Source organism: Malania oleifera, chromosome 3 (assembly GCF_029873635.1).
Source record: "Malania oleifera isolate guangnan ecotype guangnan chromosome 3, ASM2987363v1, whole genome shotgun sequence".
Classification (NCBI taxonomy): domain Eukaryota; kingdom Viridiplantae; phylum Streptophyta; class Magnoliopsida; order Santalales; family Ximeniaceae; genus Malania; species Malania oleifera.
This window is the reverse complement of record NC_080419.1, coordinates 103435081-103554438: the sequence shown is the minus strand read 5'-3', so window position 1 is coordinate 103554438 and position 119358 is coordinate 103435081. Positions and strand designations below refer to the sequence as shown.

At 35.7% G+C, this 119358-nt stretch overlaps 2 protein-coding genes across 2 annotated transcripts; one reads left to right on the top strand and one right to left on the bottom strand.

The window, feature by feature from the left end:
• The first annotated feature begins 30064 nt into the window (after positions 1–30064).
• On the top strand, positions 30065–96639 carry LOC131151931 (small ribosomal subunit protein mS47). The gene is made up of 14 exons (XM_058103435.1): positions 30065–30338; positions 30453–30533; positions 30652–30720; positions 31115–31178; positions 31859–31938; positions 34019–34102; positions 54889–54973; positions 88285–88370; positions 88466–88587; positions 90878–90938; positions 95837–95935; positions 96025–96126; positions 96204–96245; positions 96336–96639. The coding sequence occupies exons 1-14, from the start codon at positions 30210–30212 to the stop codon at positions 96453–96455; spliced, it is 1224 nt and encodes a 407-aa protein (XP_057959418.1). The 5' UTR covers positions 30065–30209; the 3' UTR covers positions 96456–96639.
• A 741-nt stretch (positions 96640–97380) lies between these two features.
• Positions 97381–112241, bottom strand: LOC131152350 (probable WRKY transcription factor 4). The gene is made up of 5 exons (XM_058104189.1): positions 111649–112241; positions 104003–104697; positions 103711–103836; positions 103461–103619; positions 97381–97957 (listed from the first exon to the last, which is right to left on the bottom strand). The coding sequence occupies exons 1-5, from the start codon at positions 111940–111942 to the stop codon at positions 97609–97611; spliced, it is 1623 nt and encodes a 540-aa protein (XP_057960172.1). The 5' UTR covers positions 111943–112241; the 3' UTR covers positions 97381–97608.
• Positions 112242–119358: the final 7117 nt, after the last annotated feature.

Genomic DNA, 119358 nt, shown 5'->3' with positions numbered 1-119358 from the left:
TGTATTTATTAATTATCAATTTACTTTAATTAGATTAGTGGATTGGTTCGTTTATTAGTTTGAAGCGAACTTCAATCAAGTCAAGTTTGAAGTCGAGCTTGAGCTCGACACATTTATATGTGAAATGAGCTTTAGTCAATTTGAACTTGATATATATGCTAAATGAGCAGAACTCGAATAAAAAACTTTAAACTCGAGTCGAGCTTGAGCTTGAGCTCGCTTATAAATAAACGAGTTGAGCTCGAGCTCACTCGGCTCAACTTGTTTGTAGCCCTATAAATAACTTTGACGTAACTAAAAATAAAGCACTAGAGTAGAGAGGCCCCCCAATAGAAGGACTATAGCATATCAACTTGAGGAAAAAAGACTAAACCAAAATATTTAGGTTGAGTCTGCATACATGCTAGTGGCCTTTCTACATAAAAATTCCAATGTGACTGCCTAACCATGGAAAATATTGCCAACATTAATTTACAAATCATAGTGCACTAGATAAATGTTGATCTACGTTTCTAACCTGTAAAGTATAATGGGTCTACATTTGCCCCCAAAGGCAATAAATCAATTGATGAGGAAGTCCAATACATCCCTAGAAATTTAATGTCATTAGGGAGTTGCCAATGATTAGCCTACTAATAACATTGTGCTATTAAAAAACTAGTAGGAAAGGGCAAGTTTGTACTAATTCACATACTTCGACAAAAGTATGCTCAAATGATAGCTTCCTAAGTCGCAAATCAACTAGCCAGTGGATGTTGCATTTGAGCATGATTTATGAGCTTCTTGTTTACCTTTTCTGATTATAATTAGTTATTTATGACCTAAAAAAGTAAGGAAAGTCATCATTCATAACATATAGGGGACAGAATGATGCATTGTTATACCCTTCTGATTTACAACTCAATGGCTAGTAAATTCGGTCTTAAGGAGCAGGATTAGGAAAAATATAGAATCTCATGGTGATGACTTGCTAGTCAAAGAGTCATCAACTCAAAGGGCACATCAAATACTTAAGAGGAAGCTTTTGAGGTACTTAGAATGTACCAAATGAAGTGTAGTCCTACCAAATGCAATTTGAGATTTCCTTTAGGAAGTACCTAGGTTAAAAGTGACTAAATGATGAATTAAAGCAAACTTGAAGATGATATGAGCTTTGTTGAACAAGGTGCCATTGTGGAACATCCACAAGGTCTAGAAGCTCATGGGCAACTTTGAGTTAGTTTATATACAGGGAAATTGAAAAGTGATTTCAATTCTTCATCATACTTAGGAAGCTTATATAATTCAAATTTTCTTTTAGAAAAACTCAAAAAATTCTTAGGGATCTTCACCCATTGTTGCCAAACTTGAGCTCAATAAGTACCTTGTATTTTGTTGTTTCTAGCTCTATTTTTAGTAAAGTCTTGGTCTAAAAGAAGAATGAAAGCACTAGCTTGTTTATTATGTTAGTATTGTACAAAACGGGCCAAATTTACTTTTCCACCATACAGGACTTTGGTATATGCCCTCATCACTTTGGCAAGGAAGCTAAGGCTTTACTTTCATGCCTACACAATCATCATATTGACTATCAAGCCATATACCAAGCTCTATAGAAGCCAAAGACTTCTAACGGATTAATCAAGGAGAAATTTTAATAGACTTGCCTAAGGTTTAAGATTTTTTTAACTTCTTGGTGAAATGCACCATCTTAGATGACCCCAAGATGTGAGGTGAAAGCATGGACTCTCTACATATGAGAGTTAATGACAAGGTTGAATTTATTTTAATATCTTCAATCCAAAGTGTTAGCCTTGGTGGCTACACTATCATATTTAATGTATTTTGATGATATTAATCTATATGTTGTTTCTAGTGCTTCCATCTTTGCAGATTATGTTTAGTACAGGTTTAAGAGACGAATACATGAAGTATTGGTCATAAGGTAAAGATCGGACCGAGTAGAAGTTTTAAATAGGAAAAATCAAATGGACATTCACTCGAAAAGGATTCAAGCACACCAAAGGAAGTTTAATGTAATCTTATATGTAATTGGGGAGTGTTTGAGGTAGTACATTTTGTAACTCTTGCAGTTTTGTTTCATGCACAATTTCTGAGCAAGAGTTGAGCAAATTGCATATGCATACTAGGACACGGGAGTATATAGGATACCACTTAAGTGAAAAATAAATTTTTCATTATTTCATAATTAAGATTTTTCAAAGGCAAAATCATGACTTATATGAAAATTTGTTATACTCAACTTTGATTAAAATAAAACAAGTGTTAAGTAGTCTTAGTATTGTGAACTTTAATATACTTGGCACCAGTTGAGTCAAAACTATATTTATGTAGCTAAAGATTCAATTAAATCAAGTATATTTTCATAACGACAAGTTTTAAATCATATTAGTGTTATAATCTTTTATAAACTTGGTCCTGTTTGGGTTTAAAACTTCAGTTTTGCACCTATCAAATTTTCTAAACACCCTTCAGTATTTGGGGCATGAATTTTGCTTCCAAAAAGGATGATCTAGGTCTCTATGGAAAGCTACGAAAAAATCCGACAACTTTCATGTGGATGACTTTTTCTGATTTGAGGCACTCGTCAACGATTAGGTGCAACTCGTCGACGAATTTAGGCAAAATGTTAATGATTGTTGGTAAAGTGTTACTAGTCGACGAATAGGGGCCACTAGTTGATGAGTGGGGGTCAATAGTCGGCGAGTGACATCAGGATTTAGTCCCTAATGGCTAGAAAATGGTTAGTTGTAGAGCCAATCAAAGGGGGATCACTCCCAAGATAACGTCTAGAATGGCTTTTTGGCTATAAATACAAACCATAGACTTGTTTAGTCATGGTTTTGGTGATTTATAAAAGTTCATAGTAAAATATATCATTTTATACAAAACCTAAGCAGTTTGTATCTTTGTTATTCATTCATAAGTGCTCAATCTCTCTTGCTCATTTATCTTGTTTGAATCATTCCTTGAGAGAGTAGTGTGAGATTTGCATCATATTTGATGTCAACTCTATAAGGAGCATTTTATTGTAATCATCTTCTTGTTATAAGGTTCTTTGTGAACTGTTTAGTGAATCTTCTTTGTGAACCGAAGTGAAGGCTCTTGGTGAGCATGGTAGGGATTTGTTCCCAAGTTGTAAGACTTCTCCGCCGGTGAAGGAGTATCCTTAGTGTATTATGGAATCTTTGGCTTGGTGCTAAGGTGTGGATGTAGGCTTGGTGTCGAACCACGTTAAATCCCGGTGTTGGTCTTTCTCTACCCTTCTCTTTATATTATTTGTCTTGTGCTTGATTTACATTATATATTGTGATATAATTGCTTGCAATCTTGTCAAGAGTTTTATTTTGTAGAGAAAATCAAAATACGCGAAAAGAGTCCATTCACCCCCCCCCCCTTTGACTCTATATACTCCCAGGCGGGACGATTAACACAAAGCACTGCAAAGTGTATTCTCTAATTTAAATTCAAGACAAAAAAATAATAAGATTGTATATAAGGCATTGTTAATTGGATTTGACTTGGCTCATTCCATTGGTGCTATCTGTCTCATGGTTTATAATGATTCACAATTGATGAGCAACCAACTACTAAGAGCTTTGAAACTTGGGATCTAACATAAAGTAGTAGTGTTTGAAGACAAAGGAAAAATCACTTAAATTTTAGTAATTTGAGAATTCTAAGGTGGATGTACTCTCCCAATTGGCTACTTCAGCTATAATTGATCTCTAATGCATATTGCCTTTGAAGTTGTACTTTGTAGAAGCATAAACAAAATAAATACTCAAATACATCAAATCATGACTAACCCTTTTGAAAGGATTCCATCATAGCCCATCCAAACAAAGCTGGGAGGATTATATGTTAGGTATTTTAATACTCATTTTGGAGGAACAACTTCTACTTATTGTCATATGCTTTTCCTTTTCTAGAGACTCGAAGAATTATAGTAATTTAAATAATAAAGAAAGGAGAGAAAAGAAAATTTTAAAAAGGATTTCAGCAGGGTCTCGTCGACAAGTGTAGAACTGCTCATTGACGAGCAGGGCTTTTGGGCTCGTCAACGGGAACATGTGTCTCGTCGATGAGAACTTATTGAGAGGCCTGTTCCAAAACCTGAAACTCGTCGACGAGGAGAAGGTGTTCGTCGACGAGCTCCCTTCATTGACTCATTGATGAGGCGACGTGTCTCGTCGGCGAGTCCACGTGGACAAGTTTTCTACATAAGGCCGAAAATTATTTTTTTTACGAGAATTTCAGGCTCAATTTCCCTTCTCTCTCTAGAAAACGTATTCTCTCACTTCTCTCTAGGTTTCCGGTTCTGTTTCTCCCCGATTCGATGATTAGAAGCTACCACGGTGATCCTAGGGAGATTCTCTACAACATAATCGGAACAAAATGTTGATTTGAGAAGTTTGGGAACCATCCCAAAACCAAGGCAAGTCGATTATTTGGGTATTACTAGTATTACCAAGTTTATTTGAGCCTAAATTTTGTATTATATGAGAATATACTAGAGTTTTGTGAAATAAAATCAGGGTATTACATTTTCAGGAATAGAGTGTTTTGGGGACCCTAGTGGGTGATATTTCAGGAATCCAGGTAAAATGATACATGGTTTACAGTTTAGAAATTGTGCATATATGGATTTGGAGAATATGTATGTGATAATTATCTAGGTGAATTCAGTTGTTTGATTGGGAAACGTGTGTTATCTCAGGATGATGAAATTATGAACGTCACACGCGTGATATTTTAAATAGCATTTAGTGCTCAGATAGTCAGGTAAGAGAAATATGTTATGTTAGGAATTTTTAATATGGTTATTAGTAAAAATAATATGTTTTACCAGATTATTATTCAGATATTAAAATATTAGTATAACAGAAAATACAAATTTTAGAGCATGTGAATCTAATTATTTAATTGTGTCACATGAGCTCATAATGGATTAGTACAGTATTTATACAGTTTACAAATACCATATTTTACAGTATATTAGTAGAAAATATCATTGAATATACATGTTTTATAGAATGATGAATTTTCAGTATACATAACAAATAGAAATTTTACAAAATATTCAGAAACATGATTTATAGTATTTCCTAGATACCATGATTTCAGAACCATAACACCCAAGTACTCAGATATTCAGATATACAGATATTCAATATTCAGTCAGTTATTCAGATTTCCAAATTATTCATATAAGTTTTACAGTGTTATAGTTATTTCAAAATCATGGTAAAACAGTAATATAGAAATATCAGTTACATATATATAATATCAGACCCTAATGGACCAGATTCAATCAGTAGAGCATGGTACCGTAGTTATTTTCAGTTCAGAGTGCAACCACATAACTCAGATAGTATGTGGATTTTTAGCATTCGATAGTGCCTATGTTGTGGACAGGCTCCCTGTCAATTAGGGTTGAGGAGGCCGATCTAATTTTCGGAGTTCAGTTGACTTATTCTGGTCGGCCAGCCAGTGATAGGTCCCGCTTGCGGGCTGCACAACGCTATTATGAGGGGTAAATCATAACTTTCAGTTATCCATCCAAGGAAATTTTCTCAGTTATTATATATATATATATATATATATATTCTAGATTTATAGAAACCGTAGACATACCTATGAATATTAGAAGTATTATGAATAGAATATTCAGAAAAACAGTTTATGTTAAGCAACATAAGTATGAGCTATAATGTGTATTATCTATACGTGTTTTCTCAGACTCAGTTATTTACAGTACTTCTAAAACAAATTTTACAATTATGTAAACTCATCTACCACACACTAGTAATAGCATATTGTTGACCTTATAGGTCATTCCTAGTTTTGATAATGACAAATACTCTTTGTATTTGATAGCTTTCAAGTATGTGTACAGGATCATACTAACTGGATTATATTGATGGCATGCGGCAACTTGGAGAAAATGTTTGTTTATTATAATTTATATTTATCATTTTGGGTCTATAATAATTTAAGTTCAATGGTCTGTAATAATTAATGTCTTACCTGCATAGTATGATAGATAAGCTCAAAACCATAGATGGACCTTAGGGATCACCCTTCAGTCAACCTTCGGTTAACTGACACAGGATTTTTTTGGTGTCCTAAAAAAGACATAGAATGACCCTAGGACTCACATGCATGCATAAACAAATATGTTTATATGAATAGGGTGAATGTATAAGGGTATTAGAATCGAAATGCATTAAAAATGCATGTTTGGTCGACCGAACTGGAATGTATAAAAGCATTCGGTCGACCGAACCGATCAGAGGTCAACAGTTTGACCATAGCTTGGTCGACCGTACCCTGCCAAGTTCACACAACTTGATCGACCGAACTCCTACACGGGTCAACGTTTTGACTCCTTGGTCGACTGACCAGATTTATACGGGCAACGCTTTGGTCGACCGAACCCCCACGTGGGAGTTTCCAACTACCCGGTCGACCAAACTACCTAGTTCAAAATCACCTGGTCGACCGAACAGCGCAGAATTGGAAAAATCACCCTTGAGACCCTTAGTCTGGTCGATCGAACTCTCACTTCATTTATTACATGGTCGACCGAACTTTGTCACTTGATCAACCAAACCTTAAGTTCGGTCGACCGGTGCTCTCGGGTTGGACAATTTTTTTTACTACAGTTAAATTTTTTAAATAGGGTTAATTATGCTAAAACATTTTAAAACAATCCTAATAATACCTTATGTGTCCTGGACGGTTATAATTATGGGGTACTCTATATATACCCTCTCATTTGAAAAGATTAGCACCTAATTAACAATCTTGATTAGCAAAATTCTCTGAAATTTAAAAATCTCATATACTCATTTTGAAGCCTCCTACACTCACTCTTGCTAGTTCTTATTGCTACAATCCCTTTGTAAGTGTGTGCTTGAGTGTTCTTATCATTAAGCTATTGTTCTCCCTTGCTTGGTTGATTGAGATTATTTTCTTTAGGAGCAAAGCTTTAAGTTTTTCCTATGAGACTTTATTGATAAGTCTTCCTTAGGAAAACTTCATTTGACCTTGTGAGTATTACATTCTCATTGCAATATCTCAAGGAGTTCACATTGCATTTGGATTGCTAAAAATACTTTTCAAATCATCTTTAAATATCTCGTGTGATTTACTTTGAGAAATATTTGTTGAGATATTTGTCCATGTGCTAAAAGATCTTTGTAGCAATATCCTTTGGTTGATTTTATCATCTTGAACACAAAGATCAAATCATTTTTATAAACTAAATCTGAATGTCTCTTAAAGTTTATATTTTAAGAAAAATATTTTTTGAGATATTTAAAGTGTGCTAAGGATCTTTGTTTGCATTGTGATTGAAATCATTATTTTGACACAAAGACCATATCACTAACACTCTCACGCATTGATTGCATTATTTGCATAAAATTTTGAGAGTAGATAGTAAGACCACATTGAGCTTATCTTATCATATCATTCGGTGGTGTATTGATTACATTGGTACATAATCTTCTTAGTTGAGAATCATATTTGTTGTACGCAAATTTTATTGAGAAATCTATTGTATTCCAGGCATGGCCTGAGGAGGCGGTAATCCAACCCGGTAAGGATTGGTTGTTAAAGGTTGAGGTCAGCCTTGTATTAATTGACTTGATTATAAAAGTTGAGGTCGGCCCTGTGCTAATAGACCTAGTTGTTTAGGTGTCACTCCACCCATTAAGTGAACTTATAGTGGTAATCCTTGTGCTTATTAGCCAAGGCGGGGACATAGGCAGTTTGCTGAACCTCAATAACATTTCTGATGTCGTCTCCTTTACTGCTCGATTGTGCATGCTTGGTTAAATTTCTATTGCAGTTTAAATTCCGCTGTATATTTACATTGATTTTATTTTATATGTACTAGATTGACCTTAGGCTTGTGTAATACTGATGTTAGTGGATTGACCTAGGGAATAAATTTTTTAAATACCAATTCACCCCCCTCTTGGGATTGCACCAAAGCTAACACATATTTCGTCTTACTAGGCGTTGTCTCATCCTAATGATTTAATATTTTTCAGGTGATCTAACTAGGCAAGCAGATCAGGCTCGCAGATAGAGGGGGACAGCAGTACTGCCCTGTCTATAGGGTGAGTGTTTTTGGGAAGTTATTTTTTAGTAGCCCTAGGTCCAGGTGAGGGCATTTTAGGAATGACTATGTATGTATATTCTGGAAAATTCTGACACTTTGGTATTGTATATATATTGACGTAGTTATATGGATTCTGCTATCCGCTGCATAGGTAGTTTATTGAGTTCCAGATTCCACGATCCTTATCTGGTCCGTGATTATGGTTTGATTTATATTAGAAGGTATCAGAGCAGTGAAATTTTACAATTTATATATATAAGAAGAAAAAAAATAGGAAAATCAGGTCGCTACAATTTGGTATAAAAACCTAGGTTGTTAGGTTCTGTAAACTTTAGAGTGCAGCGAAAGCAATACTAGAGTATAGGAAAGGATTTGAGGTTTTGCTCTGTGGTCTGGGTATAGGATTTCCATGGTGATTTTTGTGTCTTTCCTAAGGTGAAGATTTCAAGAAAGTCATAGTAAACTATTGTCGGGTCGTATGTTTAGGTTACAGGATTGGATGTTGAATTAAGATCAGAGAGGATAGTTTAATATTGAATATGAGATTTTATTTGAATGAAATAAATTAGATCGGTACGGGAGATAGGGTCCTTAAATTGTGTTCTTTGTCTTTTCAGGATGAACCCGGGGAGCAGTGATACGAATGCTGGGGGTGATAGAGCAAGACCTTCCAGTATGGGAGGTGGAGATACTGATGCGGTATTATGCAGCGTCACCCAGTAGGTGATGGCTGAGATGGCCAGAAGCTAGAGGGAGCGTAGCTACACGATCAAGCAGTTTACACGGATGAAGCCCCCATCTTTTGCTGGAGGAGCTTACTCGATTTTGGCTGAAAATTGGGTCCAGGATATTGAGGAAACATTGGCAGTGCTTCCATGTATAGACGAACAGAAGGTAATATTTACGACGTTCAAACTGATAGGAGAGGTAAAACGCTGGTGGAGATCAATGAGGTTAATTGAGGAGCAGAGACCGGATCTTGTGCCAGTAACATGGAGTCGATTCAAGGAGCTGTTCTTTGAACGATATTTTCCTACTATCATTCGGAGTGCAAAGGGAGCATAATTTATGCACTTAACTCAGGGGCAGATGACAGTATCACAGTACGCAGCTCGATTTATTGAGTTGTCTCGATTTGCCTCACATTTGGCACCGGACAAGGAGAAAAAGGCGAGGAAGTTTGAAGAAGGTCTGAGGCATAATCTATTTGAGTAAGTTATTGGTTTTTGGGCTCAGACATTCATGAAAGTTGATAGAGCTACGATTATTGAGAGTGACATGCAGAGAGACACCGTAGCTCAGAGCTAGAGAAAGAGGCCCACACCTCAAAATTTTCAAGCGAGTTCCAACCGGAGCCCATGGAGAGGAGATTGTTACAGTGGAGGTTAGAGGCAGATGACGGGATCTCATGAGAATCAGGGTGTCCAGACCTACCTTATGTGTCAGACGTGCAAGAGGAGACATCTGGGAGAGTGCCGGGCAGAAAGAGACGTCTATTATCATTGTGGGAGACCCAACCACATGGCACGAGCATGCCCGGGACCACCGATCCAGGTCCCAGCTCCTAGACCCTACTAGGGAGGTTATCAAGTGCCCCATAGAATCCAGCAGAGGAATGTAGCCCTGGTGAGGGTTTATGCTTTGATGCTAGGAGATACCGAGACCGCAAGTGACGTCATGACAGGTACCTTTACTATTTTATCATATCAAGTTATTGTCTTATTTGATTCAGGCACCACCCATTCTTTTGTGTCTGCAACCTATGTTAAATTGTCTAGAAACAAGACCTAGTTGTTAGATGTGGAATTGTCAGTAGCTACACCGTCAGGGTCAGTGATAAAGTGTCGTAGAGTGCTCAGAAGTTATCCAATAGAAATTCAGGGGAGGGTGTTACCAGCTGATCTGATTGTGCTAGATATGTATGGATTTAATGTAATACTAGGTATGAACTGGTTGGCAGCTAATTATGCTAATATCAACTGTCGTCTAAAAGAGGTGATATTCAAACCACCAAGCAAGTAAGAATTTAAGTTCATGGGATCGTAGGTGTATTCCCCACCTTAGTTAGTGTCAACCATGCGGGCAAGAAGACTGCTCCTAGAAGGATGTCAGGGGTTTATGGACTTTGTAAAGGAGGTGTCAGAAAATGAATTGAAGCTTGACAGTACACCGGTGGTAAGGGAATTTCTAAATGTTTTTCCAGAAGAGCTACCTGGGTTGCCTCCTGATTGTGAGGTAGATTTTGTTATAGATTTACCTGCAGGGACAGCGCCAATCTCTAAGGCTCCTTATCGTATGGCTCCAGCTGAATTGGGAGAATTAAATGACCAACTACAGGATGTATTGAATAAAGGGTTTATCAAACTTAGCGTATCGCCCTAGGGAGCATCAGTGCTATTCGTAAAGAAGAAAGACGGGTCTATGAGGATGTGCATAGATTACAGGGAGTTAAATAAGGTAACTATTAAGAACAAATTTCCTCTACCCCGTATAGATGACTTTGATCAGTTTCAAGGTACACGGGTCTATTCCAAGATCGACCTTAGATCAGGTTATCACCAGGTGAAAGTCAAGGCAGAGGACATATCAAAGACAGCATTTCGAACTAGATACGGGAATTATGAGTTTTTGGTGATGTCATTCGGATTGACTAATGCACTAGCAGTATATATGGATTTAATGAATTGGATGTTTCATCAGTATTTAGACCAGTTTATTGTGGTTTTCATTGATGATATACTGGTCTACTCGAGGAGTTTGGAGGAGCATGAGGCACATTTACGGTCGGTACTTCAACTGCTCAGGGAAAAGAAATTGTATGCCAAGTTTGGCAAACGTGAATTTTGGTTAGAGAAAGTTACGTTTCTGGGGCATGTTATATCAAGGGATGGACTTTTAGTGGATCCCAGTAAGATAGAGGCAGTGGTAAATTAGGAAAGGTCGAGGAATGTTTAGGAGATTAGGAGTTTCTTGGGACTGACAGGATGTTACCGTCGGTTTGTAGAGAGATTCTCAGGACTATCAAGGCCTTTGACGTGACTGACTAGGAAGAATGCCAGATTTGCATGGGATGATGAATGCGAACAGAGCTTCCAGGAATTAAAACAGCGGCTCGTCACTGCATCAGTATTGACGATTCCATCTGGAGGTGATGGCTATGTAATTTACAGTGACGCATCTTTGAAAGGGCTTGTGTGACGACCTCCTTATTTTCCATATTTTTTTTTTACATAATAATAATAAAATCAATATCTCATATTCCAGCTCAGCAGATCATAATCCACCTGAACCCGTGGGTACCAGGGATGCATCAGACCACAATACGGAAGTCTAAGCAGCAGAAAACATACAATCATACATATCTCAATACCATATATCACAATATATCAGAGTTACTACAATCACTGTATCTTAGTATACACATCCCAAAAATCATATCTAGGGACATTTTCCCCAAAATCTAACTATCCCTACAAAAACTTACCATTCAAAAAGGGCAGATCTACCGTACTAAATCAGCAGAGCTTTTCTCGCTCTCCTATCTGGAGCTCCTAAAAAATTTATAAATTTAGGGGTGAGACACCTCTCAGTAAAGGAAATAAACTAATACTAATGTGTGGCAACATGAGTATTCCGTATTATACATATACCATACAGAACATATTTAGTACTGTTTTGTCAAATCTAGGAAAACATATATATATATAAATATATATATATATATATATCAAATCATGGCAGAACATATTACATTTTCATGAGCATATTTCATCTCAGATAATAATAATAAAGTAAAAACATTCCTGGTAGGTTAGCTGACTGTTGTCATGTATTACCCCCACATGACTGGGTTGTGTCGCCCGAAGGCGGGACCTGACAATGGTTGGCCGACCACTGCCAAGTCAAACATACAGTCTGTAAGTCCAATGAGTCTACCAAACCTGGTCCGTACACCAAGGGCGATCACACACATTTCTTAAAAACCACATCGACCATCCAATCTCACACCACTCTGTACAGCGGCGTTAACACAAATATCATGATCACGTAGACCATGGACACATAGCAAAGGTACCGTGCAAGTGCTAGCCTAGACCAAGCCAACCAGGTTTTGATATCATATAATATATACTGAAACCGTGATACATGGATATCTCATATCATTAATTTTCACATCAATCATATCATTTTGCATATATACGTGTATCATGAAAATCATCGGCCCGTACGCCGGCAAATCATAGCACAACCCGTACGCTGACAAATCACATCCATAGCTCGGCTCGTATGCCGACAAATCATACCATAGCCCAGCCCATACGCTAGCGAATCATACACATAACACAGCCCATACGCCAGCAAAATATATATATAAAATTTCGACCCATACGCCGGTTTTCCATCATAAAAATTCGTATCATAATCACATTTCCAGAAACAGTATTTCATATGAATTTCTACTCATGCCACACTAAACAGATTCTCACATATTCAACATACCATCATTTTAACAGTATTTTTCAAAATATAAATCATATATAAACATACTTACTTTCCAAAAATCAAATGCCATATATATATATACATACATTTTCTTAAAAAGAACTAGTTTAGTTTATCCTCTTACCTGACCACTGAGAAACCCCCCAAAATATTCTAGTCTAACTCTCGTAGGATTTCCTGACTAATACCCTGAAAATGAAAACTCCCAGTATTAAACTTTAGTATTTTCATACGTACATCATTTCCAATAATTACCATAAGACCAAATTTGGCTTAAAAAGTCTTATCTCAACTCAGGGATGATTTCCTACTTGCTTTCACCAACGATCCGCTCTGACAGATTTGGAGAGAACTTTCCCAGAATCGTCGTGGCGACTTTGGATTGTCGATCCGACATAAATCTGGCCCGAAATCGATGAAAGAGATAGAGAGAGAACCGAAGGGAGGAGAGAGAGAGAAGTTAGCTTAATAAGGAAGATAAAATCCGGATTTCCGTATTTATAGAACAAGGGAATTCATCGACGAGCCACGTTCTTCGTCAACGAATCCTTCAATAATTTTGTCGACGAAATTCAATCCTCATCGACGAAATTCAGTCGGCTTAGAACCTCTCTTGGTATTTCTTCGTCGAAAAAATTCAGTCTTCGTCGATGAAATCCAGTCCCCTTTCTTTTATTGTTTAAATCCCATTATTATTCGGGTCATTACAGCTTGGTTTTTTGTTGATGCAGCATGGTAGAGTCGTAGCTTATGCCTCCTAACAGTTGAAAGAGTATGAGAAGAACTACCCTACCCACGATCTGGAATTGGCTGCAATGGTACACGCATTAAAGATTTGGAGTTAATACTTGTACGGTGAGAAAAGCAAGATATTCTCTCATCACAAAAGTTTGAAGTACTTTTTCATTCAAAATGAGCTAAACATAAGATAGAGGAGGTGCTTGGAACTTATTAAAGATTCTGGTTGCACTATCAGTTACCATCCAGGAAAAGCAAACGTGGTGGCAAATGCTTTGAGCAGGAAATTAGTGGGACCAGCCTTGGCAGCTAGGGAGGTTCAGCATTTGATCCTGATGGATCTGGAAAGACTCGATATGGAGTTGGTAGAGAATGATCCTCGGGCATTTATCGCCAACTTAGTGGTGTAGCCTACATTACAAAAATGAATTAAAGCTGCTCAGAAAGAGGATCCAAAATTAGCAGAGGTAATAACCAAAGTACAGGGTGGTCAGGGAGAAGAGTTCAGTATTTCGTATGACGGAACTCTGAGGTTTCGCACTAGATTGTTTGTGCCTGTAGACACATATATTAGGATTACGATTTTAGAGGAGGCTCATATATCTTTGTACACGGTACATCCTGGTAGTACTAAAATGTATAGGGATCTATGAAAGTATTTCTGGTGAAGTGGCATAAAAAGAAAGATTGTCGAATTTGTGCAGCAGTGTTTGATGTGGTAGCAGGTTAAGGCTGAGCACCAGAGGCCGACAGGGCAGTTGCAGCCACTTTACATCCCTGAGTGTAAATGGGATCACATATCCATGGATTTTGTTACTAGGCTATCGACAGCGCTACATGGTCAGAATGCCATCTAGGTAGTTGTAGATCGACTGACGAAAACGGCTCACTTTTTTACCTATTAAAGTTAGCTACTCTATGAATAGATTGGAAGAGATCTAAATTTAGGAGATTGTTCGACCCCATGAAGTGCCAGTATCTATAGTCTTAGACCATGACCCACGCTTTACATCACGGTTTTAGAAGAGCTTGCATGAGGCTTTGGGGTCTCAGTTAGCATTCAACACTGCTTTTCATCCTCAGATAGATGGTCAGACAGAGAGGACAATTCAAATACTTGAGGATATGCCGCGAATTTGTGTATTGGATTTCGGGGGTAGCTGGACCTAGTATTTGCCGCTGGTTGAATTTGCTTACAATAACAGCTATCAGGCCAGCATCGGCATGACACCTTACGAGGCATTTTATAGTAGGAGGTGTCGTTCTCCTTTATACTGGGATGAGTTAGGTGAGAGGCGAGTTTTGGGATCAGAAATAGTGCAATAGGCGTACAATAAAATTCGACTTATTCGAGATAGAATCAGTGCAACTTAGAGTCGGTAGAAAAACTACACAGATACTTGCCATCGGGAATTGGAATTTAAAATGGGTGACCATGTGTTTTTGAAAATAGCACCATTGAAGGAAGTCATGAGGTTTGGGAGGAAGGGTAAGTTGAGCACTAGATTTATTGGCTCATTTGAAATACTTGAAAATGTTGGGTCAATTGCCTATCGGCTAGCTTTACCACCAGCTCTGTTCAAAATACATGACGTATTTCATGTTTCCATGTTAAGAAAATACGTCTCAGATCTCTCCCATGTCATAAGTTATGCAGAATTGGAGCTCAGTGATGCTTTAGCTTATAAGGAAACTCTAGTACAGTTCTTAGACAGGAAGGAACGAGAATTGCACAGTAAGAAAATTCAACTAGTAAAAGTCTTGTGGAAAAATCATGTCATGGAAGAAGTTTCATGGGAACTTAAGGAAAAAATCAAACAGGAATACCCACACCTGTTTAGTGGGGTACAATAGTGATCGGCATAGTTTAAATAATGACATTTTTATTTTATTCAGTGCAAGTGACGAATGTATAATTGTAATTTAGAATGTATGATAGGTAGTGTTTTTGGTTTTGGGAGAATTTTCTTTTATGAGTGTATTTGTAATCTCCCATATCTGCTTATGTAACCACGGTATTCCTCCGCCATAAGTGAGGGTTAGTAATAAAATATGTAGTTATTTTTCTTTAAGGATGGTGTGCAATACCGATAGTAAATTTTGAGGACGAAATTTTTATAAGGAAGGGAGAATGTAAAGACTCAAAGAATTATAGTAATTTAAATAATAAAGAAAGGAAAGAAAAGAAAATTTTAAAAGGGATTTCAACTGGGTTTCGTCGATGAGTGTAGAAGTGCTCGTCGATGAACAGGGCTTTTGGGCTTGTCAACGGGAACATGTGCCTCGTCAATGAGAACTTACCGAGAGGCCTATTCCAGAACCTGAAACTCGTCGATGAGGAGAAGGTGTTCATCAACGAGCTCCCTTCATTGACTCGTCAACAAGGCGACGTGTCTCGTCAGCGAGTCCACGTGGACAAGTTTTCTATGTAAGGTCGAAAATTATTTTTTTCTGCGAGAATTCTAGGCTCAATTTCCTTTCTCTCTTTAGAAAACGTATTCTCTCACTTCTATCTAGGTTTCCGGTTTCGTCTCTCCCCGATTCGATGATCAGAAGCTACCATGGTGATCCTGGGGAGATTCTCTACAACATAACCGGAGCAAAATGTTGATTTGAAAAGTTTGGGAACCATTCCAAAACCAGGATAAGTCGATTATTTGGGTATTGTCAGTATTACCAAGTTTATTTGAGCTTAGATTTCGTATTATATGAGAATATGTTGGAGTTTTGTGAAGTAAAATCAGGATATTACATTTTCAGGAATAGGGTATTTTGGGGACCCCAGTGGGTGATATTTCACGAACTCAAGTAAAATGATACATGGTTTACAGTTTAGAAATTGTGCATATGTGGATTTGGAGGATATGTATGTGATAATTATCTAGGTGAATTCAGTTGTTTGATTGGGAAAATTATACGTGTGTTATCTCAGGATGATGAAATTATGAACGCCGCAGGCATGAGATTTTAAATAGCATTTAGTGCTCAGATAGTCAGGTAAGGGAAATATGCTATGCTAGGAATTTTTAATATGGATTTCAGTAATAATTATATGTTTTACCAGATTATTATTCAGATCATAAAATATTAGTATAACAGAAAATATAGAATTTAGAGCATGTGAATCTAATTATTTAATTGTGTCGCATGAGCTCGTAATGGATTAGTACAGTATTTATATAGTTTACAAATACCATGTTTTACAGTATATTAGTAGAAAATATCATAGAATATACATGTTCTATAGAATGATGAATTTTCAGTATACATACAGATAGAAATTTTACAAAATATTCAAAAACATGATTTATAGTATTTTCTAGATACCATGATTTTAGAACCATAACACCAAGGTACTCAGATATTCAATATTCAGTCAGTTATTCAGATTTCCAGATTATTCAGATAAGTTTGATAGTATTATTGTTATTTCAAAATCATGGTAATATAGTAATATAGAAGTATTAGTTACATATATATAGTATCAGACCCTGATGGACAAGATTCAGTCAGTAGAGCACGGTACCGTAGCTATTTTCAGTTCAGAGTGCAACCACATAACTCAGATAGTATATGAATTTTTAGCAATTGATCGTACCTATGTTGTGGACAAGCTCCCCGTCAATTAGGGTTAAGGAGGCCGATCTGACTTTCGGAGTTTAGTTGACTCATCCTGGTCGGCCACCTAGTGATAGGTCCCGCCTGCGGGCTGCACAACCCTGTCATAAGGGGTTAAATCATGACTTTCAGCTATCCATAGACATACCTATGAATATTAGAAGTATTATGAATAGAATATTCAGAAAAACAGTTTATGTTAAGCAACATAGGTATGAGCTATACTGTGTATTATCTATACGTATTTTCTCAAACTCAGTTATTTACAATACTTCTAAAACAAATTTTACAATTGTGTAAACTCATCTGCCACACACTAATAATAGCATATTTCATCTTTTTTAGCGTTGTCTCATCCCAGTGATTTAATATTTTTCAGGTGATCTAGTTATGCAAGCATATTAGGCTTGCAGATAAAGGGGGACAACAGTACTGCCCTGTCTGTAGAGTGAGTGTTTTTGGAAAGTTTTTTTTTAGTAGCCCTAAGTCCAAGTGAGGGCATTTTGGGAATGACAATGTATGTATATTCTAGAAAATTCTGACACTCTGGTATTGTATTATATTGACTTGGTTATACGTATTATACTATCCACTGCATAGGTAGTTTATTGAGTTCCAGATTCCGCGGTCCTTATTTGGTCCGTGATGATGGTTTGATTTATATTAGAAGGTATCAGAGTAGTGAAATTTTATAGTTTATATATATAGGAAAAAAAACAGGAAAATCAAGTCGCTACACCTTTTCTTAAGTGCTTACCCTAAAAAGAAGCTCATTAAGTCCTCGAGGAAATGCACAAAGGCATATATATATATATATATATATATATATATATAGGAATCACTCTGCGGGGGTTGCAAGTCCCTCTCTTTTGAAGCTCTTTGGTAAAAGTATTACTTAACCTTCTAAAGTGCAGCCACTTATTGAGAGGTGAGGTCCTTGCAACTAACATTATAATATTTTTTTCGACTTCTAGCAACAATGCTAACACCAATAATGGGTTCATGGCCTTTTGCTCAATGGGGAGTTAACTTTCTTGGTCTTTTCCAAAGATCAACCAAGCATAGAAAATTATTAATGGTAGTTGTTTATTACTTGATGAAGAGGGTCAACGCTAAGGCCTTACCCCATATAATTGAGAACTTAAATAGAGAAAGACTTGTAAGGAATGATTCTTTCATGTAAAATTTGAAACCCACCAATTCTAAGATACTACTTTACCACTTGGATCCAAACAAGTGAGAGGTGTGATTTTGTTTGGGTCTATACTGGCTTAAATTTAAAAATTTGGAGTTAGTCCATTTTTAGAATATATATATATGTCACTGTTCGAGTGGTGGTTGCAAATATAAGATAGAATAACTATTAGGTACAACGGATACTCTAGTAATTATAGATTCCATAGCAACAAGAGAAAATATTAGGTACAACGAATACTCTAGAAGTGGACCAACTCCAAATTAATTCCCCAATGCATTGGATGGAAGATATATCTCAATGCAACTCCATTTTTAGGGAAGCACTAGTTGCTCGTTTTTCTAATGTGTATCTGGAGGGTGATTCTAAAGTGATTGTAGAGTAAAGCTACAAATGAATTAAGCCACTCACAAGCTGCTTAGAAGCTCAACTTAATAAAAGCTTGTTGAGATTTGTTCATTATATAAAGTATAAACGAGTAATTCTCAAGTGCAATTTTGTGGCTCATTTAACAAATGAGTAAAGCTTGAACATGAATGAGATAAACTAGTGAACAACTTGATTATAGGCTCAATTTGGGATAATTTAATAAATGTGAATTAAAATCATTATGGGCTAGTCTAATAAGGTTAAATTAGGTTTGATAGATTGTAGTGGGCTAAAAGTAAGGACTATCTATGCATAAGATTATTTAACTCAAACTACATAACGTAAATTAGTGTTGAGGTTAATACTCAAGGCCAATAGGCAAGCTTGGTGGGACGAAAAAAAAACACTCTTTAGGCAATATTAGTAACTGCCACTTTCAACTTTTTGCTCTACAAAATCTCTTATCTCTCAAAATGAGAGGTTCCAAAAGAGCCAAACTATTAGTGAGTATCTCGATAGCTCGCATTGGTAAGGGCTCGTGACCTCATTCATTTGCATAATAAAAATCTTAAGCACGATATATTAAAGTTAGACCCAAGCTCATTTGGAGCTTGAGTTTGGTTAAAATTTTAATTAACAAGCAATACAAACAAGTTTGGCTTGACTCAACTAGTTTGTAGCTCTAGTGTAGAGGGAATAGGTGGGGGTAATGTAAGTTGCAAAATAGTTAACTAATTATGGATATCGAAAGGCTTTTCTATGACACCACTCCATTGTTTTCTCCTTTACTTCTAGAGACAGAAATCAAGTTGCTTATGCCCTTTGCAGCTTGGTCTACTGGAAAGCTATGTCGGGTGCATACACTAAATCAAACATAATTTCACTATGTATATGTCTTTTAATTAAATTAGTAGTTGTAATTATTTTTTATATATGTGGTGAAATCATATGGGTTCCAGTTTACACACCTGGTGTTCCTAATAATTTCTCCGTGTCTAGGTTGTTGTTTTAGTTGTTTGTTTTCTCCTTTGTTGTTCTTTGTCAACTTACCTATAGCCAAATTTTTTTTTCTAGTCAATACACTACAAGTTTAAATTCGACTCTATCTTGTTTCTTTTGTTCAACAAACATTAATAACAAGTCATTATGAACAACCTAGTCTATTTGAGCTTTAAGCAAATACCACTCAACGATCTAATTTTAAAAATACTTATTTAACATTTACGTGAAAGGTGTGATTCTATTTTATGATAAAATCTAACAATATGCCTAAGTTTTCAAAGTTTGACACTTCAGCCGCCTTAACTTTTTGAAAATAAAAAAAAAAAAAAAAAAAAAAAAAAAACCTTTGAAATCTAGTTCTATTGACAGAGTGAACCTTCCACTAATCCATCCTTAATCCAAATGAAAGAAATAATTTTTTTTCCTAATAAAATGACATTCTAATCTTTTTTTTTTCAATTGTAGTAAGATCAATTAGAAAATAACATCAATTAAATAAATTATGTTAGAGAATTTGGTTAATTAAGTATAATACTTTGAAAATTGATCGTACATCCAATTGATTTCACGTTGATTGGTCCAATTAGTCTGATTGGTTTAAGTCATTTAGTTGACTTGAGCATGGAAACATTATTATATTTTTATTTTTTTAAAATTAAAATGTATGACAAAAACAAATGTATAATATTAATAAATTAGAAAAACAAACTTTGCATATAGTTATAATGTTCCCATATATGTATTATATACAATTTTTATGCAAATTAAATGTCTAAACACATTTTAAAAACAAATAAATATTGTATAATATTTTCACATAGTTTATGAAAAAAAATAAAGAACTACTAATAAAACAAAATTATTAAAAAGCACAATAATTATAACATTACAAAATGCTTATTATATACAAAGTTTATACAAACTAAATGATTAAGCACACTTAAGTTCACACTTTATAAATTAAAATTATAAAATTGAATGTTAGTCTTTTCGTGTCTAAAATGTAAATAATAAATAGATAAAAAATAAGTCAAATTTATGTTAATAGATTGGCCCCATTATCTAAGATGATTTGTTCAAGTTGGTTGATTTGTTGATTTTTCTCAATTTTATTGGAAATTTTATATTATGAAATATGACATTCACCTAGACCCGAAAAGTAGGTTGGCTCCCATTCTGAATAATTAAACCAATTGGTTTAGACTGATTTACAACACTTTGTTTGATAAGTTACTTAAATTTAAAAATATTGAACTATGTTTTTATTTTTATTTTTTTATCTTACGATATTTTTAGCCATTTAATTTGCATAAAAACTACATATAATACACATTTTCTAGCATTGTAATTACTATGTATTTTTATGATTTATTAACATATCATAATTTTTCATACTTTTTGTTGTTGAACAAAATTGAACGATCTTCGGAGACGTTCTTCGATCGTGACCACCTAAAAAGAGAGAAAGTATGAATGACTTGGAGGACCTGGGCTGTACTCCGGGAGATCACTCTAATGCCTATGTAAGGGATTTTATCAAGAGGTTTATTGCAACAGTAAAGAATAGGTTGGAATAAGATGCTCTTACCTCTTCTTGGAGTCCCCTTTTATAGTGGTGGAGTTTGACCTTGTGGTGATACAAAATTTATGAGCGCATTATTGTGCAGGCGTAAATCGCTCTATCCTTTAAAAGCATTAACCCTAGTGACTTGGTAACTGCCCCCATCAATAGGTGCTTTTGGTCTTCTTGCATGTTTATGGAAATCGTTATAATGAGTGGGTCAACTTAAGGTCTCCCTATTAATGAGGATATTTTTGGGGTATATCAGTTCCCCCTCCCCCCAAGTTTTTCGACCTTTGAAATTGGTTTTCAAGGTCCGAAGTCTTGGTGTTTGAAAACTATCCGCCTTTTGCTTTGGCATTGTCTAAGTCGTTTTGGAATTGTCTACGACTTTATACACTTATCCGAGCTGCCTGCTATGTTGACAAGTTGTTGTCTATTCATCCGAGCCAATTTGGTCATGTTTGAGGCTCCACTAATTTATTCGACCCGCATATCATGCTGGCAAGCCATTTTTCTTTCATTCGAGCCATTTTGGACTTGTCCGCAGCTTAATGGGCTTGTCTGAGCAAATTTTGGAGGCATTCTTGGTGCCGAGTAGCTTCAATCTGAACAGCTTGATCCGAGCAGCTCTTGGAGGCATTCTTGGTGCCGAGCAACTCTAATCCGAGTAGCTTGATTAGAGTAGCTCTTTAAGACACTTTTCTTGCCGAGCAGGCTCCAATCCAAGCAGCTTGATCCGAGCAACTCATTAAGGCATTTTTCGTGCAGAGCATCTCCAATCCGAGCAGCTTGATCCGATCAGCTCTTTAAGGCATTTTTCATGTTGAGCAAGCTCCAATCTGAGTAGCTTTTTAAGGCATTTTTCATGTTGAACAGGCTCTAATCCAAGCAGCTCTTTAAGGCATTTTTCATGTTGAGTAGCTCTTTAAGGCATTTTGAGCAGCTCTTTATGACATTTTTGGTGTCTCATGAGTTTTGCTCATCAGTTGGGCTATCTCGGGGCCTCATGAGCTTTACTCATTAGTTGGGCTAATTTTCTTTTGCCTTATGAGTTGTGCTCATTGGTTGTGCTGCCTTTGGGCCTCATGAGTTTTGCTCATTAGTTGGGCTATCTTTGGGCCTCATGAGCTTTGCTCATCAGTTGGGCTGGTTTGCTTTCACCTCATGAGTTGTGCTCATTGATTGGGCTATGTTTAGGCCTCATGCGCTTTGCTTATTAGTTGGGCCGATTTTCTTCCGCCTCATGAGTTGTGCTCATTGGTTGGGTTGTGTCTTGGGGCCTTATGAACTTTGCTCATCTGTTGGGCCATATTTTTAGGATTTCGAGATCTTCCTTAGGGCTTGTAGTTGTTAAAAGGGTAGGCACCTAGTTGGGATGCGCATCCATTTGGGATATGTGCCTGTTTGGGATGCGTGCTTTGTTTGGGATACGCACCTATTCGAGATACATACCTTTCTTGGGATGTGTGGCTACTTAGGAAGCGTGTCCGTACGTACCATTTCAATATATGTACCTATTTGGGAAGTGTATCCACAAGCACCTATTCGATATACGTACCTGTTTGCGGATACACATCCTTCTTAAAATGTGTGCCTGTATGAGACTTGTATATTTTGTTTTGGGGTTCACGCCTTTTATTGATTCACACCTTTTTGCGATGTGTGCTTTGTGAGATTTGTGCCAACTTCACTCTATAAAAGGCACTTGCCTTTTCATTCTTTCCTTGTCTCTTGCATCTGCTATGTACACCCTTCCATCATCCCCTTTTGGAGTTTCTCTTTTGTTTGTTCTCCTTGGGATTGTCTTTATGTGTGTATTATATTATGGCTTTGTTCTTCATACGTTCTTCACGTTCTTCACGTGTTTTTCAAATGTTCTTCATAATTTGTTGAAAGTTTGATTTTCGATTCGCCTTTTCGAAAAGCACAAGTTGTTTTTCCTCTTACCCTTTAAAGTCTATCTCCCTTTATGGAGTCCTCTGAGACTTAATTTGAACCCCCCACTAGTATAAGTAATGCTAGGTCATACTTAGCCCAGGAAGATTTGTGTGACCTATGATGATTGTATTATTTTCTGGACAATATGCAACTTAGGCTGCCTACCCGCTCTGAGTTTGCCCAATAGCTAGACCCCAATGAGATTTGCCTACATACGGACTATATTGATCTTGGCCTATGACTACCTTTCCTTTTTTTTTTTTTTTTTTGATGTATTACGATTCTATAACATAACTCCCTGCCAACTGGCTCCCAACTTGCACTTGACCCTAGTGTGCTTTGCTGCACTTCTCATCCGAAGGGGCCACCAACCCATAGTTGCCTTGTTTCGGTGTTGCTATCAGATGAGAAAACACACCGTAGAAAAGGAACTATTCTACTTCAATTGCCTCCCCGATTTCAAACTTTCCACCTTTGGTAATTCGTTTATCCACAATTAGAAATTCAGGTTCTTCTTCGCCTCAGGGGACCCGAATTTTTATGGGCCCCACGTTTGGTCGACCCCTCTTGATGGTGATATCTGTCATCCTATCCTCCCTCATATATATATATATATATTGCTCCCCGTACTCTCTATTTAACTTTACATTTCTTTTCAACCTAGCAGCGCCACTTCCTCCCTTCCATGTATCCCCTAGAGCAAACCGCCTTTGAGGAGCTTCGAGTTGGTGCGTACCAAGGGATTTTTTTCCACTCTGAGCTGCTTAAGGAGTGAGTCCTTGTGGAGTGTAAACTTAATCTTGTTCCACCTGGTCTTTGCCTCTCATAAGCTTTCCAATAGTTAATATACCTGTTTTATCTAGTCCTTACCCCCCTTTCTTTTTAGGTATGAATTGGAATCGTTTTGAGAACATGCTTTCTCTAAAGAAAAGGAAAAAGGCGAGTAAGAAGAAGAAAAAAAGGCTCACCAGGTGGGTCCTCTCAAGTCCAAGATGTCACCGCGACGGATGATGAGCATCTTCCAATCCAAGCATCACCACCTGTCGTCGTTGCTTCTGAGTTGGGACCAGTTTTGCATGACTCTATGCTTTTTGGTTATGCCCTTCGATGTACTGTACCTTCGGAGTACACTTTGGAGTTGAAAATGATGCTCCCTGAAAGCCTTGCTACTTATGCTCGGCATACTGCTTACCAAGTAGCCTTTCGATATTGTTTATAAGTTTATTTTACTGCTCTTTACTTCATACTTATGGTTTTGTTGTTATTTTAAGCTGGTAGCCATAAACTTTACCACGGAAAATAAGGTGGCTGAGATGTATCAGGTATCCGCAGAGGTAATGGAATGGAACCTGGTTTTACAGAAGGACTTGAACGATGCTGCTGCCTGAGGGAAAGCTCTCCAAGGAGATTGTTCGGATTTGGAACGAAGAGCTTCCTGTTGCTGGTAGTGCTGCTACTAGTGACGCGGTGTCAGATTACCGCAATTTTGACCAGTTTGTGGTGGATAACTCCAGTTGTACCGAATGGGCTTCCAGAGGTGCCAATAACAGGTCAATACCATGCATCCTAACCTTTGCTTGACCGACGTCTCTTTGCTCGGTTACGGTAATGAGAGTCCTCCATCCGGGGAAGAGGTCGAAGGGGATGATGGAGAAGGCAGTGAAGCTGGTGACTGAAAGATTCATACCAAAATTTTATTGCTATGTAACTTTTATGTGATTTGCTTTTGAAGTATACAAATTTATGAATAGTACTTTTTCAACATTTCAGAGTTCGATGTGTTTTTAATCTCGTTCCCTTCTAAGTCTTTCAATGTGTATGCCCCTGGCTTGATTTCCGTTGCTATCTGGTATGAACCCTCCCAGTGGGGCTTCAACTTGCTCAGTCCGGGTTCTGCAGGGTTGTTTCATACACTTTTTAGGACTAAATCTCCTATCTTAAAAGTTTGCACTTTTACTCGGGCGTTATAGTATTTGGCTATTTAGCCACCATCTGTTAATAAGTCGCAACTTTGATTTGTGCTTGACTCTGCATCTCTTCTAATAGACCTAACTTTGCTCTTAATTCCTCATTGTTCCCTTCTTTGTTGAAATGTTGTCTTCGTCGAAAAGGGATTCCTATCTCTGCAGAGATGACGACCTCTGCTCTAAAGGCGAGTTGGAAATGGGTCTCCCCCATAGTTGTTCGTGGGGTTGTATGGTATGCCCATATGACCGACAGGAGCTCTTCTACCTACCTACTATGTGATGACTCCAAACACATTTTTAGGCCTTGCATGATCATCCTTTTCATATTTTCTACCTGCCCATTACTTTGCGGGTGTGCTACGGATGCAAAGAGTAGCTTTATACCAAGATCAGTGCAAAAGGCTTTGAAACAGTTGTTGTTGAATTGCCTCCCGTGATCTGTCACTATGACCTAAGGTATTCTAAATATGCAGATCACCGAAGTCCATACATACTTGGTGATGTTGCACTCTATACATAGGACAGATCTTCAAATTCTACCTATTTTGTGAAGTAGTGAATGGCCACCAGTAGGAACTTTCACTGTCCAGCTGCTTATGGTAATGACCCCAGAATGTCAAGTCCCTATTGGGCGAAGGGACACTGACTTGTTAAGGGTGATAGCGTGCTGGTTGGTAGTTGTGGTATGTTGGCACACTTTTGACACCCGTCGCATCGCTTTACTAGTTCGATCGCGTCTTTTCTCATAGTGGGCCAATAGAACCCTTGTCGCAGAGCCTTGTGGGTCAGAGCTCTACTAGCTAGATGGTTCTCGCATATCCCTTCGTGAATTTTCCTCAGTATGTATTCCCCTTCCTTAATACCTAAGCATTGTAAATAAGGTAACGTCGAGGATCACTTGTACAACTCTTGGTCTACAAGTATGTACCTGACTGCTTTCAATTTTATCCTTAGCAACTGCTTCCTGTCATCTGGTAGAGACCCTTCACGAAGATACTGTATCAAGACAGTCCTCCAATCTTCTTCATTTTCTTCTACTATTGCCACGTTAACGCTAACCTCCTCGTAAGTTGGTTTCCCTATTCTTTCTAGGTAGACAACATTCTCCCAATCTGGTTTTGAAGTTGAGGCTAATTTCGCAAGTGCACCAGCTTTTGTATTTACCACTCAGGGTGTGTGTTGGATGTCGAATTGAAGGAACGTTTGGATGTATTCCCGCACCCTCACTAGATATCTTTTCATCTTTTGATTTGTAGCTTTGAATTCACCTTTTACCTGTTTGACCACAAGTTGGGAATTGCTTGATACTCGAAGTTGTCCACTCTAAAAGATGCCGATAGTCGTAGGCCTGCCAACAAGGCTTCATATTCGGTATCGTTATTAGTTGTCGTGAGCTCCAACTGTAACACATACAAGATTTTAGAGCCATTTGGGGTCGTAATGATTAATCCCGCTCCTCCTCCAGCTTCATTGGGTGACCCGTCCATGTGTAACACCCAAACATCTGACTCCTCTGACTTTTTCCAGAATTGCTCCACCATGAAATCAGCTAAGACCCGAGCTTTAATTACAGGCTTTGGCTTGTAGTGGATGTCAAATTCCTCCAACTCAATTGACCACCTTATCATCTTTCCTCAGGTTTCTGGCCGTTGAAGGATTTGCCTTAGTGACAAGTTGGTTAGCACAATCACCTCGTGCATCGCAGATGATAGCGAAGGCTGCCTTCTCTATTATAGTATAGTTGACCTCTGCTCCTCGTAACACTTTGCTTGTAAAGTATATAGGATTGTGTTGCTTGCCTTCTTCCCGAACAAGGATTGCACTTACCACGTGCTGAGTAGAGGCTAGGTATAAGTAAAGGTCTTCTCCAGTTTTTGCTTTTGTCATAAGGGGTGGAGAACCAAGATTGTAATGACTCGAATAAAAATGGAATTTAAATAATAAAGAGGGAGGGAAATGGAAATAGAAACAGAAGGAGGCAGCAGACTTCGTCGACGACATTGCACTTTGGGAGTAATAACTGAGGAATTTAGGTTAATGACTCGTCGATGAATACAAGGGATTCGTCGACGAGGATAACATAGAGCCTCATCGATGAGGGTGAGTTTCGTTGACGAGAGGATACCGAGATGGGTTTTTGGACAACTCTGAATTTCGTCGACAAAGGGGAGAATTTGTCGATAAAGAGCCTTCTTGACCTCGTCGACGAGGTGACGTGGCTTGTCGACGAAGGTTAGTGTATAAATAGCCCGAACTTCATTTTTAAGCATAATTTTCGGCACAAAACCCTCTCTCTCTTCTCCCTTCGGTTCTCCACCTTTCTCTCTTCGATTTCAGGTTGGATTTCCGCCAGTTCGAGGATTTGAAGTCACTACGACGCTCTTGGAGAAGTTCTCTGCATATCTGCCGGAGTGGATCGTCGGTGGAACTTCGTTGGAATTCATCCCTGAGTTAAGGTAAGACTTTTTATTCAAGATTTGGTCTTTCTATAGTTGAAGGAAATGATGTACTCAAATAAATACTTAAGTTTAGTTATGAGAATTATCATTTTTAGGGTACTGCTTAGGGTTTCCTACGGGTGTAAGACCAGTATTATAGAGGAGCTTTTCAGTTTGCTAGGTAAGGGGATAAATTAAAACAGTTATTTTCTATTGAAATTACTATTATTTAATAGTAGAATAATTTTCAGAAAGCATATGATTATATGTGAGTATAATTGAGAAAATGTAAGTTTGGGAATATACTGCAATTGTACTAGAAATGTGATTTCAGAACGGAATATACGGTTTCATTCAATTCGTGTTACATGAATATTATTTTATATATATATTATACCATGTTAAGTTAGATTTACAAGATAAAGCATGTTCACAAATATTTTCGGGAATAACATGATAACCACAATACATTATGATTTCAGAATAAATGATATGTTCGGCGCAAGGCCGTAATTGATGTTTGGCGCAAGGCCGTAATTGATGTTTGGCGCAAGACCGTATTTACTCATGTTATTCGGCGCAAGGTCGTATTTATTCATGTTTTCGGTGTGAGGCCGTAATTATTATGTTAATATAAAGTTTAGAAATGCTATTATTTGATTTACGATAAACAATATATGTTTATGTACTATATGTTATTAGAACCCGGATGTTAGTTTAGTTTAGTTTTAGGAGTATGGTACCGTAGCTTATAGATAAGATATCTATGATTAAATTGGTTTTAACCACCCCACGCGGGGGTGAGAGATGGATAGTCGATGTGACTTTCAATGTAGAGTGTAGACGTCCATCTAGCAGTCTGGACCAGGGTGTGGCGGGCCCATCGTACTTACAGACATTTTTGACTCTGCAGTGGTCAGCTAACCATTGTCGGGGCCCGCCTTCGGGCTGCACAACTCGTCATGGGGGGTAATACATGACATCGGCTAACTATACATCTTTAGTAGTTTTCAGTATTATAGATTATATCAGATAATACATGATTAGTATGATTACTTGGAAGTATGAAATTATATGTTTAACTAACCATATTACGATTTATGCTTTATGCTATATGAAATGTACGGTATATGTATTACAGTATAAATATTCATGTTGCCACACAGCTAATTTTAATTTATCTACCCTTACTGAGAGGTGTCTCACCCTAAGTTTAAATTATTTCAGGAAACCCGGAAAGACCAACGGGTCAGGGCCGCTGCTGAGTGAGTAGGGCTTCCCTGCTAGAAAGGTCAGTGTTGATCTAGGATCAAGAGATTTTTGTGGTATGATTCTAGGTTTATTTTGATGTTTTGGAGATAGTATATAAACACGGTATTTTGGAGGTGTAGTAGACTCTAGTATTATGAATTAGTGGGTGATGGTTGTGATTTACATTTACTGCTGCCTAGGTTCTGCTGTGCATGACAGGTGTCCCCACTACCTACGGGTTTGTGTTGACTATTTTATTTATTATACTTTTATTATATGAATATCTAAGCAGGACGTTACAAAGATACTGCTTAAGCTATTCGAAAGCCTTACCTTGCTCTTCTTCCTATTCGAATTCTCCCACCTTTCATAATACTTTAAAGAATGTCAAACACTTATTTCCTGAATAGGAGACAAACCTGCTCAGTGAAACAATCCTCCTAGTAAGGACTTGAACCTCCTTTTTCGTTTAAGGAACTCTCATCTCCATCAACGAGCGTATTTTGTCAAGGTTAGCTTCTATGCCCCTAGAGTTTCTTGCATTTATGGAAATCATTATAATGAGTGGGTCAACTTATGGTCTCCCTATTAATGAGGATATTTTTTGGGTATATCACTTTTAATTTTTTTTTGAAAAAATAATTTGTCATGCTAATGTCAATGGGTTGAGACAAATTGATTAGATCGGTTGGACTCGTCAATTTGAGAAATTTGATCCGGGGTCTATTTACTAGTTTGATTTTCAATACATCATACTTAATTTGTCAATTTTCTCGACTTAATTTATTAAATTGATATGATATCCTATCAAAATTGAATAAAAGGTAACAATATCCTTTTATCAAGGGTAGAATTTATTTATTTATTTTTCACATAAACATAATAATTGACTAATTGTTGATTGATATTCACTTTCTCAATAAAATTAAATTTTAGGGACTTTTGTGATAATTTTTAAAAATTAAAGTTACGTTTGGTTTGTGAAATGCCCATTTTTAAAAATAAATTAATTTTAATTGATTAATTAAAATTAGTTATATAAGAAATAATGTTATCATTGAAAAAACTAATAATATGACACCTTTTATAAATTTATAATAAGAAATAAAAAAAAATTTGTTTTAAAAGTTTTCTATTCCTTTGATATTATATTTTGAATGGAAAAATTATGAATATATAAAAAATAATTATCCTCTTTATTTTTAAAATTTAAAATATATTTTATCTTATTCCTAAAATAGATATTCTATTGAAACAAAAAGTGAGTAACAAGTGTTACATTCACAAAACTTATTTATTGTTACTGAATTTTATTCTTACTTTTATTCGAAAGAAATTGTATTTACAAAAGACAATTTCAAAATTCATAAAATACAATTTATCGGTCTTCACTCTGCAGCCCTGCGCAGCTCGCCCGTGGAAGAACCCAGCACGCCGTCTCCGACTCTCCTAGAGCCACGGCAAAGCAAGCTTGAGAGAGAGAGAGAGAGATATGCAGAGGTTAAAAGCTTTGGTGCCAGTGAGGTGTTCGTGTCAGGGACTTCGTTTTCTCTCTCACGGTAGAAGCTTTTCTGCTCAAGCTCAGGCAATCTACCCTCAAGATGATGATCTCCAAAACCAGGCAAATTTCTCAACAATTCCCATCTCTCCCTCTTTCATTTGTTTTTTGATTTTTTTTTTGAAAGTTTTGAAATGAACCCATCAACCCTTTTCTAAAAAATTTCTTCTTTTTCAGGTTTTAGTAGTAGGAAGAGCTAATTCAAGAGCATCTATTCTGAACAGACCTTCAGCTCTCAATGCTCTCACCATATCAATGGTTTGTTCTTGACTCTCCATTACCATTCCCTTTCCTGGTTGGATTTATGTTCCTCGTGTTTTTTCAGTTCGTGCCAATGCAGCATTGGAAGTTTCTAAATGCCAAATGATTTCTACAGGCTGCTCGGCTTAAGAGATTGTATGAGTCATGGGAAGAAAACCCAGACATTGGATTCGTCATGATGAAGGTAATTCATTGATATTCAAAAGTTATTTTTTCAATTTGCTCGTTTTTTTTTCATCCTTAAAGAAAAAAAAAAAAAATGAGGTTGTCTCAGTGGGCATTTTTTTTTTGAAAATATCACGACGTGTTTTTGAATTTCCGAAGGATTCAATATGATTTCAACAATGAATGTGACAAAGAAAGTATAACATTTATCTTTCTGCTATTTTGTTTCCTTTAACAGAAAAAAACATTGGAGTTTTCTTTGGCATTTCGAAATATTTCAAAATTGAAATTTGTGAAGTCTTTCTTTTTCAGCGATTAATTTTCTATTTAATGTTCAAATGAAAACAGCGCCCTTGCTTGTTCCAACGTTGGTAATCCTTCCAGTCTTAAGCTGCCATTTGAATTTCTTGTAGGGCACTGGCAGGGCTTTCTGTGCTGGTGGAGATGTGGTTGCTCTCTATCATTTGCTGAATGAAGGTAGGTCACCTTTTCACTGTTTCTTTCAATTTTGAAAATCCAGCATTTCAAGACTTTTCAAATTGGAAAAGGTGATAAACCAACCCCATAGGTTCATTTACAGTTTATGCAATAACTGCATTTGATGATTCTCATACTGTTTAATTTGAGTTCAGTTGTTTCTTGAACTGCCCTTTTTATTATTTTCCCATGTTATTTCTAGTACAGCCGATTAGAAAATTTCATGCGCTTGCTGGTAGAGCAGCTGGAAAATAGATATTAGAGAGGATACTGTTTGTGCTGGTCATGCTTAGACCAAGCTTGCAACTGGATTAGACAAAGTTATTCAGTTTACTACTTTAAAAAGATATATGTACCAATCGCAGTTGGTTGGAGAATTATGGTTGACCTTATCACTGCAGAATCTGAATGGGAATCTGTTGTTGGATCTTGTTTCTTTTTTGCCCCTGTACCGGTGCCTTGTGCCTTGAACTGGACTAAAGTTTGCTAGTCCCCATGCACTAAAACTCTGACTCTTATACTGTGGTAAACTGTGAACTTAAGTATCTTTTTTCAGTGTTATGCCTGGTTTCTGATTTGGAAGCAGTTAAAACTTAGTGGCTTGTGTATTCATAATTGTGGACTTACAGGTACAAACTGAATGGTGTTGATCCTGACATTATACTCAACTTTGCGTGCAGGGAAAGTCGAAGAATGTAAGACATTTTTTGCGACACTATATAAGTTTATATACCATCTAGGGACATATTTGAAGCCACATGTGAGTGCATAACCTATCTCAAGCTTTCTATTCAAAATATAAAATAAGCTTACCTCTTGAGCTTTCTCATGCTAAATTTATGTTTTCCTCGGACCATCAAACATCTCTTGTCATCCTTTTAATGCTCCTTGAGCATGAATATTTGAAAATCAAAACTTTTTAGTTAGTTACAACCAAACCCAAGAAGATGTCTAATCTTCATGTTGAGAACAAGCCTTGGTTGTTTTTCGTTTCTTTCTTTCTTTATTATCATTATTTCTTTGCCTAAGTGTGGTGTACTTAAAAGGAAATTCTGAATATGACTTGCATTCATTAATATATCAGCTGGTATATCTTGTTTTAGAGTCCTAATTCTTTTGTTGAACTTAAAAATGGTAACTACACAATGAAGTTACGGCATTTGAGGATACAACAACAACAAAACCAAGCCTTAGTCCCACTAGGTGGGGTCGGCTCATTCATATCATAGTGATCTGACAAATTTTACGTTGGCTGTCAGCTACCTAACGCAACCCTCCTCCTTTACCCAGGCTTGGGATCGACTGTGTGTGAAAAAATTAGGACATTGAGTGCATCACAGGCAGAGTTGCATATGAGGATATAAAAAATTATAATCATTTTGTACTATATTTCGAATACAGGAAAAAAAAGTTGTCAGAATTTCAAGGATGATTTGGAATTATGTTAAATGCTGTTAAATTTACACATAGGAAGTTGGCAAAATATTAAGCAATATGAACACTACTTTGATGGATTTTTATATGTTTTTTTGTTACTTAATAGTTTTGCTCTTGTGATGCACGATTAATATTCTGACTACTTTTTTAGGAGTGCCTCTTGTTGCTCAAGTGAGGACTTATTTGAGAATTTGGATTGGGGATCACTTTGTTAAGAATGCCTTTTGTTCCTCAAGTGAGGACTGATTTGAGGATTTGGATTGGGGATATTTCTGATTCTTTTACCACAAAATCTTTTTTCTCATAGTTGTTGAAAACCTCAAACTCATCTTCTTTCCCTTGAATAATTTTATTTGGAAGGCCAAGTTTTCAGATCAGGGCTTTCATGTGGACTCATGGTCTTAATAGGCTTAATAGTAATGATTTGTTGTAGGTGAGGGGCCTTGTAAGGGCTAGTGGTCTGGATATACGTACTGCGTGTTTAGAGTATACCTAATGACTATTTGTTTCTCAAGTTTTGTGTGGCTAAACAGCTTTGGGTCTATCTTTTCTTAATTTTTGATGAGGCATTGGTGCTACCATGGATTATTGACTCTTTTTTGTTGGTACAACAAAGAGGTTTTGGAAAGAGTAAGAAAGGGATGGTTCTATGGAGATTTTGGACTATGTGCATTGAAAGCACAAGAAGGAGATGGCGAAACAACTCCCTCACCTTAATAGAGTTGTTTATTCTTGCTTCCTTTTGTGCTCATTCTTTTGGGTTCAGGGATTGCAGGGGCACTTTATTGTAATTAATTTTTTTGTTTGTCATTAGGAGGATGTCTTATCCTCCATTTTTTGTTTTTATTTTTTTTCTCTCTTTTCTCCTACCAAAAAGAAAAGAAAGAAAGAAAGAAAGAAAAAACTACACAGGATTCTGAAAATTTAAGATAGATATAAAATTCATATCTTATCGAAAGATGCCCACAAAATAAAACTGGCATGATTGATGAAATAAACATAGAATCCATGCGCTGAAACGGAGAAAATCTGGCAATATATTTATAAACTAAGAAATGATTTGATGAATAAATATAGAATCTTGACACCAAAACAGGGAAAATCTTGATAATGTGTTTATAAATTAGATAATGAGACATTTCTCTTGTTCTTAGTTTTTATTTATTATTATTTTACACAGCCTTGATTTTTCAATTACTGCAAAATTCGTTATTTATTGCTAATTTCATTCTTAAATTATTTTCGGCATTCACACTTGACACTGATATTGGTATCTCTTGATATTCTGGACCTCTTTAGCGTCAAACATCAATGTTATTTTTTTTTTTTTTTTTGTTGAATGTGATTATTTATTGACTGGAAATTGTGATGAGGGCTTTGATCATCATGTGACGTTTTTATAGGTGGCTATCTTGGATGGGGTCACTATGGGGGGTGGGGCTGGAATTTCACTCCCAGGAATGTTTCGAGTGGTAACTGATAAAACTGTATGTGATTGCTGCCACAATCCTACAAAATGCTAGCATTGTTACCTCACATTGTCAACCCTATTTGTTTCTTTCTCTTTTGTGTGTGTGTGTGTGTGTGTTATTGATCCTTCTTGTTTCTCATTGCTATATCTCAATTGAATTTTTCATTAAGTGAGTAAAGCTTTGCTTTATCTTTTTTAAGCTTTTGCAATTTATGTATACAGGCATGCTCAACACACACACACACACACACACACATACACACACACACACATACACACACACTCACACACGCACCCACACTCACACTCACACTCACACTCACACTCATTATCCACTTATATTCTCAACAGGGTGTTGAGGATTCATCATTGCATTTTCTTGGCAGTAAAAGAAATTTTATTGAGGTAGAGAAGTAAAATATAGAGGATGAAGAGTCCTTGAGGCCAAAAATACAAGGAAGAAGGAAAACCAGAAAATTGAGATAACCTACTTGACAAACTTTTTCTTAAGTCCTTCCCATCATAATTAATGGAGCATATCAAATTTCCCAACTCTATCTGCCCTTATTTCTTCTTGCACTTTCCACAACCAAATCTTAAATCTTGACCTCATGGGACAGTCAATTTCAAGTCCATCTTCACCAGATGATCTTGCCAATCGAAGCTTAAATCTTGGCTTCATGGAATAGTCAATTTCAAGCCCATCTTCACCATAAGATCTTGAGCTTCATCATTGTTGTCACTTACCTTCATTTTACGCACGATTGAAGCCGGTGAAATGCCATCTCATGTGCTTCCATTTCCTCTTCTTTCCTAATCTGATTACTACAGGTATGAATATTACACTTTTTGCCATTAAAAGCCGCGATTCCTTCCAAGCCTATCATTGGAATCTTGAGCACATGAGAAATATTCTAAATGAAGCAGGAATTTCATTCAATAATAATCCATCATCACACACAAAAGCACTGTGTAATTCATTTTCCTCATCACCCCACTTTCTATTCTCAACTCAATTTCTCTACCGACAATTATGCTTAGTAGAAACATTTAAGAATTTCCTAGGGCAATCTTTAGATGGAGAATTTTCTGTTAATAAGGCTGAATGATCTCAATCTCAGACTTAATTGCCCTCATCAGAGCAGCATCTTTCTTAAAACCGTAGTTTGCATACCCTCCTGGACTTTCTAGTCATTTTAGAGAATTTGAAGTTTATCCTAGAATGGGCATGTTAAGATTTAATTAAAATGAATGACCTAACTTGAAGATAGGTCTCTCACATTCTAATGACAATAATACCCTTACTAACTCTCACTAATTAGCATACTAACACACACAATAATAATACTAAAAGACATAAATAACCTCTAACACTCCCCCTTAAGTTGGAGAATAAATGTCATATGCTCCTAGCTTGTTACAAATGAATTTAACACGAGCACCCCTCAATGCTTTGTTAAACAGATCAACAAGCTACATGTCCAACTTCACATAAGTGGTTGTAATGAGCTTCTGCACAAGTTTCTCCCGAGCAAAGTCGCAATCGACTTCAACGTGCTTCGTCCGCTTATGATAGACCGGGTTGGAGGAAATATAAAGAGCATCTTGATTGTCACACATCAAATTCATAGGTTGAGAATGAGAAATACCCAATTCTTCCAACATGTTCTTCAACCAGACAAGTTCACAAGCAGTGTGAGCCATAGCTCTATATTCTGATTCAGCCCTTGACTTTCCCACCATAGTTTGTTTCTTACTCTTCCTAGAAACGAAATAGCTACCAACCAAGATACAGTACCTGGTGGTGGATCTACAATCGAAAGTTGATCTAGCCCAATTTGCATCTGTATATCCATGGATACAAGTGTGACCCTGATCACAATATAAAAGACCTCTCCCGGGTGCACCTTTGAGATATCTCAAGATGCGAATTATTGTGTCCCAATGACTCCTCAGAGAATCTAGAAATTGACTCACAACACTTGTTGCAAAAGATATCTGGCCGAGTGGCTGTGAGATAATTCAACTTTCTAGCAAGTCTCTAGTATTGTCCAAGATTAGGTAGCAAGTCACCCATATCCAACACTAACTTGCTGTTAGGATCCATGGTTGTATCAATCAATTTAGATCCCAGCAAGCTAGTTTCATCCAACAGATCAAGAGCATACTTCCTCTCTGACAAAATAGTTTCGATATGAGTTCTAGGTACTTCTATACCCAAGAAATATTTCAACGGTCCCAAATCTTTGGTCTGAAACTTAGTCTGTAGAAAAAGTTAGAAAAACTCTGAATACCTTTACCATCATCACCTCCTCCTCAAGGTCACCATGCAAGAAGGCATTTTTCACATCTGATTGATGCAGAGGCTAGTGACAAGTAGTATCCAAGGAGATGAACAGACGTACTTATGTAAGTTTTGCAACTAGAGAAAAAGTGTTAGAATAATTATGTCCATACACTTGAGTTTATCCCTTAGTAACAAGACGGGCCTTTAGACGAGCTGCAGAATCATCAAGGTTGACTTTCACAATGTAAACCCTACAACAACCAACCATAGACTTGTCAGAAGGAAGAGGTACCAAGTCCCACGTACCATTGTAGCGTCCCTCTATCCAAAATGGGCTAAGGCTTCTGAAACAGATTTAGGAAGGGTAGTAAATGATAGAGTAATAACAAAACAATAATAGGAGGGTGATAAGGAGTCATAACAAACGTAGTTGGAAATGGGATGTTGAGTACATATGTGTTTACCTTTCCTAACAGCAATAGGAGGATCAACATCATGAGAAGTATGATTATCAGATGAGGAAAGCAAAGCGTGGTAGTAGAAGCTAGAGGGGAGACTCTTCCTTGGAGCCGCTGTTGTGAATACACGCACAAATTTGGATGATCAAGACGATGAGAAGGACTCAAACTACATGGAGACTCAAATGGTTGGTTGGGCAAGGACAGCAACGTAAAATATAGGAGATTAGGCAAAAGAAGAGACTCATTGAGCTCAGAAGTGCTCGGTGTTTGAGTGTATTAAGGTTTAGACTCAAAGAAGGGAACATCGGCAGAAACAAAGAAGCGATGCAGCACAAGACTATAACAACGATATCCCTTTTGAATATATGAGTAGCCCAGAAGACACATTTTATAGCACAAGGATCCAGCTTATCCACCCTAGGAGTTAGTTGATGAACAAATGACACACACCCAAATATACGAGGATGAAGAGAAAACAAAGGTGAATTAGGAAAGAAAATGGAGCAGGGAATTTCGTTGATCAGATAACAGTAGTAAGCGCAACATCATTCCAAAACAGTTTAGGTACATGCATTTGATAAAGTAAGGTGCGAGTGATTTCAAGAAGATGTCTATTTTTCCTCTCTGCAACCCTATTTTGTTGAGGAGTGTGGGCATGTGATGATTGATGAACAATACCAAACTGAGTCATATAAGTAGTGAATTGTGCATGGAAAAACTCTTTGGCATGATCACTTTGAAGTCTTCGAACTAGCAAGCCAAATCGAGTCTTTATTTCAGAACAAAAGGCACAAAATACATGAATTAACTAAGAACGATCTTTTAATAAAATAACCAAGTCATTCTTGAATAATCATTTGCAAAGGTTACAAAGTATTGGAAACCCAACTTAGACACAACCCTACAAGGATCCCAAACATCAGAATCAACTAAAATAAAAGGGCTTGCAGCCCGTTTATTGACCCGGGAAGCGAAAGGAGCACGATGATGCTTTCCCAACTAACAAGATTCGCAATCGAGACTAAACACAAAACTCAAACTCTTAACAAGACATTTGAACTTTTCCAATGAAGGATGACCAAGGCAGCAATGAATTTGGATAGGTGTGGCAGCAGTAGTGCAGGTGGTAGATGGAGATAGCGGCTCAAGGTGATACAGTCCACTAGCTTCACGCCCTTCACCAATCGTCTTCCTCGTCTTCAAATCTTAAATAACCACAAAATTAGAGAAGAATGTCACCTAACAGTTCATGAATTTAGTAATTTTGCTAACGAACATAAGATTGAAAGGAAACTTGGGAATATATAAAACCGAAGGAAGAGAAATAGAAGAAGTGGGATTTATAGTCCCAAATCCCTTGGCTGCAGTGGTGGATCCATCAGTAAGAGTAACACAAGGTAAATTTGCAGGATATTGAAGAATGGAGAAGCTAGGTGTACCTGTGGTATGATTAGTGGCAGCAGAATCTATGACCCAAGGACTAGGACGAGAAGTACAGGATGATAGGCATACTGTGTGATTACCTATTTAGGCAAGAGATGCAATGGGAAGAGAAGCTTGTTGTGACACTTGATATTGCTGGAACTTGGAATACTTTTCTTCTAACATGGATACAGTACGTTGCTCCCCACTCAGACCCAAAGGTGAGAAGCTGCCCCCAAAGGTGTGAAGTCAGTGGTGGCTGCATTGGCAACACGTGAAGGTCTGCCGTGAAGATCCCAACGCTGCACACCAGGATGATTACTCTGCCCACAATGAGGTCACTTGCTAAGAGTACCTCTACCTCGTCTGTCTCTACCACTACGATGCGGTAGTTTGGTAGAGAACTAGAATCACTTTGTGTAGAAAAGGCTGTCCTCTCAAAGCCAGATGCAAGAGCAGGAGAATGTGTGCTAAAGGAAGCATGAAGGACATGAGAATAAACATCAGCAAATGATGGCAGCTCGACACTACTAAGTATTTGGGGTCGGACTGCCTCAAACTCGGGTCTTAAGCTTTCTAGAGCATGAAGAACTATCATCTGCTCCCTTTGCTTCTGCATCTCACGAACTTCGGCAGTTATAGATTGCACGACATTAAGCTCCTCATGAATACGCTCCATCTCTCTAAAATAATCTCAATGCTCCTATCTCCTTGTTGTAACTGAAAGTACTCTTGGGATAATTCATACATATATGTAATGTTATTGGAGTAAAGAAGTTTGACATAATCCCAAATCTCCTTGCATGTAACTAGATGCATACACATCCGTGCAATCTGTGGCTCCATCAAATTTCATAAAAGGGAAACAATCAGGGCATCTTCTTGAACCCATATGTCTTTTCTCTTCTCATCAGAAGGATCATATTGGAGCAAGTGGTCATATTTCCCTAGTCTTGCTAAATAAATCCGAACAACTGTAGACCATTGAACATAGTTCTTTCCATCCAACTTTTGAGTCTTTATTTGTGGCAACAATTTAGGAAACAAATTTTTGGGATTCATAGATTCCATCCCAACACTCATAAATCAGCAATCACACCAAAAACAAGAACAATCAAAACTAATTGGGACAATCACAAACTATGTGAAGCACCGACACAACCACAGACGAGGTGAACAACTCACCGACAGATATAGCACTGCCACAGCACTCACAAATCAGCAACCGCCCCAAAAACATGAAGAACAATCAATAATTGGAACAATCACAAATATGTGAAGCGCTAACACATCCACGGCTGAGGTGAACAACTCACCGACGGATAGCACTGCCATAGCTTTACTACTGAACATATGAACGCTGCCACGATTCCAAAAAACTCACAAAGAAGCCTTCACAAACCTTAAACAGAAATTAACCGGAATATCCTGATGCTTGAAAAAGTTTGATTTTTTGAGCAAAAAACTGGCCTAACAGCTTGATAATATAGTCTAGAGAAGGAACCAGAACATGGCAGAGGAAAAGAAAAGAAAAAAGCAGTTGGAACTTCACTCAAGCGCCGGTGTGTGGAGTCGGCTCTACTGGCATTTGGCCGGCGTGTGGGGGCTCCTCTGGTGATGGGGTTTTATGGCGTTAGGCTTCAGGGGGTTCTGTTTATGGGTGTATGGTTGGTTTTGTGAAATAATATGGGATGGAGGTTGATCTGGGAAGGACAGCCGCGGGAATGGTGTTTTACGGCAATGGCTGAGGGGAATAGTGTTTAGGTTGGATCATAGTCTGATAACATGTTAAGATTTGATTAAAATGAATGACCTAACTTGAAGATAGGTCTCTCCCTCTATTTTTAAAACAAATTAAATACATTCTATGACAACAATACCCCTACTAATTCTCACAAATTAACATACTAACACTCTCAATAATAATACTAAAAGACATAAATAACCTCTAACAGGGCATACCCACATTGATCTTTCCTGAAGGGTTCCTTGAGTTTGCACAGTTGTGGTGAGTGCCCATTTATGGTTTTGCAGGTTCCATTTTTTCAAGTTACTGTGGGCTGTAGTGGTTTTTTAGGAGTGTTTTGGCTACAGGCATGCTTGCTGTACTGTCTATGGAAGATTGAGATTGGATGGGGTTTTATGGGTTGACCATGGCAGCAGCAAGTGATTTGGGAAGGCTAGCAAGTTGAAGAGGACTCGTGCTTCTCCCAAGAATCCATTGGGACCTTTGGTGGGAGGTAGTGAGTCTCCAGGGTTAGTGTAGGTGAAGATTCTTGGTGGTGTTAAAGCATTTGCAGCTGTTGTTTTGGGGATTTGTGCTGCCATATGAGGGAGGAAGAAGACTCAACAAGCTGTGGAAATGGGCGATCTACCTCTGAAAGGAGGATCCAAACGTCACCAAATGATTCGATGGACTGGTTTCTGAGTGAGCAGCTGACTTGCTCTCTTCCCCACATAGAGGGTACAATTCATCCAGTTCAGTGAGGAAATGAGCTGCGGTTTTTCAAGGATTGGGGAAAGTTGTGGTCGTAAAATTTAAAGATGGTGCTTTGTTGCATGCAAAATTGTTGAGAGGGGAGTCAGATGTGGTCGGACCACTAATGGGTGTTCCTTTTTGATGATTAAGATCTGCGATCAGTTCTTGATTGGGGATTGTGCACCTTTGGAATGTATTTTAATGATTCATCTTGGAGAGCAGGGCTGCCTTGATAGGAACTTTCAATTCACTTGAATGAGGTTGTGGATATGGATATTGGGGCTCCCTGGTGATCTTACATTGGAGGATCCAGTTCAGCAGGTAGCAAACCTGGTAGGGAATGCAGTGAATCTTCGAATGGATGAATGAAATCATTCATGAAGTCCCAGCCAAGAGCTTGTGGAAGAATGTTCATCTGTTGGGGGAACCATCTCTAGTGGGAGGCAATTCCAGTGTCAAAATTAACCATGAGAAGTTTAAGCAATTTGCAACCTTACAGTCAACTTAGAATGGTTGCAGGAAGGAGGACCTCAATATGTTGGACTAGAGAGGACAGAGGAAGACAACTTATTGATCTTTGATTTTCGGTTGCAGGAAGGAGGAGCTCATAGACTGGATCTTGGACTTGAGGACAGAGAAGGACAATGTGTGATCTTTAATTTTCTGGGGGAGCAGATGATTGATCTGCTGACTGAGTGCCAACCCTGAATCAACTGTGGTGTGAGAATGGAGGATAGTACTTTGTAGTTGAGTTAGTGAGGGGTCAGCCTGCAGAGATGTAAGTGGGAACCTCAATGGAGATCTTTCTCCACAAGTTTAGGGAATCAGAGATGGAATCAGCATGCATCATTAGGAACACTACCAATAAGCCCACATGGATCCTGGACAAAAATGGAAATTTTTCATCAGATCCTATAAATATCTTACTTTTCAGGCAGAAACCAGCAGTAGTTTCCCCTGGAATGCCCCACAAAGGTTGCTTTCTTCACATGGGGGGCAACTCCTGGAAGGATTCTAACCATTGATAACCTCCAGAAAGGGGGCCTGCAGCCTGCCTCTAGTTAATAGGTGCTAATTTTTTCTGGAATATGTGGAATCAGTTGAGCACATCCTCTTGCATTGCCCCTGGACTAAAATTTTTTGGAACCTGGCCATTTCCCTTATTAGGCAGGAGTGGGTTACTGCCAGAACAGTGGAGGGTGACTTATGGGCTTGGAAAAGTATCCACACTAGCAAGGAAAGGAAGAAACTCTTTTCCTCATTCCCCTTGCAATTTAGTGGTCAGTGTGGAGTGAAAGAAACAGGGGAGCTTTCGACAGATCAGGCCCCTTTGTGTTGTCAAAAATGGTTGAATTGCTACTGTTTCTAATTGGTACACTGGAGTTTCTGAGTGTCACCCATGTAATACTTGAATTTTTTGACACTCTGCACTGTGGTTGATGTACCTTTGTTCTTTCTGTACTTGGGTGGCATCCCATTGATGCCCTTCAATGAACTTTCTTTACTGATAAAAAAATAAGGGATGGGGGTGCAGGAGGAGATCCAGATTATGTGTGAGAGACTAAGGGGCCGTTTGGTATCATTGTCAAAAATTAGGGAAACAAAAATAAAAAACGAAAACCAAAAACCAGAAACAAAAACTAAAAACTAGAAACTTGTTTGGTTAACATTTATAAAACTAATACAAATTAAAAACTTAATTAAAAAATACTCATTGTCATCTTTAATCAAATAATATTATATGATTAAATAATAAAATTACAAATAATACACATTAAAAAATTACTATAATAAAATAAAAATTTATTGTAATTGTTTTACTTAATTGTTCTACTTTCAAATTTTACTTTACAATAAAAGTTTTATTGGACATGACAATTGAAAAAGAGTAAAAGTATTTTGTAATTGGATTTATTATTATTTTTTGAAATGAATGTATATTTTTCTTACAATTATATTTAAATTCATATGATCATTTAATTTTGATTTTAATTTAAAAGTGTATTAAATGAATAATTTAATCCAAAAAAACTATTTCTGGATATAAAAATTTCTGGCAATAGGTTGCCAAAACAATGGTTTTCTGTTTTTTGGCAAACGGCTGAAAATTGATAACAGAAAGAGAAAACTGACGACATAAACAAACATGTTTTTATGATCTGTTTCTTCACTGTGGAGAAACAGAAATTGAAAACAAAAAACAAAACGATACCAAACAGGCCCTAAAGTGCTGCTGCGGGGCAAGGGCAAGGGCAAGGGCAAGGTGGTGGTGACTGGGCAGAAGGCTCAGATGAAGAAGTGGTGGATGGCACACTGTATGGCCAATGGTTATTGCCTCTGCCATGGGAGAATATCTTCTAAGCTCCAAGAGTGTTCTCCATATGGCATTCTGGAAAGAAAGGAGCTCAGAGGTTTTTAATGAGAAAATGGTTGAACCTTTCCTCTGGTTTAGCTTTGATTGCCTCTATATTTTTTCTAACATTTTATTTGGATCTCTCCTGCTGTTTTGGTTTCAAGATCGAGGTCGAGGGTGGCTTTGAGAAGATGCATTGCTCTTTCTCCAGCTTTCTTGAGTTCAATTTTTTTGATGGTGTGGCGGATGCCGCTGGAGCCTTAAGAGCATGAGGAGCATGCCTTTTTGATTGGGATGGCTTGTTGAAAGGTTGCTCATCAGACTGAGCATGGGGACTGGATTTGATCAGGCTCTGAGGCTGGCTGCTTTCATTGAGGCATCCTCAATCATCATGCATTCAGATTCCCTGATACTTGTCGGCACCTTTCCTTGTATATGGTCTGGTCCATCAATTAGATCCCTCTCTACGAGGAGATTTCTAGTCTGAAATAAAACTTTTATTCTCTGTGTTTATGCAAAACTGATCACCATTTTTACTTGTATGCAGTTTTGCTAGATGGGCCTTCAGGAGCAAGGCGAAGGGTCAGTGGTCTGAGGACTCCTTTTCCCATTCTCCTTCTCTTGGCCTCTTTTATGTTGAACTTTCCGGCTTCTAATTTCAGTTTTTCTTACCTTAAAATGCCTAATCTTTCCCAGATGTTCAAGCTTAGTACCTTTGTGATTTCACCCTATTCCTTTTGGGTGCCATGTAAATCAACTGGGTTTCTTTGGAAAAGTATCCTTCAAACACAAAGCCCCCTTATCAGCAAAAATCGCTTCTATTGAGCATCCTGACAGTCCCCTTCCCCTGCTGTTGTGAAGTGGACTCGTGCTGACAATGAAGATGAACCCCATTTCAGCATGAATCTTCTGTCTTGACTAGGGGTTCTGCGATTCATCTGTTTTATAGGGCTCCTCTGTTATATAACCATTCTGTTGTATATCTCATTGAGTTCTGTTAAAGCTTGATATACACTGTTGGCCCACAACCTAAAAGCTTAATCTTTTAGGTAAAGTGATAATTTAACATATCAGAATTGGTTACCAGGAGGTCCTAGGTTCTAGTCTCATTGCTGGTGTTTATTATGTGTTGTGTTTAAAAAATTTATAATGGATCTTATGTATCGTGTGTGTATATTGCTCCATGTGCTATTGGGCTGCATGTGCGGGGGAGTGTTATAGCTTGAAATAGATTGTTGGTCCACAACCTAAAAGCTTAAGCTTTTAGGTAAAGTGGTTATGTAACAAGTTCAATGATACATTGTTGTATAATCAGTTTTTCTTTCTTTAAAGGTAATGCTTATTATAAATAATGTTGAGACTGCAAATCTTTTTTGCAGTCCTATAAAGGCATTAATTTGTCCATGATGTTGTGTGAAGCATTCATGACTTGTGTGCAATTGGTTATGAACTGCATGAGCTCTTGTATCAAAACTAAGTAACAAAATGGTTCATTAATTATGAAACCATTTCTCAAAAACAAAAAAAAAGTGCATATTCTACCACAAATTAATGCTAACGTCCACCACAAACGACAATATCCAATTTCAAATTTCTCAAACACCAATATGAAGAATTTGCATAATCCCTAATCATGCATGTGGACGCATGCACTTTATGCAGTCTTATAAATCAAGCCTATTTACCATTGAATAAATCATGATCAGCAAAACAAACATTTTCCATTCTTTATAACTAATAAATATTTGAAAGTATATAAATAATCCCTCACAAAAGAACAAAGCCTAAATAACAAATCAATTAGCCTAAAAGTCATTGTTTTATATGTACATATATATAATATGTATATGTGTATATATATATATATCCTAATTCATTGTTTTATATATATGTATGTATGTATAATATATAAATATATATATATATCCTAATTCATTGTTTTATATGTATGTATGTATGTATAATATATATATATATATATATTTATACATGTGAATATATATTTAAGTATATAAATATACTAGTTTTCTTAGATAAAGAAAGAAAATTATATCAGAATAGAATAACAAGTACATCACAACAGAGGACAAGCCTGAAACGGAAAATAAAGAAAAATAACCTAAAATAACAAAGCCTTCCAATCACGTTTCTCATCAATGAGCTGTGCCCTGAAAATAAACCAAAAGCATAAATTGTGACCGAGCCAAAAAAAAGAACACACTCCACACCAAATTTGGTTCCATAACCCTCGCATTAAAAAAATTCTAGAGTTAAACACTCCAACTCAATACTCAATGCAAATAGCACATCTCCAAAGAATTTTCTCCTCGTTACATTATCCAAATTCTTTATATCTTTGAAAGAAGAAGCCTTTTGAAGAAGAAGAGTACCTCAATTTTCACTAAACACACCAAAAAGGCTTCTCCAAATGCCCCCAGAAAAAGGGCAATACAGAAATAAACAATCATTTGTTTCATCAATTTGGAAACAAATAAAGTAGACATCTTGAGACAAAGCTTTCAAAATATCTCCTTACCTAGAGCCAATCATTGATTGTTTAGCTTTTCAAGAATAGCAAACCAAATAAAAGCTCTAATTTTAGACAAAGTATAGCTTTCCAAATTGAGTATAAAGGAAAATGAGAACCATTAGCATCACAAGTTAAATATAATCAAAAAAAGGATTTGCAAGGGAACCCCCCCCCCCCCCCCCTGCGGGGGGCGCGGCGAGGAGCAATTCAAACCCCAAACTCTACAATTGGAGTGTGAGGAAGGAACAGTAGCACCCCCAAGAGTTGGGCCAGCTCCTTAGCTTCCCGCTTATTCAAATTCCACCTAAAGAAAAAATTCCAAGAGATAATAGTCCTTTAAGGATTGAAAATACTGCAATAAGGACGTAACGAATATTCGAGAGGTTGTAAAGACGAGGAAAAGGTGTTTACAAGAATGCCTCGTCCCAATACATCCATCCTCTCAAAAACAAACTCTCCCCATTACTCACACATAATCTTACACAAGGAAAGAAAAGTGCGAAATCTACAAAATCTACTTAAAGGGAGGTTGGCACCCAAATTCAATTTTGATGGAGCCCATATGTGTTATGAATTTTCTTTTGCTGTAGGATTTAAGACCCAAATGAAAACACCATGACCATATACAAACCAAAGCAATTTCTTGGAAACTAGGTTACCTGACCCCAAGCCACCCTTACACTCCGGCTTACAAACACTAACTAACCAAATGGACCCTTACCCTTTTGCACCCTTGACCACAAAAAAATCTCGTTACATTTTCTAACTTCACTAATATGGAATCTGAAAGAAAGTGAAAAAAAAAAAAAAAAAAGGAATAGACAACAAACATGCCCCAATCAAAGTGAATGCCCTCACGATATGAAAAACGCCACCGGCCACTCTACAGATATGCAGCCTTCTAGCTACTTTTTTGACCGTAGGACTCCAAAACAACACAGCTGTAGAGTTACAACCTAAAAGAAAACCTAAGGAGGAAATGTCCAACTATGAATAACACAACCTACCAAAATCGCAAAGTTATGCAGAGAACCTATGTCTAGTTTAATAACAGTTGAACTATGCTTAGAAAGATTAACCTTTATGAAATTGTTTTTTGTTGAACACTTGTAAAAGTAAGAAAATTACGAAAGAATCTAATGAGTCAAAACCAAATAGTGTCATCGCAAATTGTGTATGAGAAATAATCACCTCTTCCAAGTTCACCCTAAGACCCTCCACTACACCACAACCATCATCATCCTAGATCCTACTGAGAACATCCACACGAGAGTAAACAAAAAACATTGATAATGGATCTCCTTGATGGACCCCTCTCTAAGTGCCAAACTGCGATTTAGGTTAACCATTAACTGTCACTGAAAAATGGCCAAGGAAAAACACCCTTTAATCCATTTCATCTAGAACCAAACCCTTTCCTCCCTTGCAACTAACCCAAAAATACTCAATTCATCCTATGATAAGCTTCCTTAAAATCCAACTTAAAGGCAACCTCGTTTCTATGACTCTGCTTCACATCTTCGACAACTTCATTTGCTACCAAATCTGTGTTCAAAATTTGACAACCCCCTACAAAAGTACTATGATAACGAGTAATGGTTCTGTTTGGATATCACCCAATCCATTTTCCGATACTTGGCTAAAATTTTGTACTGACTAGTCACCAAGCTTATGGACCAAATGCCTCTCACCTTAATGAGCTTATCCTTCTTGGGCATCGAGGTAATAAAATTAGAATTAACACTCCTTCCTACAATCCCATTATCGTAAATCTGTTTAAAAAATTTAAAAGATCTTCCTTACTAAATGTCGCAACAAGTTTGAAAGAAACCTAGAGTGAAGCCATCTGGTCCATCTCAAAAATCACTTTCTTGATCTCTTGCTCCCAAAATGCCTCTCTAACTTTTCCATTTGCTCCACTGATAAGGGGACCAATCAAGGCCATCCACAAACGCTGCCATGTATCTCCTCCAAGTACAACTCCTTGAAAAAGGAGCATGTTTGTAAGACCTAGATTGGTGACCAACTTGGCGAAGCGATCGTTGGACAGGTGGGTTGAATTAGTGATATACATATATATATATGCGCGCGCCCGCATGTGTTTATTATAAAAGAGGGAAGATAAAGTTTATTTTTGTGGCCTATATGCAATTAACTATTCATTCATTAATTTGGTGTACATATATAATATAATTTTATTTTTTTTCTCACCTTCCATGGTAATTGTTAAGATTTGATTGAAAATGAATGACCTAACTTGAAGATAAGTCTCTCCCTCTATTTATAATACAAATTTAAATACATTCTAATGACAATAATGCCCTTACTAACTCTCACTAGTTAACATACTAACACACTCAATAATAATAAAAATACTAAAGACATATATAATCTCTGACACTCCCCCTCAAGTTGGAGCATAAATGTCATAAGCTCCTAGCTTGTTACAAATGAATCTAATATGAGCACGTCCCAACGCATTGGTAAACAAATTAGCAAGATGCATGCCCGACTTCATATAAGGGGTTGTAATGAGCTTCTGCCCAAGTTTCTCCCGAACAAAGTGGCAATCAATTCAATGTGCGGCTTGATTATCACACATGAAGGGCAGCTTGATTATCACACATCAACTTCATAGGCTGAGAATGCTGAAAACCTAATTCTTTCAACATGTTCTTCAACCAGACAAGTTCACAAGTAGTGTGAGCCATAGCTTTATATTTTGATTCAACACTTGACCTTGCTACCACAATTTGTTTCTTACTTTTCCAAGAAACCAAATTACCACCAACCAAAATACAGTACCCCGTGGTGGATCTCCAATTGGAAGGCAAGCCAGCCCAATCTGCATCTGTACATCCATTGATATAACTGTGACCCCGATCATGATATAAAAAGACCTCTCCTAGGTGCACCTTTGAGACCTCTCCCAAGTGCACCTTTGAGAAATATTAAGATACGAATTACTGCGTCTTAATGACTTGTCCTTGGAGAATCTAGAAATTGACTTACAACGCTTGTTGCGAAAGACATATCCAACCGAATAACTGTGAGATAATTCAACTTTCCAACAAGTCTCCGGTATTGTCTAGGATTAGGTAGCAAATCATTCATATCTGTCATTAACTTGCTGTTAGGATCCATGGGTGTATCAACCAGTTTAGATCCCAACAAGCCAGTTTCATCTAACAGATCAAGAACGCACTTTCTTTGCGATACAGTAGCTCCGCCTCCAGTACGAGATCTATACTTCTATACCTAAGAAGTATTTCAAAACGGTCCCAAATCTTTGGTTTGAAACTTAGTTTGTAGAAAAAGTTTGAGACTCTGAATACCTTTGTCATCATCATCTATAATAACAATATCATACATATAAACAACAAGGATCCTACCTTATAAAGTATGATGATAAAACACCGAATGATCCACAACATACCGTTGAAGACCAAACTCAAGTACTACAACACTAAAACAACCAAACCATGCTCTAGTAGACTGTTTTAAACCATATAAAGCCTTCTTGAGCCGACACACTCAGCTTGACTTCCCCAACCTAGGTGGTTGCTCCATATAAATCTCCTCCTCAAGGTCACCATGCAAGAAGGTATTTTTTACATCCGACTGATGCAAAGGTCAGTGACAAGCAGTAGTCAATTAGATGAATAGACATACTGATGTAAGTATGGCAACTGAAGAAAAAGTATCAGAATAATTCAGACCATACACCTGAGTGCATCCCTTAGCAAAAAGACATGCCCTTAGACGAGCCACGGAACCATCAGGGTTGACTTTCACAGTGTAAATGCAACGACAACCAACCACAGACTTGTCAGGAGGAAGAGGTACCAACTCCCAAGTACCATTGTCTTGTAAAACATTCATCTCTTCAACCATAGCATCCCTCCACCTTGAATGGGCTAAGGCTTCTGAAACAGATTTAGGAAGGGTAGTAGATGACATAGCAGTGCCCAAACAATAATAGGAGGGTGATAAAGAGTCATAAGAAACATAGTTGGAAATGGGGTGTTGAGTACATGTACATTTACCTTTCGAACAACAATAGGAGGATCAACATCATGGGAAGTATGATCGGCGTGGTAGTAGAAGATAGAGGGGACTCTTTTCTGTGGAGCGGCTATCGTGAATACACCCGCAAATTAGGATGATCAAGGTGATGAGAAGGACTTGAACTACATGGAGACTCAGATGGTTGGTTGGCCAAGGACAACAACATAGAATCTGGAAGATTAGGCAAAGGAAGAAACTTGTTGAACTCAGAAGCGCTCAATGACTGGGTGTAGTAAGGTGTAGACTCAAAGAAGGCAATATTGGTAGAAACAAAGAAGCGATGCAGCACAGGACTATAATAACGATATCCCTTTTGTGTATACAAGTAGCCCAAAAAGACACATTTTATAGCACGAGGATCCAACTTATCCACCCCAGAAGTTAGTTGATGAACAAAGGACACACGCAAATATACGAGGAGGAAGAGAAAATAAAGGTGAATTAGGAAAGAGAATGGAGGAGGGAATTTTACCGCTAAGAACAGAGGATGATATTCTATTGATCAGATAACAAACACTAAGTACAACATCACTCCAAAACACTTTAGGTACATGCATTTGATAAAGTAAGGTTCGAGTGATTTCTCGAAGATGCCTATTTTTTTGCTTTGTAACCCCATTTTGTTGAGGAGTGTGGGCATAAGATGATTGATGAACAATACCAAACCGAGTCATATCAGTAGTAAATTGTGCACTGAAAAAGTCTTGAGCATTATCACTTCCAAGTATTTGAACTAGCAAACCAAATTGAATCTTTATTTCAGATTAAAAGGTACAAAATACATGAATTAACTAAGAATGATCTTTTATTAAACATAACCAAGTCATTATTGAATAATCATCCACAAAGGTTACAAAGTACCAGAAACCCAACTTGGACACGACCCTACTAGGACCCCATACTTCTGAATGAACTAACATAAAATGGCTTGGAGCCCCGTTTATTGACCCAGGAAGTGAAAGAAACACGATGGTGCTTTCCCAACTGATAAGATTCACAATCGAGACTAGCCACCAAACTCAAACTAGGAGCAAGACATTTTAACTTTTCCAATGAAGGATGACCCAAGCGACAATGAATTTGGAAAGGTGTGGCAGCAGTAGTGCAGGCAGTAGAAGGAGATAGCGGCTCAAAGTGATAGAGTCCGTGTGGGGTCGGCCCTACTGATATTTGGCCAATGTGTGGGGGCGTGTGGGGGGGCCTCTAGCGATGGGGTTTTGTGGGGTGGGTCATCGGGTTGGGGGGGTCTGGTTATGGGTACATGGTTGGTTTTGTGATTTAGTATGGGATAGAGGTGGATTAGGGAAGAACAGCCGTGGGAATAGTGTTTTCCGGCGATAGTTGAGGGAAATAGGGTTTAGATAGGATCATGCTCTGATAACATGTTAAGATTTGATTAAAAATGAATGACCTTACTTGAAGATAGGTCTCTCCCTCTATTTATAATTCAAATTTAAATACATTCTAATGACAATAATATTCTTACTAATTCTCACTAATTAACATACTAACGCACTCAATAATAATACTAAAAGACATATGTAACCTCTAACAGTAACCAAATATAAAAATTATATTCCTTTATATATATATATATATATATATATATATATATTTCTTTCCTTAATGTTTTCCATGTTCCAAACAAGGCAAAGTACAAAAGTTCAAAACTCAATGAATGTGTGTGTGTGTGTATAATGTGTTGAATTTATTATCACATGTTTATCTTGGACACAGTGGTAAGACGCTGGAGAGTAAAGGAGGTCTGGTGTTCAACTCACCCCCCCTCTTCTTTCGCAGGCACTTTAAAATTATTTTTAAATTAAGATGCAGGTCAACCCTGCCGGCTCACTAGGTCCAGCTGGGTCTGACCTAGTCACTTGGGCTGGCTGGATAGACCCTGATTTGCTTCATTTCCAGTTTGAATACCTTGCCTGGACAGGTAGAGTGACTGATAAAACTTGGTTGAACTGGATAGTCTGGTCCAGTTTTCAGAACAATGAAAGGAAGAGACTTCTTCATCAATAAAATATGGATTCCTAAACACATCCCCCTTCTCGTTCTCCATCTCCTTCATGAAACTTTTGTGCTTTCTACCATTAGCTACTCTATAAAATAATCTATGATTGCAACCAAGATCTCTAGTCCACTTGACCTTATTAATTTCCTCTTTCAAAAGAATAGCATCTAACTCATTCAATAGCTCCACGCCTCTACCCTCCTAGCTTTATGCACCACTTCTAGGTTGCCCTCCTCCGCTAGACTATGAAGCTATTCAATCCCCTTGAGAATAACGTTCTTTCTAGAGCCTATATGCCCAAAAACATCTGTATTCTTTAGTTTATTTTCAACAAATTTCGGTTTCTTCTTAAAACAAAACCCTCCCAACCATCCATAACACATTCTCCCCTCCATGGTTGTAAACTTCCATGAAACCGTTGAAATTTATGCAGAAGTTTCCGCTTTCCACCGCCCTCAAATACAAAGGCAGTCAATTTTTGTCATACGAAATTTTCATCAAAATTTCCATGAATCATCCTAAATCTCGAAATTTCAGTGAAATTTGTCCAAATTTCAACTATAAAATAAAATTTCGTGAAAATTAGAATTTGATATTGAAGCCAAAATTGAAATTTCTCTCTTAATTTTTTTTTAGAAATTGAAGCTAAATATTATTACAAGGAGGATATGAATGAAAGCTTTCAAAATTTGAAATTGTATGAAAAGTTGAAGTTAGATATTAACTTCCACATTTCATTTGATCATTTATATCTAAATTATCTATACTGGTCTAATAAATAATATTTAATTAAATTCTGAATTTCATTCGTATTAAATGAGTATGTTTAACTTATTGCATCTTATGCATTACATCCATGTCAATGTTATTAATGTATTTTATTTATAATATTTTAGTTCTAAATCTTGCATTATTATGTTTATTAACAATTTATAAAGTTTCTTAAAAGAACTCCATGCTCTACTAGTAATTTCTATTTATTTTTTTAAGAAATCAAAATTGAAATTGACATCAATATCAGAATTTCCATAAAAATTTACATAAAATTTTTCGTATTTGGTCTTGAAATTTAAGGGCTTCCTCCCCTCCAACCCCTTATTACATCAACAAACCCAAGCTGATCCATCTTCGCATTTTCAAACCTAAACAGAATAAGCCCCCATTTAACCAAGCTTGAATCAAGAATAATTGGTCAAATGATCAAACACGGCCCTAAGACAATGTTTCTTGAGACAAATTAGGAATAGAATCCTCTCATTCATTTGTAACCAGAAACCCATCAATGCAAGTAGCAACAGACCTCTCACAGGGAGCAAACCATGTAAATTGAGCATGGACACTGGTAGATCTCTCAGATCATAGTCCCTAATAAACTCATCAAAATCCCTCATAGTAGCTGTAATTCTTGACCCCCTAATTTTTCACTAGAAAATCTAAGTGTCGAAATCAGCCCCATTATCCAGTGAGGGGCACAAAAACCCAAAACATTGGATAGTTCCTCACACAACAAACTCCTAAGACAAGGATATTAGGACATAGGACCATAAATAGATGTACACCACGACACCTCCTCGCCTCTCACCTCTAACTGCACAGATAAAGAGAAGGATCCACAAGCCTATCAACCAAAATACCAACCCTAATATCCAATTAATAAGAAATAACACTTTAAGAAACTTGCAACTTGCAAGTAAAGCTAACCAGTCTTTAAATCTAAACCCCTGAATACTCCTAACGCCAAAAACTGATCTACCTGCTCTGACTTTGTTAGAGAAAGCTTTAAGGATCACCTGCCTAGTCTAATTCTCTTCCTAGGATCATCTAGACTCCTAACATTCCAACTCATATTCTTCATCAAAAGATCTTACTACCCCCACCCTTACTGACCTCCTGATCAGCCAGTCTCACTAACTTAATGCCTAATTTATCTCACAATGCCTGTGGATCCTGGAGTCCTTCCCACCCCCCCAAGTAGAATTCTAGCATTAGAGTAATAATCATCTTAGGAGCACTTGCCAATTCATTTTCAGTTAAATATTAACCATAGAAAGAGACCATTCATTGCCAAGTGCCTCATGCACTCTGCTGCCTGTTCACATGCGTGCATGCTAGACCATGCATTGGCAAGAGCCTCAACAACACCCCTCCCCCCTTCAAAAAACTCCCCAAACACACACACACCACTAACTAGAGGTGTAAGGAAAATGACGAAAACCAAAAAACTAGCCAAACTGACTGAGTCATCCTAAATCAGTTGGTCTTCTAACTGATTAAGTTCAGTTTAGTTTAAGTTTATGAAAACCGAAATTTTGGTTTCGTTTTTTATTTCATTTCTTGAAAAACCAAAAATTGAAAGAATTTGAGGCTTGGCCAAATATGTGCTATTGTATTATTCATCATCACTAGTGGAGTTAATAAGCTACAATGCATGAGATTATGACATGCAAGTTCTTAGTGTAAATGAAATGTGGAGATGAGTTTATTTTCAGTTGTATCTTAGTGTATTGTCATTGATTTTCGTGCCTTTGAATCAGTAAAAGTACAGGTAGTAAGGGGAAATGGGAATTAGCGAATGTGCAGTGCTCTATTAACTATGAAGGAAAGAGACTGGAAGGGGGTTTTCTTAGTTAGTGTTTATTAGGTCTTCTTCTTATTTGTTTTGGACTTCTTTAGTTCTTTATTTAATTTTTTTTCCTTTTTTTGTTTTGTTTTGTTTTTGTTTTTGTTTTTGGAGGATTTCTTGTCCTCTATTGATTGTACTCCCTTCATCTCTTAATATTTCTTCTTTTTAATCTAAAAAAGTGGGTTAGTCTTGTAATGTGGCTTTGCTTATTTCTCTTCTTACATTTTAGGCCCATTCCAATCCCAATCTAATCAAACTAAACTGATCCAAATTCCAAATCAAGTATTCTTGTTTTGGTTTGTTCGATTTTTTTTCTGTGCATTTGGTTTGGATTGGTTTGCATGTTTCCAAAACTGAAAACTTCATTTAGGTATGGAATCTAGCTCAAAACCAACCAAACCAAATTGATTACACCCCTGCTGCCCGTTCAGCCCATTCACATGCGCAAACACATAAATGAGATTGTGTCTATACTGCAAATTGTTCTCTATGGTATTTATTTAAGGTGTCCAAGTGCACCAAAAGTAGAGTGTTTTGTACTAATCCAAAAGAGCTGCAGGTTTTTGCTGCTCCAGAGGCTGAAATGGGGTTTCATCCTGATGCAGGGGCTTCCTTTTATCTTTCTCGCCTACCGGGCTATTTAGGTAACATCCTCAATTTGCATAAGTTCTTCAATATATGTCCCTCTGTTTTTCTTTCCTACACATGGAAATTGTTTAATATATAGACTCTTTTTGTTTCATCACCTTGTTTGCTTCTGTGCTTTGGTGGATATGACCAGCAATTGTGAGTATATGGTTTCTTTGTCTGTATTGAACATATTTCTTCCTTATGATGCATCTTTTAAAAGATAAATTCTTTTGAAATCAGTGTGTGATATCGGAGTTTTGATTTTTCTAAGAAAAGATGGAAGTTATAGATCAAACTTCTTGTTCGCAATCATTTGATATTGTCAGATAGAAGAATTGCATAACATTGATACTGCACAATATAGAATGCAGTTTTGACATCTTACTAACTGAAGGGTCATGGGAGGAACACATAGTTTGATCCTTCAAAGTCTTTTATACTTAGTTCTAAATTATTGTCTTCCTCAGCCTGTTCTTACTTATAGGGAATGCCATAGCCCCAGGGCTACAAGCCACACAGCCCTTATTCTCGCGTTGCATACCCCTAAAGCATGTACAATGCTAAAGTAAAAAAAAAAAGGATCGTGTATCTGCAAAATCCAAGAAAGCCTTAAAAGAAGATCAAAAAGCCTTCCATAAAAAAATATCTGAAGTACACTGTATTCTTCTCTCTAGGTTGTTAATGATCAAAATCCTTTGCTGAAAGGCCTCCAAAGGGACAAAGATGACAAGGCAGTTCTCCCCCTATTAGGTATGAAATACTAACAAAAAATTCATGCTTTTTATTCTTGATAAGGTATTTTCACTACAGGAAATTGAGCTTGGCATTATTTTATTTATGTCCTGGAAAGTTGAATAAATTATCACTGCAAAAATTTAGTTTTTAGACGTGTGTATATATCCCATATTTTCAAACTTTGCATAAAAATCGTTATAATAATTTTTTTGAGAAAAGAAGAAATTTATTGAGGATAGAAGAGAGAAAACCAAGATAGTTCAAAAAAAGGAGGATAAGGCATCCTCCTAATTACCAAGAAATTGAAAAAGAAGACAAGAAGAAAAACTCAGTATATAAAGCTTTCCAATCTCGTCGAATATTTGTCAAATGTAGTCCCTTAAAAGCCTTGTTAGCAGAACTTAGTAATTGATATACTCTTTTTAGACACCAAGTAATGAGAGTGGAATCTAATACTCTTGTGCAGGATCCCATTCTGATAAAATTCATTAAAGACCTTCAAGAAATCTGCCCTAATCACATCCCAATGGTCTTGGAAGAAAAGCCATACTAAATCCATGCGTACCTGAGCCTTATTCCTTTCTATCCCGAGCATAGTTGCCCTCAATTCCTCCTCAAAAGGTCTTTCCATCCAAATCACATGGGCTCTAGACCCTCTACAAATGGAGTCCAAATCCAAACCCTGAATCGACAGTCTACTCAATGTAGAGATTCGAGAAAAAGGGTATCCCCTTGCCTCATCCCTTGGGAAGCCCTAAAATACTCCCAAAGTCCCAAGGCTGCTTATTATCAATTACAGCCATGTTTGATAACCCTAGCTCGCCATATCATAGGATTTTCCAAAATCCGATTTGAGAATGACACCACTACCCCCCCCCCCCCTTCTTTTTTCTTCCTCACATTGCCAGCTACCTCATTAGCTACCAGCACTGCTTTTAAAATCTATCTTTAATGAAAGCAAACTGGTCAAATTCACTGTATCCCCAAAACCTCTTAGAGCCTCTTTCATGAAACATTAGTTAAAATCTTGTAAAGACTAGTAAGCAGACTGATCTCACCCTTCTGGACTGCTCCCTCTTAGGCATGCGGGCAATAAAGGTAAGAGTTCACATGCTTGGCGACCACTTCATTGTGATGGCGCTCATTAAAGAACATCACATATCCTCTTGAATGACCTCCCAACTATCCTGCGAAAAAGCAATTGTAAAACCAATAGGCCCCCATTTGGAACGTTTTAAAAAAATAAGTACTTATTATGAAAAGTACTTAAATGAAGTACTTGTGTAAAATCTTGGAGCTTTTGCCTGATCCATCTCAAGTACTAACCCTTGTCATCCTCGTCATAAAAAGGCCTTTCTAACCAAAGAGCTTTATGCCCCCTAGTGGGGCTCTAATTGAGTCCCTTTATCATAAATCTATGCTGACAGTCCTCAGTAAATAAGTCACTATAAAATTCTGTTATCGTGTTGCCAATTTGCTTATTCTGTTCTCACAACACTATCTGAATTTAATTCCAACTCTTCAACTGAACTTTTTACTTCACCTCATGTTAGCCAACTCATATCCTCCCTCAAAAGAATCACCTCCAAATCATTACTAAGGACCCTTCTAGCTTTATTCTCCTCACTCAACAACCCATAGTTCTCCAGCCTATCCAAACTTTCAATCTTAGCTAGGATTTCAGTTTCTCTCTCTTTAATGACGCTGAAGCCCTTCTTAGATATTTAATTTTGTTAGTATCTTGGGTTTTTCTTGTGTCCCAAAATTGAGTCCTATATATATTTTATCACATTATCCTTTTAATTGGAGTTGAATATGAATTGATTTTTTGTGTCATGTGTGCCGATGGGTGTGATGCTTCCTTGAGAAGGTAGCTATATCCTTCCTGCCTTCCCGGTATTCTCTTTGATGCAATTTGAACTTCAAGGCCTGCAATTGAAATATTGGGCATTTTAAAGTTGTTTGGGCAATCTTGTTGTTTATTATTTTTCAGTATTTTCCTATATTCACAGCATTTATAGTTGGAGTCGATCAGATAATCATAGTAATCTAGTAGATATATGCTCTCTATAATTATTTTTGTTCATCATGATTAATGATTTTACAGCAATGTGCTTTTTTATTTTTTAGGGGTTTGATATTATTTCCCGAGAGATTGTTTCCTTATTTAGTATTAAGAGAAAGTCTATATAAAGGCTTGATGTGTAATCATGAGAGACAGATCTGGATTTTGAGAATTAAGCCTTATTCAGTCCTGCTTTGATTTCCCTTGTTCTTTATTTTTTCCCATTTATTTTCTGTTTTGATTTACCCTTAATTTTCTATCATGTTCTAGTGGATTCTCTGTTGCCAATTGGTCTGCATCAGTTAGTTATTGGAGCCTCATCTAAATCCCCCTTGGCCACCATCATCAAACCCCCATCATCCCCTGCATCCTTCTCTTGTGCCAATTGGTCCTACATCAGTTTGTGGTCAGTGTCTTATCTCAATCTTCCCTTGCCTACCATCATCAAACCACCATCCACCTCTGCCAAGCTAGCTATTAAACAACCATCAGTCCAGTTCATAAATTCCAATACACCCAAAATTTCTGGACCCAATACAATAAAAACCGAAGCCCAACGTGTGAGTACACCAATTAAAACCTAGCCCCAACCTTCTTTATAGATAATCCAATACATTTTCTTTAGTCAAGCCAAATCTGGTGGTACTCAAACAGCACCAACCCAGCCTCGCCATAGTTGATCCTGTTCAGATTTCATAGGAAAGAGCAAAGTGAGGAAATTTGAACCCATTCATCAAGATGTTCTTGAATTGAGTGTTTGGAGAAATACTCCTGCCCTTTGGAACAGATTAATCTACAGTACAAGGAAGTTGTGGACATGAATGCATCACTAAAGATGTTATAGCCCTTTTAGATAACCTGATAGAGGAGAAAAGAATTGAGAATGCACTTGGTACCGTTGGCCTGACAATAGATACTACCGAACTACAATAATTATCGAGCGGCTAACAACTGGTTTATTGAAATGATTTTATTATTGAAGAAGAGAAGAGGTCTGTGGAGATGTATAGTGCATTAAAGTCGAAACCTGAGCCGCTGCTAATTGCATTTGCAACAAGATCTGAGGATAGAAGGAATGTGCCAAAGTTGGCACCTATGCCGAAAGACTCCACAAAGGAACTTAATGAGGAAATTGCGAAGATTAAGCCTTCCGTTGAAGGTAAGTCTGATGAGTTCAAGGCTGAATAAGTAAGACTAAGTATGTGGAATTTATCATTCCATATAAGTTTGTCTTCCATGCCACCATCCACTTGCATTCATATCCAATGCAAGTTTGTATTATCAGTTCATCATCCTTTTTTTTTGAATTGTATGTCAAATTTATCAACGGGGAGAATCATGCAATGTGAGCTTCTAGCCTTCAATAACTGTGATTGATATGTTTGGCATTTTAGGTTTTTTGAGCCATATTTAGCCTATTATTTTTCATGTTTTTCCATATTTTTGCAGTGTTGGTACAGTTGGATTTTAAAAGGTAATTATCTAGTAGATTATCTAGGGTCTTCGTGATTTAAAGATGTTATAATTATTTGCCGATTTATATTTTTAGGGGTTTGATACCATTTCCTTATGGGATTTGATATACCTAGAGTTTGTTTCCTTGTCTATGATTAGAAGAAAGCCTATATAAAGGCTTGATGTGTAACAATGAGAGGCAGACCGGAATATTGAGCATTAAACCCTAACTGAGTGTGTCTTCATTTTTATTCATTCTTTTAGTTTGCTATTTTTCTCTTATATTCATGCACCCTTATCTTATGCTAGTTGGTCTTGCATCACCTATTCTCCCTCTATTTCTTCTCTCTATTTCCTGCACTTATTCTCTCTTGCATCACCACCATAGTTGATCTCTCTCTCCGTCTCTGGTACTACATCAAAAGCCCACTGAGCCTCTGCCTTTACTCATCTCCTTCCTGCAGCTTTTTCATTCTTCCCTGATACCTCCAACATGGATTTATCAAATTACTAAAAAAAGTAATTAATCTTATGCCATATTTTTGAGCAACTAGCCGACCCCACTTAGTGGGACTAAGGCTTGGTTTTGTTGTTGCATATTTTTGAGCAACATATGTACAATTTTATATAGCATCACTCCAGAATCTTGACATGTAGAACTAAACAGCCCCAAGTTGATAAATCCTTGATTAGTCTGATAGTTTCACGAACCTCTGTGATGCTGCATACAAGCAAACTATAAATGGTAATACCGCACTTCAGATGGTTTAGCCAACCTTTTAGCCAGATAAAAGCAATATATTGACTCATAGCTCACTCAATGACATTTTAAGGAGGTCTTGTGTCAAGATAATAGATCAACTGTCTGGGAAATGTAGCAAGACTTTTTGGCGCTGAATGATTATCCTGTGGCAAAATGGTGACTGGCATGTACATTGGCTTTTTTGTAATGTTATAGTTAAACAAAAATAACACTAAATGAAAATGCCATGGATCAGTTTGGCTTGGTTCTTCTTAGACAAGTTAAACGTAGAATTTTAGTTTGTTAATTTCTGAAGTCAAACTAAAGCAATAGGATGAAATATCAAAAGCAAAATAAATAAGATTCTATGTTCCAATAAATATTGTAATCTGGAAAAGTGAGTTTGGTGGGCTCTATTGACTTAATGTTTTTTTAATTTTCTCTCCCCCCCCCCAAATTCTTCTTTGTTTAGGAGAATAATATATCTCTTCCAATGAAATTACTTCTTTCATCATTTTTAATGGTTATTTGGTCACTTAGCATTATTAGTACATGTTAGAGTTATGTCAGTAAGCGTGAGTTAGTAAGGGTGTTGTGGTCATTGGTATTGCATTTGACACATTATAAATAGAGGGAGAAACCTATCATTGAGGTTTGGTCTTCCATATTTACGCAATTATTCAACATCGTGTCAGAACAAGATCTGACCTAAGCCCTAATTGCATGACACCGCTAAATCAAACCCTAAACATCATAACAACATGCAACCTGCTGCTGTAGAAGGATCATCAGCATCACCAAAGTCCAGGAGCAGGTTCAGGAGTTGCCGGAAAAAGCTGTAGTCGCTGGAAACCTCAAAACCTGGATGCTGTTGTCCTCTTCAAAACCTCAAGAAATACCTCATATTTTGCAAAACTAACCACATAGCAAGCCACAGAACCTGCTGATCCGCCAGCCTACAAAATTTCACAGCCAGAGGACCTTTCACGTGCCGCCATGCGCTGGCCGAAAGCCAGCAGTGCCAACCCCATGCGCTGGCACGTGAGATACTTTTGAGCTGCCATTTCCCTCTGAATTCCTCCCAAATGTCTTGAATCCTTCCTCACACCATATACCAAGATGTTTGTCATCATTTTTGTCCAAAGATATCACCTTTTTTAGTCACTTATGTCCGGCATTCCGGGAATGATTGTTTGCTAATTCCTGAAGCTGTTGGTCAATGTTTATTGAGTTCATTGAGGCCTGAAACAGTGGTATTGCTGTGTTCTTAATTCATTTTTATCTTGTTCATCGTGTGCTTGTGGTTTACTCCAATTGTCGAGCGTTGTGTGTTGGGCTGGTGTCCATGAATTCCAAGAGGATGTGCTCGCTGTGTATTTCTGATTTGATATTGTGCAGAGGCTGTTTGGTACTGTTAGAGCTGTGTGTTGGTTTCTTGGGGCTGTATCTAAGTCTCTGGGAGCAGTGGCAATGTTATGTCTGGATTTTGGTGACTCTTTCGTGGTTGAATCAGCAGTTGACTTGTTTTTGTTTGTTTCGGTTGGTTTGAAAGTTCACTTTTGGTTGTTTTGGTTGGTTCAAAAGACCACTTTTGGAATCCCAAGAGCATTTTGTTTGCTGTGCATTTCTGATTTGCTGCTGTATTGAGGTTGTGTGTGTGTGGGGATGGCATCCTCAGATCCCAAAAGTGTGTTTCCTTCGTCAAGTATTTGTTCAAGTGAACAGCATACTATAACTGCCTTGGAGGAAGAGTACACGTCCCTATAGTATCAAACATTCCAACAAGCATCTCTCACATTGCATCTTTTACTAAGGGTAATCCTACAGTTTGTATGTCATCTGGTATTTCTCCCACTAGTCCTTGGATTATCAACTTTGCTACTACTGATCATATGACAGGCATCACCAACTTCTTTTCTGCCCTCTAGTATCCTTAAATCTACCTCAAGCTATCCTTGCTGATGGGCCCACAAATACAGTTAAGGGGATAAGAACAGTAAATCCTACTCTCTTAATCTCTCTTTCTTTTGGTTTGTACATTCCTAAATTCCCTTTCAATCTCATGTCAATTAATAAGCTTACAGAGTCACTAAATTGTTCTATTACCTTCTTTCTTGATTCTATGGTTATTCAAGATTTGAAGACGAAAAAGACAATTGACATAGGACATGAGGTTGGTGGACTTTACTACTTTGAGTTACTTTCTCCTCCTATTGCCTACACAACCTTTGCTACACCACTTCAAATCCATTGTTGCCTTGGTCATCCATCCTTGGACAAGTAGAAACAGCCAGTTTCTACCTTGAGTTCTTTGCCTAATCTTGGGTGTAAATCTTGTGTGTGAAAACATCATGAAATTGGAATAGCTTTCCCAAGAGGGGGGTGAATTGGGATTTTTTTAAAAATTTATTTCCCCTTTTAATACTTTTGTGTTATAACAATAATCAATGCTCAACCACAATCACAAAATTGAATCAAAAACAAAATAATCAATCACTTAGTAAAAAACCTGTAGTATTTTGAAAAGTTTGCTGAATTTGTATAAGCCCTGTTGTTAATTTCCATAAACAACCTTCTTCCCAATGTTCAGCTTTTAAATAAACTTTCAGTTTAATAAGTCAAGGATGATCAACCAACGTAGTCCCTTTCGGTTTCCGCAATCAATGCTGATCAAGCCAAAAAAAATTAACTTCCGGTTTATTTAACAACCAAACACTTAGAATTCAGAGTTTGATACAACATCCACGCAAATTATAAATTTTGCTGAAAAGTAAAGAGTAGGGAAGAAAGAAGAACACAAGATTTTACGAGGTTCAGCTTCAACACAGCCTACGTCTTCGCCCTTGGCAAAATCACCAAAGGATTCACTTTCACCGTTCCTTTACCAGGCGGAACAATACCAATTACAACACTCCTTGGTTAAGGCTAGAGTCTGCCTTCTCCGAACAATATCCCCTTGTTTGGTCCAACGATTCTACACTCGAACCGTCTATCAATCTGCTGCAAAGATGTAAAACAAGGTGTACAAGAATTTGCTCTTCAAGAGCTGATTAGTACAGATAAAAACTATATACTTCAGTAATTCACAGTACGAAATTCAGATTGAAGCTCTAGAGTTTTATCACCGTAGTAATCTTTCAATAGATGAAAGAATTAACAATTGAAGCACAATATCAGTGAGATAATCGGCAGAACTTCTGAAAATTTCATGGATGTTGAGAGCAATGAAGAACTTTCAGACTTTCAGAGTGCTTGAGAGAGAGTTTAATTGCTGATTTGAAAACTTGGTGTATAAATCAATGCATCTTGAAGGTATTTATAGATGAGGAAAGGTTTCTTGCTTGTTCCCCAAGTTTACTTGGAGTAGGGTCCAAGTTTTAAAATAATTTGAGCTTCAAATAACTAAAATTTTAAAAATATGCCTGTTAAGAAATTTGAAATTTTCTGCGAGTCAGACGACTATGGTATCTCTAGCAATCGTCTGTCCATGTATTTCATGCTTATTTTTCACACACAGAAAGGTGACAGTCGGTTGTCTTCGGGGTGGCAGTAGTCTGTCACTGAACAACTCAGTTTTAAAAAAACATTCAGAATGGTGGCAGTCGGCTGGCAGAACACACACAGACGTCTCATTTTGTCCTGACAGCCGTCTGTCAAGTGCTTGACAGTGGTCTGTCATGCTACTGACTTCTTATTTAATACCCTTTAAATTTGCCAGTTGTCTGTCCATAGATAGACAGTCGTCTATCCAGCAGTCATTCCTTCTTTTAGAAACATTTTTAACTCTCTCATTTATGCTTAGATATTCTTGGAATATAAACTTGTTTAACTTTGAAAAACATGTTCCAAGACTTTAAAACTTCGGGTTTCTAAGTGTGTCTTTGCCTAAAGAGCTTCAAAATGAAATTTCATACTTGAATCAATTTGAAGTACTTACAAAGCTTTGTTCTAAAAACAAATTTGACATTTTCTTTGCTTTGAGACACTTCTTTGCTTTGAGTTCTTTTTGTCACTGATCTTAGATCTTTCAGACTTCTCTGAGCTTTAGCTTTATTGAATCACTTTATGTGAGGCTTTCCTTGTTCCTTGATCCTTCTGAGCTTTCATAGAGTATTTGAAGTTTGAGCAAATCATCTTTGCCTGAAATAATATCACTTGAAAACAATATTAGATAACCTTACTTTGTTATCATCAAAATCAAGAGTTGTAAGTCTAGTTAGGCTAACAATCTCCCCCTTTTTGATGATGACAAAGAAGAGCAAAGATACAAAAATAATACTCCCCCCGTCAATAAGCATAGTCTGAAAATAATTTCATTAAGACATAAGTTCAGAAGGTTCAAAGTTTTAGTTTCAGATTTATTATTGAAGAAACAAAATACATAGAACTTATAATACATAGAATAAACAAATACATACATAGACTCATAGACTTTGCTCATAAACATAGACTCATAGACTTTGCTCACACACATATTCCCTCTTTTGACATCAACAAAAAGGACATAATACATCTAGAAACTGAGCATGAGTAGCATACAAAATAGCAAAAAGTTCAAATATCATCAAAAGTCTATAGTGAAGTATTAGAAGTTGTGTCACTATCTTCAACAATTCCTTTTCCCTTAGATTGTTGTGATCCTTCTTCTTCTTCTTCTTCTTCTTCTTCTTCTTCTTCAGCTTCTTCTTCTTCTTCAGCTTCAGCAGTGTCTTCTTCTGATTTTGCCTGAGAGTCTTCATCATCATTTTCATTACTCTCTTTATCTGAATCAGTGTCATTTTGTGTGACACGTTGCTTGATTTTGTCAAGACGCTTATCTAGTAAAGTATATTTATCATCAATATTTTTGATCTTGTCTTGAAGAGAAGCAAAACCATCCCTCATTTCAGAACTAAAGCTGGAATAATGCTAATAAAAAGGAAGAAACCAAGGAGGCATATCAGCTTCTTCAGGAGCTGGATTATGTTCTTCTTGTGTTGGTCGTGCAGGTCTATTACCCCTAAACATCCATCCTTCGGTGTACTTCTTGTAACCCATTCTCTTTAAAGTGGTGGAGGAGAATATGTTGTAATGGGTTCGCTTCACTATTTTGGAAGATGGAGTAAGGACCTGAAAGTGAGCAAAAACCAAGGAAAGAATACCACCATATGGAAGCCCAATTCTAGGAGATTCTAGCTTCATGACCATCCATTTTAGTACAAGGCTAGCGAAATCTAATTTCTTTCCTTTTAGTATGCACCACATGATAAAGCAATCAAAGAAGGAAATATGATCAAAGGAGCCTGATCTTGGAATTATATTATAAGCAATGATCTTGTGAAGAATTTGTGCTTGCAGATTGAGTTGTTTGTATTGTGGAGGGTTTCCAAAATATACGGGTTGATCGTTTATCACAAGAGGCAGAAATGCTTGTGGGGAAAAACCCTGCTCCATTGTCCATTGTTTTTCTATTGGATTGCATTCAAAATCACCATGCTTAAGACGAAGTATTTTCCTTAGTGAGTGTGGAGTAAGTGTGATCTTTTGGCCAAATACTTCGGTCTCAAATCCAACATCTTTCTTTACCAAGTTTGAGTAGAAAAGCTTAATCTGAACAGGGTAATATCCCTTAACTTGGTGAAGAACAAAGTTATCCCATCCAGTATTTTTGAACAACTCAAGAATCTCAGGAAAATTTTCTTCAAAGAAAGAGATATCTAGCACCTTACAAAACATTGGATCGATTGTAGAGATGTGATTTTGGTATAAAGCTTTTGCATGAGATGAAACTAAACATTTTTCAATTTCGTTGTTGCTGACAGGTTTTGAAGAAGAAGCTTTGTCCTTTTTTCCAACTGATTTGGTTCGTGGCATTTTGATGAAGAAGCAGATTTTCGAGAAACCCTGGATGTGAAGGATGTAGGGTTTTGATGGAGCGTTGTTGGGAAGAGGTTTGGAGAGAAGAAACTTCGAAGAGAATGAAGAGGAGCTAGTTAGCCTGGTTTAGAGAAGAGGAGAGGAATGGATAGGCGTCTAAGGGTTTTAAAAAGAGTGTTTTATATGTTAAATGAACGTGAACCGCCGTGAGACAGTCGTCTGTCACCAAGTTGACAGTTGTCTGTCAACTGTCTTTCCAGATGAACAGTGGCCTGTCAGGCGCCTGCCTGGTGTCTGGCAGTCATCTGCCCAAAAAAAAACTTTTCTCTTTTAGTTAACCTCGTATATGTAACATTCCCAATTCCTGTCGGATAAATACAAATTGATCTTCAGCTAGTGGTTTTGTGAATATATCAGCTAATTGATCGTGAGTGTTAACAAATTCAAGAACTATTTCTTTCTTTTCTACATTATCCCTTAAGAAATGATGACATATATCAATGTGTTTGGTTCTTGAATGTGATACTGGATTCTTTGAAATATTTATAGCGCTTGTATTTTCACACTTAATAGGGATTGTTTGATATTGAATTTTGAAGTCCCTTAATTGTTGTTTCATATATAAAGTTTGAGCACAACAGCTCTTAGCTGCTATGTATTCTACTTCAGCTGTAGATAATGCTACGGAATTTTGTTTCTTTGAGAACCAAGAAACTAGTGAGTGTCCTAGAAAGTGACAAGTCCCACTAGTGCTCTTTATATCTATTTTGCATCCTGCATAATCTGCATCTGAATAACTTATCATTTCGAAATCAGTTCCCTTTGGATACCATAAACCTAGATCAAGTGTGCCTAGTAAATATCTAAGGATTCGCTTAACTGCAATTTGATGTGATTCCTTAGGAGCTGATTGAAACCTTGCACACATACATACACTAAACATGATATCCGGTCTACTTGCTATTAAATAAAGTAAGCTTCCTATCATTCCTCGGTAATGCTTGGTATCTACTTGTTTTCCTTTTTCATCCTTTTTATTTCTAAACACCCATTTGGTTCCTATGATTGACTTATCTTTGGGTTTAGGTATAAGTTCCCATATTTGACTCCTTTCGAATTGATTTAGTTCCTCTTGCATAGCTATGATCCAAGAATCATCTTTTGAGACTTCTTCTATATTCTTGGATTCATCTTGAGACAAAAAAAGCATAATGATTACAAATATTATTTAATGAGGCTCTAGTGGTTATTCCTTTTGATGGTTCACCAAGAATTTGATCTTTTGGGTGACTTTTAACATATCTCCATTCTTTAGGTAGTTCTAGATTTTCTAAGATGTTTTCATTTGAAGCTTCATTATTATTTTCTTCTTTTATTTCAAGATCTTCTACTTTTTGTGAGATATCTTCTTTTTCATCGTTCTTAACTTTATTGTCATAATTATTTGATTCATCAAATGTTATGTGTACTGATTCAATAATAGTAAGCGTCCTTTTATTATAAATCCTATAAACTTTACTATTTGTAGAATAACCTAAGAAGATACCCTCATCAGATTTTGCATCGAACTTTCCTAAATTATCTTTAGTATTAAGAATAAAGCATTTGCACCCAAATACATGAAAGTAGGAAATGTTGGGTTTTCTACCTTTCCATAATTCATACGATGTTTTGTCTATACTTGACCTTATGGATACCCTATTTACAATATAACAAGCTGTACTTACAGCTTCTGCCCAAAAGTATTTGGGTAGATTATTTTCGTTTATCATGGTTCTAGTCATTTCTTGGAGGGTTCTATTTTTTCTTTCTACAACTCCATTTTGTTGTGGAGTCCTAGGTGCTGAAAAATTATGGTTTATTCCATGTTCATTGCAGAATTTATCAACATCTTTGTTTTTAAATTCTCTACCTTGATCACTTCTAAAATTTGTTATATTATAGCATTTTTTATTTTGTAATTTCTTGCATAAAGTGATTAGCATGTTACAAGTTTCGTTTTTGTTTGCTAAGAGTAGTACCCAAGTAAATCTTGAATAGTCATCTACTGTTACAAAAGCATATTGTTTGCCTCCTAAGTTTAAGGTTCTAGTTAGACCAAATAAGTGTAGGTGCAGGAGTTCTAGGGGTCTTTTAGTAGATATGTATTTTTTCTTTTTGAAGCTTGTTTTGACTTGCTTTCCCTTTTGGCATGCATCACACACCTTGTCTTTTATGAATTTAGTATTTGGTAGTCCTTTTACAAGATTTTTCTTAGATAATTTGGATAAAAGATCCATACTAGCATGTCCTAGTTTCCTATGCCAAAGGCAACTCATTTCATTCATTGCAGCTAAACAAGTTACATTTTGATTTACTAAGTTCTCAAGGTTTATACAATATACATTATTTATCCTATGAGCTATAAACAAGGTTTTATTGTTCTTGGGGTTTTGAATAACACATTTTTCTTTTTTAAAGATTATTTTGAATCCTTTGTCACTTATTTGGCTAATGCTTAAAAGATTGTATTTTAATCCTTCTACCAATAGCACATTATCAATGATAAGAGAAGGTTCTTTACCTATCTTTCCAATGCCAATAATTTTACCTTTGGCATTGTCGCCGAAGGTGACATTTCCTCCATCCTTTGTTTTAATGTGGTGAACTTGGTTCTATCATTGGTCATGTGCCTTGAACATCGGCTGTCCAAGTACCATTTATCCATTGATGGTGTTGTCCTAAAGCACACCTACAATGAGGGATTCATTGTGTTAGTCTTTGGAACCCAAATTCTCTTAACTTTCTTTGAATTGTTTTTAGTTCCATTATTTACTTTCCATTCTCCTTGAACTTTAACATATTTTCTTCTTAGTGGGCAATTGAACATTACATGACCCTTAGTTTTGCACATATAGCAAGTAGTGTGTTCATGTTTGTTGTTTGAAGAAGTGCTAGCATAGTGCTTGGCTTCTTCAACAAAATATCTCTTGTATAATTTCTTATTCCTTTTGTTTGTTTTTCCATTATAACCTATCCCTTCTTTGTTTCCATTTAGTCTTTGTTGTCCAATCATGTTTTCAAAATTTTCTTTTCCTTTGGTAAAGTTATATATAATTTTCTCTTTATCCTCTACTGATTTTTTAAGTTCGATTATCTCTAACTCCTTTTTATTTAAATCATCTTCTTTAATTTTTCCTATCTCTTGAGTAATTTCTTTTATTTCATCCTCTAATTTTTCAATACAAGAATCTTTCTCCTTTTCACTGGTTTTAGATGTTTTTTCAAGTTGCTTCATTAATTCTTTATTTTGATCTTTCAAAATTATATTTCTCTTGGAAATTTTTATGAATCTTTTATATAAAGAAAACAATTCAGCTTGTAATTCCTTATAGGAAGGCATGCTGTCACAAGACTCATCACAAGACTCATTGTAAGATTCTGTTGAGGAATAGTAGGAATTTACCTCTTCGTCATTAGCCATGAAGCATATATTTGCCATCTCTTGTCCACTTGACTCGTTTTCCGTCTCGCTGGAGCTTGAATCATCCCAAGTGGCTTTCATAGCTTCCTTCTTTTTCTTCTTGTCTTTCTTGATTAACGGGCAGTCCGACTTGATATGCCCTGGTTTTTTGCAATGATAGCATATAGGAGGTTCATTTTTTACTTCTATTTTCTTTTCTATTTGTCTCTCCTTTTTCAGGTTTCTTTTTATTAAACTTTCTAGGAAACCGTTTATTTCTCCTATAGAATTTGCCTAATCTTTTGGTGATAAATGTTAATTCATCTTGATCTAAGTCTCTTGATTCACTTTCTTCTTCACTTGAGCTGTTACTAGAAGCTTTTAATGCAATGGACCTTTTATGGTTGGGTTCAGGATTTCTTTCCTTTAAAGCCATTTCATAGGTAAGTAGTGAACCTATGAGTTCATCTAGAGAAGTGGTCTTAAGGTTTCTACCTTCTGTGATAGCAGTAGCCTTTGGTTCCAGGGAAGACCTCTTAGAATTTTTCTAATCATTTCATAGGTAGTTTAAGTTTTTCCTAAGGCACTTAAGGAGTTGATTATGTGGGTAAACCTGGTATACATACTTGAGATTGTTTCATCTAAATTCATTTTAAATACTTCATACTCACTCGTTAACATATCTATCTTGTTGTCCCTAACATCTATTGTTCCTTCATGTGCTACTTCTAATTTGTCCCATATTTCTTTAGCCGTCTTGTAGGCCATGACCCTATTGAACTCATTAGCATCTAAAACACAATATAGGGCATTTATAGCACTGAAATTTATTTGGAGCATCTTATAGTTTATATCGGTCATATCTTTTTTCTCTTTGAGAATTTGTTTTCCGTCTACTATCTTAGTAGGAGTTAGGTCTCCATCCATAACTACTTCCCAAGCTTTCCAATCCATATGTTGGACACATATTTGCATTCTTTTTTTTTCCAAAAGGTATAGTTATGTCCACAAAAGATTGGTGGACGGGTTGAGGATTGGCCCTCACCGAAGGGTGCTATTCCTATATTTGCCATTCGATCTTTTTATAGTTTCTTGTTAGAAATTACTATAACTAGGCTCTGATACCAATTGAAATTGGAATAGCTTTCCCAAGAGGGGGCTGAATTGGGATTTTTTAAAAATTTATTTCCCTTTTTAATACTTTTGTGTTATAACAATAATCAATGCTCAACCACAATTTCAAAATTGAATCAAAAACAAAATAATCAATCACTTAGTAAAAGCTTTGTAGTATTTTGAAAAGCTTGCTGAATTTGTATAAGCCCTGTTGTTAATTTACACAAACAACCTTCTTCCCAATGTTTAGCTTTTAAATAAACTTCCAGTTTGATAAGTCAAGGATGATCAACCAACGTAGTCCCTTTCAGTTTCCGCAATCAATGCTGATCAAACCAAAACAAATTAACTTCTGGTCTATTTAACAACCAAACACTTATAATTCAGAGTTTGATATAACATCCACGCAAATTATAAATTTTGCTGAATAGTTGAAGAGTAGGGAAGAAAGAAGAACACAAGATTTTAAGAGGTTCAACTTCAACACAGCCTACGTCCTTGCCCTTAGCAAAACCACCAAAGAATTCACTATCACCGTTCCTTTACCAGGCGGAACAATACCAATTACAACACTCCATGGTTAAGGCTAGAGCCTGCCTTCTCCAAACAATATTCCCTTGTTTGGTCCAACGATTCTGCACTCGAACCATCTATCAATCTGCTGCAAAGATGTAAAACAAGGCGTACAAGAATTTGCTCCTCAAGAGCTGATTAGTACAGATAAAAACTATATACTTCAGTAAATTCACAGAATGAAATTCAGATTGAAGCTCTAGAGTTTTATCACCATAGTAATCTTTCAATATATGAAAGAATCAACCATTGAAGCACAATCTTAGTGAGATAATCAGCAGAACTTCTGAGAATTTCGTGGATGTTGAGAGCAATGAAGAACTTTCAGACTTTCAGAGTGCTTGAGAGAGAGTTTAATTGCTAATTTCAAAATTTGGTGTATAAATCAATGCATCTTGAAGGTATGTATAGATGAGGAAAGGTTTCTTGCTTGTTCCCCAAGTTTACTTAGAGTAGGGTCCAAGTTTTAAAATAATTTGAGCTTCAAATAACTGAAATTTTAAAAATATGCCTGTTAAGAAATTTGAAATTTTTCGCGAGTCAGACGACTATGGTATCTCTAGTAGTCGTCTGTCCATGTATTTCATGCTTATTTTTCACACAGAAAGGTGACAGTCGGCTGTCCTCGAGGTGGCAGTAGTCTGTCACTGAACAACTCAGTTTTAAAAAAACATTCAGAATGGTGGCAGTCGGCTGGCAGAACACACACAGGCGTCTCATTTTGCCTTGACAGTCGTCTGTCAAGTGCTTGACAGTCGTTTGTCATGCTACTGACTTCTTATTTAATACCCTTTAAATTTGCCTGTCGTCTGTCCATAGATAGACAGTCGTCTTTCCAGCAGTCATTCCTTCTTTTAAAAACATTTTTAACTCTCTCACTTATGCTTAGATATTCTTGGAATATAAACTTGTTTAACTTTGAAAAACATGTTCCAAGGCTTTAAAACTTCAGGTTTCTAAGTGTGTCTTTGCCTAATGAGCTTCAAAATGAAATTTCATGCTTGAATCAACTTGAAGTACTTACAAAGCTTTGTTCTAAAAACAAATTTGACATTTTCTTTGCTTTGAGACACTTCTTTGCTTTGAGTTCTTTTTGTCACTGATCTTGGATCTTTAAGACTTCTCTGAGCTTTAGCTTTATTGGATCACTTTATGTGAGACTTTCCTTGTTTCTTGATCCTTGTGAGCTTTCCTAGACTATTTGAAGTTTGAGCAAATCATCTTTGCCTGAAATAATATCACTTGAAAACAATATTAGATAACCTTACTTTGTTATCATCAAAATCAAAAGTTGTAAGCCTAGTTAGGCCAACACATCATTGTGTTCCCTTTGACTTTTGGGTCAACAAGTGGGCAGTTAGTTCTTTCATGCTAGTCCATTCCGATGTTTTGGGTTCTAGTTGTCTCCCATTTATAAGATTTTGGTACTTTGTTACATTTTTCCTTGACTACTCCAGGATGACTTGGTTGTATTTAATGAAAGATCATTTCGAGTCGTTTAACATTTTTTGTGTCTTTTGTTCTCAAGTAAAGACTCAATTTGATATGCTTGTTAGGATACCTCCTAGATAGTTTCTAAACTTAGATCGAGCTGGTCGGTTTGATAGGGTTCAATTAGAAGTTGTCACCAGGCAGGTCTAGTTAGGTAGAATTGGATTGTTGTGGATCAGTGTTGACCCGGCTAACCCAATTCGAGCTGGACAGGACTAGTTTGAACTAGGGTTGAAAGCGGGTTATCCCAGCTTTTGCTTTAATAAAAATATGTTGGAATGCGGTAGAAGTTGGGATTGAATCCAAGACATGGGTATATACCATTCAACAGTATGCCACAATGGCGTCTGTTGGTTTTAGTTAACTAATGGAGAAAAAAATATTAATGATACATTTTCTCAGTGAAAAAAAAAAATGATACAATTGCACATGAACTTCCACAACCACAACTTCAAATATTGAATTTTATTTTTGACCAATAAAATATAAATTTTAAATAATAGTCACAAGAACCTCAAACATTTATTTATTTTGACTAAATTTAAATAAATTTAAAGAATATTTTTTATAAAAATAAAAAATAGTTCAAGCTTCAAATTTTTTTTTAAATGGTTGTCAAAATTTATAAATGTGAATTTTTTTTGGCTTTAACTCACTGATATATCTGATTTAATCAAACACTTTTGTAAAGTATTTACATGAAATCGATGTAATATTTATTTTTGTAACAATATTATATTATTACATATAAAATTTATACATCACATAAATAATATATTTAAAAATATTTTATTGTATTATGCTGATATCATCGGTTAAACCTCAGTTTGACCTTTTGGTTCAACCTGTTCGACCAATCTGGTGGCTTCACCAGGTTGGTCATTGGTTCGGGTTTTAAAATATGCTTTGTAGTGATACTGCTAAGGAGTACTTTTGTGCCCAATTCATTACTTGGTGTGATCCATCAATCCTCTTGTGCCACACTCCACAAAAAAATGGAGTTGCAAAGTGGAAAAATAGACATACTCTCAAAGTCACCTGTACCCTATTGTATGAAATGAAAGTCCCCAAATTTTTTTGGAGCCATGCCTTGCTAATTAATTGCTCTCTCATCAACAAAATGTTGTCCTCTATTCGTGGCCTCTACAAGCCACAACTTCTCATTGGCCTTTACATCATTTAGATTTGAAGAATGCTTTCCTACATGGTGATCTTTAGGAGAGCAACCACCTTTGTTTGTTGCTCAGTGGCGGTCAGCTCAATGTGTCCGTTCAATAAATAATTATATGGTTTAAAATAGCCTCTTCGATCATGATTTGGTCGATTCAATGGTGTAGCACTTGAGCTTAGCCACCGATAGTGTGCAGTAGATCACTTTTATTTTGTCATCATACTCCATCCGACAGGATTTTGCTTATTGTGTATGTGGAAGATATTGTGATCACTAATAATGATGATCATGGCATCTAGGATCTAAAACTTTTCCTACAGACTAAGACCTAAGACCTAGGACCATTGAAGTACTTCTTAGGTATAGAAGTATTGACATCTTGTATGGGAACTGTCTTGTCATAGAGAAATTATGTTCTTGATGTTTTAGATGAGACTGGTTCTGGCTTTTTGAGATCCAAACATGTTGATGCACCCATGGATCCCAATAGTAAGTTAGTGCCAGATATGAGTGATTTGTTGCCTAGCCCAAGACGATCTTGGAGACTTTTGGAAAGTTGAATTATCTCGTAATCACTTGATTGAACATATCTTTTGCAACAAGTGTTGCGAGTGAGTTTCTCAAATTTTTGAGAACAAGCAACTAGGATGCAATAATTCACATCTTGAGATATCTCAAAGGTGCTCCTAGGAGAGGTCTTATATTAGGATTGGGGTCACACTCGTATTTAGGGATATACAAATGTAGATTGGGCCGAGTCACCGTTTGATAGAAGATCCAAAATCAAATACTTTATCTTTGTTGGTGATGATTTGGTTTCTTGGAAAAGTAAGAAACAAACTGTGGTGGCCAAGTCAAGTGCCGAGTTAAGATTATAGGGCCATTGAATCAGATTACATGTGAACTTGTTTGGTTGAAGAACATGTTGAAAGAATTGGGTTTTCCAAATTCTCAACCTATGGAGTTGATATGTGATGATTTGAGCTACTATTCTTATTGCCTCCAACCCAATCTTTCATGCGTGAACAAAGCACATTTAAGTTGACTGCCACTTTGTTGGGAAGAAACTTGTGTAGAAGCTCATTACAAGCACTCATGTGTAGTCTGATTTGCAGCTTGTTGATTTATTCACTAAAGCCTTGGGAGGTGCTCGTGTTAAATTCATTTGTAACCAATTAGGAGTAGATGATATAGGCTATAATTGAGGGGGAGTGTTAAAGGTTATTTTGGTCATTTAGCATTATTAGTATTTTGAGTTAGCAAAGGTATTATGGTCATTGGAATGTAGTTGACATATATTATAAATATAGGGAGAGACCTATTGTTTCAAGCCAAGCTTGTTTAGGGCATTATGCTTGCTTGTGACTGCTTGTCTTATGTGCATAGGATTGGTTATCATCATGTAAATACTAGTATTATTTTTATGCTATGAGTAGGTCTAAGACTTAGTGAAAAAGGGGAGTATTACTTCGTGGACAATTTGATGTTCACTAGTGCCATATCTAAAATAGCATATAAAGCTGTTTAGGAGAGGGTGAATGTTCATCAGTCTTATACAACCCTCTAGCATTTGTTAAACGTGTTTAGCCTTCTTGCTTCCCTCGCTGAACACACGTTGCCTACGGAGGTGGTGTTAATGAATTGCGTTGCTTCAATGTTTACCATTTGCTTGCCATTTGTTTTCATGAATTGCTTATTGCTTCCGCTTACTTTACATTCAACTACTATGGATGTGTTTTTGTGGTAAACTAGGGTAACCTTTGGCTAACTAGTTAAGCAAGAGTGCTTTAACTAGTGCCACATGATCCTTCACAAGGTGTGAAATATTCAAATCTCTTATAGTTGATATAAAAGATTTGTTACTTGCTACATGAATTTAGTTGCCTTTTTTGTGAGATGTGTTAAGCATTGGTAAAAGACCAGGCCAACTAATACTGAGAGCATTAAAGCACTAGAGGCATAGGCTGATATAGCCAACAATGTGGCACCATGGAGAGGGTCCAACTTGCTGAACGTGTTGATGATTTGAAGGGATCACAAAAACATCAATGGAGTTCTATGGTGGATATGCTAGAGGACATCCACCATATGGTAGAAACTTTACAAGCTTAGATGGTTGAGCTGACTGCCAAAATGAACCTGATGGTTCTTGCTATGGGAGACTCCAATGTTGTGGAATATAGAGGAACCAATGTTCCAGACCCCAGAACGTTTGGGGGTGCCTATGATGCTAAGGAGTTGGAGAACTTCTTATTTTATTTGGAGCAATACTTTCACAATATGAGGATCGAATCAAAATAGGTGAAAGTAACCACAACAACAATGTACTTGGTGACGCTAAATTTTATTGGCGTACCAAGTACCATGAAATTGAGAATGGATGTTGTGTTGTTGATTGTTGGACAGACTTGAAGAGAGAGATGAAAGCCCAATTCTTTCCTAAGAATGTTGAGTACAATGCTTGACGTAAATTGAGAGACCTTAAACAAACACAATGGTTCAATTAGGGAGTATGTGAAATAGTTTTATGCTTTGACGTTTGATAGTCAGGACATGTTAGAGAAAACAAGTTGTTTTATCTTCTTGAAGGGTTGAAATTGTGAGCAAGGAACAAACTTTATTGACAAAGAGTTCAAGAGTTGCCTACTGCACAAGCTGCCATTTGTATGCTTCACTGATTGCATTGGGGAGAGTTCCATAACATCCAAAGTGAGTAGCACATGTCAAAACAGGGAAAAGTCTTTCAAGAACCCAAAAGTGGGGTAACTGACCCCAAGGCACAACTTCAAAAGCAGCTTTGTCATCTCGATCGTTCAACACACCCAATGGTAAGGGTAAGATGACATGCTTCTTATGTCGAGGCCCTCACAAGTCATCACTCAATGCCTTACAAGCTTCCATTGCAAGGGGGCATTGCAAGAGGATGAGGATGAGGATGAGGAGGAAACCTTGAGGATGGGTATATTACGGTTAGTCAACACGTTGGAGAGGCAGATGAAAGATACCTAGGCTAGAGGGTTGATGTTTGTGGATCTATGGATTAATGGGAAGAACACCCATGTTATGATTGATACCTTTGTTTCATAAGTAGAAGGGTAGAGACTCAGCTTGTCCTTAGAGAAGGATTCAGGATGCATGAAAGTGGTTAACTTTGCAACTCAACTTACTCTGGGAGTAGGCAAGGTAGTGACTGTGAAGCTTGGACAGTGGGCAGGGCATGCGAATTTCACAACTATGCCTTTGGATGCTTTCCAAGTGATTCTTGGAATGGAATTATTGAGGGAGACTAAGGCGGTATCGATGCCATTTTCCCATTTCCTTTGTTTGATGGAAAAACCACCCTTGCATGGTACAAGTCGTTGCTAAGAAAGGAGACGATGAGAAGTTCTTTTTTACCATGCAACTTAAGAAAGGATTGAGGAGAGGTCAACGGACATATCTTGCCATGCTAGTGGTACATAAAAAAGTAGGCCAAGAGCAGGCAAGCTGTGTTGGATGAGTATAAAGTCGTGATGCTAGACAAGTTTCCTCACAATTTGCCTCAACGACAAAGTGTGGAGCATAAGATCGAGTTGTTACTAGGAGTGAACCTGCCTGCTAAATGGTCATATTGGATGGCACCTCTAGAGTTAGTAGGGTTGAGGAAACATCTTGGAAATTTATTGGAAGTGGGTTATATACATCCCCCCAAAGCACCATTCGGAGCACTAGTAACATGATGGGAGCATGCCGATGTGCATGGACTAATGCACGCTTAAAAAGGTGACTATGCACAACAAGTACCCTATTCCACTGATTGTTGATTTGTTTGATTAGCTAAGTCATGCAAAGTATTTCACCAAACTTGACTTGAGGTTAGGCTACTATTAGGTGAGAATAGCATATGGGGATGTACCGAAGACGACCTGTGTGATGCAATATGGGGCATATGAATTCTTGGTGGTGCCATTTGGGTTAATGGATGGGCTAGTAACATTTTGTTCCTTGATGGTCTAGGTTTCATGAGTATCTTGACAAGTTTGTCGTGGTACATTGAGATGGCATTGTTGTCTATAGTTCCATTCTCGTGGAACATAAAATGCATCTATGAAAGGTGTTTGATAGGCTGAAGGAGAGCAATTTGTATGTGAAGAAAGAGAAGCACTTGTTCGCTCAATGGAGCATTTAATTCCTTGGTTATGTGATTGAGCAAAGTCATATCTGGATGGGCATGGGGAAGTTAAGAGCTATTCAAGACTGGAAGATCCCAACGACAGTAAAGGAACTGTATTCCTTTCTTGGACTTGCTAATTACTATTGGAAGTTTGTGGAGGGTTATTTGAGGAAAACTGCTGCTGTAATATGATTGCTAAATGATTTAATATGTGGAATTGAACAGAGAAGTGCCAAGGAGCCTTTGACAACTTGAAGGATGCCATGATGAGAGATTTCATACTTGCTCTTTTGGACATCAAGAAACTCTTCGAGGTATAGACAAATGCATCAGACTATGCCCTCGGGGGAGTCTTGTAACAGGATGGGCTTGTTGTTACATACGAGAGTTGTAAGCTTAGTGAAGACGAACAAAGGTGCACAATTCAAAAGAAAGAGATGCAAGTGGTGATACATTGTCTTTGTGTATGATAGTATTACCTACTTGGGTCAAAATTTGTGGTGAAAACAAATAACTTGATTGTTAGTCACATTTTTACACAACCAAAGTTATTACAAGTAAGGCTATTGGTAAGAATTCTTGGCAGAGTCTGATTTCTTATTTGAGCACAAGGTGGGGTGGATGAACCAGGTTGCAATTGCACTGAGGAGGAAAGTTGAACTTGCGGCTTTAGAGATGGTAACTCACTTGACAATAAGTAAGGTTAACACGACAATGCGAGCGCATTAAGGAGAACCTTGCCATATATTCAGTTGCTTAAAACCTCATAAGATGGAAGAGGGCAAAGTGTGCCAATTCTGGTTAGGGAAAGACATGTAGCTGTATAGGGCACTATGCTTGTCTGTGACTGCTTATCTTTTGTGCATGGGATGGGTTATCATAATGTAGATACTACCATAGGTTTTATGCTTTAAGTATAAGACTTGGAGGAGAGTACAACTCCTCGGACAATTTGATGTTTCTTATTGTTAGAGCTAAAATAACATATGAAGCTTTTTAGGGGAGGGTTAGTGTTAGTGTTAGATCTAAAATAACATATGAAGCTTTTTAGGGGAGGGCGAGTGTTCATCAGTCTCGTAAAACTCACTAGCACTTTTTAAACGTGTTTAGCTTACTTGATTCACTTGCAAAACACACATTGCCTATGGAGGTGGTGTTAATGAATTTCATTGCCTCAATGTTTACCACTTGCCTGCCATTTGTCATCATAAATTGCTTACTGCTCGGGTTTACTTATTCAATTGTCGTGGATGTTTTTTGTGGTAAACCATAGTAACTTTTGGCTGACTAGTTAAGTAAGAGTGCTTTGGCTAGTGCCACACGACCCTTCACATGGTGAGAAATATTCAGCTTGTGACACCTATCATTGAGGTTTGGTCTTCTATTTTACCCTATTTTTAAACAATAGCAAAATAGGAAATTTAGTTGAAGGTTATATATTAAAGCATGTTTATGAGTTTCTTAACAATTAGGTCTATTAGATGACTTCATTTCAGTTTCTTACTTTTTGAAATGAAACTAAATCAGATTAGGTACAACAAAAATAACAAAACCAAGCCTTAGACCGACTAGGTGGGGTCGGCTATATGAATCCTTTTTCGCCAATTTATGTGATCATGGACCATTTCTTTTGATAGATTCAAGGATATTAAATCCTTACTCACTATCTCCTCCCAAGTTATTTTAGGTTTACCCCTACCCCTTCTACTACCCCTCACAGTAACTAAGTCACTCTTCCTCACAGGTGCACTATGTGACCTACGTTGCAGGTGTTCGTACCATCTAAGTTGTCTCTCCCTTATCTTATCTTCTATAGGAGTTACACCTAACTTACCACGAATATGTTCATTCCTTAATTTATCTTCCAATATTATACCACTCATCCATCTAAGCATTCTCATCTCGGCAACTTTTACTTTTTGGATATTATGTTTCTTCGTCGCCCAACATTCCATTGCATATAGCATAGCTGGTCTTATAGCTGTCCTATAAAACTTCCCTTTCAATTTTAATGGTATTCTACGATCACAGAGCACACTTAAAGCACTTCACCATTTTACCCAACCTGCTTTAACTCTGTGCATTACATCATCTTCAATTTCTCCTTCAGCTTACATAATACAGCAAATACAGATGCATGTGCAATAAATTTGCAATCTGGAAAGGTAAGATTTTTTGACCTGTAATATTGCAAGGAAATAAAAAATTGGTATGGAAGGTCATATGTCAATGCAGGCTTATGTCTCCTCACAATTAGATTTTGTATATGACTTCATTTCAAGCTAAGGGCTTGACTAGTGCTTGAAAATGTCACCTGGGTAAAGAACAAACATCTGCCTCCTCGTCTCTTTCCTGTTGCTCCTTTCTATTATATGTAACTAATAGAAATAAATGTATGTAGAATATGTAACTAATTATAATAATGAAACAGGAAAAGAGTTCTAAAAGACTGTCAAAGTTAGATTTAATTGTGAATGTATGCATATTGATGGCGGTTTTACTACACTTGCTAACTGATAGATTTCTTCCTAACTGGTCATTGTCTTGTAAAATTATTGCAAAACAGAAAATTTGTTATGGAAGGTTATGTATCAGTGCAGATTTCACAAATCAGCTTTATTAGATTATGTCATTTCAGCTTTACATTCAGTTCATTCAGTTCACCAATGAAAAATTTACATGGACAATGAACAAGCACCTGCCTCCCTCGCTGCTTTCCTTCCTTTGCACTCCTGCTCAAAGCTTTAAAGTAAGATCCAAAATATTGGTAGAAATAAATGTACATTGAATATGTAATTAAAGAAAAGAACAAAACAGGAAAGAGAGTTTTAAAAGATTGTTTTTCCCCAAGTAAATTTTTATTCTGAATCTCTTCACAATGATGGCCATTTTATCATACTTCCTAACTGATAAATTATCTTGTAAAATCATAGCAAAACAGCAAATTTTGTTATTTAAGGTTATAAATGCAGAATTCACAAACAGCTTTATTGTGATGTCATTTTTGGCTAAGGTTTAGGCTAGCGCTTCATGTTTGGCCCCTTCAGTTTATGAACAAAAAAATGCCACGTGGAAGAACAGACATCTACCTTTATTGCCCCTCCCTTTCCCATTACTCCTGCTCAAAGCCTCAAAGTTTGAATGTAATTAATCTAAATAAATGTACATCAAATATGCAATAAATGAAAATAACAAAACAGGAAAGGGAGTTCTAAGATTATTGAACTAAAATTTAATTGCAAATCTCTTCAAAATGGGGGCCATTTTATGACACTTCCTAACTGGTAAATTATCTTGTAAAATTATAGGGAAGAGGGAAATTTTGTTATGGAAGTTTATAATTACAAATTTCGCAATCAGCTTAATTAGATGACATCATTCCCAGCTAAGAGTTTGACCAGTTCTTCGGTTCATTCAGTTCACCTATGAAAAAATGCCACATGGACAGTAACAAACGTCTACCTCTCCTTTCTGCTCGCTTTCCTGTTACTCCTGCTCAATGCGTCAAACTAAGATTTAAATTTAATTAATAGAATTAATGTTTGTATGTAATCAAAAGAAATAACAAAACAGGTAAGGGAATTCTAAAAGGCTGTCAAAGTAAGATTTAATTGTGAATCTCTTCACAATGATGGCCATTTTATTATACTTCCTAGCTGTCAGTTTGATTTTGGATATTTAGGAGCCAATAAACAAGTAGTCTAAAAACTAAAAAAGAGACTATAGACTTCTTCACAACCTGCATCAAGTTGCAGAGTGAATATCAGCAACATGAGTCCCTTCAAAAATTCTGTCCTTGTACTTATTTTGGCAGTGCTAGCCACTCATGGCTCTCCAATTCACGCCAAGTACCATGTGTACATAGTCAATTTATTGAGTGAGTGTATGCCGCTCACAATTCAGTGCCAATCAGATGTGCTGATGATAATTGCATTTGTCTTGTCAAGAGGGATGGATTGTATCTCTTTCTCCACAGTGCCAATGACTCTGTTGCAATATCACTGGCCTGAATGATTATACTAGAGGAATATATTCATGTCATTATTTCTCCCAGCTCTTGAGTGCAGCACTCACTAAGCAAACAAAACTCACTTTTGGGTTTGGTTGTCTTAATTTATTATAGTTGATGGTGTGTCTATATAGTTATATAGCAATAAAGGTGTGGGGATGATTGTGAGCGGGGATTGTGGGCCTGAGGCTGTAGAACTCTGTTGTTTTTGGTCAGTATTCTTTATTGAGTTGAATTTTTTAGTTTGTTGTTAAAGAGTAATTTGTAGTGTTTGAAATAGTAGCCCGGCTACTTTGAAGGATTTATGCTTTCCATGTGTTCAAATAGAAAGTAGTAGCAAAGATACGTTGCAATGTCAATGTTGAGTGGATGATCTTGTTGACTTTCTCCCTATTTAGTAAATTCCAGTTGATGGAAGATGATGGAACCTTTTCTAAATGGAAGCTCTTTCATGATTGCAAAAAATCCAAGTAACGGGTGCCATTTGATTGAAAACTGAAGCATTCGCCAACTTCTCTCTCTCTCCTTTGAAATCACGTTCTTTTCCCTTTGGTTTCTTATGGTGATTAAATAGTCTTGACCCCAAAGTATTTCTGGTCTCATCTCTTAAAGATTTTGTCCATGGTCTCAACCTCGAGCATTACAACTATCAGCTATGCTCCCAAATCTTGTAACCATATTTGATGGAGAAAGCTATGATTATTGGAGCATTCAAATGAAAAATTTCTTCATTTCCCAATATCAGTGGGAGATAGCAGAGAAAGGATTCACTGCACCAGAAAGCTGATGTTTTAGGAACCTAGGACACAAACCAGAAAAGGGAGTACATAGAGAATGTTGAAAGTGAAAAATGCAAGAGCTATACATACATAAAGCAAAGAGTAAGAAAATTCGTATTTCTTCGAATTTCAGGTGCAAAATATTCTAAAGAAACCCAGGAAATCTTAAAACCTACATTTCAAGATTCTGAAAAGGTTCTTTCCATTAAGATTAGCTCTTTTTGGCATTGTTGAAATTATAATTCAAATCAAAAGCTGCGGAGATACTATTCAAGAAGGAGATCTTTAGGAAAAAAAAAATTAAGCGTGTCAAAAAAATTTTAAACGTGACTCGCCTTTTATGTGCTCGTTGGTTTTCTTGAACCCACAAAAAAGAATAGCCAAATGAAGGAAGAAACATGGAGCAAGCATTTCAGTCAAAGCTCAATATTTAAGATAGAAAGATCTTGGAAATAGAAGGAATGGGTCATTTCAACAAGAAGGAAAGGGACATCAGAGTAATTGCAGTCAAGCAAGACACATCCACCAAACAAATAAGAGTTGGTGACTCAAAACCCAGTTCTTCTTGTTTTGTTTGTGGTAAATTTAATCATGAATCTCATAGGTTTCAATTCAGATGCAGCAGGTGCTGAGTTCCAGAAGCATTCCACAAGCGACTATTGGTCTTGAAAAATGAAAGGAAGGAAGCAAACTTTTCTGAGGAAAAAACTTGGAACAGATGTTCTACTCTTGAGCACACACCAAATAAACAGACACGTCATAAGCTATAATACTGGCTCTATCAATCACATGACAGGGAATCAGAAGTGCTCTATCAAAATAGACAATCAAATCTTATCCCAAGTCAATTTGGGTGATGGAAACCACCACCCAATCAAAAAGGAACCATTGTGATACAAACCAAGGGAGCTAACACAAATTCCATTGATGATATTTGTAGTGTTCCTGGTTTAATTCAATTTACTGAGCATCAGGTAATTAATTTGAAAAAAAGGTTATCCTATAAATCTAAGTACAAATGCAAAATAAGTGACAAAAAATGACTCATTAGTGGCAAAATATCAAATAAATTGCTCCTCTTATTATGCCACTGGATTTTAATTACTGTTCTACACAAGAATCAATATATGGATATTTGAGCTACAAAGTTTAACCAGTTTAAAGAAATGGTGAATGAACGTCCAAAACTGAAATATGTCAATTAACTTGTCAAGGATGTATTTATGGGAAACCCTTCAATAAAAGCATTTGAGTAGGAACTCACAACCTTGCCAATGACTTTTATGACTTTATTGGCTACTTTAACAATGATACTCTTTGTACTCCTCTTCTCCACTGATGTATTTCTTGTTTTTCTATCTGAAAAAAAAAAAATACCAATGATCTTGTCAATGCTGCTAACAAGGTTGATGGGTCTAGTATTTTAATTTTTTAAACTCCACTTTTCTTTGGTTTGGGCAATAGGAGTAACATTAATACTGCTTTTTAAACTATCAGTAGTGTGGAACTCCTAAAATACCCATGGTCACATCACCTTTCAGTCTCCCTAAGATCCAATGTTGAAAAAATGCATTGAGAAACTGTCAGGTCCATGGGCTTATCTCCCTCGGAAGCATTCACTACCTCTTCCACCTCAAAATGGGTCTCCAGCCTGGCCAGCCCCTCCCTTCCAAGAGCATCAATATATAGGCTATCAAGTTTTCCATAACTTGATAGATTCTTTGAATAGGTTTTCAGAGGAAAGAGAAACACTTTTTTGATCCCATAGGTCTTCCTCATTGAGTATTTCACCACCTACTGCGATCCTACTGCGATGGAATCAATGAGTTATATGCTTGATGTCCACTGATCACTCTAGGAAGGCTTGGGGATTTCTACCATCCTCTTTAATCCATATAGCTCTTGATTTTTCTCCATGAGACTTCTTCCAACCTCCATATCTAGAATACTGGTCAGGTCTGACTTTGCTGCGATTCTGTTACCCCTTTCTTCATCACTGTGCCCTTCAGCTATTTCAATGGGTTGCACTTTTTGCACTGAGCATAGCTGCTGTGCCTTCAAAAAGCTTGCACAGCCCCATTTCACTTCTTGTTTTCAGCATTCCTTGATTTGGTTGCCAAAATCCTCCCCCTTCAGTCAAATGTTTTTGAGTCTAGGGGTTTGTGCATCCTTATTCCTTAACACTTCAGGAGTGTAGGATTATGATCAGATATTGGTTGAGGAAGTAGCTTTTGCAAATAACCTGGATATTCCTCATCCCAAGAGAAGGAGTCAGGAATTTATCTAATGTTGAAAACTGGATTCTCTCTAAGATTTGAATAGGCGAAGTTATTCCCAATCCCAAAGAGGAAGCTCAATCAGAACTTTTGACGTTGGAAAACAGAAATCTTCAAATTCATCACAGGCAGCTCTAGAAACCTCCCAACTGCTTCTTTCCATTGGATTGAGGACTACGTTAAAGTCTCCTGCTATGAACCAGGATCTCCCGATGTTTCTCTCTCAACATTTAAGCCTGCCTCAGCATGTGTTTTTCACCTATGCCTTCCCCTCTTCCATTCATGCCAGTGAAGGTTCACATCTTCCCTGTGACTGTAAATTTAAATCTGCGTGGGATATAAACTTTCTTTTAATTGCTTTTTATCTTTGGAGAATGTCTTTGCTCCACAAAATTAGTACCCAGCTGTGCCAATTGCATCAAGTCCACTCAACCCGAAGTGTTGGCAACCCCAAAATTTTCCGACTCTTCTCCTTTCATAATATCGTCCAGCTTGATCTCCTGCAAGCAGACTAAATCTGGCTTCCATTCTTTCAAAACTGCCTTCAAAAACATTTTTGCTCTTATCATTCGAACCACTCACATTCGACAAAGCCAAGTTTATTCTCATTTATGATTTAACTGGAAAAGTCAAAGCACTGATATTGCTACACCTGTCCTCATCTCTCCCTTTCCCTCCCTTTTCATTATTAATAGAACAGTAAAAGAATCTGAGTTCCCTCTTTTAGTCTTCCCATATGCTTTCTCAACAATCAGCTTTCTATCTTCCCCCTTTCTTCTTTCAATTATATTGAAATGTCTCAAAGACTCTTCTTTTAAACCCTTAAGGCGACATCCACTGCTTTGCAGACCAGATTCATGTTTCTTAGTAGTTGCTGTGAGATTCTCTGTTGTTCCTAATCATTTTTTTCCATCAGAGCAATGACTTCAATTGGGCTATGTCATCAACCCAAATGGATAACAGCCAGGTCAATGTTTGCAGCTGATTGAAGCTCCCATCATTTTTCCATTGAAATTTGAGTGGATCCCAGAACTGATATCATCTCTCCAAGTTCTTGGTTGGTGTGAACCATTGCAAAACCCAATTTTCTCCAAGCTGTCTGATCCTCATTTAAAACTTAAGAAGTTGAGGCTAAAAGGTTCAGCTTGTGATTTGGATCTTGCGGACCATTTTGTGCTTGCTTACAAGGGACCTGGCAGAGCAAAAGTTATTAGTTTTGAAAGCATTTATGGGTTTCGAGATGTTTGTCAGACCTTTTGATTATTATAGGTATGGGACATGTACCCATTCTCCTCAACAAATCTTGGTTCCGGACCATCACAATTTGAATTCAAAATTTGAATCTCCTATGATATTCCATAGTCTTCTGCCACATGTCTTCTTCCATGCCCATCGCTTATCTCTTCTGGTGATTTTATCTGGTGACTTTATCTGTCTCCATTTTCCTCTCTCTGCCTGTTGTGTTGCTTGGAGTCATGGGCTTTGTCATCAAGGAAGCTAAGAAAAGGTTCTATTTCCAGCCATACTAGGATACTATAACATCAACTCGATATTTGATGCTTACTTCGGATGGAAAATATTGTTTCATTGTCTTAATATTCTCTCGTCCATGAGAAACGAGATCTGATATTGCTGGCTTCATCTTTTTCAATATGTTCCTCATTAAGGTCCCAATCCTCTTGAAGATCCTTTCTTCCCTAGAATGAATAGGAAATTATAAGACTTGAATTCACATTTCATTCAGCCTGAAACTATTTCTGTGAGTTCCAGAAACTGGCAGGATCATTTAATCTTCATTGAAGAACCACTTTTTCAACAGCACCTTCTCTGCTTCAGTTCTCAATTGGGAGTGGAAGAAAACAAGGGAGCCCATCATCTGAGAACTCTCACATTTTCCCTCCGTCTCATGAAGCTTCTGCCAATTTTTCCATCTTAGAACAACTTGGAAGTAAGCTGTCACCTGGTGAAGCTTCCGACCAAATCCATACCTAATCTTTTCAGTTACTAATTCAACCTCTTGAGTTCAATCCCGAATCTTTTTCCCATTTCTTTGCTAGTTCTTTGCACGAATCTTGTTTTTAGGCTAATGCTTCCCTGCCGCAAAATCACTGTACAATTTTTGGGGAGTAGGAGCATCTTCAAATATTTTCTCTACTCGTGACTTCTTGGAACTTTTCAGCAGACAGCACTCATCCTTTGATCTTGGCAGCTTCTGGAACTCAGATTCCGAATAATTGCCCTTGGTGCTTCCTTGCAGTTACCAGAAAATCTTACCATCTGCTTGGTTTCTGGCTTAAATAAAAAGGGGTGTTGAACTAATAGACATCCACATCAACTTTTGCCACTTGCAATCGAATTACTCACCTGCTACTTCTCTCTGTAATCTAAACCTCATTGTCTAGATCATTCGAGGTAAGGTCGAAGGTTTATTATTCAAATTATGGAAATTTTTTCATTGTAGTCCTACATGTGACATCACAAATAAACTAAAATAAAATACAAATGTTATTCTTAGATTTATATACCAATATAGATTAGGTTGTGCATGCTTGAAAAAATATCATAGCAGTTACACATGCTTCTCGTTGTGTAATATCCAATACTCCTGCTTTTCGCTACACTCATTACAATTACACTAAGCTGCCACTGCTATTTAAAGTCATGGATGGATGATTTACATGAATGATTTTTTTTTTTTTTAATTCCTTGATGAAAAGTATAAAGGGTACAAAATATTAGGAAGGAGGTCAAAATATACTCCTAAAGAAACTCAATAGTAACCAAAAAAGAAAGAGAGAGGGAGAGAGGGAGGGAGGGCTCAATAGTAACCAAAAGAGAGAGAGAAGTCCTCTGCCCCTTGAAAGATCCTAGCATTCTGCTTCAACCAAATTCGCCATACAATTGCAAAAGTTGCACACATCCAAATAATCTTTTTCTCATTATGGTTACCAAAAGCCTTAAATTTCTGATGAAAATACCCCTCCAAATAACATGGGAAGCCCAATGCTCCCCAAAAACTCCAAACAACGTATTCCACATACACCAAGAGAAAGAACAATGGGCATTCAGCATTCACTTCAGCACTCTAGAAGCAAATAAACAAAGATCAGGAGATGAAGCTTTATTACAAGGGAAATGATTGCCTATAATTGATATAAATAGTTGTGGATGACTTAAGCAGTTGCAGGCCTGCCATAGTTGTTGCTGAGTTAATGCTCTAGGTGTGTGTGTGTGTTTCTGTTGTTAGACAGATCCATGCTGGTAGCCCTACAAACAACTTAAGCACATCTGCCAAAAATGCTATCTTACTATTAAATTTCCTTTTATATTTCCTATAGTTTGACCATAAAAATTCAGGCTCTGCATAAGTTCCCATGGATGCATGTACTAAATTATGTCTTCTTTCAGTTGTAAACCAAGTTTAACGTTTTGCAATATTTGGGGCTTGTTTCTTTCTTACAGGAGAATATCTAGCTCTAACAGGAGAAAGGCTTAATGGTGTGGAAATGATTGCCTGTGGCCTTGCAACCCACTATGCACTGCATGAAGTTTGTTCTCATTCCTCCTTTATCTTTGGCTAGCATGTTCTATTTCTCATTACTTCTTATTAGTTCTATTTTTAATGATTGACTCTCCTAAACAGAGACTTGCTTGGATGGATGAACGTCTCGGTAAATTGATCACTGATGACCCTTCAGTCATAGAGACTTCTCTTGCACAATATGGTGACCTTGTATATCCAGACAAGAGAAGCATTCTCCATAAGTAATTCCTTATCCATGATTTCCTAGTTAGCCTTATGTTTCATATCTTTATTTTATATAGAATAAAACTTGTTAACTACCTGTGATCATTGATTATAATGATTATGGATTGATTATGATTCAAATCAAGGGATATAGAATAAAAGATGTTAACTACTTGTGATCATGGTTTAAAATAAAGGCTGCGACCGTTACGTAATGCTGTTACGTAACGGTTTTTTTGGGTTACTGATACCGTTACACCGTGAAATTAGTGGGAAGAAAAATCACGGCCATAGCGGCCGTTACAGACCGCGACTGTTACGTAAAGGCCGTTATGGCTGTTACATAACCGCTACAGGACTGTTACACCAAAATTTATTTTATCTTTTACTTTTTGTTTCTCTCTTTTTCCCTCTCTTTCATATATCGTTCTCAATATACCTAGTGGCAAGAGGGGGAAAAGATTATAATGAGGATGACAATGATACAAAATTTAATATTTCTTTAAATACTCACAATAGATGCATTAATTAACAATTTGGAAATACTAACTTGTTAGGAAAATATTTTATTTTGATAATATTAGTAATGTGATATTTATGTTCTATATTTTTCAACTTCAACCTTCTTTCTTTTCTAGCTATTTTATATTTGTACTATTCGTATGTCTTATGTGTCTACTAGATTAATGGAGTGTATAATGTATTTTGTTTTAATAATTAATTTAGCACACATAAGAATTTATCACAGATAAGAACAATGAGAAGTATAAATACGCTCACACACACGTAATTTTTCTATCAATGGTGGTTTAAAACAAATGTAAACTTGTTGCCCTTAGCAAATAACTTAGTTACACAAACTAAAGGATCCAAAATACTCTAAAACTCCTTCTAAGAAGGGCTAAAAGCTTAAAACATGCAAGTACGCTAATATGCACAAGGTTGTGCGTGCTTCAAAAAAATTCACGATCATTACACCTGCTTCCCATTATATAACATCCGCTACTCTCGCTTCCCATTACACCCGTTACCGTTACGTTACGCTACCCGCTACCGCGATTTAAAACTATGCTTGTGATCATTGATTATACTGATTATGGATTGATTTTGATTCAAATCAAGGGCTTGAAATTTCTTTTTATGTTCATATTGCAGCCACAAAAATTATTACATTTTTTTTTTCTTTTTGTGAAAGACGTCTTGGGGAATGGGGTGACTCAATAAAGTTGATTAAGTTATGTTTGGAGTAAGGAAATTTGGCTTTGGATTTGCATTTATGTGAATTTTGACAAAATTCAAAACAGTCCACACAAATCTAAATCCAAATCCTAGCTCCAATACACAAGGTTAGTGGAAGCACCAAACATGTCCCTGCAGTAACCCCTGTGGGCTATACTATTTTATTTATTTGTCCTTTTTAAGAACAAGGAGGGGTCTATTGGTGATTAAAGAGGTCTCAATTCTATTTGGGCATTATTTAAGGTTAGCAGTTGAGAAGTGCAGTGCTTTTGATTTGAGTACAGGAACCCCTAATACTTGGGTCTAAAAGTTTATAGAGTTGAGTTCTCTATGACACAAAATTAAACTTCTACTTTACATGATACACTCTGAAATCATACATTTTTCAAATTGCCCTTCCTATGCCTCCAAGCTCCAAATATGAGAGAATGCAAAACCAACTCAAAATGTTTTCAGTTAAATATTCAAGTTGCAGATTCGTTGGGTTTAGTACATGGGATTAGACCTGATCAAAATTGGGCTCTGCCTGGGTGTGCCTAATTGGGCTTTACAGATAGTGACTCTGCCCAGGCCTGGACCAGCGTGAAGATCGACCTAGCCTTCAACTGTGGGCCCACCTGAACTATAATTTTAAATATTCTTATTTAAATATAATATTTTAAAGTTAATAGTATTATTTTATAAATTGATAGGTTATATAATGTCTAATATATATTACATATATCATCAGGCTGGGCTATCTTAAGCTGTTCCTTTTAGCCAAACCTAGGCCCGGCCCTTGTGCTGGGCGTACCAGATAGACTAGGTCTATTTGGTAGGCCCAGATATACTGGTGATATACTCGGTGCAAACAGGTGATGTCATAAACCAGTATACTCATCTTTATTTTTGATCTTCCATTTTCATTGAATAACTATGTGAATTTATTTAATGCATCTTTTAATGAAAAATTATTTGTAGGTAATTTTACATTTTTTCTTGGCTGAATCATGATATGTGTGTGTCACTAATCTTTTCTTTGTTTTTTTGCTTGTTTGATTGTTTTTTTTTTTTTTTTACTCGATTCAGGATTGAAACAATTGATAAATGTTTCGGCCACGACTCAGTTGAGGAAATTATTGATGCTTTGGTAAGGTTGACATATATTAAATTTCATTTTATCTGCTGCTAAAGTTGAACTGTTTAACTTACAATGAGAACTAACACAATTGGACAAAAGCATCAATAGCTCAAATTAAGACATTTTAATCTTTACCTGCTGTAGAATCACTAATCTTGCTAGGTAACAATTGACTTTCTGAACAAATGTCATGATTTTTTTTTCCTGCCCAATTGGCATAGGTTTCCCACAAAGCTGCAGTTGCGAAAAGAGCAGGTCTAATTTGGATGTGGGTTTGGGTCTTAGTTGGTGTCTGAAAACGCTGCTCTAATGGTTAAATGTTTATGGAGGTTTCCTTATAGGAGTCTTGCCTTTGGCATAAAGTCATCTAAGTAAATTTGGCTAACAGAGTTTGACACCAACAATCTATTGTAGAGTAGGAGACCTTTGAAGGCACCATCTCCAGATGTGTAATCTTTGTGTTTTGATAGTTTAGAAACAGTACCATGTGTGTTTTTTTTTTTTTTGCAATTTGATCTTTTGCTTGAAAATTTGGAATAAGCTTTTTGGTTTATTTGGAGAGCATTGGATTTGTCCAGAGTCAGTGGAGGATTTGTCGGCCATGTCATTCAGGGATTGGTAGGAGTAATGATGCCTCTGCATTGTGGAGGTGCAGTTTTTGCAGTGTGTGAGAATTTGGTTGGAGCGAATGGACAAAAACTGGACTTCTTCTTTGTTATGGGATAGGATTCATTATTTTGCTGCGCTTTGCTGTTTTGTAGCTGGTTGTTTTAAATGTGAGTTTTTCAGATAATCTTTGTGATTGGCAATATTGTTATTTTGGTTTCTTTGATTTTTTTTCCCCCCTAATGAGACATTTAATCTCCTTATTTTATATTCATTTTCTTTTTTAATGAAGTCATCTTCTTTTCGTATGAAAAAATAAAATAAAATCAGTTTACCTTTCTGGTTTGTTAGAAACTGAAAATGACATAAATGTACTCCAATATGCTGTCCATGGGTACTGAGTTTGCCTTCCTTGAGTTGAATCATCCAACTCTAGTCTCCATCGTGATATGCCATATATATATATATACTTAATTTGGAAAAAATAAATAAAAGTGTTTTTCTTTTAATATGGTATTGGTTTCTTTCCTTGTGTTTCTTGCTGAGGTCGTTCTATTGATCATAGTGCATACTTTACCTTTTTCTTTGTGATAGGCAGCGAAATGTAGTTGTTACAAGTGGAAGATAGATTGGCTGTACTGACATTAGGTTCCTTGATTATAACATCTTTGTTTCCGAAATCTGATAATCTTAATTGCTTGAGCATCAGGATGTATAATATCAGAGGCACTTGGTCCTTGTAATAGATATTTTGTAAGAACAATCAGCTTGGTTTGATGGTTAAATAACTAGAGCTGGCAGTAGACCATGCTTTTTTTTTTTAATAGTAAAAGGAAGTATATTAGATAAGGAAAAAAGAAGGTACAACATGCAGAGACAAGGAGTCCGCCAGTAAAACAGAAAAGAAAAGGGAAAAAAAAAAAAAGGACCAAAATAACTGAAGATCACACAATGAAACTAGGTAAAATTAACCAAGAAAACCCCTTTTCAGACCCTTTCCATCATAATTTACTGAACTCCTCAAATGGGCTCACTCTCTTTGATCCTTCAATTTACGACTTCTGCCACCATACAAGCAAACCTTATTTCCTCCAATATATCTCAAATGTAAATCCAACTTATCCAAAAGATCTTGAGCTTCTAAATCCTCCTTAGGATTTTCCTCCATGGGAGTAGGCAATATTCCATCCCGACGCCGTAAGTTGTTGACCAAACCATACCCCTTTTCAGACCCTTTCCATCATAATTTACCGAACTCCTCAAATGGGCTCACTCTCTTTGATCCTTCAATTTATGACTTCTGCCACCATACAAGCAAACCTTATTTCCTCCAATATATCTCAAATGTAAATCCAACTTATCCAAAAGATCTTGAGCTTCTAAATCCTCCTTAGGATTTTCCTCCATGGGAGTAGGCAATATTCCATCCCTACGCCATAAGTTGTTGACGAAACCATCATTTTCAGAAATACACTCCCTCCAAACCTTCCAACGGGGCTGGATGAACATAAGATAAATCCTCTACTTCGTCCCAAGAATCAGAAATGTACCCATATTGTTTTCAAATCTCATCCAAATTCACTCAAATCATCACTTTTTCTGAATCTAAAAATTCCCCATTTCTTAACCTCCTTTTCTTTCCTTTCCCTGTTGCTACACCTGACCTCCTTACTTGTCAGTCTTTCACTATGCTAAGTTTTCCTCTAGAGTCTCTCCTTAAAAGCTTTGTCCCTGACACACCAGAATTCTTTCTCTTCTCATCAAACACCTTCCTCATCTTGGTGCCCATATGAGCTAAATTCCGGCGAGCATACACCTTACACACCCTCAAATCTGTCAAAATTCGAGCACAAGATATCATCAATCTCCCCGTAATTGCTCCTGGATTTTTACGTCTTACCTCTCCATCTTTTGAATTGTATTCCAGGCTTGTTACATTTTTAATACCAGTCTAATTCTAGCTCTGAGCTATTAATATACTGAGTATGTTCCAGAGTTCAGTCAGCTTTATTCGAAGTTTGGATGCTGGAATCTGAGTGTGAAGTCTAACCTTCTCCTTCCCACTGCTCGTTTCCTGAGCTCTAAGGACTGAAATCTGATCCATCCCGTTCTTGAAATCCTGCTCTGACTTCTCCGATTCCCTGTTTCCCTGTCCAGCGTCCTGACCTTTCCCATTTACCTGCTGAATAGAACCCAAGGGATGAGGGCTACCCTTGGACTCCTCAATAGAACCCAACTTAAATAAACCTAAGTCTTGGGCTTGCTCAAGTAAATGGTCCAGTTTACATAAAAAAGAAATACCCTTCTTATCAATTAGTTGGGCCAGGTACAAAACTAAAATCATACCTCCCGACCTATGTCTCATCATATCCTTCCCCCTGAGTGCAGCCTTAGTAGCTTCTGAGATGAGCGACTCCTCTGTCGGAAACCTAGCTACCTTCTCTAGAAAATATGACTGGTTGGTGAAGATTGCAGCCTTCGGAAGTTGCCTACTGGTTGGCAATGGTAGGTCCAGCTGATTAACGGCTGCCGCTGCTGACTTCGGAAGCTCAGCCTTGTTCATCTGAACGACACTACCACACATACAGCACATATCTTCCCTATCGGTCGCCATAACTCGATATCCAGAGAGGGCTAGATGATCGCGACCCTCGCCTCCATCTTTATTAGCTTCTAGCACAACCTGCCTCCATGATCTCAAAGGTGAATGACCATCTGCAACTATATTAAACCAAATCCTTTTGTGACTCTTTTGCCAGGTTGCAGAAAACGCATGTGAAGCTTTACCATCCCTCACGTTTTGCACTGCTGCGAATGAACACAGAAAATGCAGTTAATAAATCTTCCTGCACTATGATAATTTGAAATAATCACAAGAACTTTTGTAGGTACTGGAAAAAAAATCTAATAGAGAAAAAGAAAATTTATTAATATAACATATCCTCCTAGAATAACACCCCCCCCCCCCCCCCCCCAAAAAAAAAAAAAGAAAAAAGAAAGAAGAAAGAGATACAAAATATAAACAGAGTGCATGAAACATCAGGCGAACAAAGCCAAAGATATGAATGATAGATTTCAAACATTTTAGAATTTATGCTGTATTGAAGTTAGATATTAGTTGCAACAGTTTATTCGCTCACTTTTATCTAAATTAGCCATATTTGAATAATAAATAATTTTGTACTTGTTTATGAATTTGATTTATATTAATTGACTATGAACATGGCTATTATATTATAATTATTGCACCTATACGCTACAACCCTATCATTGATTACATCATTATGTTTATTAATAGTTTCAAAAAATGTCATTAAAAATTCCCCATGTTTATTATTAATATCCATTAAAAAAAAAAAATTGAAATCAAAAGAAAATCAAAATCAACCTTGAAATTTCTGTGTTTTGAAGCCTCAAAATTTAGTCAAAATTGAAATTTAAAACCTTGACTTAAACCAAAACATCATGCATACGAGTCAGTCACTTACATATAGCCACCGAACTTACTCCCACACCTTGCAAATATCAAGATGGGTGCATATAACAGAAATATTGGCTCCAAAGAGTCCCAAAGCATACTTGGAACTTGACATCTTACTGCTGCTGCCACTCAGCAGTCTTAAGATGCCTGCAGGTATCACAAATTAGACTCAGAATTTGTTTGCAGAACTACACAAAGCAGAAGCCAAGTTGCACTACTAGTCCCACTGCTTGGATCAGAACGACAATATCTGATTATCCTCATCCCGATGGTCAAGAGGATGTCAAGGACTGGGCTTTTGATAATAAAGCAATCACCAAGTGCAAAAATCAGAACATTTCTCAGCAAAATGTCGATCCAGCAGCACAAGTAATTGTAATATATCATGACAAATATTTCTTTGAAAGAAGTCAACTTATGTGGGAACTTTCAGCTGCTGAGATCTTGACACTATGGTAGAGCTAAATTTGTCAAACATTCTTTTCTCTTGTTTGATTTCAGTCAGAGATATTAAATGTTTCTCTTTTATTTCTTTGAAGTTAAAATGGGGGTGGATGATGGGGAATAAATGTTTTGATCTTGAACTGAATCATGATATATTCAAGATAAAATAGAACAAGGGAAATGAAAATAGAGTAGTTAGACAACTTAGACTAAGTTGATTTTTTTAATTAACTGGAGTTTGCTTGGATTGTTGGGTATTGGCAACATCACTGTATTGCTAAAAAAATGTGTTGGTTCAGATTGTTTTGTCTCAAAAATCAACTTGGTTGCAGAAAGGTTCTGATTGAGTTGGATGCTTTTGTTCTCAAATGCTCAGGAAAATGAGGCTGCCAATTCTTATGATGAATGGTGCTCTGCAGCCCTCAAGAAACTAAAAGAAGCCTCCCCGTTGAGCTTGAAAGTCACTTTACGATCTGTGAGAGCATACTCCCATTTGTTGTGTTATTTGTTTTGGGCTTCTTTTTGCACCCACTAATATGGCTAGAATTCTTCTCTTTCATCTAGATACGTGAAGGTAGATTTCAGGCTCTTGATCAATGTCTGGCACGCGAGTACCGCATTTCCCTGAACTGGATCTCTAAACGGGTCTCCAATGACTTCTGTGAGGTATGGCTATATTAAATAACCTATAACTACTGAATTCTATATCGTATGGGGTGACATTTTTTCATTTACTTATCTAGGGTGTTCGAGCATGTTTAGTGGACAAGGACTTTGCTCCAAAGGTACATCCATCTGTTTTGTATGATCGCACCAGTGTTTTTTTCACTGATTTTGAAAAAAAAAAAACTAATGAATTTTAAATGTGGATGTAGTGGGACCCTTCAAGTATTGAAGAAGTAACGACAGACATGGTTGATTACTATTTTACACCACTTGGTGAATTTGAACCCGAATTAGAGTTGCCTGTGTCATTGCGAGAACCCTCTATCTAATCTTTTTGTTGTAGCCTAGTAGGGCTGTATTTTGAAGATTTAAGTTTGTATTCAACAGCATATTTTTGTCTAGAAACCATTACTCATTTATAAAAAACTTCTTGAGAGTTCAAAGTGCAAGGAGAAAAGCTTCAACAAAACAGATAGTTGAAAGAAATAATAATTAAAAAAGCTGCTTATGTTCGCATGGGTCATTGAAGTTATACATTGTTCCATTCTCCAAAGCCAAAAATTTAGTCTTAATGCAATAAATGCCGTAATGTGCTAGGATAATATTTGCCGAATCTAGCCAATAACGATAAATTTGCAGCTGCAGCAGAGAGTTGAACAATGGCATAGCTCGCAGAGAGTTGAACAATGGCATACCTCTTTGATCAAGGATTTTCTTTAACTTGCCTCCCAATTAAATGTTCGTAAACAATCTACATTTCAAACAATAAATAAATAGAAGATTCAATTTTCATTATATTCTCCCTCCGTATTAATTATTATTAAAATGAAAATTTATTCTAATATAATTAAAAATAAAAAAACAATTAATGATATGTAAAAAAACAAATTTTCTTCATCATTTTCTTTCACTTTTCTTGTTGCCCAAAAATTTAAAATTATCTTCTTCCATATATATATATATATATATATATATATATATATATATATATATTATTTTCTTAATGTATTTGAAGTTCTAGAACTGAAAAATACTTATCCTGCGTTTGAGAAAAGGTTTGGATTTGAATTTGTGTTGATTTAAACATAAACAGTTTTACAGAGCTCAAAACCAGGTATCAATCTCGTTACTAATACCATGCTCCAAATAATCGGACAATTCCTCTGCTAATCCCAGAGGGGCCAACTGCTGCTAAGATTAGATTCTTCAAATTCAAAACTACTTCAAAGAACCAAAAAATAATTGGCAAGAACCTTTGCACAACTAAACTAACTCAAATTCCATTTCAATACTTCTCCACAAATAAAATATGGGAAGGCTTATATCGCAATGCAGCCACGCTAAACCAAGAGGTACAATAATGTAGAATATGGGAATATACAAAATCTATACAGAAGACGGGGTGTATGCAAAAAGGATGGGAAAAAACAAAATTTTCATGACTTCCATTGAAACGAGACCCTAGGAGACTTTTAACAGTAATCAACAGGGCTTGAGTTCAATTCCAATGCTCAGAAGAGTTCTAGCCGACTCCAATGCCTGCTCTCCTCCAAGTTCCAAGGCCTTCTCACCTGTCAAATCACCTTCTACATCCACGGATGAATGAGTTGAAGATGTTCTGTTAGTCTCAGTTTTCTTGCACTGGGCATTGTTCATGGCTGCAGCAGCAGCGATAAGAGCAGAATTTGGCGGGCCATGCCGCTTCTTGGGCACTGGCATGTCATGATCATGTTTCCCTTCATATGTTATTATGATGGCTGCCGTATCCTCTGCAGCTCTCTCAACATGTTTACGGACAGGGCATCCCGCAGATGTGCACCTGTAGTAGCTCCTAACAATTTGGCCAGGGAAAAGGTCAGATTAATGATGACATGAAAGAATTCCTAATGGATTTTTAAAATGTGATTGCAACCAAGTAATGGTACATATGTCTTCAGATTTTTAATCAAAAATTAATACACCCACTGAGACTTGAAATTCTACAAAAAAGAAATGAGAATTAAATATATGAATATGATCTGGTTGCTTTCAGGGAGGAATGAGAAATATGAATAACTTTAATTTTCCCCATAGTGTAAATTAGACAATGCATGAAGAAGCCAAAAGAAGATTTTATTTCCTTTTTTAATAACAGAGGGCTTTCCTTTTAAATAACAGAGTTCTCCCTTTTTAACAACCGAGAGCACGAAGATAAATTAACCAGTTATTTTGGAGGCATTTTGTCTTCCTTCTCCAAGCTTCAGGTAATGGCAAGAATTTGAACCCAGTGTGGGGGCCAGGGCCAGGTGCTGCAGGAAAGCAGAGATTAGGTGGAACTACTCTTGCAATTTGACAACCACAATTCAAATAATTCTGGAGTACAGAAGATTGCACAGAGAGCCACTGCGTCTCCTAGTAGGCATCAAAACTTGAGACATACATGTTGGATGTATAAGGTTTGAATCCTAAGAGAGGCCAGAAAGGGTGTTGGGTTAGAGATGGTCTATGATGCGAAACAAAATCCTAATACATGACTTAAGGTCTAGATCTCAACCAATTCACATAAAATAAAAATCAGTCAATTTTGTGTCATCTTCAAGAGATAAAACCTAAAATGGTAGAAATAACACTGTTCATAAGAGATTTCCAAAGGGCTATATAAGATGAGCAATACTCCACCACAGCGGGAAATCAAGAAAAAAATAAAGAAAAATGGTTGTCATTCTTAACCAGTAAAGATTACTCATTTTAATACGCGTATCATGTAGATTTTTTAAATAAACAATGAGTGAAGATTTTTAGCATTTGTCAAACAAATATACACCTTGATTAGGCATACTTCATAGATAATATAAAAATTCACTGACTACATAAAGGAAAGAGGGGTACAGACTCTTCCATGGCCTCCATTTTGCATCAGAAGTAACTTACATGATGAATATATATATATATATATATACATATCCAAGGTGCAGACTGCCAACAACAACCACCAGCCTAGGTCCCACTATGTGTGGTTGGCTATATGAATCCTTTTACGCCAATTCACACAATCAAGGGCATTTTCCTCGACTAACTTAAGAGATATTAAATCCTTTCTCACTATCCCATTCCAAGTTATTTTAGATATGTCCCTGCCTCTTCTAGTACCATTAGCAATAACTAGCTCGCTCCCCCTCACTAATACATTACTGTTTCAAATGCCCAAACCATCTAAGTCGCCCCTCACTTATCTTCTATTGATGTTATATCTAATTTATTCCAAATATGTTCATTTCTTAATTTATCTTTTAATGTTATACTACTCATCCACCTTAACATTTACATTACAGCAACTTTAACTTTTTGAACATGTTGTTTCCTAGCTGCCCAAAATTCTAATCCATATAGTATGACTAGTCTTGTAGCCATTATATAAAACTTTTAATTTTAATGGTATTCTATGATCACATGGCACACCTGAGGCACTACCCAACATGCTTTTAACTCTATGCAATACATCCTATTTAATTTCTCCTTCTGCTTGCATAAGCAATCCAAGATATAGAAATCTATTAGGGTTGTTGATTTCTTGATTATCAATTTTTAATCTTATCTTCAATACTCCTTACATGACTGAAATTACTTCTCAGATATTCTGTCTTATTTCCACTTATACTAAAACCACTAGACTCTAAAGTTGTTCTTCATAGTTCACAGTTCTAACTTTGATTCTACCCTCTTCCAACTCTTTCATCAATCAAAACAATATCATTTGCAAACAACATACACCATGGAATATCGTTTTGGATATTCAAAGTGAGTTCTTCAATCACTAAAGCAAACAGATACGGGATCAAAGTAGAACCTTGATGTACATTTATCGTGATTGGAAAATTTCTAGACTCTCCTCTTGCGATTCTAACACTAATCATTACTCTATCATTCATATCCTTAATGACATCGGTATACTATTGCCTACTCCTTTTTAAAATAAAACCCACCATGTAACTTCCCTAGTTGCAGACTGCCATTTACAACTTTTCATTAGTTATAATTTATTTAAAAACCATTAGTTTAAAAGCTTAGCATTATAACACTCACAAAAAGAGTCAAAATATGATCCCAATCAAATCCAATTCAAGCCAACTAACCATAAACCCAACAACTTGGAGGACTAAAAAAAATCTCACTTTGCTTGTTTACCCTTTTCATAGCTATCAATGACTAGACTTCCTAAGAAATTGTGACTGTTCTTTAATACCCCCCCTCCCCCCCAAATAAAAATAAAAATCTTTTCAATACAGTTTGAAGCTTAGGTAATTTTTTTTTTTCTAAAATCATATATTCTCTCAACATATGGAGCCACACTCTCTTGCTCTCTAAGCACAACAATCTTAAGTTATTTGACCTGATTGAATCTTATCCTCTTAAAAAAAATCTATTGAGGTAAGACTTTGGTATTTGAATCTCAATGTGAATCCCACATGACAAGCATCGCATAGCAACACTGATACATCTACTAACCACAATTTGGTACCAATGAACTTCGAGTTTGTCTTTTGTGAAGCACAAAATATTGAAAATAACAAAAATATTAGGGATTGGTTCATTTTTGTAGTGTGAAGAAAAAAATTATGAAAACATGTTTACTTACATTGCTAGTTTCTTGCTTCTGTTTGTTTTCAACTGCTTGCAAAAAAATTGAAAACTAGACTTCATGGTTTTTTGTTGTTTTGGCGACAATTTGCCACAATATTTTAATATCCAAAATTAACATTTTCTGGATTAAATCATTCATTTTATACAAACATTTTAATTATAATTATAATTAAATGATCTAAGAATTTAAAATATAACTAAAATAAAAAAGTCTTTAATTTTTTTTTAAAAAAAATTTAAAATAAATCCATTTACAAAAAATAATTTTTACTATTTTTCAATTGACGTGAAATATAATAATTAAGTAAAATGATTAATTTTTGAAATATAATATTTTGGAAAGATCCTTGGTTGGGGAATGCAGTTTTGTCCACCTCTTTTTTATGCCTTTTTGCTTGAGCTTAGGGCAAGATGGTTCCATTTCTTCTTTTGTTGTTGATCTAAGTGGTCCTTTGCCTTCTTGGGATTCCCACTTTGGTAGAGCCTTGAATGATAGGGAGTTGGTTAAGCTACCCTCTTTGTTAGTCTTGTTGGATAACTGTCATTTTTATTTAGAGGATAGTTAGTCTTGGTGTTTGGATACAAGGGTTAACTCTTGCAAATCTTTTTATGATTTTTTGAGTAGGTCTAGTTTATCTTCTCTCTCTATAGATCCATATGGAAGGCCGAAGTCCCCTTTAAAATCAAGGCTTTTATCTAGTTGGTTGCGCTTGATAGAATTAATACCAATAACTTGTTGCAAATCAGGAGACCTTTGAAGGCTCTATCTCCAGACGTCTTTGTTCTTTGTTTTAATTGTTCAAAATCTTCATTGCACTTGTTCATTCATTGTGATTATGCTTGGAGGGTATGGAATAAGCTATTTGGTATTTTAGGTGAATGTTGGTCGAGTTCAAAGGCAACGGAGGTTGTTTTGGTGGTTTCTTTTGTAGGTTTTGGCTGGAAAAAGGAAGGGGCAGCGCTCTGGAAATGTGCTCTTTTTTTTTTGCAATCTTTTGGCATTTGCGGATGGAGCATAATGTGTGTATTTTTTTCCCATTTGTTGGCTTGGGAAAAGATACATTATTTCTATTTGGTATGTGGGGCAGGGGAATTTTAAGGGCGAGCTTTTCTGATATTTAGCGCAATTGGTGTTGAGGTTGGATTGTTAGTTCGGGCTCTTTTTATTTTTCGCTCCCTTTTGTTTTTTGTTTTTTTTTGTTTTTCAATTTTTTCAGGTTGTTTCTTTTATTTTTGCTGGACTTTCCAGACTCTGGGAAGGAGATTTCCTGGCTGTATATTCTTAATCTATTAATGAAATTCTTCTTTTACTATCATAAAAATAATAACAACAATTGAGAAAAATAATTATAATAATGTTTATTCTGTCATAGCATTTTTAACTTGTATTATTTTGTACTTTGCTATCTCAATCATATTTCTTTAGTTGTTATTTGATTCTAGTACAAAAAAGAGCATTTGTTTAATCAATTTTTAAATTTGTTTTAGTTTTAGAAATATTAACCAAACAAGTTGCTGGTGAATTTTTAGTTTCTGTTTCTAATTTTTAGTTTTCGTTTCTGGTTTTTGTTTCCCCAAATTTTGGCAGTGATACCAAACACACTGTTAATTTGCCAGCTCACCTTTTTCAAAACTCAATGACTATATCCCCCATTAGATCCCATTTCACCATTTCCGCTATTTTATAATTCATTTATTTTTCAGATTGTACAGTTCTCCAACCCCACCACACACCCTCCCATCTCTTCAAACACTTTGATGATTACATTTTTTAAAAAATATATATATACTCTCACCATAAGGAGTGACTCTCTCCTCCTTTAGGCACAATAATCTTAAGGTATTTGATATGATTGATTCTTATCATCCTAAAAAAAATGTTGGGGGATAAAACTTCAGTATTTGAATTTCAATGTGAATCCCAAATGAAAAGCATCAACAGCAACAGCAATACATCTACAAACCACAATTCGGTACCATGAACTGGGAGTTTGTCCTGTGAGAAGCAGAGAGTTTCAAAATAGTTTCCATACAAACATCTAAATGAAGACTGTACAACTGTAATTGTTGCAAAGATTAAGATTGTTTTGATAGTCTTCTTTCAGCTTTCAGAAAAGCTAACCTGTACAACCTTCTTAAAGTTTTCAGAGAAAATCTTGAAACAGAAATTAAACGCAGGACTGGGCTCCTATATATTTCAAGTGATTGAATTGTATATAATACAAAGCAGATTAATAAGATCTTTGAGAAACTCCCCTAAACTGCAGTCCTCCCTAGCAGCGTCTGAAGGATTAATAAGGACACCCAAATTTAAGGCAACTCATGGATTAGCCACTGAGCAGATGAAAATTTACTCAGAAAATAAATTTGTAGACAATAACTCAAAATTATAAAAAAAGAAAGAAAAAGAAAAAAAATATTCTAGTGCAACTAAAAGAACAGCCAAAGCATGAAATTCAAGTCAAATTAATCAAGGAGAAAGCACACTGAAAGGAAAGGCAGAAAATATGCATATCAACTATTAATGAAAAAGGAAAAAATAAAAAGAAAAATGAAAAATTTGATGCTCTTCAGATGACTTATGAACTGTAATCGTGTAGAATATAGATAACTTAGTAGCAGAAGCAGGGCCTGCATACAGATTATATTTAATGAATGCACTAAAACAGATCTGCAAAAAAATATGACTAAAAACCAAAAATAATAAAACTCACCTGGGATAAGGATTCCCTTTCACTTTTTTTTGCCCATATTTGCGCCATCTGTAGCCATCACTGGAGACTCCCACATCACCAGCAGCATGCACAACAACTTTAGGCTCCTTAACAGTTCTAAAGAGGGGAACTGAATATCCCACACCTTTGTCTTTCATCCTGGTTGTTGACAAACAAACATAAAACAAAGTGTCAACCAGAAAATCAGACACCATGATTCAATAGAGTCAAATTCCTTAAAAATGCATGCCTTCGTTTAGGTGCTGGATCATCACCATACTCTTCATCAGTCTCAAAACCAGTAATTTCATTGGAGCTACTTAACCTTCTTCCTCTCTGTTCAGGTGCTAGCAGCATTGATTGCTCGGATTCAATCCTGCTCTTGTATAAAAAACAAAAATAATAAATATGAATAAAAAATTGATGGGAAAAAAAAAAAGAAAAAGAGAACAATAAAAACAACAGAGAGAAGAATATACAAAACCTTTTTATAGTAATATACACAACAGTTCAAAGAGAACCAAACTTCACAAGAAACTTGCCTTTGCTTTGTCTCTGGTGCATCATCACATTCCTCTACTTTAATGCCCACAAGACCATCAGAATTGCCAGAATCTTGTGACTCTGGTCCTTCCAATGCAGGCGTAGGCAATGATGTCTGTCCAGTTTCTCTCCTAGTTTGAAACATAGACAATTCTGCACTATCTAGCTTTTCAAGTGGACAATCTACAGTATCACTCCCTACACCAGGCCCAGCAGAAGATACCTTTCTTGGTCTAGAGCATCTAATTTTTTGAGGTGGATCGTGGTTGTGCCCACCCTTATAAATGATCTCAATCACGCGACCAGTGTGATCACAGGACTGAACTTTCTTCTTTGCATGACAATTAGAATGTGTGCACCTGTAATAGCTTCTAGAAGTTTCAGAACTCTTCACCTGTTTTTGACCATACTTCCTCCAATTAAACCCATCAGAGCCAGGTGTCTTCAAAATGACATGGGAATGTTTGGTTTTATGGTTGGAGGATTTCCGCTGGTCCATTTCTTGCATATGAGGGCCTTCTTGAGGGGCAGAAAACGGTTCTTGTCTTGCAGGTGTTGAATTTGGAACTGATAATTCAGATTGAGTAGCAGGCGATAACTTGCAGGGAGTTTGAAGTTCCAGCTGTGATTGATTTTGAGCAGCTTTAGCTGTCACACCTGCCAAAACTTCTTGATGTGTCATCCCAAATTTCCCCTGCAAAATAATTTTAGTAATTACAGACTAACCCAGACACGATTGAAACCAACAATCAGGATGCAAAATGGTAAAATGGTTATCAGATCAAATAAAAATTAAAGAAATATGATTAAAATAACAAAGTACAAAATACTTCAAGTTTAAAATACTATAACAGAATAAACATTATTATAATTATTTTACTCAATTATATATATATATATATATAGATATTTTTTATAGTAAAAGAAGAATTTCATTAATAGATTAAGAAAATAAAGCCAGGAAATCTCCGTACTAGAGTCTGGAAAATCCAGAAAAAAAAAACAAAGAAACAACCTGAAAAACTTAAAAAAGGAGCGAAAAAGAAGAAGAAGCCAGAACTAACAATCCAACACATAATGCCAATTACGCTAAATATAAGAAAAGCTCGTGCTTAAAATTCCCCTGCCTTGCATACCAAAGAGAAGCCAATGTATCTTTTCCCAAACCAACAAATGGGATGACTTTTTCCCTAAAAAAAAATATGCGCATTATGCTCCATCCACAAATGCCAAAAGACTGCAAAAAAATAAAAAACAGCACATTTCCAGAGCGCTGCCCATTCCCTTTTCCAGCCAACACCAAAAAATGAAACCACCCAAAAATTCTCCATTGCCTCTGAACTCAACCAACCTAAAATACCAAATACCTTATTCCAACCCTCCAAGCATAATCACAATGAATGAACAAGTGTGATGAAGATTCTAAACAATTAAAACAAAGAACACAGACGTCTCGAGATAGGGCCTTCAAAGGTCTCCTAATTTGCAGCAAGTTATTGGTATTAATTCTATCAAGCACAACCAACTAGATAAAAGCCTTGATTTTAGGGGACATTGGCCTTACATATGGGATCTATTCAAAAAAAATCATAAAAAGATTTGCAAGAGTAAAACCTTAAAGTATCTAAAGAAAATGACACTTATTCAACAAGACTAACAAAGAGGATAGCTCAACCAACTCCCTATCATTTAAGGCTCTACAAAAGTAGAAATCCCAAGAAGGCAAAGGACCACTTGGATCAACAACAAAAGAAGAAATGGAACCATCTTGCCCTGAGCTCAAGCGAAAAAAGGCATCGAAAATAGGAGGACAAACTGCATTCTCCAACCAAGGATCTTTCCAAAATTATGATATTTCAAAAATTAACTTAGTTATTATATTTCAAAGTTCACTTTACAAGAACAATCTTATTGTGCATGACAATTGAAAAATAGTAAAAAATTATTTAATAAATGGCTTTATTAATTTTTTTAAAAAAATTGAAACAATTTTATGAACATTTTTATTTTAATTATATTTTAAATTCATATGATAATTTAGTTTTTATTATAATTAAAATGTTTGCGTAAAATGAATGATTTAATCCAAAAATGTTAATTTTGGCCATTAAAATATTTTGGCAATTGGTCGCCAAAACAATAAAAAAGCCATGAAATCTAATATTCAGTGTTTTTGCAAATAGTTGAAAACAGACAACATAAGGAAAAAACTAGCAACGTAAGCAAACATGTTCTCATAATTTTTTTCTTCACACTACAAAAATGAACCAAACCCTAAGATTTTTACTATTTTCAAAACTTTGTGCTTCACATAGGACAAACTCCAAGTTCATTGGTACCAAATTGTGAATAATGTTTATTTGTTCGAAACTTTTATTTAGTTAAAAGTGGGGAATCATGACATTATAATTCTACTTCGGTCATATCGTTAATCTATTCCTCAACAAAAAAACTCTTCTACATTTAGAAACACCTCAACATCCTCTACAAAATATAGAAGTGTCATTACACTTTTTTCACCAATATATCTATTTTACTCGTACCCCTAACATTCCACATTTTAGAGCATGTGCCATACCATAATCCCAATCCCATTCCAGTTCCACAAACTAGGATATTCAACGTTCTAGGTAACATTACTTATGATGCATAGTAAATACAACAACAAAACCAAACCTTAAGTCCCACTAGGTGGGGTCGGTTATATGAATCATTTTCTGCCAATTTATGCGATTATGGACCATTTCTTTTGACAAATTCAGGGCTATTAAATCTTTACTCACTATCTCATTTCAAGTTATTTTAAATCTACCCCTACCCCTTCTACTGCCCCCCATAGTAACTAACTCACTCTTCCTCACTGGCGCACTATATGACCTACGTTGCAAGTGTCCAAACCATCTAAGTCGTCTCTCCCTTATCTTCTATAAGAGCTACACCTAACTTACCACGAATATGTTCATTCCTTAATTTATCTTTCAGTGTTATACCACCCATCCATCTAAGCATACTCATCTTGGCAACTTTTACTTTTTGGATATTTTATTTCTACTTCGCCCAACATTCTAATCCATATAGAATAATTGGTCTTGTAGTCATCTTATAAAACTTCCCTTTCAATTTTAAGGGTATTCTATGATCACAAAGTACACTTGAAGTACTTCTCTATTTTACCCAACCTACTTTAACTCTACGCATTACATCATCTTCAATTTCTCCCTCAACTTGCATAATAGATCCAAGGTATCAAAATCTATAACTGCTAATTATCTCTTCATCATCAAGTTTAACTTTATCTCCAATATTCCTCCTACCATTTTTGAAATTACATTTCATATATTCTATCTTATTTCTACTTACCCTAAAGCCTATAGATTCCAAAGCTTCTCTCCATAATTCTAACTTAGCCTCCACTCCACCCCTAGTTTCTCCAATCAATACAATATCATCTACAGACAACATACACCATGGAACCTTATTTTGGATGCTCTTAGTCAGTTGGTCCATCACTAAAGCAAAAAGATAAGGGCTCAAAACAAATCCTTGATATATACCTATGGTGATTGGAAATTCTCTAGTTTTTCCATCTATAGTCCTTACACAAGTCATTACTCCATCGAACATATCCTTAATGACATCAGCATACCTACTACATACACCCTTTTTCCTAAAACTCAATATAGAACTTCACTAGGTACCCCAACATATGCTTTCTCTAAGTCAATAAATACTATATGCAAGTCTCTCTTCTTTTTCCTAAACTTTTCCATTAATCTTCTTAAAAGATATATAACTTCCGTGGTAGATCTCCTAGACATAAAACTAAATTGATTTTTTGACACCTTCGTTTCTATCCTTAATCTTTGTTCAACTATCGTTTCTCACAGTTTCATCGTATGACTCATAAGTTTAATTCCATAATAGTTATTACAATTTTGAATATCTCATTTATTTTTGTATATAGGTATTAAAGTGTTTTTCCTCCATTCATTTGACATTTTCTTAGTTTTTATAATTGTGTTAAATAAATTAATTAACTATATAATTCCGTTATCACCTAAGCATTTCCAAACTTCAATTGGGATGTTATCCGGTCCTATAACTTTTCCATTTTCATTTTTTTAGTGCAAACTTAACTTCATTAACTCTAATTTTGTGAATAAATTTAATATTTTTAGTCTTTTCCTTATTTTTCAATTCTAAGTTTAAGCCCTCTATTTGATTTTCATTAAACAATTTACTAAAATAACTTCCCCATTTTTTTTTTTTATGTCTTCGCCCTTAACCAAGACAATATCATCCTCACTTTTTATACATTTTACATTCCCTAAGTCCTTACTCTTCCTTTCTCTAGTTTTAGCAAGTTTAAATATATCTCTTCCCCCTTCTTTTGTATCTAATCTATCATACAAACTATTAAATGATCAGTGTTTAGCTTCACTAACGGCCTTTTTTGTATATTTTCTCGCCTCTTTATACTTTTCAAAGTTATCTATACTTCTACATTTTTGTCACATTTTATACCAAATTATTTTTATCTTTACGGCTTTTTGGACATTTTTATCCCACCACCAACTTTCTTTGCTATTCTAGAATCTTCCCCTTGATTCACCTAAAATCTCTTTTACTATCTTTTTCATAGAGCTAGCTAATCTACTTCAAAGAGTATTTGTATTTATCTTATCCTCAATAGTCCAAACCCCCATCTTTGATAATTTTATCTTTAAATTTTATTATATTTCTCCCTTAAGGTTCCACCACCTAGTTCTCTTACATTGGTTTATTTTATCCTTTTTTCTTCCATTTTTTAATACATATATCTAACACTAAGACTCTATGTTGCGTGGTTAGGCTTTCACTTGGAATAACTTTCAATCTTTGCATGATAAACAATCTAACCTCCTAGTTAACCAAAAAAAAAAAACAATCTATTTTACTTCTATTTTGTCCACTTTTAAAGGTTATTAAGTGTTCTTCTCTCTTCTTAAAGTAAGCATTCATTTTAATAAAATCATATGAAATAGCGAAGTCTAAGATCATCTCCTTCTCCATATATCCATATCCTCTGTGTATCCTCTCATAACCTTTATTATCCCTTCCAACGTGTCCATTCATATCTCCTCCTATGAATATTTTCTCAGTCCTTGGTATGCCTTATATAATACTATCCATTTTTTCTCAAAATTGTCTCTTAAAATTTTCTACTAAGCCTACTTGAGGAGCATAAGCATTAAAGGTATTTATTATCTCTTGGCCTAATACCATCTTGATTTTTATAATTCTATCCCCTACTTTCTTTACATCAACAAAACTATCTTTTAAGTTTTTATCTACAGTAATTCTTACTCCATTCTTATGTTTTTCTTTTCCAGCGTACTAAAGTTTAAATCTTGATTTATCAATTTTTCTACCTTTCACCCCCACCCACTTTGTTTCTTGAAGGCAAATCATATTAATTTTTCTTCTAATCATTGTGTTCACAATTTCCATACTTTTACCCGTAAGTGTTTCTATATTCCAAGTTGTTAATTAAATCCTAGTTTCCTGAACTAACTTCTTTACTTGCCCATGTCCAGAATGATGCAGGAACCCTCGCATATTTGACACCGTACCAAGGCGCCAACACGGCACATTGCTTCGGGGCACTGACACGGCCCGTCTCCAACAACCAATAAATGCATGAAATGTAGTTTGGCAATTCCAGGTTACAAGAGCAATAATTTTCTTCCCTCATCAAGCCAAAGACTTCATCTATCTTTTTTAAGACCAGAATGGTAATATGTGATGGGTAACATAACACTCAAACCAATGCAGATGTGCAATAAAGTTTGTTATTCATCTCTATGCAACCAAAATTTCCTACATGGTACATAAGCTGTCAAAATTATTAATTCAGTACAAATAAGAGCATGGATAACTAACCACGAAAGGCAAACTAAGAATTGAAAAACAAAAAATAAAACCTAGAAATCCTATTATGCAACTTCTTAGGAACCCTTAAATACAAGAACTAATCAACATTATTTTAAATTGCTTTTCCAAAATGATTAGTACTTAGCTGCTCAATAGCATTCAAACCACTCAAATATATTACACCAACAAATATCCTGAAGACATCAAATTCATCAACTAAAAAGCATGCATTCCCATTGACAAGAATTAAGTGATTTTAATTGAATCTCAAAGTTTAATGAATGACCACATAAGAAACTCAAAAAATAAATCAACAAAATAAAATAAAAAGTGAAGAGCAAACCAAAATCCACAAACTAAATGAAAATCGAAACATTCTTATTACCAAGATTCCCATCATGTTGAGGACAACATAGAAACAAATAAAAAAACCCAAGTCAAGCAAATCACCCAAGAAACTAGGTTAATCTTTTGGTTAGCATCTTGAAAGTCCTTATCTTTCTCCAAAGCACAAAAACTAAGGTAATTCTCCATAGCTAGTACTGTGAAAAATGCTAGCCTAATAAACCACAAAAGTTTACACACATGCGCGCACAAAGAAAAAGAGAGAAAATGAGGAAAGGGAGTGAGAGATAGCTGATTTTAACAACTAACTACCACTTAAATATGAGAAATTTGAAGAAGTATAGACCCAATTCTTCAAAAATTTCCAACTTAGCATTTTTGAAATACCTTGTAAGAGCTAAAAACAGTGGAAGTTTAGCTTTGAAAATCAAGAATGGTAATGAAGAAAAGACATACTTATTCGTGAATTCATGCAACTGAACTCAAACACACAGACTCAAAATCTGAGGCATAAATGATCATTAAAATGTGAAAATATTCAACCTCAAAGGCAATAGTTTTTAGTCAATGTCAAGCATGTAGTGACAATAGTTGACAACTCAAACAACTTACAATCTAAGATGGTCTTAGAATTCCAAAGTACTAATCTTGCTAGCGAACCAATGCAATGCAAATTTTGCTTTCAAAAGCAATGAAAGTAGACCAATACCAAATAAACAACCAGTTCCAGCACTTGACTACATGAAAATCCAAACTTCTACAAATAAATATTATTCACAATTAAACTAGAACCAAAATAATCATTCAAGTGTGATAACATTCAAGCTCAAACTCAATGTATAAAAACAACTGAACCCCCTATATCACGAAAGCCACTTATTTGTAATTCTAATGCCAATAAAATTGTAACATTACCGTCCATTTCAGATAAGCAGCCTAATAAACAGTACTTTTGGTCAGCATTTGAAAGCATTTTCCCTGCTCTTAGAAGCATAATGAAATGTGATATTCGGCTTCCAAACACAAAAGACAATTTTTGGAGTGTATTTGTTTCAGTACTTCATGCATGTGACTTGATACAAATAAAGATCATCCGCATTCAAAACCACATGTGCACTCAAATTGCAGGATAAAATCACAAAATAATAATTCAAGTACGAAAACAGCACCACCACGCACTGGATTTCAACAAGCAGCTCAATTAATTACGGCAGTCTTAGAGTAGCATTTTGAAAGTACTTTAAGATGCTTTTAATAGCAAAAAATGCAGATTTTGCTTTGGTAAAGCAGGAAAAGTAGTTCAAAACAAGTGAAGATCATTCAAATCAAAACAACAAACGCATTCCAATTCCCACATCGAACACAGACTGATCGATCAAATGCCAACCTCAATCCCAGCATTTCCGGGCGTCCGATCTTCCGAACCCATCCGAAAGTCCGCCGGATTGACGGCCATCACGCCTTCCAGAAGCTCAGAGAAGGAAGGGCATTCAAAGTCGCGATCAGTCCCAATCGAGGGTAGGGTTTCCGAGCCGAGGGCAGAGAGGGCGGACAGAGAAGCTGCTCGGGGCTCCGCCGCGGCCCGAGACGGCGACGGCGGCGAAGCTGACGCGGTGATAGGGGCAGTTTGGTCATTGTGGGGCGGAGGTGGAGGCGGAGAGGTGGGGGTCTCGTCAGCCATGGGAAGAAGGGTGGCTGCTGTAGCAGGGAGAGGAGTTCCAGAGAAAGAAAGGAGAGTTTTTAGAGAGAGAGAGAAAGCAGAGAGAGAGGGGTGGGGAGGAGATAGGGCGTTTGGGACGGTTTCTTCAAGGGGAGAAACGATGTTCGTGCATGGAAGTCAGTTATGGCTTGCTGTGGGAAAAGGCTGAATGAATGTATATTTTAGAGAGAGAGAGAGAGAGAGAGAGAGAGGAGGGGTTTAGAGAGACGGTGGGGGGGGACATATGGGGTTTGTTCTTTGACTGGAATTGACCTCTGTTGTTGCTTGGGTTTTAGATCCTGAGCTGTAAAATACAGAGAGAGAGAGAGAGAGAGAGAGAGGAGTCTTTTCTTTTTTGCTTTTGTTTTTTCAATTTTGTATTGTCTTAATTATTGGGTTTGCTTTGGTCTAATTTACAGCGCATGGGGATGGGGGCGTTGCTGTTTTGTTGGTAAGTATTGTTTGACCCCCCACGGGACTTCTTCTTTTTGTTTTTAATGGTATAGTCCTATGCCTGAGAGAGATGTTGATGTTCAACCCCCCAACAAATAATAATAATAATAATAATAATAATAATAATAATAATAATAATTTGCTCTTAAAATAGGTGTCACCCTTTGCAAAAAAATCTATGTTGTCATATTTTAAAATTAGCTCTATTCTATAGTTAAAATAAATTAGTACTTATCATGTAAAAGTATAATAATTAGCAATTTTAATGTTTCGGCAAATACATTCCGTGAGTAGACAAAAAAGGTGTGGATTGTTCGTCCTAGTTCTATACGACTCTACTTTAGGTACCTCATCAGTCAAATCTAAGGCCTCCTATATATACAATTTACAAATTTTATCGGGAGATATCCCCTTTGTTATGACCCATTCTATATTAGAATTTACAATTCTAAATTACGTAAATAACATATTTTGAAATAAAAAATAAATATAATACCTTTTTAAATTAACATCATTGGTAAAATGAAATGAGTGTGGGCTTTAAAAAACAATAATTTGTAAAAACAAAATGACAAAATCAGTCCTATTATATTAAGTAATTAGACTATTATCGACACATACTTATTATCAAATATAGAAATATTTTCTTAATCATATGTTATTTTGTACGAATGTATTATAATTAAGAAGATTTTAAAGTCTTTTCTTTAACAACAGATATTTTTTCAATTTCATCAAGATTGCATGTAAAAAAATTTGATGGGGGACATGTACACTTGTGAAAAATAAAAGGGTTAACATTATAAAAAATCAAAAATTTTTTTATAATGAAGAATTGATTTTCTAACTTTGATTCCATGTAAAAAGACCAATTCATTTTTTATACGTTGTAACTTACTCTAATATCTTTTACTTCATTCAAAAACAAAATCTACTTTATATATCTAAAATCTACTATATGCATCAGAATGTTGGGTAATGAAAAAATAGGTTGCCCAAAATATAGAAACTGTCGAGATGAGAATACTTTAATGGATGAGCATCGAGATGAGAATACTTCAATGGATGAGTGGTATAATACTGAAAGATAAATTAAGGAATGAATATATTTGCGATTTGAATCAAAATATATCTAAAATCTACTATATGAAAAAACAGATTGTGATGAGAAAACTTCAATGGATGAGTGGTATAACACTGAAAGATAAATTAAGGAATGTATATATTTGCGATAAGATACAGGAGGGATGACTCAGATGGTTTGGGAATTTACAACGTAGGCCACATAATATGCCAGTGAGGGGTAGAAGAAGAGGTAGAAGTAGACCTAAAATAACTTAGAAAGAGATAGTAAATAAGAATTTACTTGTCCTAAATTTGCCTAAAGAAATAATTCATGATCGCATAAATTGGCAAAAAATGATTTATATAATCGATCCCACCTAGTGGGATTTAAGGTTTGATTTTTATATCTAAAGTTATTAGGTTAATCCATAATTATATCTCATAATTTAAACATTATAAAATAATTCTATCAAAATTATATGATGGATTAAAAATTGAAATTTTCAACTTCAGATGAAATAATTTTTATAACACACTCTAACATTGCATGATAAATTTAATTAAATAGAGAAAGAAATTAATTATTAATCTTATGATGTTTTGTGTCATATTATATCTTAATTAAAAAAATGATTTATTTTCTTAATTGATATATATAAAAGATTCTCAAGACAGCGCATACATTATCTTATTATACAAGTTGTTTTTACATGACAAAATGGGTTGTTAAGTCAAATTGTAAATAAAATTATATAAATTTCACAAAGTCTATGTCTAGAATTAAGGTTCATTGTCTTTTAATACATTCGTATGGATGAATCCAAAATCCTAAGTTAATATATTTGATTTAACATTAAATTAACTATTATTAAAGTAACTTTTAGAATAATTAGTTAAATTGTAAATAATTGAAGTAATGGTTATTAGATGAACAATATATGCACCTTTTCAATTGTGGAAAATAACTTTTATTTTTTATTTTAATTTTTAAAAAAATTACAAAATTTTAGCTAATATTTTATTTTATAACATTTGTATGAAATAAATAAACAATAATAAAAAATTTTAACACCATTTACTTGAAGAAATAGTTTTATTTTTCATTTTAACTTTTTTAAATAATTAAAAATTTCCACCTTATTTTTCACCTTATATAGAAAATATCAAATAATATTTCAAATTTTTTTAGGAAAATAGGATACCACAAAAAGAAAATAAAAAATCAGATTTTCTTAAATTTTCAACAAATGAAAGTATTAAAAAATGCATTTTGTTATGTCTCTACGGAAACTATTAAAATTTAACGATTATTTTTTTAAGTACGCATTTTGTGTGTCTAATGAAATTTAAACAAAGCTTATAAGTTTATAGCAATAAAAGAAAAGAAAATTCTTTCTAACTTTAACTAATAGCTTTTACAAAGACAATATCATAATAATCAATTCAATTTTACTATTAAAAAGATAATATTTTTTATTTAAGACCGATGTTGCTAAAAATAATATTTTAATTGTAGAATTGAGTTGAATTGTAAAGTGAGAAAGTTGGAGGGTTTTCCAAATAAAAATGCCACTATGTTTTCCAAACTATTTTCACTTTTATATTTTCAAATAATTATAGAAATCCCATCACATTTTCCAAATCAATGTGAGAAAGTTGGAAAATATGTTTTACCATTTTTTGCATTTTCTATATGAATTTTAGGAAATTAAAATAATAGTTTTTATAATTTTTAAAACCAGAAAGATTTTTTTTTTACAACTAAACAGACTCTAAATAATTTATTTCCTATTGTTTATATTATTGATATACATCAATTAGAATAAACCATTCTATTTTTCTTAATTTTCATAATAAAAATGTTTTTTTGTTATCAATCCATTAGAAAAAATTGTTGTATTCAATTTTTATGTGCATGTATATGAAACATGAAACTCACTTTTTAAAATTTCATTTTATATTTTTAACCTTTTATTTGTAGACAATATTTATACCATTATAGTCTCTATCTATTTATGCAATATATAACTCTGGGTACTAATAAGTGGTATCAGAGCCGATGATTCGTAATTCTAAGCGAGCGAAATTAAAGAAAAAGTTGATGCGTGAAACTAATTCTCCTGACGTGTTAACAGTTGGAGGACCAAGTGTGTGATCGAGGTCAATAAGGATCATTTAGGCTTGAAAAAGGGATCCAAATAAGGTTAAGACGTGAAAGGTAGGATTGGTTCAGAGACATGTGAAATGCGATATGAGGCACGTAAGGGGTAATGGTAAGACTTATTTAAGCAACTATTGGAGAATTATGCTTGCTCCCATTAGGGAGACAATTGATAATTCCACAAGTGAGAGGGAGATTATTTGAGAATTTCACTTGCGAGTTTGTCCCACATTAAAAAAATTGAGTGAATGATGGATGTTTATATACATGGTTGGATCCAAGACCCAATAAGTTTAAACTTTTATATTAAATTGGTATTCATCCATATGTATCAAACTTATATATGGACTCTTCCAGTTCTAATAAGTCTTAGTTTTTAAAATTTTTAGATTTTTTTTTTAAATGTTTGGTTTCTCCTTCGTCGATAATAAATTTAATATAGCAACCTCTAATTCATTTCCATAAATTTTCTTTCACATGATCTTCTTAGTTTACTTCTAAATGTTCATTAATTTATCTCTCCAAACAATGATTATTTAATATGTAATTATTTCAAGGACCTATAGTTATTTTACTTTATTGATCTACTTAAAACTATTTAGATTTTTTTTATATAAATATGATTATAGAAGAGATCTTCTGGGCAATAGACTAATTCCTAGAGAAATAAGTATATATAAATAAAAAGTTTTAATATCAAACGGAAAGTCATAATTTGCAAGATAGATATCATAACACCTAAATAAATAAAAAACCTAAATTTCACCAACTAAGCAACCCTAACATAAATATTTAGAATTATCCATATAATATATTGTCTAGCTACATATTATAAAATAAATAAATAAATTTGCACAAGGCATGCATATTGCTTCTTCTAATTAAATATATTTTCAATTGTGATGATGTCTGAGATCTTTTGTCTTAACTAATCTATTAAAGAAACAAATTTATATCTTTGCCTCTTTCCAATTAATTACTAAAATTTAATATTAATTGAAAAATCATAATTTGCAAAAACTGAACCCTAATACTTAAGTAGCTAGGAATGTTTATGGTTTGTATAGTTGTAAAAAATATTTTCGGTTTTCGAATTTTTAGCTTTTCAAGAGTCACACTAAAAAGGCAAAAAATAAATAAATAAATAAAAGAAGAGTTTGTTCAAATGTGCAAAACAATTTTTCCTTTTTTTTTTTTTCCATGAATCTTAAAATAGTTACAAAAAAAAAAAGAACTTGTTTTTCAACTTTAAAAAATATTAAACAAGTTAATATTTGAAATCATAGATTTTGGAGCTTGAATTTGGATTTGTTTGAATTGAGAAGAAATCTTATGCAAATCCATACAAATTAAAGTTTAAGATCCAAATACTATGCTCTCGTATGCAAAGTAAGAGATAGAAATGTAAAAAATAATAATAAAAAAGTATTTTTTTAGTGTTTATTCCCCAAGTAACTAGTGTCAAAATTATTATAATTCATTTATTTCATATAAATATTGTAAAAAATAAAAATTACCAACTTTTTAAAAAAAATTCAAAAAATTAAAATGAAAAATGAAAATTATTTTGCTAAATGAGTTTCAAGTTTATCAATTGAACAAGCATAAATATTTAGAATCATTCTCTGTATTGCTAAATAAATATGCATATATAAATATATATATATATATATATAGAGAGAGAGAGAGAGAGAGAGAGAGAGAGAGAAATGCACAAGATATCATTAATTTTTAATGTAAAATAAATTTATTTGGAAATTATTAATATTAATTTTAAATTAATGATGTATTTATTTTTTAATATGAACAAATCTTTTAATGAATTTTTTTTTTATTTAGGTTGAGTGATAAAAACTATTCAAGATTTTTATAATTAAAAAGACGTAGTCCATAAACAATTAATTGAGAAAATAATAAACACAATTACATTTATTGCTCACTAACTATCGTATTTAATTCCCATTAGCTTTGTACAAAAAAATTTTCATAGGTTATTGTGGTAAAAAAAAGTTCATAAATTTAACCTTAATAAATGTTTAAAAATATACATATATATATTGGAATATTTTAGAGAGGATAAATTTGATAAATCTATTATAATGAGGACTTTAAGAAAATCTATTAATGGGTATACAATTTAGTATTACAATTAATATCATCACCAATCATTTTACTAAATTTAATTTCTATTTATTGAACTTACCTAATCCTCTTGACTAATGGTTATATTTTTTTAAAAAAATTTAAAATCAAAGAAATTGGTATTTGGGTTTAGAGGACAAAGACAAGCTCTCCATAAATTTGATTCACTTACAATTTTTAAATAATTTTATTTTCATATTTTTAATTAAAATAAAGATAACATAATTATATGAATTTAAGTTATAATTGAAATTAAAAAAGTCCATAAAATTTTTAAAATAATAATAATAATAATCATTTACAAAATATTTTTACTTACAATTATCATATACAACAAGGTTGTTCTTGTAAAATTAATTTTGAAATATAATAATTAAGTAAAATAATTATAGTAATTTTTTATTCTTATTATAGCATTTTAAATTTATAGTACTTTGTTCTTTTATTATTTTAATCATATTTTGTAATTATTATTTAGTTTAAGGATAAAAAATGAGCATTTTTAATTAAAATTTTAAATTCATTTTAATTTTTAAAATATTAACTAAATAAATATTTAGTTCCGGTTTCTAATTTTTGTTTTAACAATTTTTAACAATTATACTAAACAGTCTCTCAACATTTTGATTAAAAATACCATATTAAAAAACTTATTTTGCTTAAAGTTTAAACTTATAAAGTGGGGCCCATTAATAACTCTAGTATCATTAAATATTTTAAATAATTTCCTAATCTCATAGTTGTTTTAATGAAAATATTTAAGATTAGTATATAAAATTTCATACCTAAATTATTTTAAATATTATATTTTATATTTATATTCTCATTACAAAATTGAAAGCTTTAAATAGCTTTGCCAAAGAATCAATTTATACATCTAGAAGCTTGACCTTATTAACTGATGCTTTAAAACGCTTTTAATGCCTCTTTAAGCATAACACAGCTATAATTGTAAAATCTTTAATTTTTAATTAGAAGGTTAGGACAATAAAGTTCAAACTTAAATGATCGATTTGGTATCATTTCTTATATAATGAAAAAATATATTATAAAAATATGTTTGTTTTTATTGTCAATTTTCTATTTCTGTTGATAATTTTTAGTTATTTGAATTAAATCATTCATGTTAGCCTTGGTGGTTACATGATTATATTTGTCGTATTTTGATGATTACAACCTATTAGTGGTTCCAAGTCACTAACATTTGCATATCAAGTTATGATATAGGTGCAAGTGGCGAAATCATGAAGATACCCGTTAAATTGTAAAGATCAAGTGGACATTCACATAACTCAAGCACATCCAATGGATCAATTAAGAATTCATATGTAATGAGGAGTGTTTGAGGTAGAATTGTCATAACTCTGTTAGTGTTGTTTCATGTAAGTTTATTGAGCAAGAGTTGAGCAAATTCCACATACATACTAGTCCATATAACATATAGGATACCATTCATCATGAAAAATATGTTTTTCATGGTTTTTATGCTTAGAAGTTTTCAAAGTCAAAACCAAGATTTATAAAATGAAAGAGTTGCGTATCTTAAACTCAATTTTGCTTATGATGGGACAAAGTTA

What these genes read in the sequence shown, in the direction of transcription:
- LOC131151931 (XM_058103435.1), top strand. Translation starts at nt 30,210, where the DNA reads ATGCAGAGGTTAAAAGCTTTGGTGCCAGTGAGGTGTTCGTGTCAGGGA. An exon ending in GAGTGGTAACTGATAAAACT is followed by an intron (nt 34,103 to 54,888) that starts GTATGTGATTGC and finishes AAAGAGCTGCAG; the next exon opens with GTTTTTGCTGCTCCAGAGGC. An exon ending in CCCACTATGCACTGCATGAA is followed by an intron (nt 88,371 to 88,465) that starts GTTTGTTCTCAT and finishes TCTCCTAAACAG; the next exon opens with AGACTTGCTTGGATGGATGA.
- LOC131152350 (XM_058104189.1), bottom strand. Translation starts at nt 111,942, where the DNA reads ATGGCTGACGAGACCCCCACCTCTCCGCCTCCACCTCCGCCCCACAAT. An exon ending in CCGGAAATGCTGGGATTGAG is followed by an intron (nt 104,698 to 111,648) that starts GTTGGCATTTGA and finishes ATTATTTTGCAG; the next exon opens with GGGAAATTTGGGATGACACA. An exon ending in GATCCAGCACCTAAACGAAG is followed by an intron (nt 103,620 to 103,710) that starts GCATGCATTTTT and finishes GTCAACAACCAG; the next exon opens with GATGAAAGACAAAGGTGTGG.